The sequence below is a fragment of the Protopterus annectens genome, chromosome 4.part0 (assembly GCF_019279795.1).
Source record: "Protopterus annectens isolate FY-2018-M chromosome 4.part0, PAN1.0, whole genome shotgun sequence".
NCBI classification, from domain to species: Eukaryota; Metazoa; Chordata; order Ceratodontiformes; family Protopteridae; genus Protopterus; species Protopterus annectens.
Window position 1 is genome coordinate 1,705,197,704 of NC_056733.1, and position 135,888 is coordinate 1,705,333,591.

General features: G+C 41.9%; 1 protein-coding gene across 1 annotated transcript; it reads left to right on the forward strand.

The window, feature by feature from the left end:
* The first annotated feature begins 24,246 nt into the window (after positions 1-24,246).
* Positions 24,247-120,290, forward strand: LOC122799988 (transmembrane emp24 domain-containing protein 9-like). The gene is made up of 5 exons (XM_044069436.1): positions 24,247-24,441; positions 29,126-29,226; positions 45,610-45,735; positions 47,385-47,531; positions 116,612-120,290. Exons 1-5 carry the CDS (start codon positions 24,267-24,269, stop codon positions 116,759-116,761), a joined length of 699 nt encoding a protein of 232 aa, XP_043925371.1. The 5' UTR covers positions 24,247-24,266; the 3' UTR covers positions 116,762-120,290.
* Positions 120,291-135,888: the final 15,598 nt, after the last annotated feature.

Consider the following 135,888-nt stretch of genomic DNA (forward strand, 5'->3'; position numbering starts at 1 on the left):
TAGTCTAGCTGGATATATGTCCATTTTCAGTAGAGGCCTGTGGAGAAAAGCTCCACACATAACGTAATAAAGGCAGACAGACAAGTTGTTAATACAGACAGCCAACATGATAGAATTGTACACCAGCCTGTTAACTAAATCAACATACATGTAAGGAACTCAAACAGTTTAGAGTCATACACAATGTACCGTTGGTTTAAAAGCAATCCTACCTAAAGCATAACGGTTATGCAATAAGGCAAAAGCCAGATACATAATAGTTAGGGCTCAGAAGGGTAGAGAAGTAGAAGGAGTATGAAAGATACAATGATATGGAAGAGGCAGGAGTCAAGAAGGGAAGTGAGGAAAAGAAGGAAGACAGTCAAGAGGATGTGGGAGGGATGGGAGAAGTAGGTCAGAGCATAGAAGGACATCAAGGTGAAAGAAACAGGGTAGAAGCTAGTTTCTATGCACAATGAGGGGTTAAAGGTAAAGAGAGGGTAGGGAGAGGGACGTTAGCCTGTACTCCAAGAAGAACAAAGCCAGTGGTTTTGGAAGTACAGTTTGAGGTGTCGTTTGAAGAGAGGTAAGGGTGAGATTAGAGTTAACCCTGGTATGTACATATGACTGTTCTGTACACTGTTACTTCATGCACGCATAAGGTGTGCATGTGGTATGTATCTGTCATCATGATATATATACAGACATTATGTGCAGCTGATGTGTATAAGGGAACTAGTGTACTACTGTACTGTATCATGTGCAAAACAAATGGCACACATGTGCCCACTGACATTACTCTCTTCACACTTCCAGGTCCCTCCCATCTAGCAACGAGGCAGGCCATACATGCTGGTGAGTCTTTTTAACATTATCTGTAAAGCAATTTAGAAAACTAGGAAGAGTAGTGTAACTCTGTAGTAGACTTGCTGGTGACTGTGTTCACAATACCCGTAATACAGTTGTAGTAGATTGAGTGGTGTAACACGGTACTGATGTTTGTGTTTACTGTGGGGTGTGCATGTGTGCAAGCGTGCCTGTGCCCAAGTGTGCATGTGTGTTAGTGTCCATGAGTGCATGTGTCCATTTCTGAATGTGTGCATTAGTATTGAAATGCATCTCTGTCAAATATGTATGGAGACTGTAATCTGTGTTCCATGTTTTCCTCCTGTAGGTTCTGGTGCTGCTCTGGTGACCTGCAGCAGGGAACCTGAATCTTGTGCCCCAGGTACTGATGATGATGAAATGTCTGTAATGGTGCAGGAAGGTGTGTCTGGGTCCACCATTGGTCAGCCAATTGACAGTACACAGCTTTCAACTCCGTCAATGCGCACAGTCATCCTGCCGTTACATCCTTTGTCACCATTGTCCCTAGGTGATGGACAGTCTGCAGTGGGCATAGATCAGGGTAATGTGGTACCTGTGGTACATGCATCCCCACAAGGCAGCCATGAGCAGGGGCCTCCAATGGTACCACGCAGACAGTCGCCCATGGGTTCTCGTGGGGGCATCCGTGGCCGTACTGCCTCTGGCCGACGTGCCCAAGGAGGTATGTCAACCTCCACTATGTTTCGAACTGTCATGCAGGCACAGGCACGTATGGAAAGGTACACCAGACAGGGTCTGAGGGAGCTGAGAGAATGTTGCACAGCCATGACAGATGACATGCGTGACGTTGCGAATGCTATCCGTAACTTCACAGAAGTCGTTGACAGACGTTGTGGGGGCATAGAACAGCTGCTCCACAACCAGATGTCCATGGGCCAGGGTGATGGTGTGCGTTTGCGACGTCGACGTGGCCGTATGCCAGCAACAGCACCAGCTGGCAGTGGCCGCGGACGACAACAGGCCCACTAACGCACCTCAAGTGCCAGCACCAGCCCCAGCAATGCTGGGTCTGTGCTGTCATCAAGACGCCCCAGGAGACCACGTGCACGTGGCTCTGGACAGTCCCAACAGGGAACTGTGTCCAGTCAACACACCCCTGCTTCCGATGACAGTACCCAGTCTGGGTTAGTACCGGATACGGCCCATAGCACCCCTGCCAGGCACAGGTACCGTGTCCGTGCCCACAGACACTGATCTGGATGACCTGACAGGTGCAGTCTGTGGCTGTCCACAAAACCCTGTACATGGCAGCCATTATGTGGGACTGTGTGCGTGCTTACACACATGCAGAAACCTAACACCTAGGGCAAACACATACACACACACACTGCACTAATACCGGTCCACCCTGTACTGCTGCCCCTCACAAACACACATACACACACATGTCAATTGGTGTTACCAGTGGCTGGCTTGGGCATACCTAACCCACACCCTGTGCATATGATGACACTGTGCCACCTCCTGCATACTACAACATCGGTGCAGGTAAAGGTAAACACGTTTCTGATGCACAGGGTGATTACATAGATGTGTATAAGTAGTAACATGTTGGTAACTGTTCACTGTTCCAGTATAATTGTGTGTATATCCCAGCAGTCCTGCTGCAGTAACTGTATGACTGTCCTCAATTGTTATATGCACCCATACTACTTACCAAAGTGTACCAGCTGCACACCATCACATGCTAACATTGACTATGGCAATGCGCATCTTGTGCTGTTACGTAGATTCAGCTATATGTAACTGTTCTGTCACACATGCATTTATACACACCCTGCTACCCACACACATGCACACGCTCACCTGCCATTCCCATTATTTATCACCCTACATGAGTAGCTGTTGATACATGACAGGTACACATTTGAGAAGTGCACTATGTTGTTTACTACTGGCGTCCCCTTCTCTACCTGTACCCACAGGGTGCAGGCAACCTCATCGGTTGAAAGATGTAATGTGCATCAGGTACTGAAGTACCCTGATTGCCACATCAAACATGTTTCCCATATGGAAATGCACACACAGACACATCCCACATCCACACACTTGCCACATTCAGGCTTCAGAGCACTATCTATGTATATTTGGGTACATGTGCGTGTTACAGTAGCATGTAACACTATACTGAGTACTGGCAGTTGTCTGTTGTCATGTTGTCTGTATAGAATAAAAGAATTGTTTGATTATCCTACTCCGTTTTGTGGACATTACTTGAAGAAGTGTTACCTTACATGTGTTATTGGTACCACCACCTTCTCTTTGTAGTTTTGTTTGTATAGGGTGCTATCAACATCACTGCTTGTGAAGGGTAATGACCACCCTGCAGTGCATAGCCCCATGTGGCAAAAGCCACATCCCACCCCATCATTGTGCACACACACTAACCCCACCAACAGTAAAACACATACTTTCCATTTGCAAGATTCAAACCCATACCTAACTGTGTTATGACAGTAGAAACAGACACATTAGCAGAGTGTGCTATTTGCAGTAGTTGGAGGAATCCTTACTAACGCTGTACTTAGAGGGTGCTGACATCATCTGTGTGTAGGAGGAGGGATGTGCACCCTGTAGTGTGTTCTCCCAGTTGTCAAAAGGCAGTTAACCCTCCCAGCATAGTTCACACACATAAACCCCACTCATACTAACACACATACATTCCTTTTGCAGGATTCAAACCCCTACCTAACTACGTTATGACACTGGAGAAAGACGCATTAGCAGAGCGCGCTATGCAAATTACTGGAGGACTTTACTACAGGTAATATAGTTATACAGTCCTGACATCATCAGTGTTTCAAAAGGGGAATCTGCATCCTGTACTGTACTGTCACAGTTGCTAATAGGGACATTTCCAACACACACATCGATGTGTTTGAGGTTTGCATATGTGAGGGATCCAGTACTCCAGTGTGATGAGTATATGGTTTGATTGCAACAATGAGGGATATACTCCGAGTGGTGAGCTATTTGTACTCATGGTTGTGATGATCAGGTCTAGTATATCTGCCCCTCTTGTGGGAAGGTTGGTTACCTGTTCCATAGCCAAAGAATGTATGATCTATGGGAACCCTAGAGCTTGGGTATTGTGGCTTGTGTAATGTTCACAGTCTATGTTTGGGTAGCTGACGTCACCCAGTATGATGGTGTTTGCAGAGTAATCTAAACTGTCCTGTGTCAGCATGAAGGCTGTGTGGGAGTCCTGAGTTTGAGAGGGTGCTGTAAGAGCTCCTCTGTGTCTCTTGCCATGTGGTCCAGGGAGGTACATCTCAGGTTGTTTGCACCAGCATGGACAATGTCTGCCTCATAGCTGTACTTGCTGTGGAGTGACCTGTGTGCCTGTGTTATGTGGCACATGCTATCACCCGACAAGTAGCTAACTGTGACCCTCACCTTGCTCTGTCTGGAGGGCGGCACGTCTGTCAACTGCTCATGTCAAGCAAGTTCACACCCCTCATAAATGATGTGGAAACCTTCAAAGGCCCAAGGCCTGTTGACAATATGGACCAGACTGCAGATACCTCTATAAAGGCATTCTATGGACACATTCAGGAATGCATGGATCATGAAGCCATATATGAAAGCATGACACAATTCTCCAAAGGCAGATGTCCTGGGTGCCGCACACCAGCCATAAACACACTATACAATAGAAGGATGACGCTACTACATGATACAACAACCTCCCAAAATGTGAAGGCACCACTGATGAGTATTGGAAGACAACTACAGGCACCCATATGATTGTCTAAGGCCATCTTTGAGAGAGGGTTCCACAAGCCACTGAGGATAATCACAAGGCTGCCTGTAGTTATGTTAGTAACCTGGGTGGTACTACCCAGATATGCTCAGAGGTAATCCAAGATGTCACACAAAATACAAAACATGCAGACATTGCCATCATCCTAGTGGGCAGGTTCAATGCTGCCTTCTCCCCCCACCACACCAAAAGGGCACATATGTCTCGTGGCACAGTGCTGACCCCTGACATCACAGATGCTCAGGTAAGAGATGCCCTTCCCAAAGCAATAAACACTGCATCAATGGGACCAGACAGTGTCCCAGGCTGTGTCCTACATGAACCACGAGAAGAGCTACACCCAGACATAACACCACTGTTCAATCCCAGCCTTAATACACGGTATGTGGCCAGAGAGTGGCATACAGCAACAGTGGTCCCTCAACATTCAGGTGGTGCCTTCACGGATCCTGGACACTACTCGACCCATATGTCTGACTAGCTTTGTCTGCAAAGCTATGGCAAGGATCATCATGAACCTCACATATCTAGATATTGTGGACCTACAGACATGTCACCATACACAGTTTGGCTTTGTCAATGGCAAATCCTGCCTCTCCAACCAGTTTGATTTCTTTGAAACAGTCACCAAGGCCACTGTCAAGGGGAAGGAGGTGTACACAGCCTACCTGAACCTTGCATAAGCCTTGGATACAATACCCCAGTTGTGCATTCTAGGGAAGCTCACCAGTGTACATATTAACCCCTATGTCACTATGGGTATTGCACAGTGGCTCAAGGGCAGAACACACATGGTAGAATTGCTGGAGCCATGTCAGCCTCCAACCTGGTACAAGTGGTGTCCCACAAGGCACAGCCCTGGGAGCTGTCATCTTCATTATATATTTATCATAGGTACAGGCCAACATGGAAGTACTGTGGCTCAGCAAGTCGCAGGTGACTGCAAACCGGACACCATAATCAACTCACCAGATAACACATGCACCCTCCAAAAGGGACTCTTGGAAACACACGACTTGTGCCACAGCCATGGCCTCAACGTGAATGACAGAAAGCGTATAGTCATCCCCTTTGTCAAACACAGAGTGACCACAACGTACCACATATGTGTTAATCCATTAAGTGCAGACGAAGGAATTATGGACCTTGGGGTACACAGGTTGATAGCATTCTACCATTTGACAACAACATGGACAAAGTGGTTAGGTAAGCATGTTATATGGGCCACATCATCATGGGATCCACATGTAGATCAGGGGTGGACATTGTGCCCCTTTACTCATCCCTCAGCATGCCCATAATTGACTATGATGAACCTGTCGGCATGCACCTTACCAGACACCTGCAGCAACTAGAGATACCACATATGTACCTCGACAAGGGGATCAAAGGGCTCAAACAGATGCCACATACTGACTGGTTAAAGTAACAGCAGCTCTACTCAGTGACATACTGCCTCTTCATAGGCAATCTGTGCCTGACATAGAAGGCCAGGTCATACCCTCAGTTAATGGCCATGCTGCATCTCAGAATATCCAGATCCCACCAGGATACATGCTGAAAATACTTGAACCTCAGGAGTGATATACACAGGACATGCTGGAGGGGCACATTCACAACTCAGAGGCTCCCTTCATTCCTGAATATTATCCCAATAGAGGTTAGGCAGACTGACTCAGTGACTATCTTCAAGAGTGATATTAATGACAGGATGTGACATTGTAGGGTTACCCTGGGTATCACTTATGTGTCACTGTGAGACAGAGGCAAAGTATACTAACCTTGGAAAAGGGCATAGCAAGACAGATTCACAATGCATGTTGAAAGGCACACACATTCTGGCTAGGTGGATACATGCCCTGGGCAGACATCCCTGTACGAACCTATGGACCTATGTATCTTTATCACCATTGTCCCTATGTGCTGTTAATCACCAATGTAATCTCAATACTATGGTAGCATGTGCAAAGGTCAGTTGTCAGTCACCTCTATGGTACAGTTGTGGAATATGCATGTCATGTAGTAATGTCACAGCTGCCACATGTACACAGTCAACCCTATCCCCTACCCATGGATGTACATCACATGTATGAGATGGAAACACATGGCCAAACTGTGGACTAAGCACTCTGAACCCAGTACTGGCATAACCTGTCTGGTGGCATGAAATACTACAGTGACAGCAATACCAATCTGATGTGGACCTACACGGACAGCAATACAAGCATGGAAACACAACAGGTCAGTTGTGAAGCCTAAGGATAGCATCCTGCATGACTGGCAGACATCTCTGCAGCTGGCACACAGGCATACATTAGGCCTGCACACAGCACGCATAACACATAGCACACAAATCCTGTGTGTCAAACAAGCACAGTCTGTACAGCTATACAACACTACTGCCGCAGTTGTGTTAGGTACTTTATTGTCCAGTACAGTGAGACAATGCTCACCAGGCTGGAAAAGGTGTAGGTCACAGTGATATGCTCATGGGGCACTATGGTTCACCACATAACACAAACATACAAGTCAGTCAGATGCATGGACACATATGACTCAGTCATTGTCCATGCCACCACAGCTGATGTGGGATGTCCCTCACTGGGATACATGATAGGGAACATGGAAGGGATCACTGAGCAAGTGACACAGGCTGGTAGACCCCTGACCTTGGTTGGCATCAGACCCTCACCAGGGATTCTGACAAATTACTGAATGCTAATGACTTAGTGTAGCTACAAAACCCTAGCTGAATGGTTCTTAGCATGCAGTCACTGCATTGCTATGGAATACTGTCTTACCACTCCCACAACAGGTGAAAACATTCAGCTCCTGTACATCAACAACATGTAGGCTATATGCCCCAGACCAGGTGTGCATCCCTCACTACTAGGCTGATAGCATCTACATCTCACACTGTATGTACACATCCCACATGCTGCACCTGCACAGAAGACCACGGTCATAATGTTACTCTGTGCAAATACCATGTATTCACATGTGGCAGGCATCACACATGGTAACTATTGAAGGTCACAGGTACATATGTGTATTTGGTACACACATACATCATGTGTGCATTGCCATAACTGGTTTAATCAATGTCTTGCATTATTGTGAGTGACAACCCACACACATGGGTATTCTGTGTGTGCAAAACACACGTGGCATGTCTGTAATCAAAAGCCATACATAATTGTGATATCGTTTAGAAAGGGGTATGTGCATCCTGTGGTGTGTTTTCCCAGTTGCCAAAAGGGATGTTTCTTTCATACACACACACTTACCCCCCTTCAAACACACTTGCCACCTGCTGGTTTCAAACCCCTACCTAACTATGTTATGACACTACAGATGGATGCATTAGCAGAGCACGCTATTTGGATTACTGGGAGGTTTCCTTTTCCCCTGATATACTTATAGGGTGCTGACATCATCAGAGTTTAGAAAGTGGAATGATCATCCTGTGGTGTATTTTCCCAGTTGCCAAAAGGGATGTTTCTTTCATACACACACACTTACCCCCCTTCACACACACTTGCCACCTGCTGGATTCAAACCCCTACCTAACTATGTTATGACACTACAGACGGACGCATTAGCAGAGCACGCTATTTGGATTACTGGGAGGTTTCACTTCCCCTGATATACTTATAGGGTGCTGACATCATCAGAGTTTAGAAAGTGGAATGATCATCCTGTGGTGTATTTTCCCAGTTGCCAAAAGGGATGTTTCTTTCATACACACACACTTATCCCCCTTCACACACACATTTGCCACCTGCTGGATTCAAACCCCTACCTAACTATGTTATGACACTACAGACGGACGCATTAGCGGAGCGCGCTATTCGGATTATTGGGAGCTTTTCTTTCCCCTGATATACTTATAGGGTGCTGACATCATCAGAGTTTAGAAAGTGGAATGATCATCCTGTGGTGTATTTTCCCAGTTGCCAAAAGGGATGTTTCTTTCATACACACTTACACACACACTTACCACCCTTCACACACACTTGCCACCTGCTGGATTCAAACCCCTACCTAACTATGTTATGACACTACAGACGGACGCATTAGCAGAGCGCACTATTCAGATTACTGAGAGATTCCTTTTCTCCGATATACTTATAGGGTGCTTACATGATCAGTGTCTAGAAAGGAGAATGAGCATCCTCTGGTGTGCTTTCCCAGTTGCTAGGAGTAACATTTGGACCAAGTGTGTGAGCATGCCCAGTTCAGCCTTCCCATGGCATGTTGTGTGAAAGATGTCTCATTTATCTAAGTGTGTGAGCATGCCCAGTGTGGGCTTTACATATGTTGAACTCTGCAGCCCATCACATTTGTGGATGAGTGTGACCTTCAACAAATACCTCCAGTTTATGGTTGTGTGTTCTGTGCCATGTTGTGTAGTTACTGTCCGAATGCTTTTTGTGTGAACAAAACATAGAGTATACTGTGCCTGCAGGTTTTGCATGGGATACTTTGCACACAATTGTCAACATCCGTTCATACTGACCTAACACTGTAGCACTGTATAGTGTAGTGTTTCAGTACTTTCACTGTGGTGGTCAGTATCCTGGGCTTTAGTCCTATCACCGCTTTACATTTCCATAGTGTGCACAACAGCCTGGTTAGGGTCCAGTTGTGCACATCTGCACAAAGGCAGTGCCTCTACAGACCCTGGTAATTACTGCCCCATAAGCTTAACAAGTGTAGTCTGCAAATCTATGGAGAGGATCATAATTGAGCTCATAAACAAAGATATAGGGGACATGCAGACATTGTACCCATCCCATTTTGGCTTGGTCAGGGGCAGATCATGCCTTTTGTAATGGGTTGACATCTTCAAATTGGTCACTTAGGCCATTGTTGGGGAAAGGCAGTCCATACAGCCTACCTTGGCCTTGCAAACACTTTCAACACAATACCCCACTCAGGTATTGTGGAAAACCCTAACAACTGAAATGTAAACCCATATGTCACAAGATGGGTTGCAAACTGGCTTAAGGACGGGACCCACAGGGTTAGAGTTGCTGGCACTATGTTAGACTCCAGGCTGGTCACAGGTGGTGTCACACAGGGCTCAGTCCTTGGCCCCATTGTTTGTCATGTACTTCCCAGAAGTACAGGCCAACATGGGAGGACTTTGGCTGACAATGTTTGCAGATGACTGCACACTGGGCACCATGGTGGACAGTGCATCACACGGATATCCTTCAGAAGGGACTCACAGTAACTGATAGCTGGTGCCAGGGCCATGGCCTGAAGTCAAAGTGCACAACATGTGTAGACATACCCTTCAGGAAAAGCAAGGTGACCCCAAGCTACCATATAGGTGGCAATCCTCTAAGCACAGAGGAGGTTATCATGGACCTGGGGACCCAGGTTGACAGTCGCCGTTCTTCTGAGACTCACATTGCTAAAGTGGCTAGAAAGACCTTCTACATTGCCCACCTGCTCAGGATGGGATTCACATCCAGATCTAGTGGGTCATTGTTCCCCTGTACTCTTCACTTATCAGACCGGTGATCAAGTCGAATGCCCTATTCTGGCTGTATGTCACCCAACATCTGCAGCAATTGCAGACACCCTAAATGTCCCCCACCTAAAGGATCAAGGAACCCCAACAGCTGTCATATGCTGCCAGATTGAAGACACTCCCACTCTATTCACTCACATACCGTCTGCTTAGAGGTGGCATGTGCCTGACATGCGAGGCCATGTCCAAACAGGGATTAATGGACATGCTCCACCTCAGAATCGGCAGATCCACCTGAACCACTAGTGCAGGTGACTTACACCTTAGCAGGGTTGTATGTTGGACATGTTGGAGGGATGAAGTTATCACCCAGAGACTCCCTATGCTGTGTAATACAATCCCGGTCCATGTGAGGCAGAGCACCTTGCTGGCTGTGTTCAAGAGGTATCTTGACCTGTGGATGGAAGGTCATATGTTTAACCCGGGGATCATCACGGTGTCACTGCTGGAGAGAGGCATGACACAATAATGGGCACAGTACTGTTTCCATATAAGGGGTGGTGTATGCCAATGAACTCTGTGCTAGACTTATACCTGCCTTAGGGAAGATAGCCTAGTATAAACCTATGTACCTATGAACCTATCTGACCATGTTGCATTATGTTCAGATGTGAACTACTTACAACAGCCTCATCCAACATCAGTAGTGTATTCCACAACATGGGTGTACATTGGCGAACACTACCGATGTGCCCTAGGCCATTTCTAATGCTAGTCGGAGAGTGTGTTTGTCCATCAACACATTGTAAGTGAAGTTTGCCATGACATATGTCTTGTTTAGTATACTGTGCCTCTGTCTACCTGTGACATAACATTGATACCCAGGGTAAACCTCCCATCTCCCATGCACTCATTAGGATTCCTGTTGAGGGGACTCAGCGAGTGTCTCTACGGACAACCTGTACTGGTAGTGTACTCATATGTGGGGGTGGCTTCTGTGTTTTGGATAATGCAGTACAGCCTGTCCTATATATGTCAGTGCTGGGGTTCAGGTCCCTCATGTGCATAGCTCCCTGCCATTCAGATTGTACAAGGTGCAGCATGTGCATTGATTCCAGCTTGGACATGGCTTTCTACATCAGGCACAGCTTGCATCTGGGTGGACAGCATGGCAGTGTGTGGAGCTGCACTCTGTTTAATCAGACTACACATTACATGTGTTCCAGCTCTGTCATACTCCTGGTGAGGTACTGTTGTGGACTTTACAGGTGCTGGATGTGTCTGCATGAGGTACACCCCACAGGGGCTGTTGTGGTAATTTCTAATGCTGATGAAAGATAACTGCAGAACCACAATAACCTCCCCTTAGCTAGATGTCAGACAGCATGGACCATGCAATCACAAATAAAAACAGGACCCTCTCCGCAAAGGGAAAGTGTCCTGTCTGGTGGACCCCAGCCATAAACAAACTGTATGACAGATGACGGTTACTAATGCAAGACAGAGCTACATCTCCAAAAGGGAAGACAGTTGTGATCAGCACTAGTAGAAAGCTACATTATCTCATAAAGACATGCAAGGTCAACTTGGGGACATAAATCACCAAAGACAATGAAGGTAACCACACTGATTTCTTCAGTTATGTCAGACACCTGGTTGTGAACCCTCGGATATGCTCAGAGTTGGTACACAACAACATATATTCCAGTGACCTGACAGATATTGGCAACATTCCGGCGGACAGCTTCAGTGCGATTTACCCCCTCCCTCACCCCCAAAAGAAGATAGTTATCACTGCTGTATGTAACCTCACTGTCATCTTGGATGTCCATGTGAGAGCCACAGTCAGCAAAGACAAGTACACAGCATCCATGGGACCTTCTGGTATCTCCAGTTGCATGCTATGTGAACTCCAGAAGGGGCTGGACCCGTTGATACAACTGCTATTTAACCTTAGTCTTGCTACAGGATATGTACCTGAACACTGGCGTACGGCAACAGTGGTCCCACTCCACAGAGGAGATGCCTCCACAGACCATGGCAACTACCACCACACAAGCTTAACCAGCCTTGTCTGCAAAGATATGGGGGAAGTCATTATGGAGCTCTTACACAGACACATTACTGACCTACGGACCCTTGTTCCCACCTAGTTCAGCTTTGTACAGGGCAGATCCTGCCTTTTGCACCTAGTTGACTACTATGAAACTGTCAGTAGGGCCATCGATGAGGGCTACGCAGTCCACACAGCCTACCTGCACTTGGCTAAGGCCTGTGACACAATACCACACTCAGGCATCATAGCCAAGCTCAACAGCTGACATATAACGGCATATGTCGCAGGATAGGTTGCAAAATGGCTAGGAAACAGAACCCATAAAGTCAACATTGCAGGTGCCTTGTCAGATTCGAAGCCAGTCACAGGTGGTGTCCCACAAGGATGTGTCCTGGGACCCCTCTTAATTGGTATTTACTTTTCAGATGTGAAAGCAAACATAGGGGGGTTGTGGCTGACAAAGTTTGCAGATGACTGCAACCTAGGCACCATAGTGAATACATCAGCCGGCACACAAATACTACAGAATGCCGTCACAAAGGCGGATAGCTGGTGCCAGACGCATGGCCTGAAACTGAATGCAACTGATGTGTATTCATCCCCTTTGGGAGGAACAAAGTACCCACAGATCAATACATAGACAGCAACCCACTGAGCACAGACAACAAATCAGACACCTGGGGACACATGTAGATAGTGACATCTCTTTGACATCCCTGTTGCCAAAGTGGTTAGGAAGACTTTCTATCTTGACCACCTTATCATGGAGGGTTTTCCATCAAGATCATAGGAGGTCATTGTTCCACTATCCTTCTCCCTTATTAGGCCCATGATTGAATACAAAGCCCCATATGGTATGTACCTCACCCAGCAATTGCAACAGCTGGAGACACCCCAAAAGTACCTACCATGAAGATCAGGGTTCTTCAACACATGTCATATGCTTCCAGAATAGAGGAAATCCAGCTTTGTTCAGTGTCATACCGCATACTTACAGGTGACCTATGCCTGACATACAAGACCATGTCCAATCAGGATTTGGTGGACATGCTCCACTGCAAGCAATCCAAATCCACCAGAGCCATGAGAGCTGAGGATTTGAACCTCAGCACATACATGTATAGGACATGCTGGAGTGACAGAGTCATAACTCAGAGGCATCTCACACTCTAGCAGAGTATCCCAGTCCATGTTTGACAGAGTCCCTCACTGACTCTCTTCAGGAGACATCTGGACAACTGCATATGAGACGGAGGCACAGACTAGACAGAGGCACAGTCATGTTATTCAATTACGTAAGGGGGTCATACTGTGTCACTACTAAGTCAGAGGCACAATCTTCAGAATCTATTCTGTACACTTATTACCAGTATGAGGGGTGGCAATAGCCACATCACTATGGCTAGGCTTATACATGCACTAGGGCAGATAGCCTAGTAGTAGACTATGACACTATGAAACACCGGTGTATGTGTAGCTATTGTCAATCAAACAGTATGATGTGGTTTGGGGGGCTTGATATCTCCCTGTATTCCAACATTGTTTTGTCTATTCCTTCTAGCATGTCTAGAGATCAGTTGCTATTGTCCTCTCCTGCTCAGCTGGTGAACCTGGGAATATTGAGGCAATGTTACACTTGCCTCATGTACACTGACAACCCTCTCCTTCTGCCATAAAACACACATACATGTGAGAGATGCAACTATATAGCCAAAGTGGAGGCTGAGCTCTCTCAACATAGGACTAGCAAGACCAGAGTGAAGGTGAAGGTAACCACACACACATCACAAATCCAGTCTCACATGGCACTATCACAACTTAAGATCATACACATAGACACACAGAGACACTCTCGGAGGCTCTGATCAGGATTCTACCGGAATGGCAGTGGCCACCACAGCAGACACTCACACAACTGCCTCCACAGGGCACAGCACATGCAACACATTGACCACAGAGTCGGTGTGCCAAACAGTCACAGCCCTTAAGGCCAAAAACAATGCCAGACACACTTGTCTATGGTTACTCCATAGTCAGACACATGACGTCCCGCTCACCAGATCGGGTACGGAGGAGGTCACAGTAAGCTGCCTATCGGGCACTGGAATCCACCACATAATGCAAGCACTCAGGTCACTCAACTGCAAGTACAGGTCTGACCCAGTGATTATCCATGCTGGTGTGAACGACCTGAGATGTACCTCCCTGGACTACATGGAAAGAGACATAGAGGATCCCTCTGATTATGTAGGCCAGGCAGGTATGACCCTGACCTTCAGCAGTATCCTACCTTCACCAAGTATGATGCCACATAAACAGAGACAAGATGATCAGCTGTATTATTTTGCTTAGACTATGGTGTCATTCAAAGGGGGTCCAATGTCTGTCTGCCTGGGACGACATGCTGGACAGGCCACGGTGATTTGCAAGGGACGGCTTGCACCCGTCAACCCTGGGCTTCCGGATTTTGGATGATGCTCTTGCCACCCCCATTGTGCCTTTTTTATGCAAGATTCAGATTCTACACCTACCACCCTAGAACACAGTAAAGGAAGGACACTAAGGGTACTGCTGCTCAATGCCAGAGGTCTCAACCTCAAGCTGCACACACTCTATGCCCTTCTCAGTATGTAGCACATTGATGTCTGTGCTGTGCCTGAAACCTGGTTCACAGCTTCTGACAGCACCCCGGCACTATCGGGTGTTACCTCATATCATGCATTCCGGCACCAGCATCCAGACAACACCAAGAAGGATGGTGGGTGTCCATATTCATCAAGGACACCCTCACCTCATTGTTGGTGGCAACACACGATGCATCGGAGACCATCCAGGTGCCAGTGACAGTAGGCTAGACTGCTCTGCAGTTTGTAGCATGTTACATGCCACCCTCTCATACTCAGGTACCTCACACAGCTATCCTGCAAACACTGAAAGGGATAAATGTATCTCCAAACACCATCCTACTGGGTGATTCCAACTATCCACATATAGACTGGGATCACTAATCATGCCACAACACTCTAACACAAAGGTTCCATGAGTTCATACACTGAAATGCCATGGAACAACTGGTCCCAATCCCCTCAAGTGGAGGCAACATACTAGAACTCATCATCACGAACATGGGGTCACACTGTTCAACACCAGAAGTATACCCATCATTGGTGAGATCAGATCATGGACTACTCTCAGTGGGAGTCCACATCCCACCCACACCCCAGATGGAAAAACAAACAGTGAAGACCTTCTCAAATGCCGACTTCACATTTCTAAGGACTGGTGTGGTCTCTTTCAAGGCCCTCAAGCCAGCGGACACCATTACCCAAGCCACTGTATCACTTAGAAATGCCTTCTACTAGCACCTCCAGGACTGCATGGATCAGGCAATCCCAAACAAAACAAAGACTCTTTGTACCACAGGCAAGCATCCAGTCTGGTGGACCCTAGCCATAAACAAGCTCTACAACACAAGGAAGGAGCTACTACAAGATAGAGCGTAATCCGTAGGAGGGAAGACACCCTGCTCATTGTGAGTAAAACACTGGGTTCCCCCATACAATCATAGGAGGCAAGTTTTGAGAGTAAACCCACACAGGACTCAAGGGACACTCATGAGGCCTTTTTTGCCTATGTTTGAAACCTGGGAGGAACTCCCAGATATGCTCAGAATTAGTTCGAATGATGTAGATATCACTGCACCTACAGACATTGCCAACATACTGGCTAACAGGTTCATTGCAGATTCCTCCCCCAACTGGAGGGTATCTACACCAGAGGATTGTAGCCCCCCAAACATCTCCAATGCTGGGGTGGGAACTGCTCTATCCAAGGCAGAAAACACTTTATCCATGGGACCAGATGGTGTCCCCAGTTGTGTGCTCCATGAACTCAATGAGTAATTACACCCGCAGTTAGGGCAGCTGTTTAATCTTAGCCTCACCTCAGGATATGTGCCCAAGGAGTGGCATACGGCAATGGTGTACCCACTTCACAAAGGAGGTGCCTCAACCAACCCCGGAAATTACCATCCCATCAGCTTGACAAGCCTGTTCTGCTAAGCTATGGAGAGGATCATAATGGGAATTATAAATAAAGACATAGGGGACTTGCAGACATTGGATACAATCCAGTTTGGCTTTGTCAAGGGCAGATCATGCCTTTTAAACTTGGTTGACTTTTTCAAAACAGTCACCCAGGCCATTGACGTGGGCAAGGCAGTCCACACAGCCTACCTTGACCTGGCAAAGGCTTTCGACACAATACCCCACTCAGGCATCATTGAAAACATCACCAGCATAATTGTGAACCCATACATCACAGCATGGGTTGCAAACTAGCTAAGTGACGGAACACACAGGGTCAAAGTTGCTGGTGCCATGTCACACTCCAGAGCTGTCACAAGTGGTGTCCCACAGGGCTCAGTCCTGGGCCCACATTTGTTCAGCATCTACTTTTCAGAAGTACGAGCAAACACAGGAGGATTATGGCTGACAAAGTTTGACGATGACTGCAAACTGGGAAGCATAGTTGGAAACCCATCTGACACAGACATCCTTCAGAAGGGTCTCATAGACACGGATGACTGGTGCCACAGCCATGACCTTACATTAAACACTAAACAATGCATAGCCATACCCTTCAGGAAGAACAGGGTTACCACTACTTCCCATCTAGGTGGCAATCCTCTAAGCACAGAGGAGGTTATCAGGGACCTGGGCACCCAGGTTGACAGTAACCTTTTGTTTGACACTCACATTGCCAGGGTAGTTTGGAAGGCCTTCTACATTGGCCACCTCATCATGCAGGGATTCACATCTAGATCAAGGGAGGTCATTGTTCCCCTGTACTCATCACTCATCAGACCAATGATTGCATACAATGCCCCATTCAGATTGTATCTGACCCAACACCTGCGGCAATTGGATGGGCCCACAAATTCCTCAACAGGAGGTGAAAGGGTCTCAAACATATTTCTTATGCTGCCCGACTGAAGGAATTCCAGCTGTATTCAGTCACTTACCGTCTGCTCAGAGGTGACCTGTGCCTGACATACAAGGCTATGTCCAACCCAGAATTATTGAACATGCTTCACCTCAAGACCTCTACATCCATCAGAACTACAAGGGCAGGAGACCTAAACCTCAACACAGATATTAATAGGATGTGCTGGAGGGACAGATTCATCACCCAGAGAGTCCCTATGCTGTGGAACAACATCCTGGTACATGTGAGGCTGAGCACCTCACTGGCTTCGTTCAAGTGAGATCTTGACCAATGGATGGGAGATTGCAGGTATACCCCAGGGATAACCTCAGTATCACTGCTTGACAGAGGCACAGCAAAATAATGGGCATATTATCCATCAACTTGAAGGGGTGGCAGAAGCCACAAAACTCTGGGCTAGGCTTATTAATGCCCTAGGGCAGATAGCCTAGTACGAACCTATGCACATAGGCCTGGGGCAGTTCCTGATATTAGGACAGTGGTCTGCAGCAAGCTATATAGTAGTAGTCAGTTTTAGCCATTGGTTTTTGACCATGGCTATTCCATGTTGCTTCTTGTTGTGGTACAAACATGGGTGTGTGGTTATCCATGCTATTTATTGCTAGTCACCCTCATTTTGTATCTTGTTCCATGTTTTTGCACATGTACATCACTGTATGACGTGTGACCTGGTAGTGTCAGGGTGCTGATGTGGGCTTTGACCCTGTTTTCTATTACAGCACTGATATCTACATTCTCTATACTGTGTGTGTTTACACTGCACACATCTTGATGTTTATACTTCTGGCATTGGGTAGCATTACATCTAGGTTCCTATCCCTTGTGGTACCCATGAGGTGGGTTTGTGTTTTGTGGTTTATGATTCTTGAGGGTGGATGTTAGTTGGGGTCCTCAGGTGTGCATGTGGTACATGATATTACATTACTTAACACATGGCATTCATGCCTCAGGTGGTGCTGCAAGGCCACCTCTGTCGGATACACATACTACACTCCCTGTACATGTTTGGCAGCAGGTTGTGTCATGTTAGGCATCCCTGTTACTGTATGAGTGAGTCAGAGCGGGTATCAGTCCCAGTGTTCCTACTGACCAAGCGTATGTGCTATGCGTTGCCTCTTTGCCAAGGCCAGGGCATACTGGGCACACGTCCTTCTGCCTACTGGGACAAGGTCAGGTTGTTCCTCCTCCGAGTCACCCCCTGCCTGTGGTGGCCTTGGCAATGGTCGCCGGATGTTTGGCCCAGCCCTGTGCTGGTCCTGCTGCAGCTGTTTCCGCAGGATCATATTATGTAGCATAGCACATATCATGATCATTTGGGTACATGTAGTTGGTGTGTACTGCAAGGCTCCACCAGATGTGTCCAGACACCGGAACCGTGACTTGAGCAGCCCAAACACACGCTCTATGATATTACGTGTTTGTGCGTGTGCCTCATTATGGCGTTCCTGTTCAGGTGTGTGAGCATTTCTGATGGGTGTCATCAGCCACGGCTCAAGTGCATAACCTGCATCCCCCACTAGGTGTCTGTGTGGGAAGTCCCCATTGGCAACTGATTGGTACAGCTGCGTCAGATGCCAGATATGGGAATCGTGGTAGCTCCCAGGGCAGCCAGCACACACATTCATTATTATGCCCTGGGCATCACACACGACCTGGCAGTTGATGGAGGGGTATCCCTTGCGGTTAATGTAGGCTCTACCCCGCTCTCCTGCTGGTGCTTTGATGCGTATGTGCGTGCAGTTTATAGCACCCAGTACCTCAGGGTATTCCGCTATTTGCTGGAAGAGACGCATATTGCTGGCCAATACCTCACGGGCATTGGGGAAATATACATGATCACCGACATGTGCTGACATGGCATCCAGGAACTGGTGTAGTACCCTGGAGGTTGATGCCTGTGATATCCCCATCATATCGCCAGTTGGTCTCTGGAAGGTACCTGTTGCTAGTATTCTTAGGCCAACACATACCTTGGTTTCCACTGGGATGGGTTCCCCTCTGTTGGTTCTGTGTGTGAGGCGTGGCCTGCACAGCTCAACAATCTGCTGCAGGAGCTCTCTGTCCACTCTATAGCGCTCTACTATCTCCAGCTCATGTAACCCATGGTAGGTGACCCTGGGCCTGTATACTCTTCTCCTTCTCCTCACTCTGGGTTGTCTGTCAGCATCTGCATTGTCACCACCCTCAGCAATTCGCCTATGCCTGATTATAATAGCTATGGCAGCCCCTAGCATTTCTGCTCTGAGTTCAGCTTTTTTCAGTTTTCAATTCTGATAGCTTAGTTTCTGGCAGTATCTGTTGTGAGAAACAGCCTGCACTGCTCTTTGCAGTGTTTTAAGTACTGGGTTGGGCTTCTAGTCTGCCTGTGTAATTGCCTGCTTCTAATTGTTTCCACCAATTAACTCCAGTAGTATCTTCTGGCAGTTTCCCTGGATTTTAGTTGTTTCCTGTTTCCTTTCTGTTTCCTGAGGTGGAGCAATGTGCACACCAGCTTAAACACGCTCACAGTCACTTAAGCACGCGCACACATCCCTACACGGTGTTACACGCGCGCACACATCCTTACACGGTGTGAACTAGGCTGATTCATGCTAACACGCGCGCACACTGCCTTACACACGTGCACGCCTGCGCAAACCGTTGTAAACGGTTTGCAACACACTCCCACATTTTGAACCTGCCTTACACGCTGACACGCCAAGATGCACGTATTTCAAGAAACTTTGAGTGTAGGGATAGCGTATACCCTCAATTTCTTGACTTTCCTAGTGTTCTGTTGGGACACACCTCCCTCCCTGATGTCTGTCATCTGTTACCTTACATTGCCCTCCAATCTGGTACATTTATTGCTATCATTCCCCCCCATGATGTCACCTACCTCTTACTCTGTTCCTCCCCCGTCTCTAACTCTTACACTACTCAGACAGTGCTCATTACCTATGTGACAGTGTGATTCAGTATTGTAACCCTCATTTACATAGGATTGCCTAGTAATGACTAGTTACATGTCTTACACGGAGCTTCCCCCCCTTGACAACCACTAAACGGAGGCCATATTGTTTTTGGTCTGCAAGTCCCTCCATTGACATTCAATGTAATACATAAATCCCACAATTGTGGGCTTATAAGCTTCGGTTTTCAGTTTTAGGTAGAGCACCCCGTTTGCGCGGGTGTGCGCTGCAGTTAAAGCCAGAAATCCCGTGGAAAAAAAAAAGTTATATAACTTATTTTTGCAACAGTTTTTCATGCCAATGGCCACATATTTGGCCATTGGCATGCTTAATGCAACATATGCACCCTTTATTTGGAGCTGACATAGCTCCGTTTTTAATTTTGCAGAAATGTACTCAGTTGTCAGCTGAGTACATTTCTGCAGCTAACACGTCCGTTACATGGACTGGTTTCTGCTTCGTGGATCGCTCAGATACCTCATTTGCATATCTTTGAGCTGCAAATGAGGTATTGAGCATTTCCACGCCCAGTCCGTGTAAGAGACGTGTTAGCTTTCTCTTACACGGAGGTTTGGGCTGTTCCTGAATCAGGAGGCTTACACGGAGGCTTACACTACTCTTGAACTCCGTGTAAGCCTTCCTGAATCTGGCCTTATGTCTTTTACCTTGCAGGTTTATCAAAAAATAGGTTAAGAGACATTTAAGAAAAAGCACATTTCTGTTTCACAGGAGATCTCATTTGTAGTTGTCAACTAATGTTGCCTTTCATTCAACACTAAACATTGATGTACAACTAAAGTTACATGCAAACCACGTTTTTATTTCTTTTGTTTTTTTTTTTTTTGTTTTTTTTTATACGAAAGTGCATTTTTGAAAAAATGCACTTCCGCAAAAGTGAAGTTGTGAACTTATGTTTCGATGAAAAGCAAATTTGCTGGATCAAATGGGATCCATATATATATATATATATATATATATATATATATATATATATATATATATATATATATATATATATATATATATATATATATATCTGTACTAAAGTATAGCTGTTAGTTCCAAACAAAATAAGACAGACAACAATATAGATGACAGTTGGAGTTAAACCAAAGCTTAGATTGCTTAAATATTTCCTAAATTCTGTTGGAAAAAAAAACAGAAATTGGGAGTTGATAATACGATGGTAAAAGGTTGTCTGAATGCAAGAGACTGCTACTTTTACAAATGTGAACATGCTTGGTTTCCTAGGGAGATACTGCACTCTTCCACATAAGGAACTAAAAACATTTTAAAATAAGTAGATTTATTTTAATGAAACAAAACCCATATATAGCTGCAACAAGTTTATCCTCCGGAGTTAATCTACAAGTGAAATAATGCTAGGCTAGCTTATTTTGCAGATGAGACTTGCTATGCAAGTCTGAGTTGAAGATTTCCCCCAAGAACTAAAACTGCCTTTAATTTATAGTTTATATTATCAAATTATCGTTTCATTAGTGATGCATATTATCACAACTGCTTCTAAAGTTTTCAGTCAAAATTACTTTTTTAAACTTTTTTTGTACAAAATACATCTGCATTGTCTGACTGTTTTCAGGTACAAGCAACACTACATAAATAAGGTGTATATGGAATTTATGTTGCTGGAAAAAAGATATGAAAGAGAATTTAAAGAACCTTTACAAGAATTCTTGCCTTTATTTTAAGCATATACTGTAACACTATCACTTTTGTCTCCATTTGCTTTACAACCTGTTTGCAAAAGTTGATGTTTCTGACACATCAGTTCATTCATTCTTTCATTCACACATTCTTAAATTCCTGTTTAATTCACTGCAGGGGTACAGTGCAGCAGGAATCAATCCCAACACTGATTGTGCCAAGGCAGTGCAGATCATTCCGAATAGGGCACCAACCAGTCACAATAAATGCACACAGACACACTATTATATGGCTCTGCAGACCCATAAAAAGTTAACAGGACTGCTAGTTCACCTGCTGTACATCTCCGAGATGTGACTGGAAATCTGAGAACCTTGCAAAAACCCATAAAGAAACAAGGAGAGAGACAGATTGCAAACTTTGCACATAGGTACCCCAGTCAAAAAAGGGACATATGCATACTGTTTACATGTTTATGAAGCTGATATGGGCATCTAGGCAGAACCTGTCCACATTTAACAAACTTAAAATAAATAAAAGTAATGAAAAAATGTCCATACAGAATACACATCATCCAAATAACCAACTACATATGTATTAATTCATGTCTCTATTCCACCCACAGTTTTCAAGAAACATCCTGAGTTGTTGTCAGTAGTTTATGTTCTTAATATATGTCTTTCTGACAACTTTGTTAGGATTACAGTTAAAATGCCTGACATTAATTAGTCCTGCATGCTACACAAATCTGTTTTTTTTTTTAATGTTTTAAGTTGTGACTCTGGTTTTATTGTATATTTTTGAATGTATTTACTACATGTAACATAGGTAACCAGGATCAACAACCCTTTTCAGCTACAACCTTGTGCACACAGGATAAATAGAGGGTTGTGATCATAACAATCATGTAACTCAACTGTACAGATTATTTTGCAGAATGTCCAGATTGTTGCTCATATTTTAGGTCTGTTTCTTATAAAATTGTGTTTTTTCTGGCAAACATACCTCTCAGCAAAAGAAATGTGGACAAAGCGAAAAATAATGGGGGGACAAAGCCCCAAAAATAAGGACAAATTTTAAATCTTGCTCTTATAAATGCAGAAAGTCGCTAGAATAAAAGGTTTTGTGTTAAAATGCATTTTCTTAAGAATATATAGTCTGAAACAGAAATGTCTGCCATTATTGTGAGATTTCAATCCTATCAGGGCCAGCTTTGGGTCAACTGGTGCCCTAAGCAAAAGGGCTTCACAGTGCCCCACCACCACTCAGAACCCCCATTCTGGTCTACCTACACCATCCAGATTACTTTTTTCTTCATTTTTCTCACAGGTTGTCTTATTCTTTAGTTTTTCCTGTTTTCATTCAACGCATTTTAAAGAAACCATTTCTTTACTGCAAAAATAAATACTGGAAAAGTGCCCCTACTAAAGCGGTGCCCTATGCAGCCACCTAGATGGCTTACACCAATGGCTATGTTACCACATTTTATGAGAAAGACTAAAAATATGAAGAGAAAATCTGGACAGTTCAAAGGTATGTGTGGCAAATCATGGAAGGCTGAAGTCGGAAAATAACAGGCAGTTGTTTCAGACTTCATGCTCTTCAGTTTACACCAATAAAAATGTTCTGTTAACTTTCTAAGTTTATAAGGGCAATATTTAAAAAAAATGTCCATATTTTGGTCCTTTGATCCCCCAGTATTGATGGCTTTATCCAGACTTCTTGATCAAAGTGGTTGAGAGGCATGACAACTTCGTTATTATGTGCTCGAGACTTAAGATGCTAAGAAATTCATCGAGAGCGGAGCCTAGGAGGTGTATCTTGGCATCCATGTCTCGAACACGTAATGACAGGTTATGATGGTTGTGACCTAATCTAACTATTGTATACAGTTTACGAAGTTGTATTTACTCCATACTGAATGTTAAAGCACATAAAGGGTGACGTAGCAGAGACATCTATTAATGAAAAATCGGACAAATTTTTAAATACTGTCCTAATTTATGTTATTTACCGATGACGTCTGCAAACTTACGAGCAGATAGAAGCAAATATGTCTATTGCCCACGTTGAGTTAAGGAACGTGCCTTCCTTATACTCAACAGCGCTTAGGGGTATGCAATACTTGTTTTTACTTCAGAAATTGCCTACTAACGTCCTCTTATTTTTTCAGTTTCTCAAGTTAACAGTAGTAAGATTTAAGAAAAAGTCCAACATAAGAGGAGCAGCGCTGCACATGTCATCATCACTGCAACGGCAATGTATTAATAATGGAGCCAACAAAATAATTAATTCATATTATAACACAAGCAATACGGTATCTACTTGTTTTTAAGAGTTAACACACGCAGAAATACTCTACTCAATATAATATTTTCACCGGCGATGTGTTCACGTGCGTTTTCGCTATTGGCCAACTTTGTAAAAGAGAACGTGGCATTAAGTTAGTGCGCATGCGTAGAAGTTTACTTCCGGATGACCAAGATGGCTGCAATGAATGATGGTGGAGTGTTACCAGCTGTAGGTGTATTGAAATTATTAGTGTACTGTTTTTCGTGGTTTCATCTCTGCCATGGTCTCTATTTCCATATTGGCGAAACGGAAAAAAAGTGCTTTATCGAGGAGATTCCGGATGAAACTATGGTTATAGGTAATGAGAAATTTGCATTCCAAGTACAGGAGGAGAGAGGTTAATAAGCTAAAGGCAGGAGTTATTGAAGACTAGGACAGAAGTCGTGGTGATGGGTAATATGAAAAAAAAAAGTTTGTAGCCATATAATGTATATGCCATGCAGGGTTGTGAACGTGAAGTACCTTTCGTAGAAACTGAAGGAATTGTGTGAAACTCGGTACCGAGCGATGACATGTGAGCACACCTCTCAGCTGTTACTGTCAGGGAACTCCTTGATTTTGGCTCAGACACTCTTAATCCTTGCTAAAATTGGTGAATTTTGGAGAATGTGTGCTGAATTTTACTTGATAAATAATGACAGTAATTAGAGTTATATACTTCTTTTACTTCAAAAACTGTATATAAATTAATGTTTTATTAAGCTAATATAACTAATTGTCCCTGATTTGTTGAGAGCTATGCGTGTGCGATGTCAGTTGACGAGTGTAAAGTTTAAACAGTAAGCATCATTGGAGATTGTTTTTGCCTTTTATAGACGATAATGTTGAAGTGATGATGAACTAGGATGATGATGTAGGTAGTTAACATGTTTGTCAACCTAGAGTGATAGCCAGCCATGAAACTTTTGGCATGGAGACTCCGTGACACTTGGGGATCACAGCAAACAACCGAAATGAAGAATCAGTTTCTTAATTTGTATTAAAGTGTATGATCTTGTGGAGGTTGGTTACGTGTAGCGAACAGTGTTAATTTGTTTGTGTAGTTTACCTTTCCGAATAGGACAGATTAGATTACGTTTTTTGGAATGAGTTTATATCCATTCGTGGAAATTAGCTTGAAGTGGATGAAATGTGGTTTTTCAGTATTGCGCTGCTCTAGGAGAACATGTAATGTTAGTTATTAAGCTCCTTCTTGCAGTATTGGGCTGTAGGGTATAAGATCTCTAGTTGTAAAACCGTATGCTTTGATCGTAAAACCTGAAGATAGTTTTAATGTCTGCTTTCTTGTTAGCCTTTTCAGTCTAGTGGCTGAAGTGAGATATTTCAAACAAGTTAACTAATAAATGCACTACTTGCCAAGATAGTCTTCTTGGTTGCTACGTGTAATTTTTGCCAGTTATGTTAAGAAACCTTCATAACTTCAGCTTACTCCACAAGCACTTTAATAAAAAGTGAGAGCTTTTGTCTGTCACACACAGTTCACCAGAGAAACTTTTTAGGTCTCTTCGGTTATGGTAAGAATAAAATTGTTATTCTGGTAAAGTCTGTTTGAAATAGAAGTGAAAGTTCTCAATTTTGTTACGAAAGTGCTTGTGAACCTCTAAGCAGAGTTATTGGTTTATTTAGTTCTGTTTGTTCTCAGTTGCAGTGTTTGGGTGAAGCCATTTAGTTTGATGAGGGACCTTCGTAAACGCTAAGTCCAACAATAACATACGACTGTGTCTGTGACATTCATTCACTTCCACTATGGGGTTGCAGCAGCATACTGCTGCAGATGTTAGCCCTACCGCCTCACAGTACTTTGGTTTTCTGGTTAATGCTTTTGCTGCAGTCTTCAGCTTTTTACAATAACCTGATGCCATGTCTGTAGGGAAGTTGGGGCACTCCAAATTTCCCATTGTGTTGTGAATACATGTATGCAGTATGTTGTGGAATGGCATCCCCATCTAAGACTGATTCCATGTGTTATTCTTATAACTTGTTAGGCTTCCCCGTGTCCATGTTAGCAGTTGTGTACCACAGTAGTTCCCTAATGTTGCTTTACACAAGTTTTGGTGGGGGCTTTTGCAGACATACAGGGATCATTGACTGACAAGTTTATGCAAGTTATGCATACTCACTCCAGAAGCCACATTTTGTCCAGATTTGGAGAAAGGCATTTTTTGCAGGTGGTGCTTTCTTCTCATTCCTCTTCATTTTACTGTTGCTCAGCTTTGTGAAGTGTCAGTACTCTGTCCCCAAAGCTGTGCTATTATTATTATTAGCGATTGTCTTTAATTCTAAGTTGTTGTGGAAATTGATGTGCTTTTTCTACAGAAGGAGGATTGCTGCTGTGCATCACTAACTCTTAAAACTTTTTTTCTGTTATGCCCATAGCTTGTTGGGTAGTTTTTGGGTCCTCTGCAATGAATAGGGTAAATGAGATTTAAAATGAATGAAGTGTGTGTGTGTGTGTGTGTGTGTGTGTGTGTGTGTAATATATATGTATGTATGTATGTATGTATATATATATATATATATATATATATATATATATATATATATATATATATATATTTTGTGTGTGTATATGTATGTATGTATGTATATGTGTGTGTGTGTGTATATATATATATATATATATATATATATATATATATATATATATATATATATATATTTTTTTTTTTTTTTTTAAACTCCATAGAAAATCAATTGGTTGTTGTACTCTGTGTATCTGTTATGCTTTCTGTAAGTTAGAATTAAAACTACTAGTGGCATCACCTGACCAGTGTTCGTAATCATTGGTTTTCTCTTCATTTAGTGATGTTGGGTGTGCTATTACCTTCAACCCGTGGTGTTCCTACTTGCCTTTCTGTAAACTGCTTCCAGTGTCATGATGTCAGTTTGGCTATATGATTTCCAGAGTTGTATACAGTACTGTGTGTGGCATGATCACTGAGTGATGGGGCAAGAGAATGAAATCATTTCCCTAGGTGTCAGATTTCATGAGGATGCAGCCACACTATTCTGTTGGTCCTGACTAATTCAGCACTTAGTGGTTCATCATGACCATCATGGTCATTGCTGCTACTTTCTCTTGATGTGTGTTAACTTCTGTTCCCTCCCACAGTCTTTATTGCACTCCCACACACATCTTGAGCTTTTGCTATTGTATGTTTGCTCAGTTCACAAGCTTCCTTAGCATTTTTTTGTTGTGTCAAGGAATCTATGTATCCCAATGTCTTATAGATCTTTGTGTCATCTGTGAAGACCCCATTTGCTCTTGCTTGAGACATCCACTATAAAAATGTTGATATAAAGATATTGAACACCAGGCGTGCCTGCAGTAGGCTTTGTTTTTGCAGTTCCCATTCTACTCATTCCTGTTATGAGCCCTTAAAGTAAGAATGGACAGCATGTGTAAATAGACTGGGGTTGGTTTATACGATCATGCTCAGCCTCCTGTCTGTCTTTCTTGTGGCTTATGTCCAGTGTAGTCCATGCCCTAGTTTCTCTTTCCTTTTCCACCCCACCCCTTTTTTTTAACCACCTGGGTCTGACACACCTACTGCCTGAGTATGTTGTTTCTGCTCCAACATTTTCTTTTGCTACCTTTCCCATTTGTGTTGCTGTTTAGCATCCATTCTGTTTCACTTCTCCCTGTGCCTGCTTCTGACTTGGCTGTTCTTTTTTCCTCTAGCCTGTATTGCTTGTTCTTTTTCTGATCACTTCATGCTGACATCTCCTTTTCGAGTCCCCATCCTGTCTCATTTTTTTCTTACTTTCTTTTCTGTTTACTGTCATCCATTACCAGTTCCTGTGTAGTTCCATTTCTTTGGGTCTAGCATGTCCTTCAGTTGACGTCTGCTGAGCCAGTCCTGTAGTACTGGTATCCCAAATTAGGTCTTCCACAAGTCTGCCCACCATGCCACCGAGCACATGTTGTACACATGGGCAGTCTCTTTGCTCTCCATTCTTTCAAATTTTGTTTCTGCCTGCCTCCTTTTCATCCACATTAGGTGCTGCTAACAGTTTATACCAGATAGCCATGCTGATGTGTAATATTCACTGCTGTTAAACTAATACAGCTAGTACTAACAAGCAGTCTTAATTTGTCTATACTGTCTGAAGTCTAGTGAGGCATCTTAATGTTGCCTCGTGGTGAGAAAATACAGCACTGATTTGCATGACTTTCTTCTGTTTGCAAGTCCTGGTAGTTAATCAAGGCACCTTTGGAAGAGCTGGGGTTTGGTATTTGAGAGGCTTAATCCTAATGTGCCCCAGTGAAAGAACTGCTAAATGCTTAAAAGTCCAAGTGTTTACAGATCTTTTTGCCTTTAGGTATCTTCCTGAAAAAAAATGGTGATTTTTCGTGAGTTTACATATTAATTTGTAAAATGAAAGCAAATAAAAAATGGAGTTGATCACAGTAAGGTTACAGTGACCACTGTTGAGGGTTTTTATAGGTATGGAGTAGAATGGCTTAGCCTCAACTGCGCAGAAGGAAATCTAGTGAATACATGGATGGAACCAGGCATGAAATGGTAGTAGGCTTCCAGTAAACTGAACACCTTGCTGTAAATGAACACTCTTGTTTCTTTTTTGAGATTGGTTTGTTTTTTTGTTTATTTGTTTGGAGCTCACAGCATCAGAATGTTGTGATTGGTGAAGAAAGGAGGGTCGCCATCATTAATTGACTGGCAGTTGGCTTGGAGAAGGATGCCAACAGAGTAGACTCCTAGATAGTTAATTATGTATTTGTGAAGGGAGAAAGTAGTGGCTTAGCCCATGCAGGTCCAGGTTAACAAAAAAAATGTATGAGCTAAATGGTAATAATGGAAGAGGAAAGACAATGAGTGCATTGTAGTGCCTGATTACCTATCAAATAAGTTTGGCACAAGGTAAAGAGGAGCAGAATGTAAAGCAGAAGTTGGCCTGTTCATTCAGGAGTGAAGCCTTGGAGTGGAACTATACATTTTTATCTGCACTTTGTTTTTCAGGTAATTACCGAACACAGCTATATGATAAACAAAGAGAAGAGTATCTTCCTTCCACACCAGGTCTTGGAATGTTGGTAGAAGTCAAAGACCCAGATGATAAGGTATTGAATAGTTTTATTTTTGAAACACCTTTTATTCATTTTACTTGATGAACAATGACATGGGGTACACATACAGTTACAAAAAAAAATAAAACTCCATTTTAAACATTTTCTTAACCTCATGCATTAGAAGCATTTTCTTTTTTTGACAACTAGTATTCACTCCAGCATTACATAAATTGCTCTAGTCCTGCCTTCCCTACAATTTCACTTCTTCTCAAGAACATTATTCCCACAAATTCAATTTTTCTGTGAAGTTTGCTTCTTCCCTTTTCTAGGATCTGACCTGCAATTCTTTTTATCTTTTTTATATTATTCCAATATTTCATTTACGGTGGGTTTAGATTTTGATTTCTCTTTCTTAGTAATTGCTTTTTTTGGTAACCAACAGCATTAAATGTACATGGGCGTAATATGTGTAGTCAGTTCATATCTCATATTGAGGCTTTGGTCCTCCATTTCTGAAAAAGTAGTCTGTGGGGAATTTTTAAAACCTGCTAAATTGTTACATTCCCAAAAAGATATGTTCCCATTCTCTCTCCAGTCACACCCTGTATTATGCTGTCCACCGGTAAAAAAAAAAAAAAAACGTTCTCCAAAAGTCTGCTTGGAGTAAAAATTACATATGAAAACACTTCTTCCATGCAAAAGTCCTTAACTTTCTAGAATTTGTTGCAAACATGGGAGCCAATACAGATATCTGTCCACAGTTCATTTGTAAGCCTCTCTTGGTTATTTCTAACCTTTTCTGATATTGTGTAGTATTTTGTATGTCCTACCAATTATCCTTTTTTAATGGCAGCTTCTTTTCTAGATTTAGCTAAAAACTCCAGCAGAGCTTGTCTTTCATTTAATACTCCCATGTTGCTTTCTGTTTGTCTGTACTTTATCAGTCCTTAGTATGGAAGGCAGTCTCTGTTTGCTTCCACTTGGCCTCATCCCACTCTTACATTTCTCTCCATATTTATTTGCTTCTAATACCTTGGTCCATTTGCAATTTTTTATCCCATAAATTCTAAACCCTTTTGCCTATTTTCTAAATCCTTACTTGTAGTCATCCCTATTGGGAAAATCTCCTTTCACCGTTCTGTCTTGTCTAAGTTCTTAGATTGCTTTCTGCTACTTTATGAACATAATATTCTGCATGTTAGGTATTCATTTTTAAGGGCCTGCATCCAAAATCCTACCCCCCCCCCAATGTTTCTTCATCATTCCTTTCCTCTTTGATTTGTAAAGTTCTGCTTATGTTATTTATAGGAGCCCCAGCTGCATGGCTCTAAAGTATCTCTTTGAACGTGGTAATCCTAACCACCTTGTTTTGTGATGAGAAACAACTTATCCCACTTAACTCTTGCCTTCTGTCTCTCCTATATAAATTAATTCAACTATTTATTCTGGTTCCCAAGTACTCTTGATGGTCAAAATATGTCTAGCATGTATGCATGTAAAACTAAAGTAACTAGAAACATTTTCACGGCTTTGTTACTGTCCGTGTCTATAGTCAGTAGTTTTCAACTTCCCAGTTTTTGAAATATATTTGTTTAGTTTCTTTTCTCATATTCTTAGTTGCCTTATAAAATTATTTTCAATTCATACACCTAAATACTTATTCTGTCCTCGTGGGTATGGGTTTTGCTGAACCAATTCATGTGTGAGTACATAGTTTACTGTTATCTTCATTTTCTTTATATATGTCAATGTTCCACAACACTGAAATGTCCTTTTCTGGATTCAAGTGCAGAATATTTTCTTTGCCAATAACAAAGGGAAAATAGGACATACGTGCCTGGTTCTGCTTTTGAAATGCATGTTGTCAGAGAGGAACCCTTCCACCTTAATTTTTGTCTCTGATCCTTCAGATATCCTCTTAATTAACGTGTCAGGGAAATCAAGCGTGACCATTGCCCTACTTGTAAAATTCCATCTGAATCTGTCAGATGCCTTCTCTGCATTGACTCACCAACAGTAGTGGCATTTTCTTACACTCTGCCTCCCTTTGGATCATCATCATCAGTTCCATTAATTTTGTCAAACGTTTGCCACCCCTCCACGAAACTACATTGATCCTTATCTATTAATGTTGGCAACACCACTGCTTTACTGTTACCTAATGTAGACATAAATGCTATAGTTGTGGTTGAAAATTGAAATTGGACTGTACAAAGTTGGGTCTGAAGGGTATTTACCCTTTTGGGTAATATAGCCACCATAGCTTTCTTTCAAGTTGCTGAACCTAGTTTTACAAATATTAAGTAAAACATCCCAGATATTTACCACTTTCTTCCTTCCTTAATTTTGCAGGAATACCTTCTGTACACTGAGACATTCATGTTGATTGATTATACTTCACCATTTTTCTCTCAACCCAGTTAAGGTGTTGTACTTAATAATTTCAGATAATCTTCCTTCCTTATGTCTCTGTTCTACAGAGAGCTGTAATACTTCCATGTCTTTGGACATAGTTCCCCCTAGATTTGTTTCCAGTAACTTGGCCTTGACCTTTTTCTACATCACCAGCTGTCTGTAGAGTTTCTCTTTGTCTTTCCCAGGCTGGTATGAACTGGAGAGTTTAGCAACCCTTTCAAGCAGTCTTAGTTGTATTTTGTGTCCTCATTTTTTTCATAGATTGTAGCACATTGGTTCTGACCTCCTTCTATATCCCTCCTCCAGGAAAAAGCTCAAATGAGTCCATTATGCCAAATCTATTGTTTGTTTATTTTGTCTAGCTCACTTGACTTGAAAGTTCACTTGGTTGAAGTTCATTTGGTCGAAAATGGAATATAGCCCCTGCCCCACTGCAGTGCATCCCTGGAGTGAGAATATTAAATAGGGGGGGGAGGCATAACCCCCCCCCCATATAATTGTAATGTATTCACTATTGTAAGAAGGTATATCTATTAGAAATGCATTTTTTTTTTTTTTTTTTTTTTTACTAAAAACTATTGGCATTATGCCCCCACACCCCCCTTATTTAATATTCTCACTCCAGGGCTGCACTGCATATATAATATAGATCCATAGGTTCATAGATTAGTACTAAGCTAACTGCCCTTGCGAGACATTTTAAGCCTAGCCAATTATCCCTTGTGAGACTCGCACCCTGCATCTTGTGTTTGTAAGGCAAACACCTTAGCCATTAGGCCACCCTCCCAACCCATATATATATATACACACACACATACATACATACATACATACATACATACATACATACTAATGGGGTCACATGCAACACTTGACTTGAGTCCTGTGATCCACCTGTAATTTTAAATACTGCCACTTTTAAATTGTTGATCATCTGTTTTGACACAAACCTCTTGAAGCCTTCAAATGTGTTCCTTTAACCAAATACCTACGTATTTTATCTTATTCTCCTACAAAAAAGTGCAAATGTTCCCTGATTTAGATATTCCTCATAGTTTTATAGGATAATACTAGCCTATTGGCCAGGAGGGCCTTGTATGCCTAGCCAAGAATTTTGCCCCTGTTCCCTCAAAGTCAACACCTGTTTGCCCTGTCCAGCAGGGACACCGGTGGGATCCCAGGGTTGTATTTTCTGTTTCCCATCCAGTTGTCCACGTTCCTCTTAAAGAGGGCTAGAGAGGTACTCTGCTTGACATGGAGAAGGGAGTCTATTCCACAGACTGGGGGGGTCTTTGGGAGACCTCTCTATCCCGCCAACAAGTTATGTTAGTGTCACATACCAGGTTAAGGCTTTGCATGTGAGTTGCGTGAGTGTAGTGTTTCTTACAGATATGCAGCAGCTCCATCAAGGGAGGGTCTGAAATGGCCTTCTATGCCAGACACAGGTCACCTCTTAGGCTGTCCCTCCACTCAGTCTCCTACAGACTGCTATTTGTATAGAATAGGTGTTTGAAATCCTGGATTTTCCTGGTTAGGAACCTCTGTGGTCTCACCAACTGCTGCATGTGCTTGGCAAGGTACGCGCCGAAGCCGGCATTGTACTCAATAATGGGTCTCGTAGGAGGAGTACATGGATGTTATGATCTCCTTTTTCCTGTATGAAATACCCTTATTTATGAGGTGGGTCATGTAGAAGGCCTTCTGTACAACATAGGCAATGTGATAGTCAAAAGACAGGTTGCTGTCAACCTGGGTGCCCAAGTCCGTTGCGACTGATTGCATGTTTAGTACATTATTAATGTGATAATTAGTGGTGGTGACATTTTCCCCAAAGGGGATAATGATACATTTCTTGGCATTCAGTTTGAGGCCATGCTTCTGGCACCTGTCATTTGTTTGGGTAAAGCCCTCTTGGAGGATGTTCACATCACTAGGGGAACTTGAGAGCACCCAGCTTGCAGTCATCTGCAAACTTGGTCAGTCACAGACCACTGGTTTTGGCTTGCACCTCAGAAAAGTATATCTCAAACAGTAGAGGTCCCAAGACCGATCCTTGGGGTACACTGCTAGTTACGGGTCTACTACTATAAGTGGCTTCCCCTACTTTGACCAAGTGGGTTCTATCCGTGAGCCTGTTAGCTACCATTCTGGTAACATACGGGTTGATGCCTAGCTGGGAGAGTTTATTCCTTTGATGGATTAAAGGTAGCCCTCCTAGTTTTCATCTTGTACCCTACCACACTACCAAATTTTTCCAGTCTACTGAATATTCTATTCAAATCCCTTCCTGGATTTGCTAAGGGAAGAGTAATGTATTTGTAGAAGGCCACTTTCAGGTCTGACTGTCCCCATTGGAATTCCTTAATTGGAGATCTGATTAAAGTTAGGTATAACGCACATTAATTTTGGACAGAGAACACTTTTATTTGGTTTCTCTGGATACACACCAGGACTCCGTAGTACAGGTTTCCTCATACTTTGAGTTTCTTGAAAGATCATTGTTGTAAAAAGATTATCAGGTGTTAACCTTCCATCTATGAACCACACTAATCTCTGTGTATGAGGATAGGAACTAATTTGCCTAATCTGTGTGCTGTAATAGCTATGAAGACCTTCTATTCCTGATTCAAGTGTCACTTGATGGTATAATCCAGGAAGCATAGGGTTTTCCCCTCTTTCAGAATAATTATGTAATCCTTCCCTCTATGAAAACGGGAGGCGCTTTATTGCTAAAAGCTTTGTTAAATAGTCACCCAACAGCGTATTGACTTTTCTCCTCCCAACCTCCATATCTGTAACTGGAAGCTATCTGAGCCTCGCGTGTTTCCCAAAGGGACTTTATTCATTGCTGCCCTTATCTCTTTCTCCTCCCCTATTGTGGCTGTAAGTTCTGCTTTTTTGTTCCTTTGATAAAGAAGGAAGAGCTAGCAAATTTAAATATTTGAAATTTCCTTTTTGTTTTTTTTTCCTTTCCTCTTGTTTCTGCCCTATATAGAGACTTAAAGTGGTCAGAAAAATCGCTAATACTCGCCCTGTCAAACTACATTAGTTCCTGTGATCCTTCCTTAGAAATTTGAAAAACTGTTCTTTACTACTGTTTTCTTCCTTCTTGCCTACTGAGACTCTTATTGCTCTTGGATTTTTACTAGAATAAATTTCCTGCACTGCTCCCTGCTTTCTCAGTATTCTTGTCATCCTCCAGTCTCTCTTTGTCTGACTTTAGTCACTGTAACGCCTCATTCTCTGCTTGTGTTCTTGATGCCCCCTTTCTCTACAAAACTTTTATAGTCTTTTTCCATGTTTGCCTTCTCTTGTTTGTCTGGTCTCTTGGTTCTCTTTCTCTTATTCTCCTTCTGAGATCCATCTTTCCCGTTGTTCTGGGGAATCTGCAGCCTACATCTCCAACGCTGTTTCTGTCTCTGCTCTGACTCTTCTCTGATGCTGTTATTTGGTAGATTGATTGTGGAGAGCCTCTAGCTTTTCTCCATATGTTATTCACTATGTACCTTTAGCTTATGTATGTTGTATGGATGATCTGAAAACACAGTTGGACCAGTTCTATTGGTGATACTCCCTATTGATGAACCACTTATCTAATTTAGACCGTCCATTTTATTCAGGTACATAATGGGTACAATTCCATACCCCACTTCATCCACTAACTTCCATGCTTTCAGACTGTTCCAACATATCATATTTTTGGAATCATTTGGGTTAGGCCCCCCACAACTTCTTCCAAAAAAAAAAAAAAAACTATTCCATTCCCTAGTTAAGACTGCGGCCCCTTTATAAAGCTGTATAATGTCTAGTAAGATCTTTCCAAATATTTGTCATTTCATACTTGGAAAAGTACAGGGAAGATACAGTCATCTGGCAGTTCCCAATGTCTCCCTTAGTTTCTACAAATCTTTCCTCTGTTTTCCTGAAAGGAAAATTTTTCTTCATTAAAATCTGTCCCAGCCTTCAAGCTTTGTACAGTTCAACTCAACTATCCTTTCTTCTTTTAATTTTCATACTCCTGCTTATCTAAATGCATTTCCTGTAAAGTTACTAAATTTTGGCTTTCCACCCTGATCACATTAAATATCCTATACTTTTTAGTTGTATTAGTTAATCCATTGACTTTCCAACTGAAATCAACAATGGTATTCATTATCCATTGACTTTCCAACTGAAATCAACAATGCTATTCATTTTTCCTTGAGCTTTCCAGACTGCACTGTTTCCAGTCTTCAAGTAAGTTCTATTTCCCCTGTAGTCAAAGTACTACAAAAAAAAAAAAGTCATGTTTTTACATACTGCTGTTACCCTTTAGTCACCTCTTCCTCAAACTGGCCAGTCATAGCTCACTGAGCTTCTCTTTCCTTTCATAAGCTTACCTTTCTACTTCAAACCCATCCCTAAAGTTAAAAAACAAAATTAAAAAAATAAAATCCCACAGCTTTAGATTTTTCTTGGCACTTCATTTAAATATATGCATTATATGTACACACAAACATCCAACTCGAAAGCATTCATTCCTAAATTGTCATGATTGTTCCTTCTCCATAAAACTAGATGGTCAGATTGGTTATTCTGGCCTGGAACGTCTGCTGTCCATTTCTGACCCTTTTCCTGAGGCCACTACTTCCCTTTACAAACTCTAAAATCTCCTGTGTCTGAAACCTGCTAAACTATTACATTTGCATTTTCCCTGCTAATTAAAGGAATGAGACAATGTATACAGATTTTAAAGTAATAGAGCCCTACCATGCACTATCTATACAAAAAAAAAAAAAAAAAATGTCACAGGAGATTCAGAGGTCCAAATGAGATCTAATGTCACATTTTACAAATGGGTAGTAATACGTACTTAAGTCCGATACCAGGGCAAGTCCTCTCACGGCTCTCTGGTATTCCTTCATTGAAGGTATTGCAAAGACTCCACCGTTGAACATAAAGTGGCATGCCTTTTAAATAAAGGAAAAATGTCCATAGCTCCCTTACTATTATCTACTGGAATTCATTGCTTATCCTTCAAAGGGCTTTCCTTTAATGTGGTATCACTAGTTCCCTTGCTTACAAACATTTGCCCAGTTCCCTCATGGTCTCTTTTGGGGACTGTAATGTATTACACTCCCAGGAAAGAAGATTATCAGCTTTGCGAGAATGATTAGTTTAAATTTTAAGCCATTTGCTTTGCATCTTACTTTGACCAGTAGATACCCTGCTCCCAGTCTTTGGATTGTCACTGAAAAAATCCATATCCGCATATATCCTAGGTCTCCACAAAACAAACCTTATCTCTGGTTTCAGTAATTGTGAGAACGTGTGTGTGTTTATTTATTTTAAGTAAAAATATATGCAATCTTATAGCTCTCTGCCTCTGCTGTCTGTTAGGTGCAAGGGAGGGAACCACTGTGCTTTGCCATCAAGAGACCTTGCTGTCTTTGTCTTTTGAGATTCGTGACCATACTGCCAACCTAGATTTAATTAATGCCTCAGTCTCTGCACCCTACTTATGCCAGCATCCCACTAAATTTCAAGTTTCTTCACTGAGAGCATTCTTCCTGTTCTGTTATCGCGGCACCTAGTAAGGTCATTTTAGCATCTGCAGCTGCTAGCTTGGCCTTTAAATAGATCATTCTTATCTGTAAGTTTTTGCAGAGCATTGACATGGTCTTTCACCACTTCTGTTATCTCTTTAAACTGTTTAATTTTCTTTCATATAAATGTCTTGTGTAGAGTTGATCTTCTGCATGTAGATCTTCTTTGCCGCCCCCCCCCCCCCGCCATTTGCTTCTGTGAGTCATCATTAAAAACTGAAAGTTCTGATGATGCACTTAATGAAACCCCCAGACATCAGTGTCCATGGCTAGGGCAAAATCCTTTTAGGATTTATTTTCTTAATTGTTGGAGGAGCACAAACACACTTGAAAACCTCTTTGCATTATACAATAAGTCCCAGAAACGGTTCTTTTTAAATAGTGGAAGATTACCACTTTTCATGCTTTCCATTTTCTAGCCTGTTTTATTAGAAAAACAACCCTTATCCTTATCTGCATAAATTAAGAACATAATTTATACTTCTGCTTGTATAAAAATAAGGGAAGTTAATATTTTTGTAATAGACACAACATAATCAGTACGCTTGTTTTGCATTTTTGCCCAGCAACCCAAGGTAACAATATCGTATTGCTTATACAAGCCATAATCTTGTTACAGTACAATATAAATGTACATTTTTAATTTAATATCAGCAACATAAGTCACTGATGAGCACCCCCCATTTAAAATGGGAATATATTATATTTTCGAAAGCCGACAATATTGAATGCTTAGAATCTCGAGCGTGTAAATGGAAATCTTCGTAAGGGGAGATTTCCATTTACTGCAATGTAGTGCGGCCTCGAAATATTTAAGTAGTTGGGGGTGCAGGGTGGCTTGCCCCCTTGCTTAAACCAGTTAGGGTACTTTTTTTTTTTTTTCCTGTCTTTTTATAAGGTCAACTTTTGAAGACATTAACCATATGTTCGATTTTTTTTTTTTTTTTTTTTTTTTTCAACCATCTATCTTATAATATAGACCCTTTCAAATGTCTCTGATCACTATACAGAATTACTTTACAATATTGCGTGCTTTAATTTCCGAAGAATGAGAAGCCGCATCTCCTTCAGCTTGCTGACTCACTCTGCTATGTAAACTTTATTTCCTCCTCAGCCTGTTCTGCATCAAGAAAATGTCTTTGTTCCTCAAAAAAATATTCTATAAACAAGTCTCTCTCTGTGTATACTGTCAACTAAAAAGTTTCACATGTATCAAGTCTTTCCTTCATTTCAGCCTCTGATATCTGCAGTTTTATCATCTCATCTGAAAAGCCACTTTAAAGCTGCTTCTATTCTTCCCATCGTTCTTTCGCTTATTTCTGTAGTTCGTAACACCCCTGAAGGAACAAGGTCAAGTCATCCACAGTTAGGGCATTCAGTAAGTAGTTGTACTTTTTAGCATGTTTAAATTGTGTAGAAGTTCATGAGAAGATGCAGCCTTTTTTTTGGGGGGGGGGGTCATTTTCTGCCCTAAGCGATCCTTCAATTGCGTAACCTGATTTCAGTCGAGAGAACTTTTTTATAATTGTATTAGTTATGTGACATAGAGTCCTAAACACATCTCATACGTAAGTGTCTTTGATTTGATCCTACCTTTTGTATTTTTTTCCTAGAGCTGATTAGCATGGCCTGCACATGGTACCCATTGTTGATCACCTCTGGACAGTTATTCATTCCTCTGTACTGCATGTTTGAGAGGGATGGTGCTAAACATATAGGAAATACAAAAAGGCAGTGTATTTTTGTAGGTAAGTAGTAGGCTCGCTGCTATAGCAGGCCAATTAAGCCTAGCCAGTTTTTCTTTGTGCTGCAAATAACCTATCCCGTTTGGTTATAGATTGGCTATACCCATTCCATGGTCGATAATAATATATTGCACCCAGTGAGAATAACTGGGATCATATCTTTATTGAATTATCACTTATGACAGGCAGTCATGCATTTGTACAAATGAAGATAAACCACATGGAAATATCTTCAGTTGCAAGCATTATACATCACATATAATCTTCTATGCAGTCATTGTTCATCAAACATTACATAGCTTATTCAGTTCCTGCCTTCTCTTAAACATCATTCCTCCTTCAAAATGTTATTCTGCATGTATGTTCCCACGATTCACTTTTTTGTTAATGTAATTTGCTCCTTCCCTTTTCTAAAGATCCTACTTCCACTTCTGTTACTGTATTCACTATTTCTAGTACAGTTAGTTTGATTTCCATTTTCTAGCAATTGCTTTTATGGCAGCCTTCCAAATTAGTCAGTAAGGACTTAATATGTCCAGGCAATTCTGATTCTGTATCACAGCTCAAAAAATTTCTTTATTTACACCAATTTGCTCACCCAGTATTTCTGGCAGAGTAGTCTGCAGAGAAATTTTAGTGTGTGCCAACTCATTAACCTCTCAAATTTGTTTCCAATTACCTCTTCATCATCACACCTTCAACACTGAGGAAAAAAAAATCTTTGGAGTCTACTTGGGGTGTAAATACCTATGCAAACATTTTCTTGCAAAAATCACAAGTCGTCTAGACTTCACATATTTGGGAGCCATACAAGCAAGTATCCTCCCATTGTTTCTTTTTGAATTGCTTATCTAATCTTTCCTCCCAGTCCTTTCTAATCTACTATGATTTCAATTCCTATTCCTATCGTTAACCAGCAATATTTTATACACCCTAGAAATTATACCTTTTTTTAACCGCTTCTGTTTTGGATTCTACTAAAATATCCATAAAACAGAACTTAAGTTTCTACTGTCATCTTTTCCTTAGTTTGTTCCCACACGTCTTTAGCTGCTATAACAGAATCATTTTTAACCTGTACTCCTACGTACTTCATTTTATCATATCCATAATATGGGTACCACTGAACCAGTTCATGTATGAGTTGTTTTATCTTCATTAATTTTGTATCCCAAAAAGACTTGAAACTGTCTCAGAATGTTCCAAACCACTGACATACCTCTTTCTGTTTTTATCTGGTACAAAACTATATCTGCAAATAAAGCCATCTTTCTTGATTAATATACCTGTAATATCCTTGACTTTCTGATGTTCTTATTTTTTTTTCTCCACCAGTGGTTCTAAGTAGATAACAAAACTGAAAATATGACATCCCTGCCTGGTTTCTTCTTTTCAAACAGAGCTGATCAGGCACCTCCCCACTATATTTTTCACATCTGATTCTGCATATATCCTCCTAATTAATCTATTAGTCAGGGAATGCAAATGCTTCCATTGTCTTACTCAGAATCCCAGCTTACACTGAATGCTTTTTCTACATAAAGACCCACCAACAGTGGTATTTTCTTAAATTTTGTTTCCCTCTGGATCATCACTATTCTGTTAATGTCAAATGTTTGCTTCTCCTTCACAAAACCATAGTAATCAATATCTATCAATTTTGGCATCCCCATGCCATTATTTTAGCCATTGTGAAAATAAACAATTCATAATCCTTAGAATCAAATTGGGCCTATATGAAGCTAGATCTGATTGGTCTTTACCATCTTTATGTATTACAGCCACCACAACTCTCTTCCAGGATGATGTTTCTCCTCCTTTTAAAATGCTGTTAAAACCTTCCAGATCTTTTGTCACTTTCTTCCCTCCAAGCATCCAGACTTCCACAGGAATACCCTATATTCCTGGAAAATTTCCTGTAGGTTGGTTATACATCACCTTTTTTATATCATCTTCTCCTAACCTGTTAATTGTTGAGCCGCATCGATCTTTAACCTTGGTTTATTTATTTCTATCATAACCATTTCCATTTGTACTTTTTCTTGATTTCCACATTTCTCTGCTAGATGATATATGCACAGCGCCATGTGGGCAAGGCCTTATACCTTCATATTTCATTACAAATTGGATTTGGCCTTCAGGGGACAAGCATCTTTTGGTTCTGTGGTGCTCAGGAATATCCTTCCTTTGGGCCACCCAGGACTCAAGTAGCTGGGGACTCAGTCCTAACAGTAAGTAATGAATAAAGATTTACAACATCAGATAAAGAAGTTGCATCTTACTGTAACGTTCCGTCTGTGTTGTAGATCTTTATTCATTCCTTACTTCCCACCCTCCTTCCCCCTGCCTGGACTCCTGGTGGACTTTAGGTACTCCTAGTTAGGATATTTGTTCGTAGAGCCTCCTACTTTTTTCCTATTGCTACATCTTTTATCTAGGGCTGGCAAACTCGATGTAGAGTATCTAGGAGAGGGGCATTGTGGGTAGGTTCTTAGCTGAGAGTTTTTGGCTTGCGCAAGCTGGGAAACGGCCGTATCGGTTCCGAGGACAGAACCGAGGTCCTAACAGTAAGGAATGAATAAAGATCCACAACACAGATGGAACGTTATGGTAAGAAGTACTTCTTTTTTTTTTTCCACAAACATTCTCTACTTTCTCCATGATTTAGTACTTTGGCCTTCTGCCATTTTGTCAGAATCCGTTTTTCCTGCATCTTTACTATTGATGGTCTTTGCTGCTTTCTTACGGCCAGGTTTGGAGCATACACACAGTGTCCTTTCAGTTAACAAGTCTTGCTGTGGAATATCAGCCCAGTTCCTTATTGATGCTTTCATAAAATTAATAGTCTGTTCTTTCCAGTTTCTCTGGTACAGTGGAAGATCTCGGGTTTTTCCTATGTGCTGTGTTCTAATTCTGCCATTTTTTGAAGCATCTCTTCTTGAGCAATCTCGTACTCAGTCTGTTCTTCATTTCGATCTCTGATTTTTCACAGTTTTATCAGCTCATCTGAATAAAGTTTCTTTCATTTTTTCCAAACTTTTGTTGTTTGAGTTCATGTACAACTTCAGTGTTTTAATAATTTTTAAGCACATTTGACTTGTTTTTCCTCTAGATTACTTCCAGTAATGTCTTGCACCCAAGCTGGAGCTTAGACTGCTTTTTTGATGAACCGCCGCAGGATTCTTCTCAGCCAGTGTTTTCTCGTCAACTTCTGTGGTCAGTTTCCTTCCAGGTTCTCTAAATTTCTTATTTGCTGCATAAGCTTAACAAGTCTAGTCTGCAAAGCTATGGAGAGGATCATAATGGAGCTCATAAACAAAGATATAGGGGACTTGCAGACATTGGACCCGACCCAGTTTGGCTTCGTCAAGGGCAGATCATGCCTTTTGAACTTGGTTGACTTCTTCGAAACAGTCACCAAGGCCATTGATGAGGGAAAGGCAGTCCATACAGCCTACCTTGACCTTGCAAAGGCCTTCGACACAATACCCCACTCGGGTATTGTAGAAAAACTTACCAGCTTAAATGTAAACCCATATGTCACAAGATGGGTTGCAAACTGGCTTAAGGACAGAACCCACAGGGTTAGAGTTGCTGGCGCTATGTCAGACTCCAAGCCGGTCACAAGCGGTGTCCCACAGGGCTCGGTCCTTGGCCCCCTATTGTTCGGCATCTACTTCTCAGACGTACAGGCCAACATGGGAAGACTTTGGCTGACAAAGTTTGCAGATGACTGCAAACTGGGCGCCATAGTGGAAAGTGCATCGGACACGGATATCCTTCAGAAGGGACTCAAGGAAACAGATAGCTGGTGCCAGAGCCATGGCCTGAAGTTAAACGCCAAAAAAATGTATAGTCATACCCTTTGGGAAAAACAAGGTAACCCCAAGCTACCATATAGGTGGCAATCCACTAAGCACAGAAGAGGTTATCAGGGACCTGGGGACCCAGGTTGACAGTGGCCTTTCTTTTGACACTCACGTTGCTAAAGTGGTTAGAAAGACCTACATTGCCCACCTGATCATGAAGGGATTCACATCCAGATCTAGTGAGGTCCTTGTTCCCCTGTACTCTTCACTTATCAGACCAATGATCGAGTACAATGCCCCATTCGGGATGTATCGCACCCGACATCTGCAGCAATTGGAGAGACCCCAAAAGTTCCTCACCAAAAGGATAAAGGGACTCCAAAATCTGTCATATGCTGCCAGATTGAAGAAACTCCAGCTCTATTCAATTGCATACCGTCTGCTCAGAGGTGACATGTGCCTGACATACAAGGCCATGTCCAACCCGGAATTAATGGACATGCTCCACCTCAAAAAATCCAAATCCACCAAAACCACTAGAGCAAGCGACTTAAACCTTAGCACGGATATAAATAGGACGTGCTGGAGGGATAGATTTATCACTCAGAGACTCCCTATGCTGTGGAATAAAATCCCGGTCCATGTGAGGCAGAGCACCTCGCTGGCTCTGTTCAAGAGAAATCTTGACCTGTGGATGGGAGATCGTAGGTTTGTCCCGGGAATCATCTCTGTGTCACTGCTGGACAGAGGCACAACAAACTAATGGGCACAGTATTTTTTCATATAAGGGGTGGTGTAAGCCACAAAAATTTGGGCTAGGCTTATAAATGCCTTAGGGCAAATAGCCTAGTATAAACCTATGAACCTATCCAAGCAATGCACTTACCAGCCAGTAACTGAAATTTACCCAGAAGACAAATTCACTTGCTCTTTATTTTTATTTATTTTTAGTTTCTATTTTCACACTGGGATAGTCTAAATTAAGCTGTTAGTCAGTGTGCACCCATCATGTAAGTCCCTGCAAAATGTTTTATCATGGGTAGGATCTGCATGCTTGTGTATTTGGCGAGTAGCTATGTGGTGATTTAAAGTCTGGGACCAGTGATAAACTGTTAGGAACCAGGCAGAGGTATCCTCTTTCAACCTTCTTTGCTTTATATTTAGATATTTATTAGTAAAGAAAATTAAAGGACTCTCAAATTCAAGGATGTAACTGGTATGGTAATCAAGAATGGTAGGCTTTATTTGCATGTTATATTATGTATTTTTCTTCATAAAGCCAGACAATGTCATTTTGTTGCTGTGGAACATTTTGTTGCGGTTTCATGTCTTCGTGATGTAAAATTATTGGAAGTTAAAAGCTATGGTATTAAACTATGTTACCTACACATGAATTGATTCGGCAATACCCATATTTATGGAACAAGACAAGATGAAGTATTTAGGTGTATGAATAAAAAAAAACATGCTGTTGTGGCAGGTAAGGATTTGTTTGAAGCGACTTAAAAATTGTACAACAACTGAGAAACTGGAAGCTCTTGAGTGTAGAAATAAGATACAAGCAATGAAACATTTTTTTTAGTTCCTTGTGTTGCTTGGTCACTTCATGTCCAAAACTGATTGTGTGCTGCATCTTGCATGTAGTTAACATGGATGCATTGAGAGAGTTGTTTAATGATTTGTAATCCTTCTCTCCATCTGTTGTGTACAGGTTAATACACTGCAAACTGACTGATATGTCTGTAAATGTGCTGCTGATTTGGTTACTCACTGTCTTAGCTCCTTAATATTTAATACTCAATCTAGCCATAGAGCAGGAATAATTTCCATTGTTACCTGCTGTTTTCTTGTAATATTTTATCTTTATTAAGAAAGATGCATATTACTGTTTGCTATGGTGTCATCAGTGCTGCTGATGGCATGTTTGGCGACTAGCACTATTTTGTTGTGCATTTCTTTCACGTTCAGCTATTCCTAGTGTAAAAATGAGTGGTTTCAAGTGATATTGGACATCATACTGCATATTTTGACATTGTTGCTCCTCAGCCCACTGCTCATCAAGCCATTTCCAAGTACTGCCTTCTGTGTTCCTGATTTCCACAAAGAGGAAACAAAGCCTACTTCCCTGGACTGAGAATCCACTATTGGGTGCAAACAGTGTCTAGCCCCATGAGGAGTGAGATAAGAGGGAGTGGGGAAGATTATTAAAGTAGTGCCCCTGGGACTTCACTGGATTGTTACAAGGCAAGAGGAAGAAGAAGAAAAAAAATTTTCGTAAGAAACAGAGAATTTTTTTTGCCACTTAATTCCCCCATTGTCAGTAATAGCCAGTTCTCTGGGTGGAGAAGACTTCCCAAGTAGAGCCCCCAGACGTCCACTGGATTGTTAAAAGGCAGGAGGAAGAATAATACCCTGTTTTCAAGGAGAAGGAGATCAGGCTTTTGGCACCCCACCCCCCATGGTCTCTAATACCCAGCTGTCTGAATGAGGTTGGGTTGTCAGTGGTGTAAGCAGAAATGCTTCCTCTGCAGTAGTGAACCAGTAGCACAAAACTGTGGTCACAAATACATGGGTAAACTATAGTCTAGCTGTAAAGTCATTATCCATTTTAAATTCATTTGATTCCACCACTTATTGTATGGTATTTTACTTGGGTTATAGATTGTAAAAAGTCTGTAGTTACTCATTACTGTTAAAGTTGTTTTCAAATCTTTGTTTATGCTTTAGTTGTTTTGTAGGTTGACTGTCCAATTGCATGTTTTTATTTGCTCATCGGAATACCTTTTATAATTTGCAGATGTTGTGCTTTTTTTAAACTTTTCCCTGAAAGGCGCATTAATTTTTTTTTTTTTTTTTTTTTTTACCCCCTTCCATTTCCAGGTCATTCTATCTCGACAGTATGGCTCTGAGGGCAGATTCACCTTCACATCTCACACACCAGGAGAACATCAGATCTGTTTGCATTCAAATTCTACAAAGTTTTCGCTCTTTGCTGGAGGCATGCTGGTAAGAATTGCCTGATCTAGTACATCTTGTATCTTTTCTTTTTGCATCATAATTCTTGGCCACAGAGCCAGATTTCATTGTATATATTACAGTATAGCTTTTCATGATGCAGGGGCTGTGTTGTTATCTTGCTGATTGGTAAATAGTCCCCATTTCTTATTTTATCAGCACATTAGTAGTACTGACAGCTCCGCTGTTATTTGTGGGATATGGTGAAGGTATTTCTCTTATTTCAGTAGAATTTCTCATTTTTGAAACCAACACGCAGGAGTTAACTTTTTGTTTATAATGTTTGACTGAGCTTGAGATATACACAGGCAGCTAAACAGATTTAATAAATATGGTCGGAATATTTCTTAGTTTCTTTTATAAGTGTTTTATGCACATTTCTTTTTCATTCTGTACCAGTTTTTAATTTTGCTCTGTTGGACAGAAAGTGTAAACTTTACATTGTGTGATGGCCTGCTTGTGGTGTTTGCATATAACCAGTGACCTGTTTTTCACCAGTGGTCTAGCTATTGTATGGTGGTACATTGAGGTCAGTTTAGATATTAACAGATTTGTTTCTTGATTTTAAAGGGATGTAGAGTAATAAACCACTGTTGTAGTTAATGCAGAAGGCTAAAGCTCTGACTTTTCAATGAGCTGCATCTTGCGAAGAGTAAAGGGTTTGAATTGTTCCACCTTCGTTTGCCTTCTGTGTGACTTTGAGCAAGTCACTTAACCAGGTTGTGTTTGGGGGAGGGGCAGTTGAGAATTTGGTCTAGGTTCTTTAATGCTGTCCTGGATTGCATACCTAGTAACTTACTGTGATCCTAGAGGACACTTGAATTTCGTTGTCCATTTGTAGCATATGCAGTTAGCATTACTGGTATTCTTCCTTGAGGCAGGAAGACTCACCTAATTGCGTATAACCATGCCAGGCTGCTGCAGCATAATACTAAGAGTGCATGTTGTAGTACCGGTTTTCTAAACTTTTTTTCTTTGTAGCAATTCTGGACTGCTTTTTCCATTTAGTACTAGTTGAAGCAGCATGGCCTGTGTGTTGTTAAACGTTAAAGTAATGCTTCCTTTCAGCAGTTGTCCTATAGTCTAAAATTGTTGTGTTTTGTTACTGGGCTTCATAGCCAAAACATGAATTTTACAGATGCATTTGTTCACTTAGAACAATTTGGCATTTAAGCACAGATGGTCTACTTTTATGTGCACTTGGCAGATAAGTGCTTATTTACCATTGCTACTTGTAGGTAAAGTGCCTGGATTTCCTTAATTGCTGTACCATAAATTTTGCATAATTTAAGACTAGGGTTACACCAATACAATCTTCATGGAGTTGCTTTAAAGAAGTGTATTTGTATTTGAATTATGTAAGGTCGGTATTGTCTAGATGTTGGCTGTAGTAGTGTCAAACTATATTACACATTTTTAAAATTCAAACTTTGCATTTCATTTGAATTTAGTGTTCCAGCAAGTTGTGTTACTATAGAGTGTATACATTTATCTTCTTTTGTAACAAAAAACAATTATTTAGCACTGTTAAACGTGCATCTTGATTTGTATTGTGTGTTGAAACAGTAGAGTGTTATTTTTAAGTTACATCAGTGATTTTCCCCATCCTTGCTGTAAGAAACATTTGTAACTGTTTGCAGAGAGTTCACCTGGATATCCAGGTGGGAGAGCATGCCACAAACTACCAGGAGATTGCAGCCAAGGACAAACTCAGTGAACTGCAGCTGCGAGTGCGCCAGTTGGTTGAACAGGTGGACCAAATTCAGAAGGAACAGAATTACCAGCGGGTAAGTACTAGTTTGTTTAATGTTTTCTTCACTTATAGCAGGATGTATAGCTGTGGACGATGGAAGTTGTGCTTGCATTTTTTTGACATTCTAACCATCCAACTGCCTTTCGAGAGTTTGTGGTGGAGACTGGATATTTCATTTCAAACTAGTCACTTATACTTTCATTTATGGATCCTTTGGTGGTAGTCCTACTGTAAACAAGGTAGATAATTCTGAACATAGCTGTCGGTGTTTTATAGCTTTAATTTGGATGGATTGGGAAAAAAGTGTTTATAAATGGACAGAATTCATTATATATAAAAGGCTTAAAGTTTAAAAAACTTGGTGGATCACTAGTTATAAAGCATTCATGTTATGGTGTACTGTTTTTATTTTAAAAACAGATTTTCTTTTAATGCAAGAAAGCCATATCTTGAATATGGCATATGTGTGGTTGCGTCTGCCTTTACTAAAAGATTCACCACTCTCCAAATTACAGTTAGCATTAACCTGTCACCCTAAAAAAAGGCAAGTGGCTACCAGTCACTTGAAGAGGGTAACTCCACTCTTAGGCTCCCTTTCTCTACTCTGCTAGCAGATTGTATTAATGGCAGTCTCCCCACTATGAACCAAGATCCCCATCTATATCTGCCACCACCATACAGACACCAGAGACTAACCACTCTTGTACAATTATGCCTTCTCTCTCTGCTTGTCAATAAACGTGGCAGTCCATCCCCAGCCACACAACCTCCACAAGCTCCTGTCAGTCATTTAGACATTATCGAAGAAGCCAGCTTTAAATGAGCAACACAGCAAGTGCTTCCATAACACCAATGTTACATAACTGCTGTTCTCTTCACTTTTTACCCTACTTACAGTATCATACTCTCTACAGCACTCTCTCTGTCTGCCATAGCTTCATAGGTGCTTACTAGGCTGTTGATTTTAGGAGGATCTTTCGAAGCCTACCCATACATTCAGATGGTGTTTTTAGCCCTTGTATATCAAGTACAAATAACCCAGAGATTAGCAGAACATTTTCGTGTTGCACCCTATCAGTGAAGGGCAAGGGTGCCAAACCAGGAGTGGATTTGTAGTTGTCCATCTATTCATCCAGGTTATGTCTAAATAGTGTAAAGTACTCCTCTTTATGTGGAGAGGAAGACCATTCCAAGGAATGCTCTGTTTATGCTGTAAAAGAGATTGAGATCTGTTGAGTGGGTTTTTATGCCCCATAAGACTTGCAGTCTGCGGTGGGTATTGCATGATAAGGTCTTTTGAGGCTCCATGTGTGAGGCCTTTATCTCCTTTCAGTATCCTGTGTAACGCACAGAAGAGGGACTAGATTTTGAGATAGTCCACACAGTTTTTATGATTTAGGACCTTGATTTCTTTAGTAAGAAACCATTGTGAGCGTTCAGTTTGCGTTAAATGCTTGGACTGGTCCATACTCTCTACTTGTCTTCTTACCCCTCTCTTCTTCTTTTTTTCTTTAGTCTTATCCCCTCTTTCACTCTTTCCTACCCGTAATCCACATTTTAATTAAACTTCTACTCATCCCTCTAAAATTGTATCTTCAATCCTGATAGAAGAATGCTGACTTTGCACTTCACAATATTTTTGTTGCTTTCAGAACCTATTTGCCCCCCCCCCTTTTTTTTTTTTACTTCAACTGTACAATATTGTGTCATTTAAATAAACTGTATAAATCTCTGTCATTGTTTATTGACCCAGGCTGAGCCTGGAAAGTCCACTGGGATCAGTTATTTCCTCCGACTAACAAATGAAAATAAAATAAATTTCTTAAATGATATTACTTGGCTTTTCATGCTGCTTCACAAAATGATACAAAATAAAGGAACCAATCTCTAAAACCGCAGCTCTGTAAGTCAGTGTTGCTGAGGACCACTTTCAGCAAACATCGAATTTGCTGCTTTCCCCGCTGTTGTGTGACTAGGGAATTGGTACAAGTTGGAGATCACCCCCATATGGGGGGATACAGGAGGCTTGTCCTCCCTCCAACCATAAAGGGGAGAGAAAAGTGCTTTCTGAGGTTGCCATTAGCAAATCAACATGATACCCAGAATAGTTAGCTAATTTTTACTTGTTTTCTAAAGAGATATTACAGAACAGAAATTGTAATAACCTTTTCTTTTAAAAAGTCATGTATGTATGTTGAGGGATTAGAGTGGACTGCTCTCATTTTTGCAAAATGAGCTTAGTATTTTAAGTTCTAACTATCATGCATGCAGCAGAGGCAACCCTGAAGACAGGAGGCAGGGAAATTTTTAATGTCTTTTTAAGATCATTGGCTCAGAAGCTTAATAGGCTAGGGTGACTGAAAGGTGGGGTTAGTGCTGGATGACATCCTGATGGAATTCGCACATCACAGCAGTGATCTCCATGTTTGCATGGTTATCAGCCGACTGTGCCTGGATGTAGCTGTGCACATCTGCTGATTTAAATCTTAATGCTGCACACATCAGTTAGTAGCTGGGATATGTGAGGTAGCCAGGAACCCCTTTTAGGCTTCTTGTTTGGTGGATATTCCCGCATTGTATACAGTATGCTCAGCTTGCTATGGTTTACTGTAGCATGTACCTTCATGTAGGCTATATGTAATATATGTAGCTGTATACCTATATTGTAGGTGTAGAAAGGAGGCCACTGTTGGGACTGCCTATTCTACAGTATTCTGTATGGCATAAACATAAATACCTTGTGTGTATGCTGTGGGGACACTTTTTCTGCAACTTGACATCCTAGCCCTAATTTGGAATAAACGTCCCGAAAGTGTTCTCATTACTAACAGATCCAGTGCCTTTAAACAAGCCCTTTATGCTCACCTTAGTTGTAACTGTACTTAGCCTCCTCCCCCTATAACCTATTTTTTTTCTCATTTTCTCAACTAGTTACCGTCTCTATTCCACTCCAATTTCTCTCATTTTCCCACTTCCCCATCCTATTTCACTCTCCCTTTGTCCTTTCACTTTCTGACCAACTCTAATCTCCATTTATTTAATTTTACTCCCCTCCCGTTTCATCTATTTTCTGCATACTGTTACTCATCTATTCTTCCCTATGTTGATTCCTCACTTGTACTATCTTATTAACTTGTTATTGCATCCTTTTCCATTGTTATATCCACTTTCAAACTTATCCTCTTGTTCTATGCATTTATTTTATACTAAAAATTGTAGTTTTTATTCCTTGTATTTATTTTTTTAATGTTTTGAATTGTACTATAATTGTACTGTATCAATCTTACTTGTGGAGCTTTTCTCCCTGGGCCTTCACTGAAAATGGGCTCTACATGGCCCAGTGGACTATCCCGGTAAACAAAGGCCAATAAACAAGTTAACCCCTTAGTCCAATGTCGTATGCGTGTCTTCCATGCTGTCTGTGAAGATCAGTCTTCCCCTGTATTTCTTTGTGAGGCAGCCAGTCCAGCTGTGTACATAAATTTTCTGTGCCTATACTGATCCAAAGCCTGAAATGGAGAAGTGCTCTTGATATCAGTCTTTGGAGGTGATGCTGTCCTCAACAAGCATGTTGAGAGCTAACATTGTGCAGTTTATAATTCGTTTACGTGGGTGAAGCCCATACCTTCACGCAGAGAGGACCCCAACAAGAAAGGAGGACAGTGCCTGTGACTTCATCTGATGATTCTGTTTCTCAGTATCCTTGCCAGAAGTCGCTTGGGTGTTAACCAGCCTGTTGCTGTAGCTTAGCTTGTACAGGTGTCACTTTATGCCAGTGGTCCGGCTTGTGAATACAAGAACATAATGGATCGGAGTTGCTAGTGTTATATGTGAGGCCCTGTGTTGTACCTGCAAACATTGATAGAGAATGTGCAGATACAGAATAAACTAATACTTCTGCTACTGACATACCTATGTGAAACAAATGCCTGCACACCATATGTACCTATGTGAAACCTGTGCACTGGTATGTAGGGTGTACCTGCCACCATGTATATGTGCAATGCTGCTGTATGCACTTTAATAGTTACTAGCCTGCATCTCCATCGGAGATACTTTGGGAAAGGCCACTGCCAGAATCTGTCCCCACTCCTGTGCTTGCAATACTTGCGTCTTCCTGTCCTTGGGGGACCCTAGGAACTCTTAGTCTTAGTATTGCAGTTGAAGGTGTCTCCCTTTTCAGTAGCTAATTCTCTGCTGTTAGTTATTGCCTTCTTGCAAACATACCTGACCACGTCGGTGACAGGCCTCTGACACTTGTGTGTTATGCAATCCTACACACTGACAACATTGATGTGAACCATTGTCAAGTAGATGTGGTCCCATGGTGGCTGGCAAGTACTTCTCTTCCCATCATGTGGTGACCTTAGGACCTGATTTGCCAGTAACACATCATTCTTAAGTTGTTGGAAGTTATCCATCCTATGATATCCTTCCCCTTCTTGAGGATGTGATGGCACGTTTGAAAATGAGACATGACTGTAGACCAGTGACTGATACAGAGAACAGGATACAATTAAAGTAGTTTGTCATATGTATACTCATCTTTGCGTTCTGTTGCTGTTTTAACATGTAGGTGCCACTGACATGCTATGCCAGTGACCATGGAGTACTGCAATGATACCTCGAATGAGTGGAAGAGACGGACCATGCATATGTGCAACTGAGCTGGCTTCTACTTGGAGACATTCAAGAGAAGAGTTGACTTCACAGATGGCATGGGGACAGAGCTGATAGTGGGCTAATGGAGCTGATAGTGGGCTAATGGGACTAAAGTCACTACAAGGACAGGCAGTCCTTATGGTGGCCTCCTTCCCACAGCTCAAGTAAAGATATACAGCATACATTACATATGGCCTATAAACAGATAAACGTTAGAGTAATCTGTCTATGGTTTCCTTTATGTTCCTGTACTCTGGTTTGTGGCAGGGACTCTCCTGTGGAACACACCAGAGAAGTGTAGCTTGCCAGAGTACTGCAGAAGGCTTGGCACTTTTGTCTGTGACTGTGCTACTTCAGTGCCAGATTTGCTTTATACTACTGTGTTGGTACTGCTTTCCTACTTTCCCACTTTCTACTGAAGTTGCAGATGTATAGTAGTTTACTTGGTATGTATTCAAATGAGACTAGGTTCCACATATGTCAGTAAAATCAGTATACTTCTCCAAGTGCATGGTTGGTGTGGTGTGCAGCTACATTTCACTGCATGCTGCTGATGTGTTGTGCTTGAGAGCTTATGCATATAATAATTGCATATTTGTGTCCATTTTTGCAGTGGTAATAGGCTGTGTTGCTCATGATTTTGAATTCATGTTGCCAGCAAGAGTAACAGGCATCTTGCTATGACATGACATTGACATTTGATGACTGGCATTACTAATATCCAAGGGATAGCAGTTGTCTAGTTTTCTAAGGAGAGAGAGGTTGTGTTTCTTCTATACAGCCAGATTAGGTAGCAACTGCTGAGACACTGTCTGGATCTCTTTCACAGTTGGAAGTAGAAGATAGACAAACACAAATGGTGTAGTAATTATTTGCTATTGCTACCTTTTCAATCTGGAATTGTAAACTTATTTTTTTCAGTTATTCAGAGCATTGTTCATAGTAATGGCTAATATTACATGACGCAGTCCATTCCAGTTTTCCTTACTATTTTTCACTTTTCTTTGTTTGGAATTTTATGCTTTTGCTTTGTTAAACATCAAGAGGAGTTTTTTTACAGCTCTTAGCCTGTATGAACAGTTTGTTGGCTTGTTAAGCAGGTTACATTGATGAAGCTTGATTAGCAAAACCAGTTTGTATGCTTTAGAAGCCATTGGGCTAGTTGGTAATACCCTGTTTGTATATTTAGAGTGCAGGAATTGTGTGTGCATATATATTTATAAACATTTGCATATGATAGAGATGCAGCGCACATACCTGTGTGTGTGTGTGTGTGTGTATATATGTGTGTGTGTATATGTATATGTATATATATATATATATATATATATATATATATATATATATATATATGTATATAATGTGTGTGATATGTATGTATGCACGTGTGTGTGTGTATGTGTGTATGTATGTGTATATATATGTGTATATATATGTGTGTGTGTGTGTATGTATGTGTATATATATGTGTATATATATGTGTGTGTGTGTGTGTGTATATATATATATATATATATATATATATATATATATATATATATATATATATATATATATATACACACACACACACACACACAGATGTATATATGTATAATGGTATTGCATTTAAGCCCACAGCTGCATGAGACGTGCTGAAAAAGTTGGCTCATGGGACTTAACAGTGAAAGTTAGTCCCAGGTGTCCATCCTTCCATGTGACTGCTACGTAATATAATAAGTGGAGCAACCCATGTAACTGTGAGCATTGCTGTTTGATATCTCTCTTTGATGTGATATTTTAACTGTGTGGAGCTTCAAGGGGGCAATTATGGTGCCCCTTATTGATGGCTCATATGTTTTTCGGCTCCAAGTGAAAAGAGAAGCTGCAGAAAGTGAAAACTTCACAACGGTTATGTAAAGTTTTATTTTATAACAAATCCCCTGGTCTCAATTACCATATTTCACAGGTACCTTTACTTAAATTGAGGGCAGTAAAATTACAGGATTCATTTAAATAAGATAGAATTTCTGTAATTATATTTTTTATGGATTTGAACAGTTTTAATATTCAATAATGTTAACATTTGTTTTTTGAAAGTGTTATACTTATATAAGTTTGGTAAAAAAAAATTCATAATACATTTTCATATTTGTGGTTTTATAGCTGCATCCAACTACTCAGTGTTTGATATAAATTATTTCTTGTGTTCGGACATCTATGTATTATTCAAGTTCATAGTATTGTTTTACATTCCTATGAAAATCCATGATTTTTCAGGGTTTACAACTTTGTGTTTTATTTCGATTTTAAACCTGTGCCTTTAATCTTTTAATTGTCAATTAATATGGTGTTTCAGTGATTTGTTCTAAGGAAGTCTGAGGGTTACTTGGACGAAAACACGTGTATTTTTCACATTTGTGGCGTTAAAATCAAATTCTTTATACTTTTTCCAGCAACTTGTGTGGTGCCTTTCGCTGTCCGGATTGTGGATTATTAAAGATATTTGAGTTCTCAGAAATGTGTAAAGTGTTCTCATGTTTGTGCAGTTTTACAGTAAAGCTATTTTGCAAAAGTACAGCCATTACAGGACATATTTCACAGAATATAGCCGTTACGAAGCGTATTTTGCAAATTATAGTACTTCAAAGCATTTGTTGCGCATTTGAATGTTACAAGCTCATAGAACAGTTTGTTCGTACATAGTTACAAGGGCTATATTTTCAGTGTGTTTGTGTATACTTTGTGGGTATGACAGATGGATTTTGAAAACCCACTGCACTTGTGTTGGACAATAATATTACTGAGAACTGGAAAGTGTTTGAGCAAGAGTATGACATTTTCATACAGGCTGCATTTTCTGATAAAGGTGACTGTACAAAGGCATTTATTCTACTTTATTAGCTGGGTCAGAAGCCAAAGAAAGGGAAAGTTGATTTGTGTATGCACCTACTGTCTATACCAGAGAGGGGGAAAACCGTCATATTGTTGTACAGGTTGAGTGAAGAGCGGACCCAGAGTACTTCAAACATAAAGTTAGAGAAATGTTTAATCCCCAGACAAATGTTAGTGAAAAGGCACTTGCTTTGCACGAGGAATCAAAAGCCTGGTGAAACTTTTGCAGCATATGTAACTGAATTGAGAAACCAGACTAAAACATGCAGATTTGGTGATAAAGGACAGACTTGTGTGTTGTATAAAAGATGATGCTGTGAGAGATTTTGCTGTGTGACCGTGATCTAACTTGAGTAAGGCCATTGATATTTGTCAGATGTACAAGCTCACAGAAAAGCACACAAATATGCTTACAAATGAGAGCAGCTGTGTAAGGCACAGAAAGCTCATGTTGATAGAGTACAGCACGTAGTTATAAGAAACGGGGCCAAGCACATGGCAGCAACTGTAGCCCCTGCAGCACTCATTGGTAAACACCACAGTTTTCTAGCAAATTCCAGAGTTCACACAGTCTCAGTGAAGTATGACTGAGTGAGCAAATTCAAAGCATGGGCCCCCATATAGTTTCATTCCCAACTGTCATAGTTGTGGTGGAAGCCATGAATCTAAAAGGGAAAAATGTTTAGCGTTTGGTCAGCAATGTCGCAAATGCAATAAATGGGGTCATTTCAAAAGGTTTTGTAAATCAAAAGGCTCACATTCTTTCATTAAAAGGGAACATTCTAAGAAATGAGTTGATGAATTGGAGCTGCAACCCTACTCTCTATGTGATAGTGTGTTAGTGCTTCATGAAAGTCAGTGCAAGTAGATTAAGTATTTTGTACCGTTCCGATAAATGACAAACACAAGTATTTTCTGTAATGGTGAAAGGCTTGATTTGGCAAGGTGTGCAAAGCTTGTTGCTTATGGAGGTGAAGAAATTCAGACCAAAGGCTCAGTAGTGCTTTCATGTTACTGTGCTGGAATAAACTATAACTTATTTTATGTGGTCAAGAGGCACATCCAGTCATTATTAGGGCTCAGAGATGGTTTGAAAATGAGACTGCTTTCATTTAATAAGGAATTCCACCAAGTTAGCTTAACTCGTTCACTCGCTCTGAAAAAGCTGCCTGCTTAATTCCACCATAGGAACAACAGTGCAGCCTGAACTCATTTTCAGAAAATCCATTTCTAATACCATACAGAAAACAAATGTTCATAACTCTTAACTATAGCTAGACTAAAAATGTAAATGTGAAAGTTGTTCAGCAGACACTGACCTTTCCATCAGTGTAAATGTTGATAGTGAATATCAGTCATTAAATATTTGGCAAGGAATGCTGATATTGTGCATATTTTTTTACCTTTTTGGAAAAGCAAAGCGCAATCTTTGTCAGTGTACCATGTCGACCCATACAGTTTACATTTAATTTGTTTAGAATGTCCGCTTTAAAATGATACCTTAACCATTACTATGTGATGCTCCTTTATGGAGATATTCACAGAAATATGATTAATGTTTCTCATAATTGATAAAGCATAATATCTCATCACCTGTAACAGACAGAGCCTACATATCAGTGTACAAGTTGTGCGGCTCAATGTCCGCTTCAAAATGATGCGTCACTTGTGTGATCACCATGCTTCCTTGCAAAGTTATGGACATAATAATAAGTATTGGAAATGTATAATTTTCACAATCCTACAAGACTAAACAAACTGTGATATCTGTAGATGTATACAGTGCACAGACGTAGTTCTTTTACCATAATGTAAGGAGTAACACTGTCTTCAAAATGAGATATTACTAGGCATACTGACCTGCTCACTTGCAAAGTTATTTACCAAAATATGAAAAAAATCATAATTTCAATAACCCAAGTCCAAAACAAACGATATCTGCACATGTGTACAACATACACGTACAATTCTTTTACTATGTTGGAACCGGCAATACTATCTTCAAAAATTAGGTATTACTTGGCACATTCCGATTCTCCCTTGCAAAGTTATTTATCAAAATATGAAAAAAAATAATTTCCATAACCTGAGTCCTAACAACTAATAGCTGTACATGTGTATAGCATTCAGAACCAGTTTTACCATGTAGACACATTTGTATTCTTGGTGTAGCCAACATACTGCTGAATGGGTACATGTAAAGAGAAAAAGCAAGGTACGGACTGCCACTCTACTAATAAACCCAGGACAGGCATGGGACTTCAGTGGCAGGCAAGGCTGTCTGATCTGTCACATAGCTGTGCTGGCTACCCACTCAAGACAACTGATACCACTGCAGTCTCACGACCTCCTTCAGTGTCAGCAGTCTGCCTTACCTATGCCTTTTCTCTTTGTGTGTCCATTCAGCAGTGGACCTAAGGGATCATGTTCTGTATTAGCAAGCCCTTCCTGTCATCTAAACTCTACACATGCCTGATAAAAGCAGACTAAAAACAGAAGTATTGCAGGATGGAAGCTATATAGCAAATAAGAACAAATGGTGCTAATCCTCGGGTTGAATGATAGCATTATTTTACTGAGTGTATTAAAATTTAAGTAAATTATTCTATAATTCATGGACAAAGAGTAATGGTTTTAATGGTTTTAATATTTAAAAAACTTTTCTAGTTACAAGGTGTTTAAAATAAAGAAATGTAATGTTTGTGGTTTATTACTGTATTTATGATATGCCTTCAGTCACATGACTTTGAAAGGTTATTTAAATGAATGCTTTGGTAAAGTATGTGTTCTGATGGAGTTCTAAGAATATTAAACCGATGAAAGTGCTTAACATTTTTTATTAAATTTATCAGTGGCTATTTCTGTGTGGACGGGCATTTTTGTTTTATGTTTGAAAGTTTACGCTAGCAGTACTTTGGTTGAATTTTTTTCATACATTAAAATATAGCTATAGCATACAATAATAGACATATGTTGTCATGCAGATTTTTGCAGTTGCAGACCAAAGGTATGTGTAAGGACAGATATACAGGTGGGCGTTGGTCATTCCTTCCCTTACAGTAAGTACTTCACCTGTTGACACATGGGTGGTTGCAGACAACCCAGTTCTCCCATCCAAGGACCCGCAAATATGATAAGACTGCTTCCCTGGCTAGTAAGGGGCATCAGACACCTCTCGGTCTCAGTGAGCAGCTTTAGTGCTGGTGGTCAACTAACTATAGTGAATTTGTCTGTCAGTGTCCTGTGGCGGGTTCCGTTCAGAAGCTCGAAATACTGAAATCTCAAATTTCAGTATTTCGAGCCCAAGAAGCCGAATCCACATAATAGTGAAAATTTAGTGGCACAAAATTCAAAACCTCGAATACCGGAGGTTTTGAATTTCGCGCTTCTAAAGTTCCTCTATGGTTATGTATTTGTGTGTGTGTGCGCGCGCAAAGAGAAAGTAGCTTGTGTGGTGGTGTATTGTGTGTGTTTGTATGTAGTGTGACCTCTGAGTGAGAATATATAAGTAGGGTGTGGGTGGGGGGGTGCAGCCCCCCTCATGGGGGGCACAGGGGGGCTTGCCCCCCTGTTTTCTTAGAGTGATTTTGTGTGTGTAGTAAAACCGTGAAATTCAAAATTCAAGGTTTTGGATTTCGCGGTTTTTAGTTTTAGTTTTGTGGATTCTACTTCTTGGACTCGAGATACTAAAATTCGAGATTTCAGTATTTTAAGCTTCTCAAGTGAATCCCCTGTGGTTTATCCTTTCCAGTAAACATTGTATCGATAAACATTTATCACTCCTAATCGAAAGTCGTAATGTGCCTGCTCGCAGAATTCACATCGTGCAATATGACCTGCCATATCTGGTCTTGAAAATGGCCATCTCTTACATCATCCAGGAGGCATATGTTACATGTATGAAGGGTCTGCAGCAGCACTTCCTCCTCTTGACTAACTTTTCAAGGTGAGACCTTCCTAGGTCTGCCTTATCTGTAAACCTGTTAGTGAAACATGTCGGTCAGTGGGTGTGTACTGTACACAGTGGGGTTACACATAATGATGCTCACTGTCTTCTCTTTTGATTACCAGGTGTAATTAGTGCATAGCACACAGCCTCCTCCCATTTAGACACTGTGGCCATGGATTATCAGCTGCAAGAAGTATGGTGCACATATTCCTCCATTTATTTATTGTAGCCATGCCCTAAGCTGAGACCCTCTAATCCCACAACAATGTGGCATGTGCTTCCTCTGGTTTCTCTTGTTCTTGTCTTGAATGCCCTATCCATATGAAGAAGTACATGACCATGCCAATGTCATGGATTCCTAGATTCACATGCATGATTGAGAGGGACATTGTAGTCTTATACTGGGCAGAGTACATGCCATTCCTACCCCTAGCTATACTCTCACACCTATCTTATATTCCCAAGCTTTTCCTAGCAAATTGAGAGCTAACATCCTTGCTGCCTGTACCATGTCTGACCTTTGGGATCTCTTCAGTGGGCTTTGCTATGATTCCTGCATGAGACACCTATGCTGTGTTCACACAGGGTACACACACTGTTTAACTTTCTTTTATGCCTGAAGGAGGAGCGAGACTGAGATTTCTCCCAAATTGAAATGCTTCTCTCTCTCATACACAGACACAGGCACTTCTAAAGTCACACACACTTTCCATGCATTCCTTTACTGTTAGCTCTCTCATGCACACACGCAGTCTTTTCGGCATTCATATACCCACACACACACTTCATTCTCTCCCAGCGCAGTAGGAATCATTGCCAAAAAAAAAAGACGTACTACCTTTTGATTACAAAATGTCAGCTTACCACAAGCAGAATAAGATCAGGAAGAAGCAGCCCTTGGCCTGGGCAAAAGAAAAATCAACGAGGACTTCCTAGTAATAACCCCGGTGTCTTTGTCTTCAATTGCGATCAATAAATAGAGTGATCCAGCAGCAGGTAAATTCTGCTAATATGAAAATAGCAAAAAGAAAGGAAATACCTGCTGCTGGACCCTCTATATTTATTCAGTTAGAACAAAAGCAATTTAGATTTGGGGTGGAGGTGTTATGCAAGTGGTGGCTTTTGGGGTGGAGGTGTTATGCAAGTGGTGGCTTTGATTGGAATAATCTGGCTGCCACCACTTGCCTTATCAAATGTTTTAAAAGCTGATTTACTTCGAAAAGTTTAATGTGAGCAGCGTGTAAAAACACACAATCATCGGTTTATAAGGTAAATATCAAGTTAGATTACGATTTCAACATGTTTTACACATTGCTAACATTTAAAAAACTTCATAGCAATTTGTCACGCCAGGGGAAGGTACTCGGGGGGGGGGGGGGGGTAACAGCTTGCAATTCCTATCGTCTCACAGCGCACTCTGGTGTAAGCACAGAGACGCTATGAGAAGGTACTTGAGTTTAATGAGTTAAAAGACCACTGCTCTAATTTTGCCCAGTACATTTTTTTTCTACCTGTGCTGGTCTTTTGGAAGACAAATTGGGCAAACTTCCAGTTGTGTACTCCATGAAGTTTGACCCAGAGGTCAGTCCCGTTGTCAGGCCAGCACGAAGGTTCCAGTAGCCATGCAGGACAGAGTCTAAGCTGAGTTAGATAAAATGTTGTGACAAGGCGTGATTTGTCCAGTCGAAACTTTTTTTTTTCAAAAATTTCTTTAGTGCAGTTTTTTTAGGTTACAACATACAAGACATTATACAATAAGATACACACACAACATACAACAAAACAACATTCTATATACAATATATACAAAGAAGTCACTTCAAAAATCTAGTTTTTGTACTAACAACATATTCTGCAGTGATAAGAATAATAAAACAGTACCATTAGTTGTTTATTTCATATACTAGGGAAAGTCAAACTAAAACCTCTTTATATAGGGTATGGGGTTTTTAATCCACTTGTCTCCGCAAATATTTATAAAATGACAATGTTAAAAAGGTTCCAAGTATATCCTTATTGATTGTCTTGCATATATTGCATATTTCACAGTACTCCCAATACTCTTGGTAATATTTGTTTTCTTAGTAACATATAGTAGCTTGTGGGAGGTAATGTATTTGATTGCTACCTTTCTAAAACCTTCCCATGTGAGTGGGGTTGCAATAGTCCAATTCTTTGTAATATAGGATTTGACTAGAGAACATATGGTGGTGAGGACATGCTGTAAGACTCTGAGAAGATTATTCATATTTATGTGCAGGTTTCCCAGGATAAAGTACTTTTTTGGTAGCCCATTTTCTCTAGTCTTGCCCTTAGTGAACACCATAAGTTATGAACTTTATTACATTCCCACATAACATGTAGAATGCCTGCTGGTTGTTTCTTGCAATGAGGACATTCAGGTAAGTATTTGTTATTAAATTTACTAATTTCTTGAGGGGAGAAGTATGCATTATTGTTAATCATAAGTTGGGTGTAGAATAACTTTTTGAACGGGCTGAATTTGAGCGTATTTTCGATGGTATCTTTTTTATTTTGTTCAGTAATTTGTGGGTTTTTCTTCTGCCAGTATGAGGAGAATAAAGTACAATTCTGATGTTTTATATCCTTTATAAGTTTATAGACTCTAGAGATTGTTTTCCCCTTGGTAGTTAGATTTTTTTAGAATTAACTGGGACAAACTAGTATCTTGTTTATCAAAATTTTCGGTATGAAATTTAGTGTTTACAAGGTATTTGAGTTCATAATAATTACGTATTTCTTTGGGAGATTTAATTGCTCTCGTAACTGTGTAATATCACATTCCTTCCATTTATAAATTTCCCATACTGTAATATCTCTTAAGGGATACTCTTGCAAGTTTATCAATTTATTATTTAGAAGCAAATTATTGTTAAGGTGTATAGGTTGCAGTAGGAGGGCATTTAATAACTGTGCAGATGAAAAGAGCTTTTGAGTAGTTAAAACCATTTGTTTAATAAGTGGATGTAAATTCTTAACATAAACAGAGTTTTGGTTTAAGTTTAAGAATAGGAGAGCCCTAGAATTGCACCAAAGTGTCTTAATTTGTTCATACCAAATTCTAGACCATAAGGGGGACCATACGTTTGTGTTTGATTCATAATTTAAGATAATCTATATTCCTGGATAATACTGTATTCCTGGATAATACTGTAGTATAATTTAAAATCAGGTAACCCTAACTCACCTTTAGATTTAGAAAGTATAAGCTTTTCATATGTGATTCTAGTAGATTTAGGCTACTAAATAAATCTGGATATACTTCTTTCCATGTCTATAAAAAATTTTTGAGGTATAATTGTGAGGGTAGCGTTCATTTGGAAAATAAATTTTTGGTAGCATGTTCATCTTAATGGTACTGCTTTTTGATAAAGACATTGATATTTTTCCATCTGTTCATATCATTTTCAGTAGTATTCCAGGTATGGGTTGTTTTAAATTTCACTAAAATTGTATGTATTACCCCCAACTATTTTAGTTGATAAGTTGTCTTTATTTTGCTCTCTGGGAAGTAAAAGTGCATATATCCTGTGGGATTTAGTGGGAAAAGTTGGGATTTGTTTGGATTTAGTTTGTAATTTGAAATCTCTGAGATTTTTTCAATGGCTGTCAGTATTTTAGGAAAATCTGTTGTGGGGAGTTGTAAGTATATATTTAAGTCGTCAGCAAATGCTGAGTATATAATGTTAGTATTTAATACTTTTTGGAATGTGTAGAAAAGTTTTCTGTGTATATAAAAAAGTAGGGGTTCTAGGTATAAATCGGAGGTAAGGAGAAAGTGGACAGACACCCTTGTCTCGTGCCATTTGAAATGGGGATAGGTTTTGTTTTATTATTGTTAATCTAAATGGAAGTTGAGGCCATCTGATATAAAACTTTTAACTTTTTATTAATAAATTCTTTAAGAAAACCAAATAAAGGCATAACATTAAATAAAAAGTTTAAATTTACTCTGTCAAAATCTTTACTAGCATCTGCGGCAATAACATATTTGGGATGTTTATCTGTTTTTAGTAATCTGATAGCTGTGTCTAGTAACAGTGTTATTACTTGTTTGTGTATGTACCATAAAACCTAATTGATTGATTATGCAATATAATAGACCTGTTGGCTAAAATTTGAGCAAAGATTTTAAAGTCAATTTTTGGGGGCTATTGGTCTATAATTAGTGAGATCTGTTGGGACAAAATTCGGTTTAAGTAGAAGGATGGTCTTAGAATTATTTATATACAAGTCTGTTATCTCATTTTGTATTATATAGTTATATACTTTAAGTAGGATTTTAGAGACAGGTTCTGAGAATATTTTATAAAATTCAGAGGCAAGTCCGTCAGGTCCTGGAGATTTACCTGGCTTGAGATTTTTTATTGCTGCTTTCATCTCTGTTAGGTGTAATGGTGCCCCTAAAAGTTTTTGTTGTTCTTGTGCAACTTGTGGAAATTTTTTAATTTGAACTCATTAAATTAGTAATTTGAGGGTGGTAAGTGCATGTTGTACAGCCTTTTATATATGTTCGCAAATACATTTTAATATGTCTTGGTTTTCCTGAAATTTATGTCCTTCATAATGTATTACTTTAATTTTTGGTGGGCCACTCTTAATATTTATTAGCCTGGCTAGAAATCTTGAGGGTGTTTGAGCCCATTCTGAGTATTGATATAAGTACCTGCTGTCTAAAAAAGTAAAATTTTCTAAGTAATGCTTATGCAGTTGTTTTTGCCATTCCATACATTTTTCCTCTAATTTTTTTGAATATTTTTGTTGTAATTGTAGTTCTGCTGATGCAATTTGCGATTCTAATGTGGTTTTGATATTATATTTTTTCTTAAACCAGGCAGATTTTTGAATTATGACACCTCTAATAACTGCTTTTGCAGCTTCCCATTGCTTATCATAAGGTATTGGAGTAATTATGATTTCTTCATCTAATTGAGTGAGTATACTGTTTATCCCTTTAGCTACTTGTTTCTGAATAATTTTTGGGTTTAAAGTCCACTTATTAAAATAAAATGTGTTTGGCTGAAATTTAGCAGGTTTATGAATATATTAATTTTGGAATGATCTAAGATAGATCTAGGTGAAGTGCTGTATTTTAGCTTATACGACCGAAAGAACTGAGAGATTAGGAAGGTGTGTGTTCTAGACAAAGATTTATGAGACGTAGAAAATAAGGTATATCTGGATATTGTTTTGTCATGTTGGAAATTCTCATATGGATCAGATAGCTCAAAAGTATTTTGTAATTCACTAAGAGCTATATTTATGATATGTGATTGCTTGGTTTCTTTATTGGATCTATATTTGTCAGATTCCATTACTACATTCCAGTCTCCCCCGATTATATATAAATGATTAGGAAATTCAATAAGTAAGTTAAAGGTTTCATAAATAAACGTTTGTTGGTTAGAGCAGGGACTATATATATTTAGGAAAAGTAAAGGTTTATTTATGCTATGGAAATTTGAGGTAAACTTAGCCCATCTACCATTCAAGCCAGTCTTCATGGAGACAATTTCCCCCCTGTTGGGCTTTGTTTCTAATTATAGCAACTCCTCTGGAAGTAGAATTGTGTCCAGCAGCTATTATATGCTTGACCCATTTACTTTTTCTCTCCATGTTCAAGAAACTCACCTGATCTCACAACTCTGGAAGAAGGGTTATCATTGTTTTACTTTGATATATAATATGCATGACTAGATTCAGTTTACTTTTGTCTGAAATTCCCTTAACGTTCCATGAATCTAAAGATATAATTTCTGAAAGTGTAAAAATATTTCTTAATTAGTGTTAAAGCACAATAAGCAAGGTGACAATATAAATATATGTTTGTCTTTTTTGGCTTTTTCCCGGTAAGGGGTCGCCACAGCAGAACTCCGGTCCGCTAATGATTGGCAGTAGATTTTTACTAAACGCCGAGGTGCCAGCTTGATGCCCAACCTTCATTGAAGGCACGCCCATTTACGCACGCATGTCTTTTGAACGCTGCCCAACCGTGGGGAGGACATGCAGACTCGCACAGAAGGCACTCCCAAGCCACACCGAGAATCGAACGGGATAACCTTTTGCTGTGAGGTAACAACGCTACTGCCGTACCACCACGACTGACAATATAAATATGTACTGTTGTGTATTAGTGTTAGTATTTTCCTCCTAGTGACTAATGTCCTCCTACCCCCCCCCCCCTTGTGTGCCTAACCACCCATCCCTCTGTAATGTTAGATAAAACTTCTAAAATCAAAGGATTTTTGTGACTTAGTCTGGGTGTAAGTCTTATAGAGCAGAGGATGTCAAAATTACCTACTATTTTCCAAACGTACGCAACCATATGCATCAACTCTGCATAGCAGCCTCCCTGTCCCCATATTCAGAATCCGTTTTAAATATCTTACCATTTTAAACCTATGTATTGTATTAGTAAATGTAATCAAAATATTTCTGATAGCCTTATAACCAAACCAAAGGAATATACTAAAACTCTAAAAGTTCTTAATCCTTCTGTATAAGCCCTGAAAGGCCCCCCCCCCAAAAAATATAAAAAAAATAATAAAACATCCCTATGTCATTTTGTTTTTAAGCTATACCAAGTTATAAGGTGCATTTATAATTAAATGCAAATGCCTGACTAATCCAAATAAACTAAAGAAAATACAATGCAGTATATTCGTATGAGCTAGATCTATGAACACCAAAAGAGAAGAGAGAAAAAAAAATACTACATGTCCAGTCGAAACAAACTGAATGGGTATCTTCAATGGTGGTAGCTCATAAGAAAAGCTCAGATAACATCAGAATATGTATTGATTGAGATTTGAACAAAGCATTAAAAAGACCTCATCATCCAGTGAGCACAGTCGAAGTCACAGCCTTGATGCCAAATGCCACTTTTTTCTGTCTTAGATGCAAAGTGTTCATTTCGGCAAATTAAGCTTGACAAGAAGTCATCACTGCTCTCTATGTTCAGCACTCTTGTTTGGCATGTACATATTTTTGAGAATGCCTTTTGGGATAAATTCTGCAAGTGAAATCTTTCAGCGTGCAGTGGAACAAATTTTTTCTGGGTATCCTTGTGATGTTTTAGTAGACATACTAGTAGGAGGTCATGATGAAGTGGAGCATGACAGAAACCTCAGAAAAGTTCTGGAAAGGACATATCAAGGTGAATCTTAAGCTCTGTCCCCACAAATGCAAATTCAGGCTCCAGTAATTTACTTGTGTTGGTCATTTATTTATCAGTTCAGGCTTACGACCAGACCCTTGAAAGCAAACGGACATTCTTGAGATGCCAGTTCCAGACAGCGTCTAAGCCCTGCACCATTTTCTTGGCATGGTTCATTATCTAGGCAAGTTCATTCCAGACTTGAGCCAACTATCAGCACTGCTCAGAGAGCTGACATGTAAATATATAGCTTGGTCTTGGTTAGAGCAGTACCAGAGAGCATTTGAAGTCTTAAAACAGAGAATTGCTAGTCCACCAACTCTGATACTATGATGTTCATAAGCCAGTTAACAGTTTCCTGTGATGCTTCGAAATTTGGTCTTGGTGCAGTCATTCTACAAGAGGATCCGCCTGTTGCCTATGCATCGAGAACTCTTACTCAAACTGAGATGCAGTATGCCCATATCGAGAAACAGCTTTTGGCAATTGTGTTTGCATGTTCAAAGTTCCGTGGTTATGTTTGTTAGACCTATCCAGATCAAAACAGACCACCAACCTTTAGTCACTATCTTGAGAAAGCCTATGCATTCGGCTCCAATCCAACTGCAACATATGATGCTGAGATTCCAAAAGTATAATTTCAATTTTGTCTGCAAGATAGGCAAACTTCTTTATCTTGCTGATATATTAGCCACATCGCACAAATACCACAGAACAGCGTGAGAATGAGAATCTTTATTTTTGAAGTAAAGGAACTGAGAAATTTTTCTTTCACACGTCTAGATGAGCTGAGAGGTCACACAGTCTCTGATCCAGTTTTACAAAGGCTCAACCACTTATCAATCAAGGATGGTTGTCGGAGCAATCTAGTTTACCTCAAGAAGTGCAGCCTTATTTTCCATACAGAGATGAGGTTTTGTCTGAAAAAGATACCATCATGAAAGGTCTGAAAGTAATTCTTTCAAAGTCTTTGCAACAAGAGTGCCTTTTTATCTTGCATCGCGATCACCCAGGTGCCGACTGTACCAAAAGAAGAGCGAGAGGACTAGTATTTTGGCTTTCTGTCATAACACATTGAGAGAGCACTTTTATCTTGTTCACTGTGTGATAGTACAAAGCCACAGAAGGAACCACTTCATCTAAACTAGATTCCTGAACTACCTTGGTTGACAGTAGCCACCGACATTTTCAAGTGGAATGGTCAACATTATTTGGTGTTAGACTTTTACTCCAGTTGGTTTGAGATTGACCTACTTCCCAAGCTAGCATCCATTGCTGTCATTACCAAGATGAAATGTCATTTCGCAGTCTATGGTAGTCTGCACAGTTATTTCTGACAGTGGTACGCAGTTTCCAAACCAACAGTTCAAAAGATTTGCTGAAGAATGGGGCTTTACTCATGTCACAAGTAGCCCAGAGTACTCAGTCAAATGGTTTGGCAGAATGTGCAGTTCAAAGTACAAAACAGTTACTTGAGAAGTCAAAATGAGATAATAGTGATGTTTTCCTCAATCTCTTGAATGTCAGAAATGTTTTGCATGACAAACATCTTGATTTACGTGCTCCGAGACTTCTGTTAAGAAAACCAGAACCACATAACTAATCAGTCAATTGTTGGTTCCATGTGTTGGGGACAACAGGTCAGTGAAAGCCAATCTGTTGAAGAAACGCCTAACTCAGAAGTCCTACTACGATAAGGTCTGCAAACCGCTCAATCCATTACGAGAAGAAGTGAAGTCGTAAGAATGGAAATGTCCAGATGTTATGATCGGATTGGCGGTGTGAAAAATATTTTCCCAGAACCGAGATCCTACATTGTGGAATCACAAGGAGCAGTTTTTAGGCAGAATCAGAAACATTTGAGACTGCTGTCCGAGCCTGTACATCAGCGCATAGCCTGTGAGACTCTTAGTGAGTTGTCTGGTGTCCAGTTCCTGAGGTAGTTTCAGAGGACATTCCCATTCCTGTGATTAATCCAGAAGTTCTGGATAACAGTTGTGCAACACAGACTATCCCATTGCTAAATTTGGTCCATATTGTTATTAGATGTGGTCTTATCTCTAAACCCTGTAGCAGGTATGAAGCAATGTGGACAAAAACATTTGTTTCATTTCTAATGTATGTAGTAATGCATGTCTAACTATTTTGACAAAGGGCAATCTTTTTAAGAGGGAGGATCAATGTGTGTGCATGTACCTTTACGAAGCTCTCCAAGGGCTTGCACAAGTGTATAAATGCTGAGCACGTGCAAGCTAGACTGCCATTGTGTAGTAAGCCGTAGAAACGTAAGCATGTATATCAGTCTGTTAACCAGTTTATATTTTATGATGCTGCTGTCCATCCTGATGTGTTTCTATGTGTTAAAGCATCTAAACAAAATAGCCCGCCTGCTTGTCATCTATGCGGGAGAGAGAGATGACCAACACTCTGTTCTGCTGTTGGAAGTGAATCCTGGTGAAATATATGAATGTTACCCTAACATTAAATCTTCAGATCCATGTCTGCTCACTTCAACATACCAGCTCACCACCCTCCTTCTTACGTAGAAGTTACCATGTAAGGTGAACTGTAGGATACCCCTGAAGACCGGCTAAGTAAGTATTAGTTTACCTGTATAAAGAGGCAAACTCAGTCTGGGGAGAAATGGAGTGTTGTACTGTGGGAGCTAAATGAGGAGGTTTTAAGCTTAGGAGAGTCATAAAAAATGACTGCTGCCAGTGGCTGTCAGCTATGCTGTTGAAATGTGGTCACGGATCATGAAAGTCCTAACATGTATGGTAAGTATATAACTTGATTTCCCTCTTGATATATACCAGTTCCTAGCAGGTGAGACATGTTTTGTATGTTGCTTGTAACAGCACTGCTGAATACTCTGAGTTAAGGCATGGCTGTTCTGTTTTGATGCTGTGGGCACCGTGTCAGACTTCTGCTCTTGTGCATGTACATGTGGAAGTTCAGTTTTACACTGTATCTTGCATACACCTGCATGTGAAGGTTGTTTTTTTTTTTTTTTTTTTTTTTTTTTTTTTTTGTCTTTCAGCACTGAGAAAGTGAATATGGGACTGGCTAGGTAGAGTAGTATTGAATATTATCTGCTTGCATTGACTTTAATTGTACCATTTGTGAAACACTTTCATTTATGTCACCCTTCATATAGTGCTGTTCTTCTGCAGGCCGTTATGATGCAGAGAGCCTCAGACATGACAGTGCTGATGACCCCTGCCATTGTGCTGCAGCAGTGGTGAGTGAGAGGACTTGGGAGTGCCGTAGTAGGGGGAATGAGTTCTGACCTCTCCCAGGTAGGTAGCTTGGTTCACTCACCTGCTGCAGCCTAGCCATAACTTTGGGAGTCATTGAGAGTTCAGCAATATGATGGGTAGTTGCTACCATGCCACTCATGGCACCCATAGCAGATATGTTCAACAGACAGTCACTTGACAGCATTACACCAGAGGAGGGTATAACCTCTGCTACTAGCCATCTGATATGTTAGTGACGTCATTCTAGGCCATTTAGCAAACAGAATGCTGCCTGGTGTAGCTTTCAGTTGTGCCACAACCCCCCCCCCCCCTTTGTGCACTGTACACTTTTTCACATTACTGTTTTTTTCTCCTAGTTTCTGCCCGTCCCACGATGTTCTTCGTCTTCCCTTGCTGCAGTCCTGACTATTGGGTATAGTCCGCGTCCCAGTCGGCCCGAATACCAGAGGGTCATGGCGAGACTGACGCCAGTACGTCAGGGTACTAATGCGCATGACCGGCGTCATTTCCTCAGTCTTTTGCCGCATGGTCCGATGCAGAAGCAATTTTGCGAGTGCAGGTTGGCGTTCTGAGATTTTCAACCGGAGTTTCAGACCGAGTACAGAGTTGGCTAAGTAACGAACATTTTGGTTTTTTCTTGCCTCAGTATATTACCGGATGTCAGAAAAAGTGAATAACTGTATTTCTTGTGGGAAGCAGATACCGCATAGGGATTATCATACATTGTGTATACCTTGTTTAGGGCCTGAGCACGACGTTGTTGGTTGCCGCTCTTGTGCTAGATTTAATAAGCGCACTATTAAGAGGAGGCTTGATTGTGCTAGGTTAGTGTTTGGAAAGCGTTGCAATTATACTATGCCGTCGGATGCTCCGACGCCTGCTCCATCTAAGAAGCGCAAGGACAAAACAGTGAAGTCTAGGGGTGAGGAACCGGCAGTCCCGGACGTCGGTCCTTTAGAAGGCTCAGGGGAGCCAGAGGTTTTGCCAGGAGTCTCTATGGAGTCTCAGGCAGATACTTTACTGTTACAGGATGTGCCCTCTCAGGAAGTAGGCCAGGCTGAGGGGGCTTCTCAGGTAACTGTTCTTCCCTCTCTTCCCAAGGTAGTTAGGGCCTCTCCTTCTGTTTCCAGAGCTTCTTTTAGAGGAAGGCCAAGTTCAGCTTCTGTAGGGGCTTCTCCTAGCATTTCGGGCTCTGTGCCTAAGAAACATATGCTTAAAATGGCTGAAGATTTGATTACTCTGATTAGAGGTTCTATGCCCCACCTGATAAGAGGCCTAGGGTGGAACAGGAGTTTGATAGTTTTGAACAGTGTTCACAGGCTTCAGAGTCTTCTGTGGAAGACTTGCAAGAGTTTCCTGCTTATTCTGATTCTGATGTGGATGATTCCACTCCTTCAGCTTCTCCTCCTGAGGATTTTTCATTTTCAGAGACTCTTCACTCCATGAGGGAGCACTTTAAATGGGAAGGCCAAGATTACTCTGACTCCAGAAAAGGCTTAGGGAATTCTTGTTTTGCCTCAGCATAGGCCCTTAGCTATTCCTCCTGTGTTGAATGTGGTGGAGGATGTTTTTGCAGAGGCTTCTCTGAACCCTGATTCCTTGCCTCCTGCTCCTGTTAAGCCTGATAGGTATTATAGGGTGCCCAAGCTCATAAGTATTTGTTTAAGAGTCCCAGGGCGACCCAGAAACTGTTTCTCAGGGGCCTAAAGGTGTTAAAGCTTCTGTTGTTAAAAATCCTGTACCCTCTGATAAAGAGGCAAGGGCTTTGGATAGGTGGGGTAAGAAAGTATATACTTCTTCCACTCTAGCCATGAGGGCGTTGAATTGTCAATTTCATATGCTGAAATATCAGAATTATCTCCTTTCACAATTGAAATCTAAGGTGGATGCTTTGGCGGAAGGTATTGAGTGTAAAGAATTGCTGGATTTGGTTCATGTGTCTGAACAAGTGGGTAAGCATTCTTTGCAGTGTGGTTTTGATGCTGTTCAGGCCTCCTCGAGGGTGGCTGCTACTAGTTCTGTTCTTCGCAGACATGCATGGTTGAAGGATCAGAATTTAGCTGAGCATGTTAAGACCAGGATTTTGGATGCTCCTTTACAGTCTGATGTGTTGTTTGGACCGCCTGTGGAAGCAGTTTTAAAGAAAATGGAGGACAAAGCTAAGTCTATGCAGACTGTTAAAGATTTTGCAGGTGCAGCCTCCAAGTTTAGTAGAAATTGGCCTGCTAAGGGGTGGACATATCCTGCTTATGGTTCCCAGTCTAGGGGTAGATCTAGACGTGGTAGGGGCAGGGCTCAAGGTTCTTTAGGCCTAGATCAGACAGTTCACCTGCTCAGACTTCTGGTGAGGGCAGGGGTCAGTCCTTTCGTAAGCAGAACCAATGACCTGCCTTTTCAGCTGCCAGTGGACTCTCGTCTGGCAGCTCCTTTGGGAGGAAGATTGTCTCTTTTCAAAGAAAATTGGGATTTAATCACTCAAGACAGATGGGTGCTGGATATCATTCATCACGGTACAGATTTTATTTCCACACAATGCCCCTTTCAAAGGCATGCCAGATGTTCCTCCTCCACAAAGAAAAGAGGCTCTCAAGCAAGTTTCTCAGTTACTCCAGATAGGGGCTATTCAGCCAGTCCCTGTGTCAGACAGGGGCTTGGATTTTATTCTCGCCTGTTCCTAGTACCAAAGAAGGGGAACACGTGGAGACCAATTTTGGATTTATCTATCCTCAACACTTATCTGGACATTCCCAAGTTCAAGATGTTGACGTTACAGCAACTGTTACCTCTGCTGGGCAAGGATCACTGGATGGTAACTTTGGATCTCAAGGAAGCTTACCTTCATGTGCCCATAAGGCTAAGTTGCAGAAAGTATCTAACTGGAGATTTTCATTATCAGTTCTCTGCATTGCCCTTTGGCTTATCTACTGCGCCAGAGTATTCACAAAGGTTCTGGCTCCAGTGATAGCTTACTTCAGGCTTCAAGGCATTCAAATTTATCCTTACTTGGACGACTGCCTGATTCTGGCTCAAGAAAAAGAACACCTTCTACAGCATCTGGAATATGTCATAGCAGTGCTAAGATGCCTAGGGTATTCTGTGAACGAAATAAAGTCCAGTCTAGTACCCTCTCAAGACATGTGCTTTCTGGGTGTGAGACTGAATACAGCAGCCCAGATGGCCTTTTAACCCCGGACAAACAAAAGAGTCTGTCACTTTACTTCCATCAACTATCTCATCAGTCCGTGCTGACTGCAAGGACAGTCCTTCAAGCATTAGGGTTCATGGCATCTTGTATTCTGGTGCTTCCCAATGCCAAACTGCATATGAGGAAGCTGCAATGGTATCTCAAAAATGTATGGACACAGCACTGCCAAGATTTGGACACTGTCATTCAAATAATACCTTGCCTTCAAAAGGAATTCTTGTGGTGGGCTCAGGAATGTCACCTAAACAAGGGACTCTCTGTGACCCGGCCAGAGGCGAGTCAGATTTTAACGACAGATGCCTCTGACACTGCTTGGGGAGCTCATCTAAATGGAAAGTGGATACAAGACAAGTGGCCTGCCAGACTACAGCATCTACATATCAACATGAAGGAGATGTTAGCAGTCCAGTTTGCATTGATGGCGTTCAAGGAGTTACTTCTTCCAGGGCAGGTGTTGATTCTGACAGACAACACAACTGTCATGTGGTACATCAACAAGCAGGGAACACATTCTTATCCTCTATGCAGGCAAGCAATGATTTTATGGGAGACTGCGTTAAGCCTGCAACTGACTCTTCAGGCAAGGTTTCTGCCAGGAGCACAGAACTCCTAGCAGATGTATTAAGCAGACAAATCATGGATCCCCACGGTGGAAACTGGATCTTCATGTATTTCAGAAATTGACAGTGTCATGGGGAACTCCAGACATAGATCTGTTCGCTTCTCCACTAAACCACCAGCTGCCAAAGTATTGCACAAAGGGGTTTCATCACACAGCTTGGAAAGTGGATGCTCTGTCTTTCAGTTGGAAAAACCTTCATGTCTATGCTTTTCCACCTCTACCTCTTCTTCCAAAGGTATTACTAAAGGTCAGACAGGACAGGCCAAGGATGATTTTGATAGCTCCAGATTGGCCTCGGCAACACTGGTACCCACTTCTAAGGAGTCTTGTAAAGAAGCCTCCATGGCCTTTACCTCTGATTCCTCATCTGTTATCTCAGAAGGACGGTCATCTGCTCAATGTCAAGCTTCAATCTCTCCATCTCACAGCTTGGCATATTCTGTGTTGAAACATGGAAGGTCTCAGCTTCCTCAACAAGTTTTAAATGTGATTATGGAAGCTAGAAGGCCTAGTACTAGGAGAGTGTAAGCTAGAAGGCCTAGTACTAGGAGAGTGTACGCAGAAAAATGGAAGAGATTTTTATTTTGGTGTACAGCAAAGAATTTGGAGATTTCAGAGCCTAATTTGAGTGTGGCTCTTCAATATCTTACTGAGTTATTGGACAAAGGTTTGTCTTTCTCTTCCATAAAGATTCATGCTGCAGCAATTTCAGCTCACTATGATTGTGACCCACCTTTGTTTTCGCATCCTTTGTTCAAGCAGTTTCTTAGAGGGGCAAAGAATATAAGACCCCCACGTAGAGCTCCTACTCCTGCTTGGGATCTCAATTTTGTGTTGGAAAAACTTACTCTACAACCGCAGCTACTGCTGAATTGAAATATTTGTCATGGAAGACGGCTTTTCTGTTGGCTATTACTTCTGCAAGAAGGGTGTCTGAGTTGCAGGCCCTCATGGCAGTAGAGCCTTTTTTGATTTTCCATAAGGACAGGGTATCATTACGTACTAATCCTTCCTTTATGCCTAAGGTGGTTTCTAGTGTGGCTTTAAACCAAACTATTCATTTGCCTACGTTTTTGCAGATCCTCAAAATAAAGGGGAAAAGATTTTGCACACTTTAGATGTACACAGGCAATTGCGTTATTATTTGAGCAGGACTAAAGATTTTAGGCAGTCTCAGCAGTTACTTGTTTCTTTTGCTTTAAGTTCACAGGGCAAACCTGTGTCAAAACAAACTATTTCTAGGTGGATTGGCTTTTGCATTGCATTTTGTTATTCCCATCATGGCAAAGAGGTTCCAGCTGGGATTAGGCCTCATTCCACTAGGGCTACTGCCACTTCAACAGCATTTCTAAGGGGTGGCAACTAAGGATATTCTGGAAGCAGCTACTTGGAGTTCAGTGCATACTTTCTCTAGGCATTATCACCTGCCTATATACTCTAAGTCTAGAGCTGGTTTTGCCACAGCTGTTTTACAAGGCATGTTGTCAGCTCCTGCTACTTTATAATTTGCCAGCCTCCCTTACCTCTGCTTTGGGATTCTACCCAATAGTCAGGACTGCAGCAAGGAAGGCGAAGAACATAGTACAGTTTTGTACCTACCATAAATGTAGATGTTCCTCCTTCCCCTCTGTGTTTCAGGGTGGTTGTGTAGGTGCCTTTACATGCTTATATTTTTGTATATATATTACTGTATATATTGTACATGTTTATTGGTGCAGGTTGTTTTTGGGACTTGTCTTTTTGGGTCTTCTGACATCTGGGGCAAGAAAAGACGGAGGAAATGACGTCGGTCATGCGCATTAGTACTCTGGTATTCGACTATACCCAATAGTCAGGACTGCAGCAAGGGAATCCTCGAACATCTACATTTATGGTAGGTACAAAACTGTACTTTTTCCATCCAGCTGTGCACATCCACCCCATTTTTTGCAATTTTATGTTCCCCTGTTTGCCTACCTTTCCTCACCCATTTTAATATCGCCCTTTTCATTATCTTTTGTCTATGTATGTCAGAAATGGGTAGCTCTCTCCAAAAATGTGCCCTTCCCCTCCTTTTCCTTCCTATACCTCTACATGCTATATTATCCCATGTTCTACTGTCCTCTACTCCCCATTTGTCTCCTCTCATGGAACCAGTAAATTTTCTGGTGACTGTCCACAAGACGTTAAGTGCTGACCTTGTGCTAGAAGCTATTACAATGTAGCACTTACTTCAGCACGCACTATGTCATGCTACTTGCTACCACTTAATCTCACACAGTTAACACAAACAGGTCTTTGGCCAGTCTGTTGCTCTACGAAGTACTGCATGCTGTGTACCACTGTGGATGGTTTGCATCTTTTTAACATTGCTCTATTTTCTGCATTACAGCACAGCTAGCTGTTTAGACACAGTTTGCTATTTGGATTTTCATGTGAACTTATTACAGTGCGTCTTTGCTGTGTGCTGGTCCCCTTATTGCAGTATTCTGCACCATGTATTGGAGTTCTGGACAGTGTGCTAAAACCATTTCTTTGTGGAAAACCTGAATCCAACAAACTTCTAATAAACTTTAAAAATGTACTGCATTATTTGAAGAAAAGTTTTGAGAATTTGTTCCTCTTCTGGAGGAGGACATGTACTTACCTGCCCAGTTGGTAATGCTGTTTTTTCACACTGCAGTTTCTGTCTTTCAAGGATAAGTACTATAACTAGACTTAATTAACAGAGTAAGTAATCTCAAGCTAAATAACTTGGGCTTGCATTATTATTTTCTTTGGTCTGGTCATGCAATGTTATATCTTTGATTATATTACTACCATCAATCCTGTCCACTTTCATACTGTCCGGCAACTCTCTAAAACACCTTAGGTGCTGAGAGTATACCAGATGCAAGTCTCAGAAACTGGTAACTGTCCATAAACTAATTAGTACACATAATCCAAACGAAACTACAGAGCAAAGCAATGAGAGGACCCAAAATGCTCATGCAAAGTCCCATGTAACACACAGCTGCAGTCACAGTCCAAAAATGCTCCAAGGTTGTAGAAGAGTAGAAAAAAACAGGAATTTATTATAAAACAGGGTAGCGCTTTCGCTAAATAGCTTCTTCAGCCCTTTTACAAAAACAACCAACCCTAAATCCATTTAAATACCTAAAAAGGCGCCATTCCGATAAAAGCCATTTAAAGAGATACATACCCAAATAGCATAATGCAATAATCATATAAAGAATACATACATATGTGATCAAAGATAACATGGAATGAAAATATTTTTGTTTTTCTATTTTTGTTTTTCTATTTTTCTATTTTTATATTTTTCTATTTTTGTTTGTTTTTATTTTCATTTTTATTTTCATTCCATGTTATCTTTGATCATATATGTATGTATTCTTTATATGATTATTGCATTATGCTATTTGGGTATGTATCTCTTTAAATGGCTTTTATCGGAATGGCGCCTTTTTAGGTATTTAAATGGATTTAGGGTTGGTTGTTTTTGTAAAAGGGCTGAAGAAGCTATTTAGCGAAAGCGCTACCCTGTTTTATAATAAATTCCTGTTTTTTTTTTCTACTCTTCTACAACCTTGGAGCATTTTTTGGACTGTGACTGCAGCTTTGTGTTACATGGGACTTTGCATGAGCATTTTGGGTCCTCTCATTGCTTTGCTCTGTAGTTTCGTTTGGATTGTGTATTTATTTTGGCTTATACCACAGAGCATTAACTCCTTACAAGCAGTTTTTTCACACTAATTAGTACACATATTGGAACTTTCATTTTCAAGTCTTGTTTGACAAGATCATTGATGTACAGCAAGCCCATCAAAAATACTTTGCTGATATGTCATACATCACTTCTTTATAGCTGTAAGATCTTGTGGATATGTACAACCATGAATTTCATGTAGCTTCACAGTAGTAACTATGTCTAGTCTATGCAGTAAATAGTAAATGCAGTCTGTTTCTTTCTCAAACCTTTTTCTCCTTGTAATGTAACTCATTTCTATTCCAGAAGAATACTTGAGCTCTCCTTAGAGCATGCTTTACTTTTTTAAGTACAGGTTCTGTCTTAAAAGTAGTAAATTCCTGTAAAATGGCTCAGGCCAGAAGGAAGTCTTCGTACTTTTCAAGCAGTTTATCAGACTTGATATCCAACTAATCCTAGTTGCAGTTGTCTAGCTTTTGACAGTTTGATAGCTCAAAATCAAAGGAACACCCTGTATCAGCTATACAGAAGTAAATATTGTATTTGTTATTGTTATATTCACAAACATGTACTTTTTGACTCTTCAGTCTTATACTATCGGAATAAGCAAGAAGTTTCCACAGTAACATCTTCAATTTTCTGCTCGATATCCGAGTGGTTTGGCTGGCCACAATCAACTGTATTAGAAGCTGAAGTTAAGTACAAACTTGCAGTTTTTAAGATGGTACTGTATTTTATTTTTCTGTCTATTTAATTGTTTAACTTAATTTTGCCTGACTGAATTATTTTATATATTTTCTGGCATTGCTTTCTGTTCTCATCTGTCCTGTAAACCCCCACCCTATTCTTGTGGTGGTGTTATAGTTGGTGGCTTTGCAGTTGTCCGCCCCAGCTGTAAATTTGATCTGGGACACCCCTCCCAGTCTAGTCATCACTCTACTTACACTGTGAAGAAAGCTGTAATGTTGCATGGGAAGAGACTTACTTTATACTGTGAACATTCTGCTGTCCCATATGGGAGGGCAGTGTACCACATCTGTAGGGAGAAAATTTCTGAGCTCTTGAAGTCAGACCATTAGTACATTGCTTTGCAGAAGTTCCAGTAGTCAGGACTATTGCAGAGTTTATCTACTGTTAGGGTATAATGGTACATGTACATGTCTGCACAATTTCACTTTGCCTGCTTCAAACTTAAAATTCTGTCTCTTCATTGACACTTTCTGTTAAAGGTAACCCCACTTGTTGTGTAAATAGCAGACCCCTCAATATGTACTTGTGCAAGTGTCTCATAGTTAGTGATAAAAAAATTCAACTGTTGGTGAATTTTAAAATAACTGAGGGGGGGGGGGAAGTATTGTCCGTTCAACCCCTGCTAATTATATCAACTCCGAAATCGCACAAGAGCTGGGAAAGGGCATATCACAGACCCTGCTCTACCACAGTCTTGTATGCAGAGCAGCCAGCAAAAGAAAAAAAAATAATCATTGCTCTTTTGAGCATTCATTCCTACAAATTATACCCTTGTGCCACTTTGTGTAAGTATGAATATTTTGTGGGTATGTATATGTAACACGGTTATGGATGTATGTAAGGATTCAGATCAGGATGCAGCACAACCAGCCCAATGTCTGCAGTGAGACAGATAGTTGAGCAGAAGGTAGATGTGAAAAGTGTTCAACTGGGCATTTTTAGACTTGGAGAGTAATATCACCTGGTCCAATGAAAACTGATTTGTGCAGTCCTGCAATGTTTAAAAGTCCCAGAACCATAGGTGGAATTGGTGCAGGTTATGCACAAGTTTCCAATAAAACAATTACACATGCTGCTTGGACTGTCAGTGGGAGTGGGTGTGCAGCAGTAGAGTTCAGCACTGATCCCACTGCTGTTCATACTGGCAATGTGCTGCATTAGCAAACTGGTGAGATGAAGCAGAACAATAAAGCTGCCATATGCAAATAATGTGGCATTGCAGGTAAACTCTGCAAATGGTAGCAGAATGTAATGCCAAAACTGAAGGTACATAGAATTTAGTACAGCTAAGACTGTTGTAATGGCAGCAGATGGTGTGGGGGATCTGAAGAAGCTGAAAATGGTGTGGGGGATCTGAAGAAGCTGAAAATTGAGAGAGGGGAGACGGAGGAACAGGTTAATGCCTTCTATTCTCCTCACCTACCCCTCCCAGATACTTGAAGTCTGAATGAGAAGGTCAAAGCTAGAATTGGAGGGACTGTAGCCAGCTGGAACAGTGTGCTTGGTAGTATGTGACAGAATAATGCCAAAGAAGTAAGGTGTACAAAATGGTGAGACCAGTACTGCTGTATGGTACAGAAAGCAAGGCTGTGAAGGAAGACCGTATGCGGAAGTTAAAAGTGATAAAGTGCCCCAAGACAATTAGTAGGATTCACAGTGCGGGTCTGAAAGAAATGAGGACAGAGCGGGTCTGATAAAGAAATGAGGACAGAGCAGAAGCCTAATTAGCTCCAGTTGCAGAGAAGGTCAAGGAGAACAGATTATGGCAGTTCCGGCACGTGTAGGAAAGCAGAAGGCAATCTTGTGAAGAGGATTTGGTACGGACAAGAAGAATGAAAGATGAAATGAGGGAGTCCAGCAAAGAAATGGAGGAGTTGTGTGAGAGAAGACCTGTGACAGTCCAGCATGACTGTTGAAGGTAAGAGAGTGGCAGTCTTAAAATATAGCAACAATTGCTAAGACACCCTGACCCTATCTAGAAAAATAGGATTGATGTAGGCATGTTTTTATTCTGAAACCTCAATATAGGATTAAAATGGCATTTTTTCTTAAACTATTACCTTATGTTAGTATACCTGTGGGAGAAGTGTTCCTTTTACTGGGAACAGTGATAATGGTGTTTGTGTTAGAAGCAATCAGCTGTGTGATGTATGTATTGGTCATATGGTCATAAAGATGATCAATTTCAACAATTGGCTTAAGTATTGGTGTCATTCAAAGGGGCTCCAATGCCTGTCAGCCTGGGATGACATGCTCAACAAGCCACGATGCTTCGCTAGGGACGGCTTGCACCTGTCACCCCTGGGCTTTCGGATATTGGCAAAGGCTCTTGCCACCCCCATAGTGCCTTTTTTAGGCAAGGCTCAAAAGACAAACCCACCTCCATAGGTATCACAAGGGATAAGAAACTAAGAGTAATGCTACGCAATGCCAGAAGTCTAAACCTCAAGATGCACGCACTCGAAACTCTCCTTAGCATGGAGAACATCGATATCTGTGCAGTAACAGAAACCTGGTTCAAGGCTCCCGAGAGCACCCCAGCACTACCAGGTTATACCTCATACCATGTTTTTCGGCCCTAAAACTTGGACCGAACCACAAAAGGAGGGGGGGGGGTATCAATATTCATCAAAGATACCCACACCTCCAGGTTGGTGGCACAGCACGAAGCATCAGAGACTATCCATGTGCAACTAACAGAGGGTAAAATTGCCTTCCAGTTTATAGCCTGCTACAGACCACCCTCCCAAACCCAGGAACCCCACTCGGCCTTCTTGAGAACACTGGAAAATATGAAGGTCTCTCCAAACACCATTATATTGGGCGACTTCAACTACCCAAACATAGACTGGGAGCATTACTCTAGCTTCAACACCCTAGCCCAAAGGTTCCTAGAATTTTATAAACACAAATGCTATGGAACAACTTGTTACCACTCCCACAAGAGGGGAAAAGATACTGGACCTGATCATCACCAACATGGGGACTCTCTGCTCCAGACCAGAAGTGTATCCCTCACTGGTAAGATCAGACCATAAACTAATCTCACTAGATATTCACATCCTGACCCCAGCCCCTGCCCAGAAAACCACAGTGAAAAACTTCTCTAAAGCAAATTTCACACTCCTCAAAACAGAGGTGGAATCCTTCAAAGCCCCCGGGCCTGTGGAAAATAAGGCCCAGACCACAGAATCCTTTATAAACGCATTCTATGAACACCTTCAGGAATGCATGGATCATGCAATCCCAAACAAAACCAAGACCCAATCCTCCAAAGGCAGGCGTCCTGTCTGGTGGACCCCAGCCATAAAGAAACTATACAATAGGAGGAAGCTACTACATAATGGAGCAAAATCCCAAAAAGGGAAGGCATCTCTAATCAGTATTAGCAAATGGGCACTCATAAAATCGTCTAAGGCCAGCTTCGAGAGAACAATTGTACAGGGCATTAAGGATAATCACAAGGATTTCTTTAGTTATGTTAGGAACCTGGGTGGGAATTCCCAGATATGCTCAGAATTAGTCCAAAATGACAAAAAATACACCGAACCCACAGACATTGCCAACATCCTAGCTGACCGGTTCAGCGCAAACCCCCCCCCCTTCCCCACCAAAAGGGCAAATATCTATCCCAGCAGAGCGCTGCCCCCCTGACATCTCAGATGCTTAGGTAAGAGCCGCCCTCTCCAAAGCAAAAAACACAGCATCAATGGGACCAGACGGTGTCCCAGGCTGCGTCCTACATGAACTCCAAGAAGAACTAAACCCAAACATAAAGCTACTGTTCAATCTCAGCCTTACTGCAGGATATGTACCCAAAGAGTGGCGTACAGCAACAGTGGTCCCTCTCCACAAAGGTGGTGCCTCAACGGATCCTAGAAACTATCGCCCCATAAGCCTGACTAGCTTGGTCTGCAAAGCTATGGAAAGGATCATCATGGACCTTATAAATAAAGATATTGGGGACCTACAGAGACTGGATCATAACCAGTTCGGCTTTAAGGGCAGATCCTGCCTCTTAAACCTGGTCGATTTCTTTGAAACGGTCACCAAGGCCATTGACGAGGGGAAGGTGGTCCACACAGCCTACCTGGACCTCGCAAAAGCCTTCGATACAATACCTCACTCGGATATTATAGATAAGCTCACCAGCTTAAATATAAACCCCTATGTCACTAGATGGGTTGCACACTGGCTCAAGGACAGAACCCAAATGGTTAGAATTGCTGGAGCCATGTCAGACTCCAAACCAGTTACAAGTGGTGTCCCACAAGACTCAGTCCTGGGACCTCTCTTGTTCGGTATATATTTCTCGGAGGTACAGGCCAACGCGGAAGGACTGTGGCTGACCAAGTTCGCAGATGACTGCAAACTGGGCGCCATAATAGACTCTCCAGCCGACACAAGCATCCTACAAAAGGGCCTCATAGAATCAGGCAACTGGTGCCAGAGCCATGGCCTCAAGCTAAACGCCAAAAAGTGTATAGTCATCCCCTTCGGCAAAAACAAAATGCCCACAAATTACCACATAGATGGTAATCCATTAAGTACGGAAGAAGTAATTAGGGACCTGGGGACCCAAGTTGATAGCAATCTCTCATTCGACAACCACGTGGCCAAAGTGGTTGGTTAAAAAAACATTTTATATAGCCCACCTAATCATGAAGGGATTCGCATCTAGATCAGGGGAGGTCATCGTGCCTCTTTACTCATCCCTCATCAGGCCCGTAATTAAGTACAGTGCTCCTTTTGGGATGTACCTTACCAGACACCTGCAGCAACTGGAAAGACCCCTAAAGTACCTCACCAAGAGGATCAAAGGGCTCAAACAGATGCCATATGCTGCTCGGTTAAAGAAACTTCAGCTCTACTCAGTGGCATACCGCCTGTTCAGAGGCGATCTGTGCCTGACGTATAAAGCCATGTCCAACCTGGAATTAATGGACATGCTGCACCTCAGAAAATCCAAATCCCATCGAGCTACGCGCTCGAGAGACTTTAACCTCAGCACTGAAATAAATAGGACATGCTGGAGGGACAGATTCATAACCCAGAGGCTCCCTTCACTCTGGAATAAAATCCCAGTCCAGGTTAGGTAGAGTCCCTCATTTCCTCTCTTCAAGAGGAATCTTGATGAGTGGATGGGAGAAAGTAGATTTACTCCGGGTATCACTTTTGTGTGTCTGTTAGACAGAGGCACAGTATACTAACCTCGAAAAAGGGCATAGCAAAATTCATTTAAAATGGGTGGCGAAAGCCAAACACACTGGCTAGGCTTGTAAATGCCCTAGAGCAGATAGCCTAGTATGAACCTATAAACCTATATTACCATGGACAATCTTTTCACACTTTTTCCAACTATAGATGTCATCCTATTCGATGCAGTATACGTTACATATGGGTTCTATTCTGCCAATCGACCTGACGTCCGGCCTCTCTACAAAAGCTTATTGCCACCGTCAGTATGTGAGATGTAGCAAAGAGGCACTGAGAACATCAGCCAAAAAAGGGATGTCCGCATGTACCCTCCTCAGAACTTTTTCACCTCCATTCGGAATGGTTGACTCTTGCATTGAGTTTTCTGTCAGATATCATTGGTTTTGTCTTTCAGCTTCAGAAAAGTAGAACCCAAACAACATAAAACAACAAAAAACACTGAACCAACTGCAGGAATCCAAGCAGAAAATGACCAGAACCAGTTCAGAACTGTTTTATTACAGGAATTAAGCACTTGTGTGTATATCACACACACTTTCAGAATTAAAAAATTCAGTTTAAATGACCCACCAAAATATCACATGACCCATCAACACACCTACCAATTCTAATCTTAAAGGCTACTTGCTCATGTAATAAAATACATTCACACAAGTATATACTAAGAAAAAAAACTAACCTAATGTTTCCCTAATGTGTATATATATTTAGAAACTAACAATTTTACAGGAAACGTATATATATATTTTCAATATTGATATTATTTTTTATATTAATATTTATTTATTGTTGCAACTTATTTTATTATGTAAATGCATACTTATTAGCATTTACACAATTATTATATTTATTGACATATATATATATACATATATATATATACATAATTTTTACATATTTATTACAAACACAAGTATCTACGTATTTTATTATGAGACATTTTTTACATATTTTATTTAAGCATTCTATTTTATCAACACACCACCTTTTTACGTCTATTCATAATGTCAGAATATTTATTACTTTACATCTTTTATTCTATGGATCTTTTTACACTAAATCAATGAGACTGTTTTAAACATCAAAGTTACAAATATATTTTTTTATACTGCATTACTACTTCAAGTTTATTCAAGTCTTGCTCAGTAACATTTGATTGTTCATTGACCTTTAACATGATGCTTTTTTGATTTTCTTACCATCAGCTAATTGATTGATTAATTGCTAATTGAATTACCAAAATTTGTATATAAGGGATGACAAAACTACTCATTTTGTACTCTGATGCCCCATCCGAGTGGGTGAAAGCGCTTAGTATTTTGGATTGTGGAGCTATTTTATCCTTTTTCCGTTTGTGATCTGGTCTATGTTCAATAAAGGTTTTGAGAAGAATTCCAGGACTCAAGGTTTGCTGAATTTAGCTTATTAGTCTGTTCTACCTTGATTTGAATTTGCTCCCTAATGTGTACAACATAATTAAATATAGTGAGACATAAGTCTTAAGACACAAGCTATGAATAAAGACCCATTCAAACCTGCTGGTGCAACTCCCTCCATTCTACCATGTCACGCCATGGTCCCCCCCCCAGTAAATTCCGCTGCATGGTATCAGTACCAAAAAATAAAAAAAAACATGGTCTGGATGTTTTTCTACATGACAATACAATGCATTAGTAGTTTTCCTCTGCTTGATGTCATAAACGTGTTCATTAAAACTATGAATGGTTTTCCCAACATAAAAACTTGGGCACATTGTACATAAAGCCAAATAAATCACTACCATTGATTTACAATTACAAAAAAAGTGTGTCCTTACTTTCATACCATTAATAAGCACCTCATGTTTTCTAAAATGTACTGGCACAAATTGCACGCACCACTTTTGTAAGTACCCCATGTCCTTTCACTAATGGTAGTATATATCTTGTCATCTGATTCTAACATGTTCTTGATGCATTTGGCTTTTCTAGTGACAAATATTGGTTTGGTTCCCAAAATATCAGATATCCCTTCAGATGTTTGAAAAACAAGCCAATTTTGGTTGATGATAATCCGAATGTATCCATATTCTTCAGTGAAAGTGGTAATGAATGAACAATTATACCCACCATTTGTTTCTCTCTGGTAAACCAACATTTTATCTAACAAAATGGGAATCCCCTCCTCCTGCTGTCTTTTCTGAAGGACTTCCCTCCATATTAAATCAACTAAATACCTCTAGTTGTAAATATTCCTTTCAAATTTACACATTCTTTGACAAACATTTCTTCACTAGAAATCATATAGGCTAACCTTATATATTGCCCCTTAATGATTCCCCTCTTTTGGTGCATCAGGTGACCACTGCTGTAGTGCAAAAGACTATTGGAGTATGTTGCTTTTCTAAACACTCTGCTCTGTATACTTTTACCCATGTCCTTGTAAATAAACACATCCATATAGTTAATACTTACTGTACTATAATGGTATGTAAACTTTAAGAGGTAGTGAAATGTAAATATTCCAAAAAATCTATCAGTGTCTACTTTACTAGCATCCCAAGCAATAAAAATGTCCTCCAAAAACCTCATATATAAATAATAAGGTGGAACATTTTCGTTGTTAACCTGCTTTTCCCATTGAAGTAATACTATGTTCGCAAACACTGGGGCGCAGCTTGCCCCCATAGCAACCCCTCTTTTTTTTTTTTGTTGAAAAAATTGCCCATCCAGATGAATAAAATTATATCTCAAAACCATGTCTAATAATGCATCAAGCAGATTAATTTCATTAGCGTTAAAATGACCAGATTTGTGAATAAAATCATGAAACATTTCTTTTCCATCTATTCGATGTTGCAGTATTCTTTACATTTGGGTTCTAGTCTGCCAATCGACCTGACATCCTGCCTGTGTACAAAAGCTTATTGCCACTGCCAGTATGTGGGACGTCGAGGTACGTCCACACATACCCTCCTCAGAACTTTTTCACCGCCATTCGGAAAGGTTGACTCTTGCATTGAGTTTTCTGTCCGATATTGTTGGTTTTGTCTTCCAGCTTCAGAAAAGTACCCTGTAGGGATTTTATTTTCTTGCTACTGCCTCTCGTTATATTGTTCATATCATCCAGGAAGTGTAGGTGTGGAAGGCAAATTCCACATAAGGACAGTCATGAGCTGTGCTTGTCCTGTTTGCAGCCTACTCATGACCACCAATCCTGTTCGTTTCAGGCCTTTGTGCCTAAGATGTTGTGTAGTCGTCTGTTGGCCTTGAATCTATACTTAGAAAATCAGAGACTTAAACGTCTGGTTAGGGACAGGATGGAGGGTTCCGGGAGTCCTTCAGCTGAGCCGACTTTGAAGAGAAAGGTTAGCAAAGTTGGTCTCTAATCCTCTTCGGCTGCACCTAATCCCTCCGATGTACCCCTTGAGGTTTGTGAAAACCCGGTGGTGTGTTTGGAGGTAGGGTCCACTTCTTCTTCGGCAAGTACCTCAGTGGAAGCTGTGCGTATCCTAGCACATCTGAGGCCATGCAGATGTCCAGTTTGGATGACTTGGAAGAACTTCGGCTTTGTTCTGGATGACTCTAGGAACCGCTCCTGCCTCTGTCTAAAATTCCAGACATAAGGCCTACGTCCAGACATTCTCCTGAACAAGAGAAGCATGTTAAGAAGAAGCAGAAGACTAAATATCTCACCATTCCTTCCACTCCTCCATCCGACAGGATTGCTTTCTTGCAGGGTCTCATTAATGCCTTGATGGCTTTGAGGCCTTCAGCTTCTGCTATTCTTTTGCTTGCTTTTTCTGTCTCCAGTGTTGGCATCTGGGTCTCGGGTGTCTCCTTCTGCACAGGCTGCTGAGTATCAGATTCCTGACTCTGAGGATTCTTCTTCTGATGAAGATTCCTTGGCATACTCCACCCAGATTCCTTCTCTGGAATATGCCTCTGCAGAGGAGGAGTCCAGTGGGGGAGATTCCCCCATAGAAGAGCTTTCCTTTGGAGAAACTATTAATATGATAAGGGAATTTTTTAAATGGGGTTCTTCTCAAATGTCTGAGGAGCAAAAAAGATATGATCTTCTCCAGTTGGAAGCCCCTGCTCCCTCAGCGGTTCCACCAGTCCTTCCAGCATTCTTAGATGCCTGTGCATCCTCCTATAAAACCCCAGATTCCCAAGCCCCTGCCCCTAAAAGACCTGACAGATTTTGTAAGGTTCATTGATGACTGTAAGTCTTTTTAAATGTCTTTCTACTGACCCAGCTGTGGTCTCCATTACTTCTGACAAATCTTCTCACTTGTCACTTTCTGCAAAACCGATTTCTTCTGACAAAGAAAGCAGGATTTTGGAAATGGACTATACTTCTTCCACCTTGGCAATTAGAGCTATTAATTACCAGACACTCATCTAGGTACTCTCTGGCCCTACCTTTTTCTTGCTTCCCAGGCTCTTTCCCAGTTACCTGATTTAGAGGCTAAAGCACAGATTCTTTCTCTTTTTTTGTCTGCCTCCTCCCAGGTAGCTAGACATTCCATCAAATATAGCTACGATGCAGTGGAGGCATCTTCCAGGGCAGCAGCTTCTGCATCTGTTTTCAGAATGCATTCTTGGTTACGGCTTTAGTCACTTCTGATGACATAAAGGCCAAATTGCTTGATGCTCCTTTGGATAACTCTGCCCTTTTTGGCATAGCAGCTGCAGAACATTTTAAATCTTTGAAGGAAAAGGGTAAAGAGCTCCAGGATTTGAAATACTTGTTTATTTTCTCAGTCCCTAAATTCCATAGAAATTTCCCGGCTAAAACTCTGTCAGAAGACCTGCTCTCACTCTTCCACTTCTGAATCATGTGAACCTAGGCCAAGAAGTCTTCCGGGAGACCCCCACAATCTGGCTGTCACTTCTGCCCGTACTTCTCAAGATCCCTTTCAGTCCAGGCCAAGTTCTCTTTGAAGACAAGTTCTTCTTCCAAGTCAAACTCGTTTATCTCTTTGCCTCTCTTTCCCTTTCAGCCTGGATGGGAGTCGCTCAGGACTCCTGGGTCATTTCCATCATCCAAAAAGGATACTTCATGACTTGAAAAACTCTTCCATCCTTCCATGGGATACCTCAACCTCCTTCCAGACAACTTCATCTGTTACCGCTGTTGCGCGCTCAGCTCTCCGACAAGGCACTATTCAGGCTGTTCCTGCAGACCAACAGGGAAAGGGATTTTACTTCAGGATGTTTTTTGTGCCAAGAAAAGATGGATGTTCATAGTGTTACCCTGCTGTAGTCATCACACTTGGGTTATCCTGCCGTCAGGCGGTCCCGCAGTCTGCCCGAATTCCAAAGTCTTGGTCCGGCGTCGGTTGCTGTCGCTTCTTCCCTGATGTCAGTGTGCCAGGGGTATATATGAGGCATCCGCCATTTTCTCCAGTCTTTCTTGCCGCACGGTGCCCGAAGCAGTTCTCAAGTGCCGGTCGGCCGACACCTGAGATTTTCGATTTGAATTTCAGTCCGAAGTCTTCAAGTAAAGCTAAGTACCCTGTTGGGGAACGTTTTCTTGCCTCAGTCCGATGTCAGAAAAAGTTAACAATTGCATTTCTTGTGGGAAGCAAAATACCTCATAAGGACTTCCATTCCTGTTGTATTCTTTGCCTAGGCCCAGACCATGATGTCACAGGTTGTCTGTTTTGCGCTAGGTTTAATAAACACACTATCAAACACCGCTTTGACTTTGCACAGCATTACTTTGGTAGGAAATTTAATTATATCATGCCGTCGGAGCAGCTGGCGACCGCAGAGCTGGAACCTCAGACAGCTGCCGACTCAAGCGGAGTCTACTAGGCCAACGCAGCCATCTACCGACACAAGCAGAATTAGACACCGGTGCAGAGGAAACGCCTTCGGTTGCAAAAGGTGTCTTCAGACCGATTACACTCACCATTAAATCTTATGCTAAGCTTAAAACTCGTTTAAAGCCTAAGAAAACTGTTCATCAGTCTACAGGTCAAGGCCCCATGCCTAAGAAACAGATGCTTAAGATGGCTGAAGATTTAATTACCCGTATCAGGGGTTCCCATCCCCCTCCTGATAAAAGACCAAGACAAGAGGAGAATTATGCATTCTCTGACCAGGTTTCTCTCTCTTACACTTTTCCACCTTATGAGGATTCTGATGCTGAAGGCTCTATTCCCTCAGCATCTCCCCCTGAAGACTACTCCTTTGGGGAAACATTACATACCATGAGGGAACATTTCCACTGGGAAGGCCAGGATTACTCGGATTCTAAGAAAAGGCTCAGAGTTCCTTTTATTACCCCAGCACAGACCTCTTGCTATCCCTCCTGTTTTAGATATTGTGGATGATGTCTGCTTGGGAGTCTAGTTTTAAATCCAGACTCTCTACCTCCTGCTCCAGCCAAACCAGACAGATACTACAGAGTACCTGACTCACACAAATTCCTTTATAAAAGCCCTATAGCTGACCCAGAAACCATTTCCCAGGGTCCTAAGGGAGCAAAAGCTTCTATGGCTAAAAATCCTGTGCCCTCTGAAAGAGATTCCAGAGCCCTAGATAGATGGGGAAAGAAAATATACACCTCTGCAACTCTGGCTATGAGAGCATTAAATTGCCAGTTTCACATGTTGAAATATCAACAATTCCTGATGTCTCAGTTGAAACAAAAAATGAGCACGCATTTAGAACAGCCTGAATTTGAGGAAATGCAGGATCTTTTGCATGCAGCTGAACAGGTGGGCAAGCATACTTTACAATGCGGACTTGATTCATTGGAAGCTTCCTGTAGAGCAGCTGTTACTGGCTCTGTCATTCGTAGACATGCTTGGTTAAAAGAGCAAACCCTCCTTGACCATGTTAAAGCAAAATTATTAGATGCACCTTTACAACAAGATGTATTTGGTGTCAAAGCAGAAGAGGTTTTAAAGAAAATGGATGATGAGGCTAAATCTATGCAAACGGTCAAGGATTTCTTGCAGGTACAACCCCCTCGCTTCAGCAGAAATTGGCCAACAAAAAATTGGTTCTTTCCAGCTTCAGACAGATCAGAGGGGCAAATACAGATGCCCAAGGGGCAGAGGTCAGTCACAGGGCCCTTACAAACCTCGCCAATGGGGTTCTGCTACCCAGAAAGGAGGAGAAGACAGGCCCCAAGCTAGCAGAAGGCAGGCACAATGACTATATCCTCAAACTACCAAGTAAATCTCTCCTGGCAACACCTTTGGGAGGAAAACTAGCATTTTTTGCAGACAAGTGGCACATCATCACAACAGACAAATGGGTTCTAAACATTGTCTCTCAAGGATACAGACTGCACTTTCATGCCTTACCAAGGATCAAAGGAATGCCAAACCTGCCACCAAATCAATGGGCATAGGCACAAAAACAAATTGCAGCTCTCATGAACAGGAGAGCCATTCAACAGGTACCTTCACAAGAGCAAGGACAAGGATTTTACTCAAGACTCTTCCTAGTTCCTAGAAAGGACAAAGCATGGAGACCCATTCTGGATCTTTCAATTCTGAACACCTATCTGCAAGTACCAAAATTCAAGATGCTAACAGTACAGCAGCTTCTTCTCATGCTGGGCAAGAATGCTTGACTAGTCACTTTGGACCTTAAGGAGGCATACCTGCATGTCCCTATCAGACAAAATTGCAGAAGATACCTCTGCTTCATTGCAGGTTCAACGCATTATCAATTCTCTGCACTGCCCTTTGGCTTATCTACTGCGCCCAGGGTCTTCACAAAATGCCTGGCACCAGTAATTATACTGCAGACAGAGGAATTCAGATATACCCGTACCTGGACGACTGTCTTATTCAAGCAGAAAGCAAGGACATTCTTTTACAGCATCTGGCATTTGTCAAACACCTTCTACGTTGCCTAGGGTACACAGTAAACGAAAAGAAATCAAAACTAGTGCCCTCACAAAACATAATATTCCTGGGTGCCAGCTTGAAAACAACGGCCCAGATGGCTTATCTCACGCCAGACAAACTACGACAGCTGTTCCAATATTTCAAAATAATGGCAACCAAGACTCAACTCCCTGCAAGAAAAATTCTGCAGGCCTTGGGATTCATGGCATCTTGCATACTACTAATACCATTTGCAAAACTGCATATGAGGAAATTACAATGGTACCTGAAAAGTGTATGGACTCAGCATAGCCACAGCTTGGAAACAATGATTCCACTCATTCCCTGCCTTCAACAGGAGTTTCTATGGTGGGCACAGGTATGTCACCTCAACAAGGGTCAGCCATTCACCTTACCCACAGCCAGGCAAACTATGACAACGGGTGCATCGGACTATGCCTGGGGAGCACACATGGCAGGACAGTGCATTCAGGGCAAATGGACTACTGATCAGAGACTCCTGCATATCAATCAAAAAGAAATGCTAGCAGTGCAGAATGCCCCAACAGCTTTCAAGGACCTTCTACACCCAGGACAACTACTAATGAGGATAGACAACACCACAGTTATGTGGTACATAAGCAAGGGGGCACCCATTCCTACCCTCTATGCAGGCAAGCAATGACCTTGTGGAACACTGCACTGTCTTACCAGGTTCAATTACAAGCACAATTCTTGCCAGGAAAGAAAAACACATTTGCAGATGACCTAAGCAGAAACATCATGGATCCACATGAATGAAAACTAGATCCACAAGTATTTGCAATGATAGCTCAAAAATGGGGACGCCCAGACATGGATCTGTTTGCAAGCCCCCACAACCACCAACTTCAAAAATTTTGCACAAGGACCTCCCATCCACTAGCTTGGAAAGTGGACACCCTCTCATTCAGTTGGAAAACATTAACAGTGTATGCCTTCCCTCCACTGCCTCTTCTAGCAAAGGTACTGCTGAAAGTCAGATTAGAGAGGCCACAAATGATTCTCGTTGCACGAGACTGGCCACGCCAACATTGGTATCCAGTTTTAAGGAACATGGCCCAGGGCCCACCATGGATTTTGTCACAAATTCCTCACCTGCTCACCCAGCGAGACAGTCTGATTCTGCACAGCCACCTGGCTGCATAACAAATTACCTAAACAACCAGATAACACCTTTATCCAAAGCTGTTATGGATGTCGTTCTGGAGGCCAGGAGGCCCAGCACCAGGAAAACCTATTCAGACAAATGGAAAAGATTTTGCGCCTGGAACCAGGCTAAAGGCCTAAATCCCCTGGAGCCGAACATTCCTTAGATTCTACAATATTTAACTGCGATGTTACACAAAGGACTTTCCTTTTCATCTATTAAGATCCACTCCTCAGCAATTTCATCTCATTACAGCACGGATCCTCCTTTATTTTCACATCCACTCCTAAGACAGTACCTCAGGGGGGCTAAGAACGTAAGACCGCCAAGGAGAGCTCCAACACCTACTTAGGATCTCAACTTTGTCCTGGAAAAGCTTACACTGACGCCCTTTGAACCAGCTTTTTCAACTGATTTAAAATTTCTTTCATGGAAAACTGCCCTACTACTAGCAATAACCTCAGCTAGAAGAGTCTCAGAGCTACAGGCACTAATGGCAGTGGAACCTTTCCTCATTTTTCATCAAGACAGAGTTTCTGTACGAACTAATCCTTCCTTTATGCTAAAGGTGGTATCCAGTGTGGCCCTAAACCAAACCATTCACTTGCCCATCTTCTTCCCAAATCCCCAGAAGACAGGAGAAAGACTCCTGCACTCTTTGGACATTCACAGGCAATTACGTTACTACTTGGATAAAACTAAGGCTTTCAGAAAAACTGACCAGCTCTTTGTAGCCTATGCTACAGGATCACAAGGAAAAGCTATCTCAAAACAGACCATTTCTAAATGGATAGGACATTGCATACGTTTCTGCTACACACATCATGGGAAACCAGTACCTGCTAACATTTAGGTCCCACTCCACTAGGGCTACAGCTACATCAGCAGCCTTTCTCAGGGGAGTGCCAACCAAGGATATTCTGGAAGCTGCTACTTGGAGTTCAGTGCACAACTTCACCAAACACCATCACTCACTTCTTTACTCTAAGACTGCAGTTTTGCAGGGCCTACTAGCTTCTTCTAACCCTGTTTGACTCCACCTCCCCTCCTTAGCTTTGGGATTCAACCCAAGTGTGATGACTGCAGCAGGGTAACACGATGAACATAGTACAGTTTTGTACCTACCATAAATGTAGATGTTCGAGTGTTCACCCTGCTGCAGTCCAGGTTACCCTCCCTCCATCCCCTTTGAACTAGCTGAACTTATCTCTACCACTTTATCCTATTCTACCTCTGTGGTGTATTTGCTTGTACCCAAGGGTTTTGTTTTATTTTTATATAGCCAATGTATATATATATTTTTGCCTACCTTTTGGGGGCACCTGACATCTGGGGCAAGAAAAACTGAAGAAAATGGCATTGGATGCCTCTTGTATATCCCTGGCGCACTGACGTCAGGGAAGAAGCGACCGCAACCGACGCCAGACCAAGACTTTGGAATTCGGGCCGGCTGCGGGACCGCCTGACGGCAGGATAACCCAAGTGTGATGACTGCAGCAGGGTGAACACTCCTACATTTATGGTAGGTACAAAACTGTACTTTCGTGGGGGCCTATCCTAGATCTCTCCCTCTTAAACACCTTCCTGGTGGTGCCTTCTTTCTGGATGCTTCTTCTTTCGGCTGCTCCTGTTAGGGGTCGCCACAGCAAATCAAGTGTTTCCATTTCTTCCTGTCCTCTGCATCTTGCTCTGTCACACCAACCACCTGCATGTCCTCTCACCACATCCATAAACCTTATCTTAGGCCTTCCTCTTTTCCTGTTACCTGGCAGCTTCATCCTTGGCATCTTTTTCCCAATATACTCTGCATCCCTCCTCAGCACATGTCCAAACCAACATAATCTTGCCTCTCTGGCTTTGTCTCCAGACCTTCCAACCTGGGCTGATCCTGTAATATACTTATTTCTAATCCTGTCCATCCTAGTCACACCCAGTGCAAATCTTCAACTCTTCCACCTCAAGCTCTGACTCCTGCCTTTTTGTCAGTGCCACTGTCTCCAACCCATATAACATAGCTGGTCTCACTCCCCTCTTGTAGACCTTTCCTTTCACTCTTACTGGTACTCGTCTGTCACAAATCACTCCTGACACTCTTCTCCACCCACTCAATCCTGCCTGTACTGTCTTCTTCACCTCTCTTCCACACTCACCATTACTCTGAACTGTTGATCCAAAGTACTTAAACTCATCCACCTTCGCCACCTCTACTCCCTGCATCCTCACCATTCCTCTATCCTCCCTCTCATTCACACACATATATTCTGTCTTTAGTCCTGCTGACCTTCATTCCTCTTATCTCTAGAGCATATCTCCATCTCTCCAGGGTCTCCTCCACCTGTTCCATACTCACTACAGATCACAATGTCATCTGCAAACCTCATAGTCCATGGGGACTCCTGTCTGATCTCATCTGTCAACCTGTCCATCACCATTGCAAATAAGAAAGGGCTCAGAGCTGATCCTTGATGTAATTCCACCTCCACCTTAAACGCATCTGTCACTCCCACAGCAGACCTCACTGCTGTCACACTACCCTCGTACATATCCTGTACCACTCGTACATACTTCTCTGACGCTGCCGACTTCCTCATACAATACCACAACTCCTCTCTAGGCACCCTGTCTTTTGCTTTCTCTAAATCCACAAAGAGACAGTGCATCTCCGTCTGACCTTCTCTGTACTTCTCCATCAACACACTCAGTGCAAGCACTGCATCTGTAGTGCTTTTTCCTGGCATGAAACCATACTGCTGATAACTAATCGTCACTTCCCTTCTTAACCTAGCTGCTACTACTCTTTCCCATAACTTCATGCTGTGACTGATCAGTTTAATCCCTCTGTAGTTACTACAGCTCTGCACATCACCCTTATTCTTAAAAATCGGTACCAAAACACTTTCTCCATTCATCAAGCATCCTCTCACTTTCCAAGATTTCATCAAACAATCTAGTTAAAAACTCCACTGCCATTTCACCTAAACACCTCCATGCTTCCACAGGTATGTCATCTGGACCAACAGCCTTTCCGTTTTTCATCCTCTTCATAGCTATCCTTCCTCCTTGCTAATCCACTGCAATTCATGATTCACTATCCGCACATCATCCAACCTTCTCTTCCTCTCATTCTCTTCCTCTCATTCTCTTCATTCATCAACCCCTCAAAGTACTCTTTCCATCTGCGCAACACTCTCCTCGCTTTCTTTTCGGATGCTATTGCTGCAATCTCTTCTTCCCCTGGTTCCTCCTTAATCCTTCTAGCTTATCTGGATCTCAAGGACACCTACCTGCATATCCCTCTCCATCGTCATTTCAGGAAGTTCTTGCATTTCTTAGTGGATTCTTTGCACTTTCAGTTTTCTGTCTTGCCTTTTGGTCTTTCCACTGCTCCAAGGGTATTCACAAAGTGCTTGGTTCCAGCCATTGCCTAGCTAAGGGTGAAAGAACTTCAGGTTTATCCTTACTTGGACGACCTTCTCTTTCTTGCCAGCAGCCCAGATCTGTTAAAACACCTTGCCCTAATTATTTCCTTTCTGCACAGCCTAAGATTTTCAATAAATTTAAAAAACTCCATTCTGATCCCTACTCAAGGTCTCATTTTCTTGGGGTGCAGGTTTCAGAATGGACCTGATGGTTTTCCTTTCTTCAGAAAGGGGTTTCTTGGAGTCCCTTCTGCCTCTTCCTTCCATCATGGCCAGGGAATTTCTGAGACTGCTAAGGTTCATGGCTTCCACAATTTCCATGCTGCCCTTTGCAGTATTACACATGAGAGAGTTCCAGTGGTTTCTTAAAACAGTTTGGTCCCAGCATACTCCTCCTTTAGATGTCTTGATTCCTCTTCTTTCCTACCTGAAAACAGAGCTGCTTTGGTGGATGTAGCAACTCGGTCAGAACCCAGGCCTTCTACTTAAGGTACCCCAGCTTGCTCAGCATTTGTTTACAGACTCCTCAGATTTAGGTTGGGGAGCAACTTTTGCTTCCAGGAAGGTACAGGGTCTTTGGTCCCCCTGTCAACAGAGAGAGCACATCATCATCAGAGAGATAAGGGCTCTGATTCTGGCCTTGCAGACCTTTTTATCCTTTATTCTTGCCAGGACCACTCGGGGTTCTTGCAGAGTACCATGGTCTTTTGGTATATAAACAAGTGTGTGTGTGTTGGGGGGGGGGGGTCTTGTCCTCTTTGTCGCCTAGCCATCAAAGTATGGGCATTGTCTATCCAGTACAACGTGACACTGCATGCTGTGTGCACCTCTTCTCTGCTCAGAACTCGGTAGTAGCTGCATTAAAGGAGTACAACAGGTTTCTCTAATGTATTCCTCAACTTCACAGCCCTTTTCTTCCCTATTTACATTGTCCTCTGTAAAGCAACAACAATAAAGCATTTACAGTTTTTATAATTCCCCTTACTTCTGTAACAGAAGCCTACCTTGTTATACTGTGATGGTTTCTCTTACAAAATGATTCTCTCACATTTGAATAAAGCTTGCTGGAGTCACCCAATTACTGACATCATCGAGGCCAGGCAGTGCAGGTACTTTTTTTTTTTTAATCAGTTCCCTCCCCCAAAGTGACATCACCACAGCAGTCATCTGATTCTAACTAAAATAAGACCCACCCATTCTGTGATGTCATGGCTCCCTTGTCCTTCCCCCAGCCTGAGTGCTGTTCATTTTATTCAGTAGTAGTGTAGTAACACCGATGTTTGGAGAAACAGAAATTTGGTATGCATACTTGTATATTCTGCACGGCAAATGATGCTTAGGTGGTGTATCGCTTGCATACTTCTCTGTTGTATTTGCACCAGATACTGCTAGTGTGCAGTACGGGAATAGAAAGATTAAAACATTACCCTGTATCAGAGTTGGCAGTGCAACATATTCATAGTGGCTTAACATGAGAGTAGCTCTAAGCAAGCACCATGTGAAACCTGAACAAGCACCTAGAATTATTCAGTGCAGCTTCCACACCTTAACTCTGAAAATGAATTCACATACTCACATGAACAGGAGTAGATGCATATTGATGGCTAAAGGTGTATGGGCATGTCGGGTGGTTACTACACTGCAAAACTGGTATGTAATGGTGGAGATATTTGGAAGGCATGAGCAAACACACCAGTATATTAAAGCCATAGCACCAATTGAACTGGAGGCTGGCAAATAGATTTAGTAAGGGATTTTTGTCCATGTACAAATATTTCAACAGTGATTCTTTGCAGTGGCATCCATTATCTGATTCAAGGTAAGTTAACCTTGATGTCCTTTATTTAAAAAAAAAAAATCAATAAAAATTTACTTTGTTATAAGTAAGGGGAAAATATAGCAATGTGGTATGTATGTACAAAGACAAATCCAGGGACACTGCAAAAGGCTTTTTTTGCAAACCAACCAGTGGAGTAAAAACATATGAAAACAAACACTGCATACCAACACACTTTGCACATGTAATTCTCAATTTTTAACAAGGTGGAAGCATGAAGTGATACCTTAACACTTAAATTAATAAAGATCTAAACTGGTTAATAGTATAAATGTTTTATTATTAAGCTCCTTGGTGCAAGACCTTACTGGATGTGATTGCAGTCAAGTAAGGCAAAAAATGTCCCCTCTAACAAAGGAAATGCTAGAGCAAAGATTAAATTACATGAGTCAGGCACCCTGCTGAGATCTGCCAATCAATGGAATTACCAGGTCAATTTACCCTCAGGACTTTGACAGCTAGGGAAGCTAAGTGTTATGGGGGAGGGGAGAAGTAAATGGACTGGAATTCATTCTCACAAATTAGTGCCATTTAAACTAAATTAGAAAAAAGCAGCAGTAAACAGCACTTTGAGTGTAATGTCCACAACTGTGGCAGGTTAGCGCATAGGTTCCAAAAAACACTGAATATAATCTTGAGTCAAAGTAAACCACAGCGTTAGCAGGAACTAGTCACCATATGAAAAAATCCAAAGGAATAGGATATAAAATTCCAACTTTAATCCAAAGTAGACAGAAAACAAATAGGATGAGCGCTTTCGCTATGTAGCTTCTTCAGATCCAATACATACTCAGTAAATGTCTCTGTAATATATACTTATCTAAATTCACTAATTAGGTACTTAAATAAGCAATCTATTAATTATAGCATTTAAAAAGACATGGCATAAAATCATCAAATGTATATATACTAATGCAAGCACTTGTAAACATATAAAAACATAGCTTAAAATGTGCTTAATAAAATGTGCTGAATGAAAATGTGCAAAATAGAAATGTATAAAAACTCATATTTAATATTTCTCCTTTGTCTCAATTTTGGTTTAATTGAGGCTCTTTCATTCAGCCCGTAGCCTTTGTCAGCTTTTAACAAAATGATCCATTCTGTTTCTTTTGCTTCAGTATATGTTTTTATATCACCTCCCCTTGGATTAGGGACTATTACTTCCAATACTTTGAATAAAAATGTATGTTCAGAGTCATGAGTTATAAAATGCTTAGCCAATGCATTATGTAAAGTGCCCTTTTTCATATGATACACATGCTCCCTCATTCGATCTCTCAGTGGGCGATTAGTTTTGCCTACGTAGAATGAGGAACATGATTGACAAATAGCTAAATATACGACATGTGATGTCATACAATCAGCTTGGGCATATATATTAAATGTCATTTGCAAATCAGGATGAAAGAAATGCATTGTACTGTCAATAAGTGAACAAAAATTACAGTTACCACATGGCTTAGTGTAACCCTCATGTTTATCTTTACAGCTGGACGTAGGATAGCAAAGCTTTCTTTTTAGATTATTCTTATTTCTATATAGAAATTTGGGTTCATCCCCAACAATCTGCTTGAGGTCATTATCTACATGTAGAATATCCCAGTATTTACCAATCACTTCCCTAAGCTCTGAATGATCAGATGAATAATATGTAGAAAATTTAACATGTTCTTTATGCTTTATACTTCTGTCAGAATTGTCATTGAAATTTCTAGGCCCAAAATGAGGTTCAGCCTTTGAGGAACGTAATTGGTATACATCATTTAGTTGTAGATTAATTTCAGTAGTATTATATCCTCTATCAGTTAATCTACCTTTAAGACCCGTTAATTCATTTTCAAAACCTTCGTCTAAGGGGTTCAGCCTAGAGGCTCTGATAGCTTGGCCTCTCATAATATTTTTGAAAACATAGTGCGGATGCATACTAGATCTATAAAGGAGGGTATTAGTATAGCATGACTTCCGATGTATCCCAGTATTAATAAGATTATCTAGCCTCTCAATGTACAAGTCTAGAAACTCAATTTTATACAGTGAATAGTGCATAGTAAATTCAAGGTATGGTGTGAGGTCATTCATAATAGTATACATACATTGAAGTTCGTCCAGAGAACCTTTCCAAAGTAAAAATAAATCATTGACAAAACGTCGATAAAATATTACATGTTTAAACATATCATCACAGAACAAGACATGCTCTTCCCAATATGCAAGGAACATGTTTGCGTAGCTATTGGCACAGGGTGTGCCCATAGCTACGCCTTCTCTTTGCTCGTAGATGTTACTCATAAACATAAAAAAGTTATTCTCCAGTACTAGCTCTAGGAAATGTACAATCAAATCAATGGATACAGCAGAATAGTCACTATGTTGCTTCAAATATTCTGTAATATAACTTGATCCCAATTCATTGGGAATTACAGTAAAAAGGGATTTTATATCAAAAGTGACAAAAATGTATTCCATTGTAATTGTTACGTCCTTTATACATTCATAAAAATCAATTAAAAATTGTTTAGAGTCTCTCAATTCCATCATATTAGTATTCAATACGGGCCTGAGATGTTTTTCATGGGTCTCATAGGAGGGTTAACCCTCCTATGAGACCCATAGTCTCGGGTCGGAATTGGGTAACAGAACATCTTTCTGTTTGTTGAAAAACATCTCAGGCCCGTATTGAATTGAATTGGGATTAAGTTATATTACAGAATATTTGAAGCAACATAGTGACTATTCTGCTGTATCCATTGATTTGATTGTACATTTCCTAGAGCTAGTACTGGAGAATAACTTTTTTATGTGTATGAATAACAAAGCAAAGAGAAGGCGTAGCTATGAGCACACCCTGTGCCAATAGCTATGCAAACATGTTCCTTGCATATTGGGAAGAGCATGTCTTGTTCTGTGATGATATGTTTAAACAACATGTAATATTTTATCGAAGTTTTGTCGATGATTTATTTTTACTTTGGAAAGGTTCTCTGGACGAACTTCAATGTATGTATACTATTATGAATGACCTCACACCATACCTTGAATTTACTATGCACTATTCACTGTATAAAATTGAGTTTCTAGACTTGTACATTGAGAGGCTAGATAACAATCTTATTAATACTGGGATGCATCGGAAGTCATGCTATACTAATACCCTCCTTTATAGATCTAGTATGCATCCGCACTGTTTTCAAAAATATTATGAGAGGCCAAGCTATCAGAGCCTCTAGGCTGAACCCCTTAGACGAAGGTGTTGAAAATGAATTAACGAGTCTTAAAGGTAGATTAACTGATAGAGGATATAATACTACTGAAATTAATCTACAACTAAATGATGCATACCAATTACGTTCCTCAAAGGCTGAACCTTATTTTGGGCCTAGAAATTTCAATGACAATTCTGACAGAAGTATAAAGCATAAAGAACATGTTAAATTTTCTACGTATTCCTCTGATCATTCAGAGCTTAGGGAAGTGATTGGTAAATACTGGGATATTCTACATGTAGATAATGACCTCAAGCAGATTGTTGGGGATGAACCCAAATCTCTATATAGAAATAAGAATAATCTAAAAAGAAAGCTTTGCTATCCTACGTCCAGCTGTAAAGATAAACATGAGGGTTACACTAAGCCATGTGGTAACTGTAATTTTTGTTCACTTAGTGACAGTACAATGCATTTCTTTCATCCTGATTTGCAAATGAAATTTAATATATATGCCCAAGCTGATTGTATGACATCACATGTCGTATATTTAGCTATTTGTCAGTCATGTTCCTCATTCTACGTAGGCAAAACTAATCGCCCACTGAGAGATCGAATGAGGGAGCATGTGTATCATATGAAAAAGGGCAATTTACATAATGCATTGGCTAAGCATTTTATAACTCATGACTCTGAACATACATTTTTATTCAAAGTATTGGAAGTAATAGTCCCTAATCCAAGGGGAGGTGATATAAAAACATATACTGAAGCAAAAGAAACAGAATGAATCATTTTGTTAAAAGCTGACAAAGGCTATGGGCTGAATGAAAGAGCCTCAATTAAACCAAAATTGAGACAAAGGAGAAATATTAAATATGTGTTTTTATACATTTCTATTTTGCACATTTTCATTCAGCACATTTTATTAAGCATGTTTTAAGCTATGTTTTTATGTTTACAAGTGCTTGTATTAGTATATATATCTTTTAAATACTATAATTAATAGATTGCTTATTTAAGTACCTAATTAGTGAATGTAGATAAGTATATATTACAGAGACATTTACTGAGTATGTATTGGATCTGAAGAAGCTACATAGCGAAAGCGCTCATCCTATTTGTTTTTCTGTCTACTTTGGATTAAAGTTGGAATTTTATATCCTATTCCTTTGGATTTTTTCATATGGTGACTAGTTCCTGCTAACGCTGTGGTTTACTTTTGCTCAAGATTATATTCAGCACTTTGAGTGTGTTCTGTGGCATTTGCACTTTCTGTTTTAAGTAGTCATCCAGCAGCAGGGAATGTTACTTACACGGTTCTATTTTACTCAGTACTTTGTACGCATGCAACATCTATGAAATGACAGGAACTTTAGGCAAACTGAGGCCTGCATGATGTAACATTTTTGAGGCCTGCATGATGTAACATTTTTGAGCCAAACAATGATTTCTGGGATACTGAATGGCAACCTGATTTATCCAAACCACGTCAATATGCCAGCCTCCAGGTGGTCAGTCTGGAATTAAATATAAAAATATTTAAAATCCTGTAAATAATCCCAGAGTGCTGTTAGTGTTAGAAACATCATGCCATGATGTTTTAAACATGTTGTTTGAGTTTGTGGGTGTGGTACTCCTTTAAGCAGATCCATGACACAGTTCCACGAGTGGTTGCTTAACAGGGGTGTGTTCCTTGATCTAGTTCACGGTGCTGTTCTCCAGAAATGGACTTCTTTACCTCCCCTCTGAACAGACAGCTTCCTCTCTTTTGTGCCAGGGTCCCTCACCCTCAGGCTTGGAAGGTGGACACGCTCTTTTTCATGGAAGGGGGTGTTTCTTTATGCATTTCTCCCTTCCTTCTAATTCAAAAAGTCCTGCTGAAAATTCTGCAGGAAAAAACAATCTTGCTAGTGACTCCCTTTTGACTAAGACAGCATTGGATTTTCTTTGTGTTTCACTGTTGCATGTCATTACATTTGGGTTATTTGCTTGCAGGTAGCCCTCAGTCGGCCTGATTAACAAATTCTTGGGTCCTGCGTCGGTTGCTGTCCCTTCTTCCATGACGTCCAGTCGTCAGGGTTGTAAAACATGCAGCTGATGCCATTACATCAGTCTTTCCTGCCGTGCGGTGCCTGAAGCAGTTCACAAGTGCCGGTCAGCAGACTCCTGAAATTTTCATTTTCGAATTTCAGAACCGAAGTCTTCAACTAAAGCTAAGTACCCCGTTGGGGAAACTTTTTCTTGCTCCTTACCCATGTTAGTAAAAGTTAATAATTGCATTACTTGTGGAAAGCAAATACCTCAAAGATTTTCATTCGTACTGTATTCCTTGCCTAGGCTCTGACCACGACGTACCTTGCTGTTGGTTTTGCGCTTTATTTAATCAGCGCACTATCTGTCGCTGGTATATTTTCGCCTCTAAATATTTCGGTTCTCTGTTTAGTTATCCAGAAATGCCATCGGTTAGCCATCTGACTACCGGGATTCCGATAAAACATAAAGATAAAGACAGAGACAGGCCGCCGAGGTCCAAAACTGCCGACAATGTTTCTCCCAAGCCAGTCGCCATTTCGCTGGTAATCAGTGAGCCGCTTTCGCAGCCCCTGATACCCGCTACTTCTGATTCGCAGGCCTCTACTGAGACTCATTCGGAGTCTGGTATGCCGCGAGATGCTTCAACTATGGAACCTGCGGATGTGTCTACCTTGGATGTGTCTTTAGCCGCTGTGCAGGCACTGGCTTCTGAGGGTGTATTCAGACCTACGGACTTGCATATTAAACCGACGCCTCCTTTATTAAGTAGGCCTAAATCTCGATCCATGTCTAAAAAACTGACGTCCAGGCCACAAGCTTAGGCCTCTAGGCCTAAAAAACAAATAAGAATGACTGAAGGTCTAATAACTCTAATCAGGGGTAGCCAACCCTCCAGCCCCCCCCCCCTTCTAAGAGGCTTAGGACTGAAGTTGATTATGAATCTTCTGATCAGGATTCTGTTTTTTCTGACTCCTGATGATCTGGATTTGCCCGTACCTAGTTATGAGTATTCTGATGCAGAGGACATTATTCCCTCTGCTTCACCTCCTGAGGATTTTTATTTTGGGGAAACCTTGCATACTCTATGGGAGCATTTCCACTAGGAAAGTCAGAATTTTTCTGATTCAAAAAAGAGGCTTAGGGATTTCCTTCTCCTACCTCAGCATAGGTCTTTAGCTATTCCTGCTGTACTAGAAATTGTTGATACTTTCTCAGAATCTAGTTTGGCCCCTAATTCCCTGCCTCCTGCTCCCAGAAAACCTGACCGATACTACAGGGTCCCGGAGTCCTTGAGTCCCACAAGTTCCTTTTCAAAAATCCTATTGCAGATCCAGAGTCTATTTCACAGGGGCCCAAGGGCATTAAGGCTTCTACTGCTAAAAATCCTACCCCTTCTGTTAGAGACTCCAGGACGCTGGTTAGATGGGGTAAGAAGGTTTACACTTCTGCAGCCTTGGCCATTAGGGCTTTAAACTGCCAGTTTCATATGTTAAAATATCAGCAACATGTTATTGGACTGCTTAAACAGAAAATAATGTTGATTCCTGACTGTGTGGAAAAAAAAGAATTACAGGATTTAATGCATTCTGCTGAACAAGTTGGAAAACATACTTTGCAATGTGGTTTTGATTCATTAGAGGCCTCTTGCAGGGCTGCTGTTACTGGGTCTGTGCTCAGAAGGCATGCTTGGCTTAAGGAGTAATCTTTGCCTGATCATGTTAAAGCTAAATTGTTAGATGCTCCTTTAAATCAGGACCGCCTGTTTGGCAACAAGGCTGAGGACGTTCTTAAAAAGATGGAAGATTTTTTACAAGTTCAGCATCCTAGATTTAGTAGGCACTGGCCCTCTAAGAATTGGTCCTTTCCAGCCCCTTCCAGGTCTTCTCAAGCCAAACCCAGACTTAGCAAAACCCCCAGGTTTCAGTCCCAGGGGACTCGCAGAACTAAGCAGTGGGGGGCCTCCACTTCCACGTATGTCTGGGAAATAAGAAGACCCCCCCCCCATGGTAAACTGTCTCAGTGACTTCCTTTTAAAATTTCCAAGCACTTGTCAACTGAGTGGCCCTTTGGGAGGAAGGATTGCTCTTCATGCAAAGAATTGGGAACTCATTACCCAGGACAAATGGGTTTTAAATATAGTGTCCCAGGGATACAGATTTAATTTCCACATGTTGCCAACACCAAGTGGGTGGCCGGACCTACCCCCAAATCAGTGGGCAGAGGCCCAAAAACAGGTACTTTCTCTCTTAAGCATGGGGGCTATTCAACTGGTACCAGGAGAGGAAAAGGGACAAGGTTTCTACTCGAGACTTTTCCTATTCATTCATGGCATCCTATCCTGGACCTGTCTACTCTAAAACACCTTTTTGGAAATTCCAAAATTCAAGATGCTGACTCTTCGCCAGTTACTTCCTATGCTAGGCAAAGATGCCTGGTTGGCAACACTAGATTTAAAAGAAGCATACCTGCACATTCCAATCGGGGAATCTTGCAGAAGATACCTACACTTCTAAGCAGGCTGCACACACTATCGGTTCTCTGCACTGCCCTTTGGCTTATCTACTGCACCCAGGGTATTCACAAAGTGCCTAGCTCCAGTTATTGCGTTTTGCAGGCAAAGAAATATTCAAATATACCCATACCTGGACGATTGTCTAATTCAGGCAGAAAGCCAGGACATACTTTTGAATCATCTGGCCTTTGTAAAAAGGGTTCTAACTTGTCTGGGGTACACCATAAACGAAAAGAAATCACACCTGGTACCCTGTCATCAAGTTATATTCCTGGGAGCAAGCTTGAATACAACATCCAGATGGCTTACCTCACGCCAGAAAAACATTCATGTGACAACATACTTCAAACAAGTGGCCACAAAAACCCTGCTATCTGCAAGAGAAATACTGCAAGCCTTGGGTTTCATGGCCTCCTGCATTCTTCTAATTCCATATGCAAGACTGCATATGAGGAAACTACAGTGGTATCTAAAAAGCCTATGGTGTCAACATTCTCAAGACCTAGAAACAATGATTCCTATCATACCTTGCCTACGGCTAGATTTCTTTTGGTGGGCAGTGGCCTGCCACCAAAGCAAGGGACTAACTTTCACACCACCCCCCTGCCACCCAAACCCTAACACCACCCCCTGCCACCCAAACCCTAACACCACCCCCTGCCACCCAAACCCTGGCACCACCCCCTGCCACCCAAACCCTGGCACCACCCCCTGCCACCCAAACCCTGGCACCACCCCCTGCCACCCAAACCCTGGCACCACCCCCTGCCACCCAAACCCTGGCACCACCCCCTGCCACCCAAACCCTGACGCCAAACAGATGTATCAAGACTATGCATAGGGGGCTCACCTGGCAGGGAAGTGCATTCAGGGCAAATGGGACCCAGGTCAAATGCACCTGCATATCAATCGAAAAGAAATGTTAGCTGTACAGAATGCTCTGACAGCCTTCAAGGATCACATTCTTCAGGGACAACCAATGGTAAAGATGGACAACACCACTGTTTGTGGTACATAAGCAGGGGGTACACATTCCTATCCCCTCTGCAGACTAGCCATGGCATTGTGGAACACAGCCTTGAGCTACCAAGTGCACCTTCAAACTCGATTCCTGGCAGGAAAATTAAATACACTGGCAGATGGACTAAGCAGAAACCTCATGGACCCACACGAGTGGAAACTGGAACCAAGGATTTTCAACATGTTGACAAGCAAATGGGAGAGCCCAGATATAGACCTGTTTGTCTCTTCCCCAGAACTACCAATTGGACAAATTTTGCACAAGGACTCCCCACAAACAAGCCTGGAAAGTGGATGCTCTGTCCTTCAGCTGGAAAAACCTATCAGTGTATGCCCCCCCCCCCCCCCCGCATCTGCTCTCCAAAGTACTACTAAAAATCAAACGGGACAAACCAAGGATGATTTTGATTGCTCCAGACTGGCCGCGCCAACATTGGTACCCCCTCCTGCGCAGTGTGTCACTGTTATCTCCATGGCACCTGCCTCAGACTCCTTCCCAGGAGAACCAGATTCTGCATCCTCAGCTTCTAACACTGAACCTTGCAGCCTGGTTAATTACTTAATCTCTCCTTTACCATCCCTCAGCAAACCTGTGATGGATATCATTTTAGAGGCAAGGAGGCCTAGTACTAGAAAATCCTATGATGAAAAATGGAAAATATTCTGTGCCTGGAAACAGTCTCAAGGGATGAGCACAGCAGCGCCCAATTTACCTCAGATTTTATAATACTTAACGGAGATGCTTCACAAGGGCCTGTCTTTTTCCTCCATTAAAATCCACACCTCAGTCATTTCAGCTCATTATAACACAGAACCTCCCCTCTTCTCTCATCCACTGCTCAAGCAGTTCCTCAGAGGGGCCAAAAATTTGAGACCACCCAGGAGAGCTCCAACCCCAGCCCAACCCCAGCCCTGGGACCTTAACTTTGTCTTGGCGAAACTCACTGTACCTCCTTTCGAGCCAGCTGCTACTGCAGACTTAAAATTTCTTTCTTGGAAAACAGCTTTCCTTTTAGCAATCACTTCAGCTAGAAGGATATCTGAATTACAGGCCCTTATGGCAGTGGACCTTTCATCATCTTTCATGTGGACAGGGTGTCCCTCAGAACCAATCCATCCTTCATGCCCAAGGCGGGGTATCCAGTGTGGCTCTTAATCAGTCCATTCATTTGCCAACCAATAAAGGGGAACGGATACTGCATTCCTTAGATGTGCACATGCAACTTAGATTCTCCTTGGACAGGACTAAACCTCAAAAGAAATCTGAACACCTGCTGGTGGCATTTGCTGCAGGGGCAGAGGGGAAGGCTATTTCGAAGCAAACCATTTCTAAATGGATAAGCCATTGCATTCATTTCTTTTATAAGCACCATGGAATACCTATCCCCAGGGGATCAGACCTCATTCCACCAGGGCTGCATCTACCTCTACAGCCTTTTTCAGAGGCGTCCCTACCAGGGACATCCTAGAAGCTGCTACCTGGAGTTCTGTACATGCTTTCACCAAGCATTATCATTTGCCAATTTTCTCTAAATCCAGAGCTGGCTTTACCACTGCAGTCTTGCAGGGCCTTATAGCTGGCCCTAATGCTATCTAAATTCCTCCTCCCAACCATAGCTTTGGGAATCTACCCAAATGTAATGACTGCAACAGTGAAACACGAAGAACATAGTACAGTTGTGTACACTTACCATAAATGTAGATGTTCGAATGTATTCACTGTTGCAGTCCTGGTTACCCTCCCTCCAGCCCCCTAACTTTTGACTATACCTCTACTTTCCTTTACTATGCTTAAAAGCTTTTTTGGTGTATTTGCTTTTTTGTTGGAGGTATATCTTTGTGCTTTTATGTTTAATTGCTTCCCATTAGGGGGGCACTTGACATCTAGGGCAAGAAAAACTGATGTAATGGCGTCAGCTGCATGTTTTATACCCCTGACGACTTGACGTCATGGAAGAAGGGACAGCAACCGACGCAGGACCCAATACTTTGTTAATCAGGCTGACTGAGGGCTACCTGCAAGCAGATAACCTAAATGTAATGACTGCAACAGTGAATACACTCCAACATCTACATTTATGGTAAGTGTACACAACTGATACTTTCCTTTTTCTTTTGCAACTATAATAGTCAGCACTACATAACCTTACTGGGTGGACCTACTCGGTCAGGACGTGATCCTTGATTCATCCAAATCTGTCAACTCTGCAGCTGACCTTTTGGCTGATCAACTTTTGATCCCTTTCAGGCACCTTTTTTCTAAGGATGTGCTTAGGGTTTTGCAGGAGGCCAGGAAAGCCATTACTAGGAAGTCTTGTATTTTCAAATGGGGAAGATTTTCTGTCTGGTGCCACAAAAGAAAAGAGGACCCCCTCTCTGTGGACATTTCTTTAGTGCTTTCTTACCTGTGTGAGTTGCTTAATAGTGGCCTTTCATATTCCTCAGTTCAAGTCCACTGCTCTGCTATGTCTGCATGCTTGCCATTGACCGACCCCCCCCCCCCCCCTCCCAGCTTCCAGATTAGAAGTTGAGCCTTTCCTTAAAGGCGTCCTACACATGAAACCTCTCAGGAAACCAGATGTTCCTAGTGTTTCACTATTGCAGTCCTAACCAATGGGTTATCCGGCTCCCGGTAGCCCTCGATCTGCCAGAAAACCAAAGGTAAGTAAATATGACATCAGCTGTCGTCTGTTGTAAAGGATGTCAGGACGTCCGATACAAAAGGAGGCAGCCGACGTCACTTCCTCAGTCTTCCTTGCCACAGAGCCCGAAGCGGATGCATTTCTTGCACAAGTGCCAGTCAGCAGTTTACCTTTTTTGGTTTCCGACTACAAAGTTGAAGTCAACTACAGCTAAGTACCCCGTTGGGGATCCTCTTTTCTTGCCTTAACGAATGTCAGAAAAGGTTAATAATTGTCTTACCTGTGGAAAGCAGATTCCCCATTGAGATTTTCATTCCTATCGCATTTGTTTAGGCCTTGACCACGACGTTCCTAATTGTGATCTCTGTGCTTCCTTTAATCCGCATACTATTTGTCATTGGTTTAAGCTTTCAGCTAAACATTTTGGAGTTTGGCTTAGGTTTGTTGGTATGGCGTCTGCTGGTCTTCAGGCTTCGGCTATCCCCAAGAAGCATAAGGATAAGGACCGCAGCAGGCTTCAGAGGGTCAAGGCCTCTGATAAGTTGGTCATCAGTCATGCGGTAGCCAGTGAGGTGCCTCTGCAGCCCCTGCAACCCATGGATTTTCAACCCCAGGCCTCGGTTGAGACCATTTCAGAGTCCTCCAGGCCTCCGGCTTCCATTTTGCCTTCTGACCTTTCGCCTGTCTCCTCTTCAGCTGGATCCGGAGCTGCTTAGCTGACTCTGGTGTCCAAGGGTGGCCTAATGGTTAAGGTATTTGCCTTGCAAACACAAGGTGCAGGGTTTGAGTCTCACAAGGGATAATTGGCTAGGCTTAAAATGGCTCGCAAGGGCAGTTAGCTTAGTACTAATCTGTGAACCTAAGGCCTCCATTCTTCATTCAGACAGCAAGCTCATGCCGACTACCTCTGCTGTGACTTCAGCGGTTGCCAGGCCTCCCGAGTCCTTCAGACTTGCAGGTAAATCTTCCAGTCGTAAGCCTGTGAAAAAGCAGGCTCCAGTTTCTTCTCATTCCCCTCAGTCCCAAATGGTTAAAATGGCTAATGACCTTTTGACTCTTATTAGGTGTTCACAGCCGCCTCCTTCTAAAAGGGGTAGGGATGTTTCTAATGAGGCTTTGTCTTTTTCTGATTCTGATACTTCTAGCATTTCTGCTGATGAGGAAGTTTCTCAGGTTTTTTTCTCCTTTTAAGGATTCAGATGCAGAGGAGTCCATCCGTTCTACTTCTCCTCCAGAAAATTTCTCTCTTGGTGATGCTTTGAATACTCTCAGAGCATTTTAAATGGGGAAAGTCAGGATTATCCCCAATCTAAGAAAAGGATTAGGGAGTTTTTGGATTTGCCTCAGCATAAGCCTTTGGCTATTCCCCCAGTGTTGGAAGTGGTTGATGATTTTCTGGAAAATTCCTTGACTCCAAATTCGATTCTTCCTGCTCCCAGGAAAACTGACCGATACTATAGAGTCCTTGATTCTCATTTGTTTCTTTTCAGGAATCCGTTGGCTGATCCAGAGTTTATTTCTCAAGGCCCTAAAGGAGTTAAGGCCACTGTTAACAAAAATCTTGTTCCTTCTGACAGGGAATCTAGGAACTTGGATAGGTGGGGTAAAAAAGGTTTATACCTCTGCCACTCTTGCTATTAGGTCTACTAATTGTCTTTTTCATATGCTGAAGTACCAGCAGCAAACCTTGGAGGCTGTTAAGTCTAGAATAGCAAGAGTGCCTCTTTTGGCAGAGAGTAAGGATGTGCAGGATTTGCTGAATTCTGCCAGTCTTGTCAATAGACATTCATTACATTGTGGTTTTGACATTCTAGAAGCCTCCTGCAGGGCTACAGTTACTGGATCTGTTATTAGAAGGCAAGATTGGCTCAGGGAACAGCCCCTTCCAGAGCCTGTCAAGGCTAAGCTTTTAGATGTACCTTTGCATAAGAACAGTAGTCTTGGCAGCAAAGCAGAGGAAGTGCTTAAGAAGATGGAGGATAAGGCCAAGTCTATGCAAACAGTTAAGGCCTTTCTGCAAGTTCAACCTCCTTGTTTTAGCAGGAAATACCCTTCTAAGATTTGGACGTTTCCTGATACCAGCAGACAGAACCATTCTAGGACTAGTAGTTACAAATCTTCTAGGGGGCAGGTGGCTACACCTCAAAGTTCTAAGCGTTGGCAGGCTTCCACTTTTAAGGCGTGAAGTTCTAAGCCTGCATCTCAATCCAAACATTCTCAGTGACTCTATCCAATTTCTGCCTGTTCTTGCCTGCCCAGAGTGTCCTTTAGGGCGAAGGTTGGCCTTTTTTGCAAATGTCTGGGCCACCATCATGGACGATAAATGGGTACTCAGAACTGTATCCCTAGGACACAAGTTTTCTTTCCAGTACGCAAAGGATTCCCGGACGCTCCTCCAAACCAAAGGGCAGAAGTAGAAAAACAAATTTTGTCTGTTACGTGTGGGAGCAGTAGAATCCATTTCTGCTCAGCAAGTAGGCCAGGGTTTCTATTCCTAGTTCCAAAAAAAGAAGGCACCTGGTGTCCTATCCTAGATCTATCCATTCTGAACTCTTTCTTGTTGATTCCAAAGTTCAAAATGCTCACTCTGCATCAGTTGCTGCCAGTGTTAGAAAAGGATTCTTGGCTGATAATTTTGCATCTCAAAGAAGCTTATCTGCACATCCCTGTCAGGGAAAGTTGCAGGCAATACCTTCGTTTCAGGGTGGGAAAGCAACATTATCAATTCTCTGCGCTGCCCTTTTGCTCCCAGAGTTTTGCAGAGTGCCTGGCTCCAGTCATTGCTTTTTGCAGGCAGAAGAAAATTCAGATTTATCCATACTTGGATGACTGTGTAATTCAAGCAAATACACAGGAACAGCTGTTAAAGGATCTAGAATTTGTAAAGACTCTTCTCTCTTCCCTGGGTTTACACTCTCAATGAGGAAAAAATAAAAAATGGTGCCATCCAAGGAGATAACATTCCTGGGAGCGAGTCTGAACACAGCCGCCCAGATGATGCATCTCACCCAGGAGAAGCAGGCAACTCTTTCAGTTTACTTCAAGGACTTGGGCAAGCCTGTCCCAGCTCCCTGCAAGGAAATACCTGCAAGCTCTGGGATACATGGCCTCTTGCATTCTCATGATTCCATATGCAAGACTGCATATGAGGAAATTGCAGTGGTACCTCAAGAACATTTGGTGTCAACACACACAGGACCTGTATATGATAATTCCTCTGCTTCCATGTCTGCAGACAGAGTTTCTATGGTGGGCGACAGCCTGTCTACAAAACAAAGGCATGCCTTTTCACCCACCCCCTGCCACTCAAGTTCTTACCACAGACTCATCGGACTACACCTGGGGAGCTCACCTGGATGGCAGTTGCATACAGGGACATTGGAATGCCCAGCAGATGCACCTGCACATAAATCTAAAGGAGTTGGTAGTTTAGCAGGCCTTACTAGCTTTCAAGCATCTTCTTTCTCCAGGAACCATGCTCGTCCGAACAGACAACACCACAGTCGTGTGGTACATCAGCAAGCAGGGAGGGACTTATTCTTACCCCCCTCTGCGGGCAGAGCATGAATCTCTGGCCCATAGCAGAATCCCTGAGCCCGCATCTCCTAGCTCAGTTTTTTCCAGGAAGGCTCAGTGTTTTGGCAGACCAGTTGAGCAGACAGACCCTGGATCCTCAGGAGTGGCAGCTGAACAGAGCAGTCTTTTACAGCATCATTCAATGTTTGGCACACCTCAGGTGGATCTTTTCTCCTCCCCAGACAACCATCTTCTACCTCTTTGGTTGCACCAGACAGCTTCACAGCAGAGCCTGAAGAGTGGATGCTCCGTCCTTCCCTTGGACGCTGCTGTCAGTTTATGCCTTCCCTCCTCTACCTCTTCTTCCCAGAGTATTATTGAAGATCAGGGACAAACGACCAAGGACTATTCTCATAGCTCCAGACTGGCCCAGACAGCATTGGTATCCACTGCTTCACAGTCTCTCCCAATTTCCCCCTTGGCAACTTCCTCTGAAGCCAGGTCTTTTGGTTCAGGAAGGGGGAAACCTTCTACATCCTCATCTTCAGTCTCTCCATTTGGCAGCATGGCTCATTGTATGACTCCATCCTTTAATTCTTCCTTTCCCAGCAGGTGGTTGATGTGCTGAGCGAGGCCAGGTGGCTTAGCACTAGGAAGTCCTACATTGGCAAATGGGAAAGATTCTTTCCATTGGATGCAGGCTAGAGGGGAATCTTCTCAGCCTACCCTTCCTCTGATCCTGGAATACCTGACTGATTTGCTTTAGGGTGGTCTTTCTTTTTTCTGTATCAAGATCCATGCTACAGCCATTTCTGCTCATTGTTCTTTTGAGCAACCCATTTTCGCTCATCCCCTGATGAAAATGTTTCTCAGAGGTGCTTGCAACTTAAAACCTCCCAGAAGGGCACCTACTCCGGCCTGGGATCTTAATTTTGTTCTAGAGGAACTCTTATCTTCCTTCTTTTGAGACAGCTGCCACTGCAGATTTAAAGTTTCTCTCTTGGAAGACTGCCTTCCTCTTGGCTATAACTTCAGCAAGGAGGGTTTCGGAGCTCCAAGCTTTGATGGCTGTGAAACCTTTTTTTTTATTTTCCATGCAGCTAGGGTCTCTCTGAGAACGAACCCCTCCTTTATGCCTAAGATGGTTTCTAGCCTGACTCTATCAATCAGTACACCTTCCTACTTTCTTTTGTAATCCTCAAAATAGAGGTGAAAGGATCCTACATTCTCTTGATGTGCGCAGACAGCTCAGGTTTTACCTGGACAGGACTAAAGACCTTCGGAAGTCAGCACAGTTATTGGTCAGTTTATCCCCTGGAGCCCAGGGCAAGGCTGTTTCTAAGCAAACCATTTCTAAATGGATTGCACATTGTATTACTTTTGTTATTCCTTTCATGGCAATGTTCCTTCTCAAGGGGTTAGGACCCACTCAACTAGAGAAGCTTCCACTTCTGCTGCCTTTTTAGGGGGTATCCCTCCTAAAGACATTTTGGCAGCTGCCACATGGTCTTCTGTTTACACTTTCACAAAGCATTATAATTTGCCTTTGTTTTCTAGAGCCAGGGTGGGGTTTGCCACTGCTGTTCTGCAGGGCATTATCTCCAATCCTTGATTCTATTGATTCCTCCTCCCTTTTCTCTGGGCTTGGTAATCAACCCATTGGTTAGGACTGCAACAGTGAAACACAATTAACATAGTACAGTTGTGTACACTTACCATAAATGTAGATGTTCGAGTGTATTGACTGTTTCAGTCCTGGTTTCCCTCCCTCCCCTTTTTGGTCCTCTCCTATTATCTCTTCCTAAGGTACAGGCTAAATTTGGTATTTGCCAAAGTTGCTTGCCTTGTTTTCTAGGGGCGTCTGACTGTTATGGCAAGAAAGACTGAGGAAGTGACGTCTGCTGCCTCCTTTTAAATCGGATGTCCTGACGTCCTTTACAACCGATGACAGCCAATGTCTTATTTACTTACCTTTGGTATTCTGGCCGAGGGCTACCAGGAGCCGGATAACCCATTGTTTAGGACTGCAATAGTGAATACACCAACAGATACATTTATGGTAAGTGTACACAACTGTACTTTCCTCTTTGGGATTTTAACTATGTTTTAGGGAAGCTTACTCAGGCCCCTTTTTGAGCCAGTGGCCTCTGCTTCTCTGAAATTTTGCACATGGGAAAACGGTACTTTTAGTGGCTTTAACTTCTACTAGAAGAGTCTCTGAGATTCGGGCATTAAATGGCTTTACCCCCCCTTTTGGTTTTCCACAAGGGCAAAGCATCTTTGAGAATTAATCCATCTTTCATGACCAAAGTGGTGAATAAACTGTCACTTCACTCAGTCCATTCAGTTGCCCACTTTCTTTCCCTCACCTCAATCTCGTAGTGAGGAGGTTCGGTATTCCTTAGATGTACATAGACAACTCAGAATTTACCTTGACAAAACAGAGTCTGTTTGGAAGTCTGACCAACTCTGTCTCATTTCATCCCAGGGCTCTGGGTTCACCTATTTCCAAACAAGCTGTCTTTTCCTGGATCTGTAAGGCTGTTGTGTTTTGCTATGACTTTCATGGGAAATCTTTATCATCCTCTGTTAAGGCCCATCCTACCCGATCTTTTGCCTCCTTAAGGGCTTTCTTGAAAGGTCTAGATGCTCATTCCATTTTGGAAGCTGCTACTTGGTCATCTCTTCATAATTTTACAAAACATTACAAATTGAACACTGTCTGCAGATCCATGGCAGGATTTGCTAGGAGAATTCTGCATGGATTTGTAGAAAATGCTTCTTTGTTGTCTTCCCCTACTACATCCTCCTCCTTGGGTTCCTTTTGAGCTTTTGACTCTCCCATATTTAAAGAATCCTGCAGCATTGAGTAGAAGGACATGGAATAGTTGTGTAAAATCTTACCATAACCATAGATGTCTTCCTTTTCTATGTTGCAGTATTTTAGCCCACCCGCCTTCCCCCACTACTTTTTTCTTTCCTAGGATGAGTCCCTTTCTATGTGGCCTTTGAATTACTTTTCCTAATGGGGCTAACTTATTCTGAGGATGTAAGTGCAGATGTCCCTTTTATGGCTGACATTCTCAGTGCCTTTGTGAGACGTCCCAAGTACTGGCAGTGGCAATAAGCTTTTGTATACAGGCCAGATGTTCGGTTGATTGGGCGGGCTATCTCTTTACCCCTTTTTAAGCTCAACCTGGATAACTGGATGGGAAACAGAAAATATACCCCTATGATTCCATTCTAAACGTGGGCTAAACTCTTGGCTAGGCTTATAAGGGAAGGACCTCCGGGCCAATAGCCTAGTAACCTCCTATGAATACAACCCATATGTAAAGAATACTGCAACATAGAGGAGGGCATCTATGGTTATGGTAAGGTTGTACACAATTATTCTTGCCTCATTGTTTTACTTTCAAAATCTAGAATCTTGACAGTTGGTCATTCTTTGCCAGCTGTAGGCTTTGCCTTTTACTTTCAGATTTAGTCCATTCGTTTTACTTTCTCTCTCTAAATATGAAATATTGCACAGTGTTCTTTGTTTATTTGATCTGCATGCGCCCCCTCCTATTTTGTCATCTTACCCTTTTTTCTTGTCATTACACTGCGGTGGTAGTGCTGCGGTAGCATTGTCGCCTTGCAGTAAGACGTCCTGTTCGATTCTCAGCTACAGCGTCTTGTGTGTGGAGACGTACGTGAATGGGCGTACCTTCGTTGAAGGTTGTGCGTCAGGGCTGGCAACTCGGCCCGTAAAAATCTACTGCCAATCATTAGCAGACCGGAGTACTGCTGTGGCGACCCCTAACCGGGAAAAGTCGAAAGACTCAACAACCCTTTTTTCTTGTCATTACATATATTTCTTTTGTGTTGCTGATCAATTGTTATTTATCTTCCTTTAGCTAATCAGCTTGCTTTGTTTAAATTCCCCTAGTCTTGCTAATAAGCTTAATCATATTTGCCTGTTCTGCATATTATCTTGTTTTTCTTTCTCCCTTTAGTCATTCTTTCTCAGTCTTCCTTTTTTGTGCTTCTTTTTGTTCCTGCCTGCTCCCTGTTCTATCCAGCTTTTTTTCTTTGCTGTGCTGATGAACTCTACACTGTCACCTTGAATATTGTGCTCTGTGATACTAGCCTCCTTTGTCCCCTTTTTTCAGATTCCTGATTTGTCATGTGTTTACCCGTTTACTCAATGCCACCGTTAACTTTTGCAGTAAAACTTTTACTCTTCATTTTGCATGTTTTGTTAATATTTTGTACTACACACATTGTTTTTATCCCTTCTCTCATTTTATTTGTACATGTTTTGCCTCTGTGAATAGATAAACTACTCATTTTTATTTTTTGGCAAAATATTTGAATTAATCAGTATATACAGATGTTGATTTTTCCCAGTGAAGTAGTTGGCATGCACAGTACAGCTCTTTAGTCAGTCATCCATGCATGTTTGTGTACAATGTCTATGCACTCTTGATTTATTAGTCTTTTTGTTTCTTTGCAGTGGCGTGAGGAACGCTTCCGTCAAACCAGTGAGAGTACCAACCAGCGTGTACTTTGGTGGTCTATTATTCAGACATTTATCCTTGTCATTATTGGAGTTTGGCAGATGAGACATCTCAAGAGTTTCTTTGAAGCCAAGAAACTCGTATAGAACGTAATCAGCAATGGCAGTGACTGCATTGTGTTTGCTGACTGAATGTACCTAGCCACACTTGAAAAAGAACTTGACTCTTCAGGACTAGAGCTGCAACATATTGTACCTTCATCATATTACTCCTCCTTTCCTTATTTCCAGCTACGCTGCTCAGACTGTGCTTAGACTTGTAGGATCTACAGTTATTTGTGGGGTCTCTGTTTGCATACTGTTTTTGTATTTTTTTCCTTTCTGATGGTAATTTTGAATGGGTGCCTGCAGTAAGAACCTTGTATGTAGGATTAGTTGGGCTCAACCTATGATTTGTTTTCATCCAGGTATGCTGGATTAGAATAATTGTGGCATTAATCATTTTAGTGTTGCAGAACTCTTGGAATTGGGGTGTTGATATTTACATGCTGCACAAATTCATGTGCATGTTTGCAGAGTCTCTTCCTGTTGTAGTAATTTGACAGAAAACATTGGTAGCTACTCCCACATAACTTTAGAAGAGATTTGCAGATGGGTGTTGTGAGAAATTGAATACAGACCTGTTTTAGTAGTACTTTTGGGGGCTTGTGAAGGTAGAGGTGCACTTGATGTGGGCCCCAAGTGTAGCTTTAAGTGGAATACCAAAAGTTATCATTTGAAAGATTTGGTGTGCATGTTTTTTTTTTATTTTTTTTCCATAGCCCAAGGGTGGTCTTTAAAATGGAACAGTGTGTGTGTTTATGTAAATAATTTGCTGATCTGTAGCTGCTGCTTTCTTTTCCCTGTGGAACTTAGCCTGTGATTATTGGAAAATGTCTCTCCTCTCCCTGAAGATTGAAGAGAATTTCACTGGTCATTCATAGTGTAAATCTTCATTTATCACATGATGTGCATCATCTCTTGGTCAAAGAGCTGTACTTTGTGGTGGTTAACAGGCCTAAGTGAGAGAGCTGAAACTGTTGACAATTTTCTGGTATATTTTTATGCTTATAGTGACTCTAGCTAGTCTTGAATAAAGTTGAACATGTGGCCAGTGATTACTGAACAGAAATAATAAAACTAGCCATTTGGAAGCAAGACCTGTGCAGCCAGAGCAATCTCTCTACATTTTGACTGGTCTTGCCTTACTATTTTCAAGTCCAAGGCTTCGTTTTTAAAGTACTGAGGTCTGTTCACACCCCCCCCCCCATACACACATTTTATTTTCTATATGTGATGCAGGTTCACATAGGAACCTTGTAGTTTTTGCAAATGTTTATCTGTAGCTGATAAATACTAAAACAAAATGTTTAATCACTGAGTGACTATCCTCAGCATTTTTGGGAACAGTATAAAGTGATTCTTGCAGGAGGCATGAGAAAGTCTGCACTTATCTTTGTAGTGAACTTCTGCAGGGCATACAAATGCTTATAGAAGACTGAAGCACCCCAACTTGCTTTTGTTAGCATGAAAAATCTCTGTCCAGTGCTAGCTTGTATTATTATTTTAGAGTATGCTGGAGGGCCACTGGCTTTGTTATTGCACCTGAGCATTTCTTGCTCTCATTTGATTTTTTTTTTCCCCATTGCCTATTCAGTGAAATCAGTCTCCTGATTTACCTTTTGATGTTTAACCAGTAAACATAACGTACTTAATGAGCACCTCTTTTAAGTTAAGTAATTGGTTGTGAAATACTGCCCCCAATCTGTTAGCTTCTTAACTTTTTGAGACTGCCCCAAAAATGGGTGGAACTTTTGAATGCATCTCATTTCAGCATGTCCTTTTTCCCCGCACTGTATGAGTAGAATTAGGGTCCTTTTTGTGTTCCAAGACTGCGAGTTCAGTCCTTAGAAGTGAGAGACTTTAAGTGCAGGTGGGGAAACGTGTGCTATCAGAACTTGCTGTGTCACTGCATATTTCATCTTCTCAGAAGTACAGCAATCTTGTATTTCATCTTCTCAGAAGTACAGCAATCTTGTAGTCACTATATTTAAATAGTGGGGGCATGGATGATACAGGGATGCTTGCCACTCTTGAAAATAATGCTTTTAGTGTATAAGAGCATGTTTTTCTTGTCTTTTATTTTAAGAAGATTTCATTTTTTTTCACAATTTCGGGGCTTAGAGTTGCCTCGACTTCATTTTTGCTGCTGGTGGAATTGTTTGGTATCTTGACAAATCTGTGTTTTTCCAGAAACATGTTCTTTATTCACCCCAGTCCCATGGAGTTTTACAGATGATTACTTTGCATCTTTTGCCTGATAAGTTTTATTTAGTAGTAACTGTTTTCCTGATGTTTAGAAGTCATCTTGCAGAAGAATTTGTTGATTTTCTGAGGCAAGTGCACTGCAGTTCTTTTGCAGGACTTGGGTTAAGTATGTGGTACAGAATTTGAAACTGGTCAGGCCATTTACAGTACATGGCTGATTTTTTTTCCCTGTTTTCACTGTAGATTTTTTTATATGAATCAATGTTGTGAATCGGTGTGCCATGCCTATTCATAAATATTCATGGTGTCCATTTCAGTATTCTTTCAGTCTTGCTTTAGTGCCATCCGGATTTCGTCTGGCAGAAATAATATAGTTTGTACAACTTTTCTTTCCTTGCAGGGGAAAGGGGGGCAGCTCCTCCAGTGGTCTTACAGCTCTTTTTCCTTAGATCACAGAATTCCATGTTGAAACTTGGTCACCAGCAAAGCAGGCATTACCTTGACTTTCATACTGTGTAATTTTTTAATTATTTTAAGTACTTTACTGATGTAAGGAAATGTTTTTGTAAATGTTGGGATACAGTTTAATGTTTAAACAGAGTGCCAGTATTTTTAAAGCTTGGCAATTTTCAGCTAATATGGTAGTCAGACTAATTTGACTTGCTATATGATGATGATGATCTCTCCTATTAAATAATAGCAGTATCCACGAAAGTATTATAGTTTGTTTCATCCTTTAGGATGACCTCTTTTTGCTATCAACTAGAGGCTCTTTTTGCTGTCAACTAGAGGCAAACTAAAGACTTCCTGTTCCTCATGAGTGATTGATTCCTATGTCAAGAACTATCAGGTTATATTAAGATTATTATAAATGTCTGTAAAAGGTAGATAATGCATATTTTATGGGTGGTGCTGTTTTAATAATTATAGTCTGCATTTATATAAGTTTATCAAATTAAAATAAAGTTGCTGGTCTTGACATGGGAATGGGTCTGAAACCATGCATCATCCCAATACTGTGTAGTGATAAATAATTCATTGCCCAGCAATAATTTTTTCTGGCACTTTTTGTTGCACACTAGTGCTCACTGTTTCAAATACTCTGTTCTGTTGTACTATTCTCAGTAGGTGACAGAAACTGGCTTATGAGTCACCTAAGAAAAAAGCAGTTTGTTACTTGGACGGGGAAGTGTTATATTTAAACCCACAGCGAAGGCATATTTTCATTGTCCTCTGAAGTTACTGATGGTCATATACACTGTGGAGATTAATCAATTCAGATATGCAGTAATTTTACTCCAAAGTGACATGCATTGAAAAATGTTCTGCAGTAATATTTAAATTTTTAAATAAAATGTTTCTTTTATTACTTTTCAGTTTGTATTTTTTCAACTTATGTAGTTCTTTCATATAAGAAGCGGAGACTAGAGTTGCATAGCATACAGGTAATGGACATTTACATGTGTTGAAATAAGTGAGACTGGGAGGCACTTTTTACTTTGCTATTTATGCACCTCCAATGCCATTTCTGCCTCTGTTCCTTATTTAAGTATTAAAAATTTTTCTGTTTGGTTTCAACAACTTGCTAGATTGGTGGCAGCTTGATAGCCATAGCACTGGTGGAAGAAGGAAGCATAGTATGAGGTCATCTGCAGGAGAAAAAAAAATATGCCTTTTTCCTTAAATGGAGGAAGAAGAGCATGCAGTGATGCATAACATATTTCTGTCTTTCAAAGCAGCTTAATTTTCTGGTGCATGGCAGGTCTGTGTGGGTACTATTGGGGGTTCTGGCAGAGACTGCCTTGGTTTGTCTTGTTGGCGAAAAAGGGAGTAGTTACTGAATGTTAGATCTGAAGTAGTTAACTTCATTCGTCCATCAACCTGTGGGTATCTGATCCATATCGGATCCGAGCCGGCAGCTTCAAACAGCTAACATCTGAGCTCCAAGCTCCTCCCCCTTACCCATAATCCCCTGCTATCCCTTCCTGACCTCAGATCTCAGCAGCTCTGAACGAGTTCCAGGCGTGGGAGTAGATCGTTTCTGTGAGAAAAATCCTTTTTCTTTTCTATTTTAACAGTAAGAAAGTTGTGTGTGGTGCTCCTAGTTAGTTTATAGTGGTTAACTTTTTTTGTAGTTAATTTTTGTTAAGTTACTTCCCCCTGTGTGTGTGAAGGCGTGTCTGTCTTTGGGCCTAGGGTACTTTAAATCATGTCCGAGGCCCCTAAAGCCTTCTTTTCTAAATGCACCGAGTGTGGCCATAAGCTGCCCCCAGCGGATGGCCACACTTGGTGTGTTATCTGCCTTGGGATTGAACACCTCTCCTCAGGCTGCACCATTTGTGCAGCCTTCAACCCCAGGGCTTTGAGGGACAGGAGGTCGAAGTTGATTCTGGCGGGACTGTTGCCCCCGGACTTTACTTCGTCCTCCTCCCCGTCCGTGACACCTGCCGTGGCATTGCCACCTTCCATCCCTGCTCCCCTGGCTGGGACTCACCCCCCCACCTCAGGCCAGGAGGAGAGGGAAGCTAGGAGGGAGAGGAGAAGAGAAGCACCACAAGCGGTGGGCCGAGTCTTCCTCCTTGGCCCCGACGGCCAAGCAAGTAGCTTCTCCAAGGGCCTCCGGGCCTTCTCCTTCCCGGCTCCATTCACCACGTTTTTCCCCGGAGCCGGAGGAGTAGGAGACCCGGCCGCCTTCAAGGTCATGGAGGTGGCACTCCTGGCCCACCTCGGTGGCCTCATCTAGGTCAACCCGTAGCTTGTCCGATGCAGATATGAACTGGATGATGCATAGGTTCCTCCAGGCCCAGCTGCAGATGGGAGTGCTCCTGCCCCCCCCCCCCGCTCTGGGGAGGGCACTCAACCCCCTTTTTCACCCCGATTGCTTCTTCTCCGACCCATTTCCAGGGTTCGGAGCCTTCGGAGCCGGGTAGCATGTGAGCCGGGAGAGTGTCTGCACAGAGTACCTCGTACGTCTGTGCTGACGGCACCCTCGAGTTGTCTGGTCCGTTCTCGGAGCCGAGAGCTGAGCTTCGGATCCGGAGGTGTCAGTGGGTCTTCGGCTCCGGCTTGGTCGGAGCATATTGGCTCTTCGGATCCAATTTGCTTTGGCACCGGCTCCGATCCACACATCGGATCCGAGGGGGCTGCTCTCAGATCCCAGAGAGAGCAGTTCTCCTTCGGCGTTCGATATCTTGGAGAGGGTATTATCGATGGATTCGAGGCCCCAGGCTCCTGCTATGGTTCCACCCTGCACTCCCTCTCAGACGGGCCTACCTTCCATCACCCGGCCCCCCCAGGGTCAGCCTACGTCCCAGATAGTTCCCTTAGAGGAACAGGATGTGGTTGGTGAGGCCTCTTCGGACAGCCACCCCCCCCCCCCCGAGGAGATTTCTCACAAACGTAAGTGCAAGAGGAGGCACTTGGACTCACCTGAGTCCTTGACCAGAAGACACAGACTTTGAGGAAGTGGAAGGTTCCCCAAGGTCACCCCCTGAAGACATCTCCTTTGGAGACATCATGGAAATGCTTCATATTGGAGGGGGGTGGTCAGCCCAAAAACCTTCCTCTGATGAGTCTGTTTCTGAAGGCGTTTGACGCAGGCCCTTCTACCTCTTGGGTGTCCCCTCCCGCCGATCCCCTGGTAGACCTGATTACTACCAGGGCATGGAAGGAGCCGGGCACTGTGGAGCCCATTCCAAAGAGACCAGATAAAATTCTCAGCCCCCCTTCTGATAGTAAGTGTTGGAGCAAGAGTGCTCCTGTAGTTGCCATGTTGGTGGCTGCCGCCACCAAAAAGGAACCAACGCAGGAGAGTTCCTCGATCCATCCTCCAGACAAGGAGTCTCGGGCGATGGGCCACCTGGGGAAGCGGATGTTTGCTTCAGCCACCTTCTCTGTAAGGTCGCTGAATTATATGGCACACGTGATACGACACCAGTGGGATCTCATTAAAGAATATGCTGGGTCGCCCCCAGAGTCCATGTCGGCCGAGGATAAGAAAGTATTCTCAAACCGAATGGCCACTCTCAAATCCATTATGAACACCTCTATGCGGCTCCTCTCCTGTGCTATGGAAGGAGCCGTTAGAGCTAGCGGAGCAGGCATTGTCTTACGATGGCATGCTTGGCTCCGCCATTGTGATTTTGCAGAACCCTTTAAGGCATCTTTCGCTAATGCCCCTTTTGACTGTTCTTTGCTATTTGGCAAGACCGTATGCGACACGCTGGTCCAGAGCGAGAAAGACCGGAAGACGTTGTCTGCCGTCTGAGTCCGCTTCTCTGCTCCCCAGAGGTCCTTTTCTAGGAACCAAAAGGGACAGAAGATGATGTGGTTCCGGAAGTCTCAACAGTCCCGTTTCGCTCCGGACCCTTCATCCTTCAGAGGCAGAGGAGGACAGGGTGGACGCCGGCCCTGAGGCAGAGGGGGACCGAAGAATTTCGGGTCAAGAGAACCCTTTTCTGATTGGCCCGTGCAGCAACCCTGAAGGGTTACACGACTGCTCCACTCTGGAGGCAGTCGTTGGGGCATTTCTCGAGGCACCTAGCAGTCTGGGAGTCAATTACAACAGATCGCTGGATGTTTCGAATCATATCCAGAGGTTACAAGATCCCCTTTCTCAATCTCCCTCCCAAATCGTGGAGCCTCCCCGATGTCCCACCCAGTCAAAGGGAGGCAGCAGCCGCAGAAATACTCCAGCTGCTAGAAAAAAGAGCAATCCAGCACGTCCCCCCAGACCAGTCCAGATCAGGCTTTTACTTCAGGTTCTTCTTGGTGCCAAAAAAGACGGGGGACTTGAGACCCATTCTCGACCTGTCCTTTCTAAACCGGTCAGTGGCCAAAGAAAAGTTCTGGATGGTCACCAGTCAATCCATTCTCCCACTCCTGCAGGAGAACGACTGGATGTGCTCTATAGACCTCAAGGATGCGTGCTACCACATTCTGATGGACAGAAGATCCAGAAGGTTTCTTCGCTTCCGGCTAGGAGCCAGCCACTACCAGTTCAGGATCCTTCCCTTTGCCCTCACCACAGCCCCCAGGGTGTTCACCAGGTACGGAATACAGGTCTTTCTGTACCTGGACGACTGGCTCCTGACCGTCCCCACCAGGCATCTACTGTGCTCAGCCAGAGATTACTTCCTCCACTTAGCCTCCCGACTGGGAATCACAATATCAAAAAATCTTCTCTTCAACCAACCCAGATCTTGGACTTCATTGGGGCCAGATTAAATACAAACCTTTTGCAAGTCTTCCTAACTCCGGACCGGCTTCGAACACTAAAGCTCCATGTACTGGCCCTTCTACACTCCCCGGCTCCTCCAGCGGAATTGGTCCTGAGGGCTCTAGGTTCCATGGCGGCAGCAATCAACCTGCTACCCTTAGCGTGCTTGAACATGAGGGTTCTACAATGGACCTTGCAGGTTCAATTGTCCATCCTGCAACATCCACTGAGTTCACCCATCCCCCTCAGCAGGGTTTGCAGGAAAGACTTATTCTGGTGGCTCCAGTCCCCGGATCTCCAGAAAGGGCGCCCTTTCTCAGTCTCCTCCTCTAACCACGGTGACCACGGACGCTTCTCGCCTCTGGTGGGAGAGTCATTGTATGGGCAGAACCGTCCAAGGCACATGGACCCATTCAGGGACCCCGTTGCTTATCAGTGTCCTAGAGATGAGAGCGGTGCTTTTGGCGTTGCAAGCAGTCCAAGCCCTTCTTCCCTTGGGGACAATTGCAATTCAGACAAACAACATGTCAGTAGTCTGGTATATCAACAAGCAAGGGGGAACCCGATCCTACCCGCTTTGTCGAGAGGCCATGAGAGTCTGGGAATGGGCAATCTCCAACCACTTTCTCAGTGATGCACATTCCGGGCTGGTCGAACATCTTGGCAGACAGGTTGAGTCGAACCATCCTTTCACCGTACAAGTGGTCTCTGAACTCGAGAATAGCGAAGCAAATCTTTCTCAAGTGGGGTCCACCTTACTGCAATCTCTTTGTGTCTCCTTTGAACGCAAAGTGCAGCGATTACTTCGCTCTAATCCCCCCACTGGGGGAATCCCCCAGAGATGCTCTGGTGCATGTTTGGCCATCCGGTCTACTTTATGCTTTTCCACCTCTTCCCCTAATGCTAAAAGTCTTGCAGAAAGCCCGTCGGTTGGGGAGCAGAGTGATCCTCATAGCCCCATTCTGGCCTCGTCAAGCATGGTTCCCATGTCTGTGGTCTCATCTAGTGAATCCCCCATGGATTCTAGATCCCACTCCGGATCTGATCTCTCTCACCCACTAGGATTAACAACCCCGAACCTGGACAATCTCAAGCTTACAGCTTGGTTGATCCAGTTCCAGTAATAGCTAGGACTCCCGGTATCTCGCCCTCTGTTAAGGCTGTTCTAGTAGCCGCTCACAAGCCTTGTACGAGAAAGGTTTATAATAGCAAATGGAAGCGTTTTTAAATTTGAGTGGAGCATAGAAACTTAGACCCCTTTACAGCTCCGTTACCAGCAGTACTAGAATTTTTGTCATTCTTATTCGACCAGGGTGCTAGCTCCTCTACGGTCAAAGTCCAGTTAGCCGCAATCTCCCACTATCATGTGGGAAGTGATCTCTGTCCCTTGGCCTCTTCCAAATTATGCGATACCTTCTTAAACGGTACCTTCCTCTTGAGGCCTCCTGTTAAAGATGCAGTTCCTCCAAGGGATTTAACTCTTGTTCTCCAGTCTCTGACAGCTCCTCCCTTTGAGCCTGCAGCTTCGGTAGATCTAAAATACTTATCTTGGAAGACGGCTTTTCTTATTGCCATCACTTTGGCCAGAAGGGTTTCAGAGCTTCAAGCCCTTTGCGCCAAGCTACCATACTTGGTTTTCCATAAAGATAGGGTTTCCCTCCGGACCAGTCCCTCCTTTTTGCCCAAAGTTGCTTCGGGGCCAAATATCAATCAATCTATTAATTTACCAGTATTCTTTCCAAATTATCAGAACAAGGGTGAATACAAGTTGCATTCTCTGGACGTACACAGGCAATTGAGGATGTTCATCGTGTTACCCTGCTGCAGTCATCACACTTGGGTTATCCTGTCGTCAGGCGGTCCCGCAGTCGGCCGGAATTCCAAAGTCTTGTTCCGGCGTCGGTTGCTCTTGCTTCTTCCCTGATGTCAGTGCGCCAGGGGTATATATATATTGCAACCAACGCCATTTTCTTCAGTCTTTCTTGCCGCGCGGTGCCCGAAGTAAAAGCAGTTCGCAAGTGCCGGTCGGCCGACTCCTATTTTCGAATTCGAATTTCAGACCAAAGTCTTCTATAAAGCTATGTACCCCGTTGGGGAAACTTTTCTTGCCTCAGACCGATGTCAGAAAAAGTTAACAATTGTATTTCTTGTGGGAAGCAAATACCTCATAAGGATTTTCACTCTTATTGCATACCTTGCCTAGGCCCAGACCACGACGTCATTAGTTGTCTTTTTTGTGCTAGGTTTAATAAACGTACTATTAAAAGATGCTTTGATTTCGCACGACACTACTTTGGTAGAAAATTTAATTACAGTATGCCGTCGGAGCAACCAACTACCGGCGTGCACAAAAAACGCAAGGATAAGGACAGACAGCCCAGGCATAAGCCAGATTCTGAGGCTTCGGCTGGTCCGGTCTCCGGTCCTCAGTGAGGCTCCGATGCAACCCCTGACTACCGCAGATCTGGAACCCGAGACCGCTTCTGAACTTTTAGCGGAATGTACCAGGCCGACGCAGCCATTTTGTTCAGGCCCTACCGACATTGCTGATAAAGATGTCGGGGCTGCAGAAACGCCATCAGTTTCTGAAGACGTTTTCAGACAGACGCTCACCATTAAAACATTTCCTAAGACGAAGACTCCTATTAAATCTAAAAGGACTGCACTTCAGTCCCCTGTTCAAGGCCCAATGCCTAAGAAACAGATGCTCAAAATGGCTGAGGTTCTACTTGCACAGGACCGCTGACCACAGGAAATCTGAGCAACTCTTTGTATCCTTTGCTAAGCCCTCTTTGGGAAAAACGGTATCAAAAGTTATATTGTCCAGATGGATCTTCCAATGTATACTTCTTGCATATAAGAGTTCTGGCCGATCTGAACCCGAAGGAGTCCACGCCCACTCTACTCGATTGATTTCTACCTCTGCTGCCTTTTGGTCCAGAGTATCATTGGATGACATTTGTTCAGCAGCCACTTGGGCATCATCTCACACGTTCAATAACCATTACAAGTTGAATAAAATTTCCAGAGGGAGAGCATCCTTCGGCTCTGCAGTGCTCAGGAATATCCTTCCACAAGGACCTCCCAAGGATTGGGTAGCTGGGGACTCTGTCCCACAGGTTGATGGACAAATGAAGTTAACTACTTCAGTTTAAGAAGTTATGTACTCACCATAACGTTCCATCTGAGTAGGTAAACTTCATTTGTCAGCAACTGACCCACCCTCCATCCCTCTAACCTATAGTGCGTACTAAAGGATTCCTTGCCCTTGTTTCCAGATAACTGTAGGTTGGGATGGGCAGGTGATTCTTTGTGGGGTAATGCTGTGTTACTGAGCAAACTCGATCTGAGGTCCGGAAGGGATAGCAGGGGGTTATGGGTAAGGAGGAGGAGCTTGGAGCTCTGATCTTAGAGCTCGGATCTTAGCTGTTTGAAGCTGCCGGGTCGGATCCAGTATAGATCCGATACCCACAGGTTGCTGACAAATGAAGTTTACCTACTCGGATGGAACGTTATGGTGAGTACATAACTTCTTATTTCTCACACTGGTTGTCGCCCAGTGATGCAAGTTCTTTGCCAGATCTTGGTCATTGATTTACATAGATATCGCAGGTGTTGCATCATCATATGAATGTTGCGGTAGCTGTTTGTCTTTAAGATCCCAGTTTCATTGACACCCCATTGTAAACTGCAGAACCTTAGCAGGCATCCCATAAGTAACCATTGTTGAATGTTTACTTCCTTATAATTAGTAATATGGAAAATTGTTGAGTATAGATTTATTTAATCCTAACTATTTAATCATTCAAGTTTGTATACTTAAGTTGAGACCTACCGTCAGTGAACTCCTATGAAAAATAAACTATTGATCATATACTGATGTAAAAAAAAGTCATAATGGCTAAAAATACCAAAAATATATATTGGTCAGTTTACTTTTAATTAAGTGTTGCACGAAAGCAAATCAAAACTATAAATAATATGGTGTAAAGTGCATACAGCTTTAGAATTAGCTGCTAGTAATAGATAACTGATAGTTTGTAAAGAAGTACACAGAGCACACACAGAAAGCAGGGAAGTGTAATCTTAGTGTTTTAATGAAGAGGTGGTATAGATGAGCAACGTTAATATAACTTCATAGTAATTTGCATGCATTAAGAATATGTGACTTATTGGGGACTTCACTCTATTTGATTTGAAGACTGTGACTCACTGATTGCTTCAGGATGTCAGAAATGCAGACTGAGTGATTGTTGCCACTCTTGACAATGCTGAACATGGAGTAGGTATTTCACAACCCCACCTTAAGATAACTGTGTGCTATGCTGGTAGCGAAGTAATGTGTTTAATGTATGGCAAGTCTTAAGAGGCGATAGCTGCCTTGCAAACTTGAGATGTAGTCAGTGGGTTGCAGAAATTAATGAATGTCTGTGTGTATTGCTACCCTGATGTAGGACAAAAGCAAGAATTGTCTGTCCACAAGGAGTTTCTTAAGCTAAAATTTGAGAGAAGTGTCTCTCATATCTATGCTGTAAAGTCAGTTGTAATCTCTGAGGTAGGAGCAGTTGCTTAACTTGAGAGGGTTAGGCTTAAAAATGTCTAATTCATGAAACTGTTGAGACTGTTAATCACCTTGGGGTTTATATATCTTGATTACCATGTGTTTATCTTTTTTTAGATATAATAACTCCCATTAATTTTTAATATGGAATTTTGAATTGTCACAGTAAGGAGTAGCACCAGCTGGTACTAGAGTTGGCTTTGCCACTTTTTTGTCACCAGATATGTTATATGAGGATAAGATTTTGGATTGGTTAGGAAATGATGTACACGTTTGACCTGTTTGAATACATTCTGTGCTTATTTTTGCTGCTGCAGTGGCTGTTTCAGTACTAGGAAAAGGCAGTATTGAATGTGTGGCAACATAAGCCTAAAGTTACCTCCTTCATTAGTAACATTTATAGTAGTACCTGTTTTGTGGGAGAATTCTATTGCCTCATCTACTTTGCACTTAGCTTCATGAAATTGTCTGCAGATATGTGTATGTGAGTGATGTCATCTGTGTACCTTGGGTGTTTAAAGGTGAATAAATTCCTCCAGTCCACATATCTTGAGAATTTGTTTTTTATTCAACATTTACCTGATAGCAGTTGACTGTGTTTGTTACACAGTCGTGTTTGATGAGAATAAGTTGTGTGAAAGCTGGAAAATTGAGGTTGTAGTTGGACTGGGGTTATCAAGCAAGAAAAACAAAATGTATTTGCAGTTGCACTGCTGATGTCCTTCAAGGATGCATCTGTAGTCATCACATATGGGTTGTCCTGCCTCAGGCAGCCCTTCGGTCGGCCGGATTCCAAAGTCTGGGTCCGGCATCGGCTGATGTCGCTCTTTCCCCGACGTCACAACGCCTGGGGTATAAAAGCGTCAGCCGGCGCCATCTTCCTCAGTCTTTCTTGCCGCGTGGTGCCCGAAGCAGAAGCAGTTCGCAAGTGCCGGTCGGCCAGCTCCTGTATTTCAGCTACCGAAGACTTCAAAAAGCTAAGTACCCCGTTGGGGACTCTTTCTTACCTCAGCCGATGTCAGATAAAGTTAATAATTGTTTAACTTGTGGGAAACAAATACCTCATAAGGATTTCCAGTCTTACTGCCTTCCTTGCCTAGGCCCAGACCACGACGTCTCGGCCTGTTCAGCCTGTGCTTCCTTCAACCGACGAACACTTAGACGTCGGTCGGAGTTTGCAGAGGAGTTTTTTGGGGCTAGTTTTGCTTATAAAATGCCGTCGGAGACCCTGACTTCACATTTAGTTCAAAAACGGAGAGACAAGGACCGACACTCGGTCCGTGGTTTCGGTTGAAACCACGGCAAGGCCTACCGCGAGTGTCTGTTTCGGCTGAAACAGAGTCCTTAGCTCCTCCGATTACCGAAACCGCACAACCGACGACCTCGGCACCGGAGGCCCCTGCCGAGTCGGTTGTTGTATTACCTGCTGAAACTGGTGTCCTGGAATCTTCCGACACCATCCCTTTAGATAAATCTACTCCAGCACGTGGTGCAGCCAGGCCTCCTGCATGCATGTCCATTAAGGCTTTCTCCAGGGCTAAAGCTGCTAAACTCACAAAAGCTTTGCCTCCCAAGGTTACTCCTCAGGGAACTTCTACTGGTGCTCAGATCCTAACCTTAGCAGAGGATCTTATCTCATGGGCTCACAACCCCACCCGGACAGAGGCTCACATCCACCTCCAGATAAAAGGCCCAGGGTTGAGCCCTCTGATCCCCACTCCTCTGAGTTTTCTGTTGGCTCTGCCCTCTCGGACCACCAGGAGGAGGCTTTTTCGGCCTATGAGGATTCTGATGCTGAAGAATCCATTCCCTCGGCCTCCCCTCCTGAAGAGTTTTCCTTTGGGGAGACACTGCATGCAATGAGAGAGCATTTCCAATGGCAGGGTCAGGATTTTTCAGACTCCCGGAAAAGATTAAGGATGTTTTTACATTTGCCTCAGCATAGGCCTTTAGCTATACCTCCTGTGTTAAATGTTATTGATGATGTGTACTCTGACTCTAGCACAGCTCTTGATTCTCTCCCTCCGGCTCCTGCCAAACCTGATAGGTACTATAGGGTCCCGGACTCTCACCTTCACCTGTACAAGGGCCACTCTGCTGATCCTGAAACTATTTCTCAGGGCCCTAAAGGGGTTGCAGCTACCACTGCTAGAAATCCTCTACCCTTTGTGAGGGAGTCCAGAGCTTTAGAGCGATGGGGTAAAAAAGTGTATACTTCTGCAACTCTTTCTATGAGGGAATTAAATTGTCAATTTCATATGATACAGTACCAAGAGTATTTGTTAGATGAATTACATAAGAAACTGTCTTCCTCTGAACCCCTCGATCGCAAATCCCTTCAGGATCTGGTACACAACTCCCAGCAGGTTAGTAATCACTTTCTGCAGTGTGGTTATGATGCATTGGAAGCTTCATGTAGGTCAGCTATGACAGGTGCAGTCATACGTAGGCATGCTTGGCTGAAGGAACAATCTCTGCCAGACCATGTTAAAGCTAAACTTCTGGATGCTCCTCTGGAAAAACAGAAATTATTTGGTTTCACGGCTCAAGAGGTCTTAAAGAAATTTGAAGAAAAGGCAAAATCTGTGCAAACAGTCAAAGACTTTTCTGCAAGTCCAACCACCAAGATTCAGCAGAAATTGGCCTACCAAGAATTAGTCCTTTCCGGATTCGGAAAGATTTCAGAGAGGCAGAAACAGACGTGCCAGAGGTAGAGGGCAAACTAGAGGCTCCAACAGAGGCCGTCAATGGCAGCCTCCAAACCAGAGAAGTAGTGCAGGATCAACAACTACTACACGAGGACAGACTCAATGACTTTGCTTCGACTCCGCCGACCAGGGCTCAATTAGAAGCACCTTTGGGCGGAAAGCTTTCTTTATTCTCAGACAATTGGCACAGCATTACAAGGGACAAATGGACACTGCAAATTATAGACAAAGGATACAGGTTCTATTTTCACACATTGCCAAAAAGAAAAGGCATGCCAGACCTGCCACCAAATCAAAGGGCAGAGGCCTTGAAACAAATCTCCAGCTTAATACAAATGAAGGCTATAGAAAAGGTTCCTTCCTCAGAACAAGGCCAAGGATTTTATTCCAGACTATTCCTTGTTCCAAGAAAAGAAATGGAGGCCTATTCTCGACTTGTCCGCACTGAATACTTATCTCATTGTGCCAAAATTCAAAATGCTGACTCTACAGCAACTCCTTCCCATGCTGGGCAAGGGGTCTTGGCTGGTGACTCTAGACCTCAAGGAGGCATACCTGCATGTCCCTATCAGACAAACTTGCAGAAGATACCTCAGATTTCTTGCAGGGTCAGAGCATTATCAGTTCTCAGCATTGCCCTTTGGCTTATCCACTGCGCCCAGAGTATTCACGAAATGCCTGGCATCAGTAATAGCACACTGCAGACTCCAGGGGATTCAAATCTACCCATATCTGGACGACTGCCTTATATAAGCGGACAACCAACAAACTCTGATAAAGGACTTAAATTATGCCATCAGTCTTCTGCAGGCCTTGGGATATACAGTCAACACGCACAAATCAAGACTTGTTCCATCCCAAAGAATAACCTTTCTGGGTGCGGCTCTAGATACAACCACCCAAATGGCTTATCTCGCAGAAGAAAAACAAAGTCAACTACCAGATTACTTCAAGAATCTGACAAGACAAACTCAGCTGACTGCAAGGAAAATCCTGCAGGCCCTGGGTTACATGGCATCCTGTATTCTTCTGATTCCACAAGCAAGGCTACATATGAGAAAGCTACAGTGGTACCTAAGGAGTTTATGGACTCAGCACAGTTACAGTTTGGAAACTCTAATCCCACTCATTCCATGCCTTCACAAGGAATTTCTGTGGTGGGCTCAGGCCAGCCAGTCCAACAGAGGGCTGCCCTTCACAAAGCCAAAAACCTCCCAAACTATTACAACAGACGCTTCAGACCTAGGTTGGGGGGCACACATGGAGGACAGCGGTCACGAAAGGAGCTACGCATGCACATAAATCAAAAAGAAATGCTAGCAGTGATACACGCAATCGAGGCCTTCAAACTCTTTCTGCATCAAGGCCATCTACTAATAAGGACAGACAACACCACAGTTATGTGGTACATAAACAAGCAAGGAGGTACCCATTCTTACCCTCTGTGCAGACTGGCAATGAATCTATGGGATCTTTCCCTGAAACTCAATATACAACTACAAGCTCAGTCTGTGCCAGGAAAGGACAATACACTGGCGGACAGCTTAAGCAGAAATATCATGGATGCGCACGAATGGATGCTGCACCCAGACATTTTCCAACAGATAACACAATCTTGGGGGAGCCCGGACATAGGTCTTTTTGCTTCCCCCCACAATCAACTGAAGAAATTCTGCTCAAGGACATACCACCCACAAGCCTGGAAAGTGGACGCCCTCTCTTTCAGCTGGAGAAATCTGAACGTGTATGCATTTCCTCCTCTCCCATTGATGTCCAAGGTGTTACTGAAGATCAGGTCAGAGCAGCCAAAAGTGATCCTGATAGCTCTGGACTGGCCAAGACAGCACTGGTACCCACTGCTAAGGAGCATGTCACGTATGAAGCCATGGCCCCTACCTCTATGGCCACTTCTACTGACACAGCACAGATACAAAACTCTCCACTCCAACCTGAAAACATTGCAACTAACAGCGTGGAGAATACCTTGATTCCTCCTCAGGATAAGCTACCCCAGAGAGTAAAGAATATTATTCTGGAAGCTCGCCGCCCTTCTGCAAGGAAGACATACTCAGCAAAATGGAAAAGATTTCTCATCTGGAACACCACAAAGGGCCTAGATGCAACAATGATGAACATGTCACATATTCTGGAATATTTGGCAGAAATGTTCCACAATGGACTGTCTTACTCTTCTATTTAGATCCATGCTTCAGCAATTTCAGCAGAGTACAATACTGATCCCCCTGTCTTCTCTCATCCTCTCCTAAGACAATTTCTAAGAGGGATCAAAAACATCAAACCTCCTAGGAAACCACCTGTACCTGCTTGGGACCTTAACTACGTGTTGGAAAAACTAACACTGCCTCCATTTGAACCAGCAGCATCTGCAGATCTACAGTACCTCTCATGGAAGACTGCTTTCCTTCTTGCAATAACCTCAGCAAGAAGAGTTTCGGAATTGCAGGCCCTGATGTCAGTTCAGCCATTTATTATTTTCCATCAGGATAGAGTTTCATTAAGAACTAATCCTACTTTTATGCCAAAGGTGGTATCCAGGATTTCATTGAATCAAGCCATTCAATTGCCTACCTTCTTCCCAAATACACAGAACAAAGGGGAGAAACTGCTGCACACCTTGGACATTCACAGACAGTTGTGCTACTACTTGGACAGAACTAAAGGTTTCAGAAAAACTGACCAGCTGCTGGTAGCATATGCTGCTGGTTCTCAAGGAAGAGCAATTTCCAAACAGACAATTTCAAAATGGATAGGAAATTGCATCCACTATTGTTACTCATTTCGTGGAAAGACTGTACCAACCAACATTAGACCTCATTCTACGAGAGCCACTGCCACCTCCACAGCATTCTTAAGAGGGGTGGCTACAAAAGACATTTTAGAAGCTGCCACATGGAGCTCCGTGCATACATTTGCCAAGCATTACAATTTACCTTTATATTCCAGATCCAGAGCAGGCTTTGCTAAGGCTGTCCTGCAGGGTATCTTAGCTACACCATCCTTTTCCTAGTACCTCCACCCCCAGATTGACTATGGTATTCTACCCATATGTGATGACTACAGATGCATCCTTGAAGGACATAGTACAGTTTTGTACCTACCATAAATGTAGATGTCCGATAGGTATGCATCTGTAGTCAGGTTTACCCTCCCTCCTTCCCCTCTGTGGTACTCCTAGGGTGCTTACCTCTCTATTAGCTAGCTGGGGGTTCTATTATGGTGTATTTGTTATATATATATATATATATATATATATGTATATATATATATATATATATATATATATATATTTGCAAATGTTTGGACTTTTTATTGCATTTTTCCAAATTTAGCCTTCATAGAGGGCACCTGGCATCTGGGGCAAGAAAAACTGAGGAAGATGGCGCCGGCTGATGCTTTTATACCCCAGGCGTTGTGACGTCGGGGAAAGAGCAACATCAGCCGACGCTGGACCCAGACTTTGGAATCCGGCCGACCAAAGGGCTGCCTGAGGCAGGACAACCCATATGTGATGACTACAGATGCATACCTATCGGACATCTACATTTATGGTAGGTACAAAACTGTATTTTTTCCTAGGCGGACAAGAAAATGTAGTGGAGATTTTAGCAGGGCATTTCACCATGGGTAAAGTACGCCTATCTTAACAATACTTGATGTTATGCATTTTGATGTAGGATTGTACTTGAGGCATGCTCTAATTTTGATCACCAAAGATGGTGTTTTTTTTTTAAGGTTATGTAACTGATTTTTGGCTGTTATGCATGGAGTTGCATAAATATGTTGTGGTTCTCCAAGATATGCAGTGTTAGCTTCTAAGCTGGTAAGTAACCACAGGCTTAAGTGTAAGACACCATTAATGTTGTATAACTGAAATTTTTGTGGTAGTAAAGTCAGCCCTGAATGTCATATTTTTCCATAAAATATGTGATTAAAAAGTTAATCAGTGTCAACACAGCTTGCCGTTAACAATCAAACAAAACTTTCAAGATATCAACTTTAAGATTGACCAGAAAGTCCCCCCCCCCAATCAGCTATGAGTGCCAGTTAGACTACTGCTGCCACTTTGAGCAAAAATTAAAATGCAGCATTTCTCAAGGCATGTAGTTGTGTAATAAAAAAAGACAACTAATGTTAACATTAATCTGCTCACTAAGCAGATTTCTATTTTCCATTGTGAAATTTCATTTGGTATGTTCTGAACTGTACATGGAGAAACAAAAACTGAAAATGAATAAGGATTAAGTCACCAGAATCACCCTTATCACAACCACAGCTATCCCACATTCTCAGTATACTTAAGTATGGGCTGTCTTGCTGATTCAAGTTCTGTTCATCAGAATGGTCTACACAATTGACATAGTTTTGTAATATTCTGTTCGACCTCTGTTCATCCTCTGACCAAATTGTCTTTTCTACTTAAATAGTTTGTTTTTAAGAAAATTTTGTGTATTGTAACTGT

Excerpts from the sequence above, each read along its gene's own strand:
- LOC122799988 (XM_044069436.1), top strand. The coding sequence starts at position 24,267 with ATGACCAAGATGGCTGCAATGAATGATGGTGGAGTGTTACCAGCTGTA. Across the intron at positions 45,736-47,384 it reads TCTTTGCTGGAGGCATGCTG|AGAGTTCACCTGGATATCCA; the intron begins GTAAGAATTGCC and ends AACTGTTTGCAG. Across the intron at positions 47,532-116,611 it reads AGGAACAGAATTACCAGCGG|TGGCGTGAGGAACGCTTCCG; the intron begins GTAAGTACTAGT and ends GTTTCTTTGCAG.